Here is a 140,441-nt window from a genome sequence, read left to right on the forward strand (position 1 = left end):
AGACCTTCATGACATGAACCCCAGATCTTCCTCTGTAAAAACAAACCGCTTCTCTGTTATGTAATCGCTTAGTTTCATATGCTGAGGAGGTTAACCCAGACATTTCCAGTAACCAGGGGAACCGGGGAAAATCGCATGCAGCTTAAGTGGGTTAGCTGGGGGAGCACTATATCCGTGTCCGTATTTGCAGTATGCAGTAGGAATACACTTTGTTGCTATCCACCTTTTTCCTCGACGTGGAGACGAGCCAATGGGTGTGGCTTCAGGTTCGTTAGATGCTGTAGGTAAATGGTAAAACTGTTTGCACTACAAACCAGTGTGTACATAATTATGATATGCACATAAAAAAACAACAACAAAACATGATAGGACACACCGATATCAAGGAGCGAAACAAACTGTTTTGAATAACTAGCTGGACGCATATATGGAAGCTATAGAATTTATAAACTGCAGCACCCATTTTTAAGCCAGGAAAGGTGGATACTGATATATTGTATCATGCAATTATTACTCACATAGTCAGGTCAATTAGGACACACTGAAGAAAGGTAGCGATAGAGGCTATTTACAGTGCAGATAGCGAAAGATTACACTAAGTGAAAATAGCGTATTTTCTTAGAGATGGATGCTATTTCCACTGAGTGAAAATACCAGCATTTTTAGTAATATGTTATTTACACTAAATACTTTGTTTTGTTTTGAAGCTTTGTTTTTTAACCACTTCACACGAGGAACATCCCTGTTTGAAAAACATAGTTTCGAATTCTCTCAGGTTTTCTCTCAAGGATGATGCAGATCCTGTCAGAGGCATATGCAGTTTAATGCATTTGAAGTGCTTATTTCCTGAAATCGGCACTTACATCTTAGAGTTGCGTATGCTGTAAATTTACAAATGCATTTGAAGTATTTATTTCATGAAATGTTAAGCTACTTACATCTGGGGTTGTGGTATACTTTTAAAAATTACAATTTTTACACTTTTAGTATTTGTACGTGTTTTAGGAGGTACAGTAAATGTTAAGCTAGTCTACAGTAAATCTATTGTCAAGCAGTAAACTATTGTAGCAAAACGCAAAATTTGCACATCACTGCATATTCCAAAAGAAATAAACACTGCATGCCTGAAAAATTCTGACACGTTTAAGTCCTTTCCAATTTACATACTTTGAATTAATAACGCGTAATTATCGTACAATTACAGAATATCTTAGATTGTTGTTTCATAGACAGTAGCTCACGGAGTACAGAGACATACTCCTGTGTAACTAAGGTTTGACAAAACAGTTCAAATCCTTAGATTGTTGTTTCATAGACAAATGAGTTTTTCTATCTGTTTCGCATTCGTTAACACTATCAGGTAGGTTTAGGGTTGAATTTGGTGTAGGGCATATTTCCAACATGATAGAGCATTAATTTTAGCAACAGTCAATGGATATTCAAATTCTGAACCACCACAATATGTATCTATATCAGTGTAATATAAATGTTCCAGGGTTCACGTATTGTAACCTGTGTTTCAGTGAATGTTTCTCTTTGAAACTGCATTTCTCTTTTGAAACATACAGAACCATGACTTCAATTTATCATCAGCATGTACTCTATATGATAATAATTTGCATATAGATTTCTGCGACCGTCTACACAGTACTGCCTAATGTGTCTAATCTATAGCATGCAGTGAGGAGATCAGGGTTATTGCTACGGTACAGCTCACTGCAGCGGAGTAATCTCACTCACAAGAGGCCTGAACAACACCTGCCTTATCTGCCTGACATTAACACATACGAATGAGCGCATTCATCTTTGTTATATAAAGGGCTTGTGTTTCTTTTTATTTCCCCCAAAGGAAAACACAAGCACTTCCACGATTGACCAAAATCCTCTGTGATTTGTATGCCTTGGAATTCAAAGATATACTGTGAAGAGTACATGGAAATGACACAAATATGTGCGCAAGATTTGACCTGATACTCAAGGTAGTGCAGTTTGCACATAAAATATTACATTCGATTTTCTTGACTTTTAAAATTGAAGCATACAATTTATCACACTCATACTTTTCTTAAGGCTCTAAACCAACCAGCTGGTCTTAAGGTTGACATTTGAACATAACTGTTTTTAGTATGTCCATCTTTAGTGAAGGTTACCATGTAAACATCTTGCTTTAAGTTAAATATGATGCTGTGCTGACATATGAGAATGAATGTAATTCGAATGAAATTTGATTTAATATATATGATTGTATATAGCATGAAAGAAGTATTTTATGCTAGCCATTTGAACAAGTGTATGTTTATGTTCCCACTATAAAGTAACTAACTACGACTTTTGTCACAATAAACTCCCAATTTACATTAATAGTTAGTGGGGTTTAAGGGAAGAATAAGAATATGCCGAATAAGCCATTAAGAATACTTTATAAGTATTAATAAAATGCCAATGCGATAGTAATATGCACGCTAATAAGCAGTTAATAGCAAGAATTGGTTAAATTATACTCTCAGCCAAAAATGGCAAAGATGATTTAGCATTCAGCTAAATAGTAAAACGTTTTGTACAAGTCTGTTTCAAAAAGTCACCTTTCTAAAGTCACATACAAGTCAATTTGTATGAAGATCATTTTTACATAAAAGTAACAGGTGTTTGAATGTGATTGAGATCCAGGATCTCACACCGCTAGTGCCATCTTTCATCTTTGTGTTGATGCCTACAACTCAGATAGATGAGATTCAGCTCTCTTCAGGTCTTATTAGAAATTAAATCTATTTAGAAATATTATTTCCCGTGGCCAAAATGCATATCGTGGAGTTAGAATTACGCAAGTGCACTGCTTCATTCAGAGTTCATAAAAGAATGCAATCAAAATGCAAATACTTCCTCATATTCAGTGCGTTATGAATTTAAAAATTCCTATTTTTTATGCAGTAGATAAAAAGGTCTTTCTAACATAGTTTGGCCCATCAGAATTCTTGTTCAGAGTAACGTTGTGAACACTGCATTTTCTCAACCAACCTGCTTCGACATCTTTCTCCTGATTATTTGACAGTTCCTATTTATACATTTTCTTTCTAGTTAAAGTTTTCATGGAATGATATTGGAATCCTTTAACAGATACTTCTGCCTAGACTCTGTCTTATCTTTGCCAGTCAGTCTCCCTTTTTACCAACAGCTCTATTCCCTGGATTTTATGGTGTGTGTGTGGAAGAAGTTAATCAACCTTTGGACTGATCTTAGATATAATAGACCAAAAAGGATATTGGGAGTTCTGATGTTTGGTTGATTCTAGGTAGTGCAAAAAACAGCATGTATCAGTAATATTGTTGTTAAATAAATAAAAAAAAACTCTTCCGCATTACATTTTAGCTAAAAACAAATGATGGAGGAAAAAGAGAATATTTGAACTGTACCAACATCTTTGCCATCTCAGAAATAAATTACATATTGAAATTTAAAATTGTAATTATATTTCACAGTATTCCTGTGTCTACTGTATTTTTGGGCAAATTGATGCAGCTTAAGACTAGCATAAGAAATCTCTTTCAGAAAAATTGAAATAGTACAGACTATATATAAATTCTGTTTTGTTTTTGTTTTTTTATGGATGGCCGGGTGATGGTCCAATATGCCGTCGTCTGTATTGGTGCTTAGTGATTTTTACATTTTTCGACTGCCCGGGCTGCAGCTGTTGTTGAAAGTCCCTGTTGTCTCTGACAGTACACACATTTGGATCTGGAATATGAACTGACTCTATTACAGGAAATGGCTTTAAAACACCCAGAGGATTACAGTCTGTTAAAGGTGAATGGCTAGGGGAAGTCCGGAAAAAGTGTGTTTCAGAGCACTTAAGCCTTTGTGTACCTTATAGTGACAATGCGTCAAAGAAAACAGTTAGCAAGCTTCTACATCTAGGTAAATGCTAGGTTTATTGCAGTTGATTTTTCTTAAAAAGCAAGTGAAATTATTCAGAATGTATCGGTTAAGTATGTAGCCCTCATTTCATTAAGAGAAAACCCCAATAAAATTTGGCTAATGGCATTTGCATACCTGAGCCACTCCCAGACATACGAGTATAAATAGGTAACAGGTGCAACCATGTATCAGGTTTTGCTGAGGGAACTGGCCCTGAATCTCAGTAATGGTTCAAGGTTGTAGCAAGGGGACATAACAACTCCGTTCTCTCCATCAGAGAACAAGGGTTACATGCTGCATTACTGAATTCCATCACTATCCTATGGCAATGCAAATTTTGACGAGTGACCGTGTGTCACACAACTGTTACCCAACACACAGGGAAGAAACCAGCTCAACACGGAGACAGTAAAATCTTGCGAAGGTGTTTGGTGTTCACCAGCCCGCAGCTCTACAAATGTCTGCCACAGCTTCTTCGTCCAGCTTCTCCTCTTATTTGCACAAACTTGCCTAGTGAATGCGGTCATGCACCACTCGGCTCCGAAGCCAAAATCTGATTGCACCTGTAAAAAATTGCCAATTTATAACCGCATGGCGGGAGTGGCTTAGGTATGCAAATACCACTACCCAAATTTCATTACCGTTTTCTTTTAATCACAGTGAATTCGAGCTCCAAGCAAGACCCCAGTCTGTCGTCACGACATAACTTGTAGTGACTGACATATAGGAAACTACCTTTCCGCCCACTCATCAAATGCCATTGTTGACATTTATGAGTATCCATGTAATGCCTTTGACCTTAACTAATTGAAGAGTAAATAACACACAGAGGTGACGGATGTTGGATGAAGAGAAAATGAATGAAAGGGATCCTTCTTTCTTCATGGCCATTCAATTGAATGAAGTGGTCGTATCTCTTGCTCACCGATTTCTCACATGTCAGATTAAGGAAAAGCTTTCTGTGAGCGAAATGAGGCGGATTTGGGGCTGAAGGTGACTCTCCATCGGAATTCGACAGCTTTTCAGAAAGCCCTTTTCATTATTATTGTGCTATACACCCTATGACCTGTCAGACTGATTGAATGTAGAGTGTTCGCGTGTCGGGACTTAGTTCACTGAACCCGAGTCTTATTTTCATTCAGCTTGCACTCTGTTTACTTCTACTTCTTAAGGCAAATAGCTGTTCGGTTTGATCTTGTTTCATTTTTATTTTGTTATTCTTTTCAGTCTTGCCTGCAGTGACTCCCTGCTCATGTACAAATGACACGGATATACAATTCTGTGGCCTGAAACACTCACGGGAAGTCAGCTATTTGTATTCGTTCATCAAATGAGCCTTTGTTAGATATAGAGTGGAGTCAAAAAGTTTGAGACTGCTAGTGAAAATGCTTCTGTTTTGCATAATTTAATACATACTTTCAGCATAATAATTTGAGTGAAAAGTTGGAGTGAAGTTTTTTTCATGGTTTGCTGAATTTCTTAGAATTGATTTGTCAAATTGTTATTTAATGATAGCAGCACTTAAGCTATAGTGTTTGTCTGGAGGTGTCAGATGAGTATAATTGCAAAGGCTAGAAATTACAAACAAAGATGTTATGCTTCTTCTAAATGGTTTCTTTGGCTGTGCTGTAGTTAGAATCCCTTTGTGTGAATTTATACAGTGATGCAATTCTTCTTTTTTATACTTTTGTTGTGTGAATTACACTACCAGGGAGTTTTACATTGATAAGATATTTATTTATTACTACTTTATTTTAAGTTTGAAATAATTGTTTTCTAATTTAGCATATTTCAGAATGTATTTTATTCCTGTGATGCAAAGTTGAATTTTCATTTCTCCAGTCTTCATTGGCACATGATCCTTCAGAAATTTTATTAACATGCTGATTTGCTGCTCAAGGACCATTGCATATTTTTGGTCAATGTTTAAACGGTTGTGCTGCCTTATGTTTTTTGTGAAAAATATAGCGATTTGAAATGGAAAGAAATGAGAGAAGTGTTCTGCCGAGAGCTTGTCCCCAGAAGAAATATGCTGATATGTAAGGTAGAGTAAACTCTAGTGAACCGAGAAAACATGTTGACAGTGTTTCTCATCTGTCTTTCTGGGTCTTAAGTACATAGCAGGATTTCTCAGCATCAACATTCAAACAGCAGAAACAGCCCTTCGGCAGTTTAATCCCATCTTTAGCACACATTCCCCCTCGTAACATAAAGTGAAAGTGTGAGATCTGCTCCCGTAGATAACCAGAACATGTTCAGCATCACTTCTTGTATCTCACCCACCTAAAATGTATACACTTCAACTACCAATTTAGCTTTCACATAGACAGAACAGGCTATGATGCCTTGTCTAGATTTGCAGTTTGCCCTGTAATTTGTCTGTCTTCCTGCAAAAACCTTTAAAGGGATAATTCACCTGGAAATGAAAATTCATTATTTACTCACTCTCGTGCCATTCCAAACCCGCGTGACTATTTTGATGGAAAAAAAACAAAAACTTGAATTGTTTTTGTACAGGTAAGAAACGATGTTGGAGACTGCTGACTTTAATTGTATAGATGAGAGAGGGAAAGAGAGAAATGGAAGAAAGTCAGTCAACCAGGAATGATTAAGATTCAGTGTCCTGAGAACAGAGTTTAACGTCTAATTATAGATAGCAACTGAGAATTAAAAGGCCCTCAAGAAAGGGTATCAAACATGATGTGTTAATTGGTCCATACACGCACAATATAGAGCCATTTGTTGAATTTCTTAAGCTGATTATAATGTTACACAGAAATGAGCGCTTAAACACGTTGTGGTGGCAGGCACGTTAAATATCTTTTTAAAGGGCATGTGAGTCATGTTTCAGACCGTGTCAAAATTCTGAGCTACAGCGTGTGAGGAACAATCGAAAGAAAGGTATTGAATGGCATTTAAAGAGGGATTTGTGTATTTCCAGTTATCAACTTAATTGCAGGCTGCCGACGGTTCGTTTTCACACACGTCCGTGTCTCGTTTTCTAGTGCTACTGAAAAACTGTCAGATGTACGTTTCTGAACAAATAGGTATACGTTCCTCTCACGCAACAGAAGGTTAAGTGATCATTGACAACAAGTGGAAAACATGCCAAGGTTGCTTCTGTGAACAGAGTATGTTGCAAAACACATGCTGATTAGCATTCGACCATGGGCTCGACATTCATTTGTATTATTCCTCCAAATATTTTGATTGTAGACTACTGGTTAGGACATGTGATTCAAAACATAGTGCTGTTGTGTTCAGAGCGGTGGGAACTGTCATTTTGAAATCAGCATTTGATCAGATTTTATTATGGTAAAAGTGTTTTGTGGTCATATAGTTTTGAGCAAGGAACCGTGTGAAAATAAGGGATTATTATCAGACAGTCGCCCTGTAAATATTATGTGTGCGAAAAGGAGTAAAACTTGGAAATATTTCAGTTGGAAATTGCTGTGAAATGAATGCATAGGTAAGTCTTGGTAAACATAAGAGACTTATTTCAAAAATATTTCAAATTCATACAGACCCTGATCTTTCCCAATTCCTGTGCTTTGTACACAATAATCATTTCTACCTTTTAGCATATGCTAACAATATGGACTATCAAATCTGTGGAGAATGGGCACATGGAAATATCCTCCATGTCTTTTCTATTTAACAAAAGCTACACTTACCCACATGTAGTGCTTTGTATTCTTTTTAATAAGTCCAAACTGTAGCTAATAGCCGCATATCTCAGGTGGGCCTTATCATCATGGAAACAGTTGGCATGGCTGTTAAGTCCTCCTGTGCTTTTCCAATCTCTATTTAGACAAGCTAAGAATTTGGCAACAAGAATGCCCAGTAAATAAAAGGCGTTTACAGTGTCTCTGCCCTCATCTGCTTTATGGCCCACAGCTGTCATTCCAGGAAAGTAGGTTCGAAGGAATGGCATATACCGGTTCCCCAGTTGCCATAAAAAGATCAAACAGGAAAACAGATGAGGTTTGCCAGAAGTTTGCCATCAAGCGCACCTTCATCCTGTTATGTCCGGTCGTCCCACAGCTTATGGGCATTGCTTACCCTTGATCAGGATGTCATGGTGGAGCGACTGAGGAGTATTGAGACTTGTGCTTCCATGGTTATGAAGGCAAGGTGTGACGGGTAATTATTGATTATATTATTGATCTATTCAGAGCCTATCTGTCAATAAAAAAAAAAAAACGTTTTAGTTTAAAGACCCTTTTCAGCAATGATATGTTAAATTGATAAGTGAAAGCAAAGACATGTATAATTTTGCAAAAGATTTCCATTTCAAATAAATGCTGTCTTTTTGAACTTTCCATTCATCAAAGAATGCAAATTTTTTTTCAAGTTTTATTAAGCAGCACAACCGTTTTCAGCATTGATATTAATAATAAGAAAATGTTACTTGAGGGCCAAATCTGTATATTAGAACGATTTCCGAAGGATCACATGACACTGAAGACCAAAGTAATGATTCTGAAAATTCAACTTGCGTGACATGAATAAATTACATCAAAACATATTAAAGCAGTTACTGTCAATATTATTTCACAGTATTATTGTTTTACCTTGGTGAGCATGAGCGACAGCTCCAAATAACTGTGTACATATCACATTTTATTGCCAAAACTAAAATTGTACATATCATTTCTTTGTGTTTTCAGTAAGCCTAACAAGCTAGCAAGCTAATGGCTTAGCCTACAAGCTTAACATAGTGCTAACTGCTTGGAGAGGCTTAACCATCACAAGATGCTGTATTATGATAACATGCTTTTTAATCAGGCATTAAGCAAAGGAAACCAAAAACAGGAAACCATGTATGTCATACGCCCTTGGTACTTTTTTCTTTTTCTTTCTTTCGCTCTTTCTTCCTTTTTTGCCTAAACACGGTCGTGTCTTTTCTCACCCGGGTCATCAACGGATCCCGGACTGCCACTGGCACCCCCTCAGAAAATAGACCCATGCCATCCCTTGTGCAGTCAGTCCTTATAGGAGCCCTCAAATGTCAGACAGTCACATGACCTTGCATTGAGGGCATCTAGCTGATAAGGACTGACAGTGAGGTTGATTGAACAACCAGATTTCTCTCGAGGTAAAAGCAGCTTTCTGCCAACAGTAACAGATTCTGCAACTAAATCTGTAAGCGTAATCTGGGTCATAAATGTTGAAACTTGTCTGAGATCAGCATTATTTGACAACCTCCACCAACGGCTGACTCAAAACCGAAGAAGTCTCGGTGTTTGACTGACAGCCATTCTCAGTAATTCAAAGAATTCAGTTCTTCTAATGTCTTGAGGGGAAAGAAAATGAAGTTTGAGGGAAGTCTGAATCGTTGCAGTGATCAAGGTCGGTAAGGCAGAAAAATGTCAACAACTTTAGCACATTTGACACAAATTATGATTATGGGGCAGACTATTAATTAGTAAAGGCTTATTTTCAAACAGTTACTTGCATAACTACTTGCATTTACGTCACATAACCTGGCTTGCAACTTTATTTTAAAATGTGAGCTTGAATGGAAAGCGTAGCTCATGAGTAACTTCTGACAAGCAACAGAATCTTCCCCAAACACTGGTTCACGGCAAATCAAACTCAAGAGCTCAGCTTCAGACGTTGTACTTTGGATGACAGAACAAAAATTCCCACTAGCCATCAAATAACAGAAAGGTGTATGCTAGATGGAATATCAAAATTGTCATAACTTATTATGCTCAGATTTAAAAAGGGAATATATAGTGTCACTGTTTCTAGGAGCAAAGCCTTGAAGGGTTTCCGCAGGGCATGATTTAACATTCATATCTCTGCTAATAAATTAACCTTATGTGACATAGAATGTGCTCGCTCCTTCTCAGAGCTTTAAATATTTATGTGCATTTCAGGTCTTGTTCAGCTCTTTGGACAATGTGTTGTGACCTACATTTTACAGCTCTTAAACTGGAGTTGTATTTTTACGCAAAAACTGCATGTTTTGGTGACTCTTCTTTTCTCATTGTTTTCATGTCTGCAAAATGTTTTAGGCAAAGTAGGACATATGCCACTCTTTTGTAAGCTTTTGACTGACTGCTCCTTTGAATAGATTTTGCCAAGCATTACTAGATGAACCGCAAAACCATGCCTTAAAATGGCCTCATCAATCATAAGTACATAAGTACATATCGATGAGCCAGGGGTTATTTGTTGTGGACCAAGAAATTGTACAAGAAATTGATTAATGGTCTAAATGTAATTGGATTACATTTAAAACATAAATCAATTTATCATGTAAATTTAATGATATATTAATTGTATTTCTTACTTCTACTAGTATGATGATGATGATGATGATGATTATAACAGCAATCAGTAGTTACAAATATAACACTATTATTTGTTTGTTTTGCTGTTATATCGTATTATTTCATTTTACACATTTTTGTATTTATTAAATGTAATATTCTATTTAAATTATAAAAATTAAAAAGAACATTAAACAAATTTATATAAATTATATTATTATATTCTTCTCATTATATATTTATTATATTATTATACTTTTATTGTTCCGTAAGAACATTCATTATTATTATAGCAGTCAATAATAACAATAAAATATGTATATATAACAATTCTCTTAAATCGTGCAACGTTTTTTCTTGTGCATTCCAATTAATCTCAATCAAGCTGCTGTTGGGTTATTTTGACGATGTAAAAAAATGACTTTAAAAACAGATAACTGCTAACACAATAAAACACAGAAACATGATAATGTAATAATACACACGATTTTTGAAAATCTGCGTTGGCTAATAAACTACACATATGATGGTTTACTATCTAAGGTAAAATAAATGTAACTTCGTAATTGGGGTATTGTATTAGATTAAGCAAGCAAACAAACTAAACCTTGGAGAGAGGACTTTGCCTAGTCGATTCTTAAATCTCCGCTGATGTGTGTGTGTGCGCATGTGTGTGTGTATGTCACTGTAACCAGGTCAATTCTTTGTTGTCTGAGAACCGCCATGCTCAATTAGTGCTGACCTTGTGTGCCTGAAATCGATGGAAGCCACAGCAGAGTATGTTTTGTTATGCGAACAACAGACTCATTTCAGTGTGAAATAAGAGCGTGCGAGTCACATCATCTCCGGTGTGTGTCCACCCAGCTCGCTGACCTCGGGAATACGGTATCGCAGTCTTCAACAAGAGACCATTTGTTCGGCTGACAATCAAATCATTTCTCACAACAAGGACATGCATGCAACAAAGCAAACGCAACAAAAAGAATCACAAGCTCAATGCTGGAAATACATCCTAATGAATAATAAAGAACATCGCGATAGGAAGCAGCAGCATAACCATCAGGGAGTGCAGTTGAGTCACTGCGGGCCAAACGACGGAGATGACTGCATGAAGAATACACGCAGAACACCTCATTACCAAGCACTCAGAGGTATCCAGTGACAAGGACCTAAAAATAGTGGATTCTTTTCTGGCCTGTCGGAAAAGGTTGCATTGTACTGTGGCATTCAGAATTTGAGAGACAACATAACTGACTTGAGCGCACTGCGGACTGTCCTCGGGTGACGCTGAATAATTAATAGACAGGAAGTACTAACGGCTATTAGATTTTCAAATTGCCAGGACATGAAGGAAGACAGCAGTCTAAGAGTTGTATTTTTACATTGTCTGTACATTATATGGAATGATCTGGATTGTTTCTGCTAGGAAATACCATTTGAGCATCATAACATAAAAAAAGGATATTGTTTTGAATTGCAAAGTTTTTCTTTAAAAGTGTGTACCAGAGTTTCAGAAATATGCTCTGATTAGACTCCGACCACGTACATTTTATTAGCTAAATTTGATTGCTAAGGCAACTGTGAAGATATTTAGCAGGACGGAACAAAAGAGCTGAGGTTGCTAAGTGAGGGATTGTCATCTCTGAAGGTTTCTACTTGAAGGTTATTATTCCCTTCCCTTCTCTTTTTTTTTGATAACTTTGGAAATTGTACTTTATGTTTTTTTATATAAACGGGGCATGTTTTTTATATAATGGCATCACATTTTAAATGCATTGATATGGAATCGGTGCCCCTTTGCAGTTCTAATTCCTTTAATTTTCTTGGGAGGCTTTCCACAGGATCTTGGAGTGTTCACAGTCTCTGTTCCAGTTCATCCAAAAGGTGTTTGTTGTTGTTGAGGTTGGAGTTCTGCGCAGACTAAGTTCCATCAAACCAACTTCAAGTGCTTTATTTAAGTATGATATATTAAATGCAATTTGCAACTCATTAAATACCATTAAATATGAAGTGTCTGTAAAACATGTGCTCTTTTATTAATTCGCTTCATTAAGTCTGTTTTTGGAGGCCGTGTCTAAAACAGGCCAGTGAAGGACTATTAATATATATATATATATATATATATATATATTTTTTTTTTTTTTTATCAGTTAAAACAACTACCTGTGAATTTACCACCAGCCAATCAAAATCAAGTATTCAGTCAGACCATGGAATATATATAGAGTATACTAAATGGAGTTTTTCTGAAAGTCTAAAAATGTAAAACGTTTCTTGCAAGGGGTAGGGTTAGGTGTAGGGTTGGTGTAGGGCAATAGTACATACAGTTTGTACAATATAAAAACCTTTACACCTATAGAGAGTCCCCACAAATACCAACATGTATGTGTGTGTAGTGAATTCTTTTGTCCGTGATAATCATGTAGTGAAAAATCTGATATCGTGACAACCCAACATCAAACATTACAATTGACACAATGCAATCAGGCGGGTAATGTCCTCCTGGCACCTGCCAAACCCGGACTCGCCCATCACACTGCAAACAACAAACACAGAAGTATGATTCATGCTAATCTTGCTTGCCATCTTGCTTAAAATACTTACGGTAATTACGGTAAGGGTAAATTAAACGCATATCATATGCATTTTTGGTTCTTTCAGCAACAGTAAATTAAGTAAAAATACATTTTAATTGAGATGACTGAAAACTAAAATGATTTCTATCTTTGAATTGTCAGGTTTTTAATTGGCTTATGATTGGGGCATGAAAATACACTGCAGAGCAGCAATGCTGCATCTGGTCTCGTCTGCATGAGCTGTAACCTTGACTCATGTGTTGCACAGATCAGCACTTCAGGTATAATGCGTTTGCATGGGATTTGTCGCTGTCCTTTCTTTTAAAAAGTTGTCCAGAACCTTGAATTGCCAGGGTGGCCTGCATTAATTATAGAGCTTTGAGCTAAACCAGTTTTCTTTGATTATAGAGGACAGCATTTCATTCTATTGTTGATGAAAAATGAGCTCTGTGTTTATGCTTTCCTTTCTGGCTTCAGCTCAAGCCCGGTCACTTTTTTCCAAGCTCAGTGTATGAAAGACAGGACAAGTCAGTCCGATTGTCAATAATCTCTGGAGGACTGGGATGTGGGTCAAGGGTTTGTTGTGCGTGAGCATTTCTCTAGGCCTCTCAGGTTACACTACGGTGGATAAAACCATAGTAATCAAATCATACAGCACTGAATAAATCAGCAGAAACTGGAGACTTAACTGTGTGAGAGAGGCAATTATTCATAGCACAGTTTATTGTGTAAACATTCTCCATCACACTTTCTTTTTCAGTCTGAAATAAGCATTGTTATGATAGATTAGATGCATTTGATGCATGACATCCTGAAGATATGCTTAATGTCAGGGCATGAGAAATAGAACAATAAAGCCCAACTCAGTGGATTAACCATTAGAAAAATAGATAGATAAATAAATAAACCTCTTTCATCATCCTTAACACTATTTTGTTAATTTCCTAACGATTATATTTAGAGATAAAGGTCAACATGAAATCAAAAGTAACCCTAATGCACTTTCGTATTCTTATTTTGTGTGATTAATTGGCTGTGTAATGTTTTATTAGCGAAATTAACTAAATTGACTAATCTCAGAAAATACTTCTAGAAATTATTAGCATCTTCGTCTAATTTATTACACAGTGTCACAATTTAATGAATTCCAAATAGATGAAATCAAGTCCTGAAGTACATTTTCTCACCATCATTAAAAGTCTTGTTACATGAAATGACAGTTTGTAGCAGTAAATTGATATTTTATTGTAAATATAATGGTAATCTTTAATAACATGCACTCTAAAAAATGGTGCTGTATAGCACCAAACACAGTTCTTTGGCTTGAAAGCATAGGGGAACCACTTTTAGTGCTATTTAGCACCGATCGTAAAACATGCCATGTTGTCAAATGGTGCTATGTAGAACCATAAGAGATCCCATATAGCACTTAATTGCAGTGGTTCTTTGGCTTGTTATTCTAGGGGAATATCTTTTGGTATTTTATAGCACATGTTCTCAAAAGTAATAAGCATAATAGCACACCATAAATGACTACCATAAATGAGCCAGTGCTCTTCAAAATGATGCTTTTACTTAAGATGAATAATAACTAACCAGTTCTTATCAAATTGCATCTTCAAAGCATTAAAATCCTGTACTAAATGCTTACTGAGAAACAAAATGCATCCCACTTTCAAAACGTTTTCATTTTTTTATATCAGCAGCATATTTATTAAATCAGAATAAACATATACTCTCAATGTACTCTCAATTGTAAGTCGCTTTGGATAAAAGCGTCTGCAAAATGACTAAATGTAAATGTAAAATGTAAATATACAGCATCACAATTTTAGGGAATTGTTGTTTTATACACATACAAAATAATGCAACAAGCTTGAAATATGTAAATCTTTGAAGAGAGAGTCCTGGTTTATATATGCATGTGTATGCAATGCCTTCATACCTCTTTAGTTTTTTCAAATTTTGTTATGTTGTTGTCTTATGTTAAACTGCTTTAAATTACGATTTTTGTCATCAATCTACACTCCATACACCATAACCGTACAGGACAAAATAGGTTTTTAACATCTTTGTAAATTTATTAAAAATAATTTTTGATGCGACAAGCTTTGCTCATCAGCAATTCGTCAATTATCTGCCACTCTTCACGTCTCCTCTTCAGCTCTCAAGCTCTGTCAGATTGGATGAGGGTGGATGCACATGTTCAGGTTTCTCCAGAAATATTTGATTGGGTTCAATCTCGGGCTGTGTCTGGGCCACAGACACAGGACATTCACAGAGCTGTCTATAAGCCACTCTTGCTGCGTGCTTAGGATCATTGTCCTGTTGGAAGATGAACCTTCTGCCCAGTCTGAGTTTCTGAATGCTCTGGATTGGTTTTCCTATCAAGCACTCTCTATTTTTTGTTGCTCTGAGTGTTCCTTTTACTCTGATGAGTCCCTCAGTCCCTGCCGCTGAAAAACAGCCCCACAGCATGACGCTGCTAGCAGCACACTTTACTTTTTACTTTCACTGCAGGTCATGAGTAAAGCTGGTTTCCTTCAAACATGATGCTTGGAATCAGGAATCAGCCTGAGGGTGCTTTAGGTGCTTTTTTCTTATTCCAAGTGTGTCTTAACTGAGGAGAAGATTGAGTCTTACATGTGAGTCCTTTCCAAGTCATACCTATTCAATTGAATTTGCCACAGGCTCACTTTCCCCTAAGTGCAGTAACCTCTAAAAGCAATATGAATGCTCCTGAGCTAAATTTCAACTGTCCCAGGTAAGTGTATGAATACTTATGTAATCAAATAATTTTAGTTTTTGATTTTTAATAAATTTGCAAAGATGTTATGTTTTTTGACATACAGTTATGCTGTATGGAGTGTAGATTGATGTAAAACAAAAAAGGTATTTTAACATAAGTTTAACATAACACAGCAACACAACAAAATGTGAAAAAAGAAACTAAAGTTGTATGAATACTTTCACAAGGCACTATATATATTCACACACACAGACTGTAGCCCTGTAATCAAGTGACTTTTTTGCCTATGGTCTTAGGACTACATTAGTTCTTTACTTTATTTGTAAAATGGAGTCTGTTTATCATTAATAGTGGGTTAAATTACTGAAAATGAATAATACACAACCACTTGCAAACTACGCTGTAAACACTGACATACAGAAGTGTCTTTGACTCTTTTACTGGCAAGAGCGTATTAACATTTTTGTAAGACCTTCAGGATATAAACAATTTTCTCTTCAATTTGATAGCATAGATACCAGGGGTGCCTAATCCTGTCCTGGCGATTGACTGTCTTGCAAAGTTGTTTATAGCTGAAATTTGCAGGACAGTCGATCACCAGGAGCAGGACTGGGCACCCCCGGTGTAGACCAACAAACAAAAAACTAATGTTATAAATTAATGTCATTAGAATAACATAACATGGTGGGTATTTTTTTTGTACATCCACTACTGTGTGCAAGAAATAAATGCAGGAAGTGAGTAGGGTTGGGTATCGAAACCTGTAAGTAACCGTATGTACCAAACCGAATCAGAACGTGTATTTCAGTGCCTAATTTCAGTGCCATGCCTGAACAACAAACTCGACAAATCAAATGCGAGTGTGCATGTTGTTTTCACATTCCATCTTAAAAACACAACTTCTGAGGAGCAGTAATTACACAGCAGCAAATAGTTTTCCATTAACAAGCTAAGCTAAACACGCTTCAGTTAAAATGCTTAAAGCTAAACTTCTTGTATTTACATTTTTGTCAGTTACAGCGATAGCTCAGCTATGCATAATGTATGAATAAAACCAACATTATGTGTTTGTAGTGCTAATGGCCGATCCATCCTTTTTGGGTAATATTTTGTTTATATATTCATTGTTTGTGTGTGTGTGTGTGTGTGTATATATGTATATATACTGTATATTTACTGTATATATACAGTATATATATATATATATATATATATATATATATATATATATATATATATATATATATATATATATATATATATATAGTATCCATTTTAAAAGTATCAATTTGGCATTTTGTCAAACAATACCCAATACTAGATATAAGGTGGTACAATGAAAAACTAAGCAGTAATGATTTAATTACCTGCTTTCAGTCTGCCATGAACTCCAAAAGGACACTCCAAAACTTGAAGGACTTGGGGTGTCATTAGAGAAATGTTTGAGAATTTGTTGGTACACATCAACACTGGCGTGGTTTCGTATATCCTAAAGGAGCTTATGTTAAGAGGAAAGCAAAGAAGGAAAGACTTGTTAAAATAAGTCATAACTCATATAATTAAATAAGAAGGCAATTAACACACTATTGTAGTGAACATTTTGGCCAGTATGAAACACAGGAATTCATAGAGAGTCTTCTCCGGGATATATTTGGATACAAAATCTGTAGCATTTTAACAGTGCCTTCCTTTCTTTGAGGCGTTTGGACAAAGCTTCCTCCTTTCTTTTTTACACACATATGTTCTCTGATTCTTTGTTATTTTATTTAGCATCAACCTATTGGGGTGGTTAAATTGTTTAATGTAGAGTCTGTCAATAAAATGTAAAAAAACTTTAGCTGAGGGTAGCCCTACTAGAATACGGACTTCTAATTAAAGGAAAATAACAAATATTAATAATAAAAAATGCATATGATATGTTAATCAATGACCTTAAATGTGGAAATGTCGCTTACCAATGTCTGTTATGTGTACTACAATGTTAACAAGAGCTCTTTTCACACAAACTTGGCAATGTGCTGATGGTTTTATAGTCAAAGACGTTTCCTTTTGATTTTTCAGTTATTCCATCACGAAATAATTTGCTCAGAAATGTAATTCCAAACCCATACAACAAATTTTTGATGAATATTCTTTAAAAAAGTGAACATTCTTTAGAAAAAGTGCATACAAAAGTGTATTAAAAAAGTATAAATCACTTATACTCCGTAAAAAACGAACTTGTGGATAATTCAACACCAGAGCTTGAACTATTTACTGATGTTACTTTTATATGGTATCTTTAAATGAGTTACAGAGACATTTTATATAGTTGTATTAAGTCTAATTTAGTGCAATTAGAAAATGTAAAAAAAATCGGACAGATGCTGTTGTCACGGTGTGATTGAGAAGGAGCGACGACAATCGATCAAAATGAATAGTCTTTAATAATCCACGAAAGGGTAAATAACACAGATAGGCAGGCAGACTAGAACCAGACGTATACATGGACGAGACCAGACGAATAAACACTGAGCAAACATCAACTTATAAAAGGGAAAGAAACGACTTAATTAATGACACACACCTAAACATAATGACAATGATGAACAGAACAGAAACTAGGTCACACAGAGCACATGGGGAATGCGAATAAACACTATACAGTCCATGACAGCACTTCACATGCATTTATTATATTTGAGTGATACATGTAAAATAGATTTAACTCGCAGCCCACCCAAATAAATGGGTGGGCTCAGGAACAGGAATGAACATACAGTGGAAGACGTATAGTGAAACAGAGAATTGTAATAAGCAGCACTGCATTTTCTGAATCTGAGAAACAAATTTTGTCCGACTTGGTATTTATTGTGCAGTCAGGGTTGACAATAAATCTTTTTAATCCAGCTGTTGACTTCAACAGTGGCCTGGACAGGTATATAAATTGATTTCACTTTTACTCTTTTCATTTTTATGCAGCTGAAATTGGTCACAAACAAGCCTTTACTATAGCATTTGTTTATAAGCAGAAGGTGCCTTCCAAACAGAGGCAACAGGCTGTCAAAGACCTCTGCGGAACGAGAGAAGCAAGTTAGACAACTTTCTGGTCATTAACTCCTCTGGGGAGGCGTAAATGTTTGGAGCCTGTCATTACAGCTCGACTCAGAGACCTACAGATATCATTCTCAGCCTGAAAACTGGGACATAGCATATCCGCATGACACATGAGTCACAGTCAATGTATTATTTCTATTTCTGAAACTCTGTTGGGTGGTGTAGAACAGCTTTCTGAACAGGATGGCAAAAGTCACAACTTGAACTCGGCGTAATTTTCATCTCAGATGAAGATTAGAGACTCGCTGGTTTGTTTCTGCTAACGAAAATGTGATCTGATCAGTTGTGCAATGTTGCAGCGCAATCGTTATTTTTTTCCACGAGGCACACAAATGTGGTTTGGCTTCAAAAGGATGTTGTGTTTTGTGGCACGTTGGCGTGGATCTCTTCAGAAGACATGCCCCTTGTCACCACCACATTCATAAAGACTAAGACTAAAAAAGATTTGCTGGGTCTCTATACGTATATTTCGCATTGCATTGTGCGATGCTTGGGTTTATTTTAAGGTGGCAGCCAAGGTTTGCTGCTTTAACTGGAGATGTTCAGTCTGTCTGGATCAGGGCAAGACTGTTATCTTCATATTTCCAGATGGTCTGCATATTATAGATGTAAAAATAAACCCTCTGATGCATGTTTAACCAATTTCAAGTGTGATGTTACAGTCAAACTGCCATGGACGATTACCTTTTACCCTTACTAATGATTTTTATGACTGTCCTCTCTAAGTGTCATTGTGTTTTTATTTATTGACAACATCAATTCAGTATGAATCTAATGAATGTGACAAAGCAGCCATCTATGCATGTCTACCTTTTTTCCAGACGATCCAGAGAATCTTTAATTCAGCTCTAATGCTATTTCTAAACTTACTTAACATTAAATAATGATGTAACTTTCCACAAGATATTTTGTTTAGTGGCAAATCGCCATTGGCTTCCATAACATTACAGCTCTGCATGGTGCCCAATACAGCAGGTAGATGTGTAATGCTCTCAGAATAAGAAAAAAAATCTTATTACTTTGTGGTTGAATAATTGATGCATGAGATGGTTAATGGTGATCAGAGAAACCCATTTATTCAGTTCTTCACATGATACTGTCACGCGTGTGGTAAGCAGGAGAGCACACAACTAGCATAAGGGTAAAATAAAGCGTTTTAATCTACTCAGAGATGAAATAAACAATATAAATACAGACAGGCAGGCAGACAGGACAAAATCACACGCACATAAAGACAAGATCGGACAAACAGAACTGAAATCACAGGACTTAAATACACCGGGTAAATCACTAAATTAACTACACAGCTGAAGACAATAAAGACAATTAACTAAAGTGGGTTAAACAGAATACATGGCAAATGACAAAAACAATAACACAGTCCAGAGAACGTGACAGATACACTATTTGCATTTACTCACCTGTATTATTATTTTTTTTAAAACATAAATAATAATAGCAATAAATACAATTCAATTCCATTTATTTTGACATTTTTCATATTTTCACATTGATAGAAAAATAGACTTGGAGCCATGCATTATTATAACTAAAACTGACACTGAAAACAAAATATTATAAAAAAATATTTTACTTAAAATAAAAATAATAACCATAGCAACATATAATAAACATATTTCAGCTGTCTGCCAATTTTTGGCTCATTTTTTTAAAATAACTAAAACTACAAACATCTAAAAAAAAAAAAAAAAAAAAAAAAAAATATATATATATATATATATATATATATATATATATATATATATATATATATATATATATATATATATATATATATATATATATATATATATATATATATATATATATATATATATATATATATATATATATATATATATATATATATATATATATATATATACAAACATCTAAAAACAAAACAAAATAAAAAAAAAAAAATATATATATATATATATATATATATTTTTATATATATATATATATATATATATATATATATATATATATATATATATATAAAACAAAAAAATAATAAGATGTAAACTGAAATAAAGGTTACATACTATAATGAAAACATTAAAATATATATTAATATATATATATATATATATATATATATATATATAATTGTATATAATAGTCTCTTAATTATACTAAAATAACACTGTCTGGACATGCGTGTGAGTAAAAATTAATATAACCCATACAAAACAATGGGTAGTTCAAGTGTGTTTATGAGGACACACATGTGTATAATGACATGGGTACAACATAACGTTGTTTAAAATGACATTTTCTGTGTTCCTGTACAACAAAAGGCTTAAAAAAACATACTAAACGGTGTTTTATGAAATTCAAAAATTGCCTGTGTGTGTGTTTGCACGTGTAGCCAGAATGACTCAAACTTTTAGCTGGAAGTCTGAGGACACCGAGTATTCCTTTCATGCACTTGACCTTTGGCTTTTCAAAACAGCGTTTATGATGTCATCCTCTTTCTCTTAAATTAGCAGTGACGAGCAAGACAAATTAAACAGAGCAACCCCTGAAACCATAAAAACGCTCGGCATCAAATCAGGCTGTTTTATGCTATGTTTAGACTGGAAAAATTCCCTTCAAACAAGGGGAGGTTTTATACATATCTGCTCTTTACTCAGCCAATTACCTGTGCGTGTGTCGAATAATTTCCTAAATAAATGATAAATGGAACAGATATAAAGAGAACCTCTCCCCAGCCTATTAAAAATGAGAGGAACTCTCATTTCCATTTCCAAGCCTAAAAGGAAAACAGAATCTGACGCATAAGAGCATACTTTATTAATGTATATTCCTCTTACTTTTAAAGCTCGCTTTTAAATTCAGCCTGTCTAACAAGCCAATTCCCTTTGGGAGAACAAGATCACCCTTAACATTTCATCTCCGCTCAGACGATTAGTGACGATATGAATGAATCGTGCACGTCATATAGAAAAGTGCACCGTGCGCCATCAAGGCAGATGTCAATATGTCACTGGCGAGCCGACAGCATGCCATAAAATAAAATGAGACGTATGCCACAGCAGGTGTTGTGACAATGAATAGGTTCGTCGCGAATGGTTCTCTCGGAAAGTATTTCTGAAAAAAATATAAATATATTTCTGATATTATGACATGAGATGTGGATGTCAGATATTACATGAGATGTGGATGTCAGATATTACGTTTTCTTTTCTGCTGAAATGAAAATTTCTTTTAGAATTTGATGCATCAGATAATAATTTACATCAAAATCGCCCACACACACACACACACACACACACACACACACACACACCTGTCACTGAAGGACAACTCATCTTTATTGTCATCAGTTGGAAGAGCCAACTCTGCACCCTCCCTATTGCCCGTTCTGTGTAATACTGCTTTTCATTTTATGAAAAAAATAATACATTTTCTCATTCATACATCAGTACAATCATATTAAAATTAACACTTTCAATAACTGCAATCGTATTATCGATGCTACTATTTATTCGAATAAATAAATAAAAAAATGACAGTGTGGAAATACATTACTTCTATAGCAGTGCCAAAAGCAAAAGTGAATTACATTTTTATCAGTTAACAGTAAAATTATGTCATAAATTAGGGAATAAAAATATGTTATTTACTAACCAACAGAAAGAACCAAAAATATAGTAATAAAAATCCCCCCTCAAGAAGTGAAGTTCCACAAAAGAATAAAAATGCATAAAGCTTTGGAACAACGAAGGGTGAGTAAATGATGACAGAATAGTCATTTTTGGGTGAACTATCCATTTTAAGTTTGAAAAATACATTTTGTAAAAGAGCTTTTTGTTTTAAGAATATGTTTCCGTGAATGCTCTAAAATGCTGTAATGCTAAAGTACAAAAATGTTAATAACAAGTTGAATCGTCGACCGAACTGTGGACTCGTTGAGGTAAATGCCAATCGTTTCATTCTTTATAAAGCAACTGGATTAAAGTCAATTAAAGTAGTTATAAAGAAACTGGAATGAACAACCGCGTGTGATATGGAGAATGATTGAATGCAGCCAGTTGTTCTTTTCGACACCTTTGTCCGGGACTTTCTGTGCTCTTGTGACACCTGACCCTGAGAACGCATTTAAAATCCAGAAAGAGGACAGCGTCTGGAAACACATGCTCAGTGCTCAGTGCCACAAACAATACACAACTCAAAAGCTGAAACAGCAGGCATTAGTGTTTTTTTTTCTACTTTTAATTGCAAGATGTTATTATGAGATAACTATTAGGAGTTTTGGTGTAAAAATAGATTTAGTTTTTAAATAAAGGTGGTCAGTGTTTTATACTGATGTGCAAAAAGTATAAATACACCGTAAATCGATTTATAGTATGTATTATGTATTATTCAGGATGGGTCAAATCCTGCAAAAAAGAAGTTAGTCTTGGCTAGTGAACGAAGCTGAAGTCGGCAATGAAAACCAGCAGTGTTGTTTAACACACCAAGCATTAAAAACGTGTATACAGCACTTTCTGTTCTTTGGAAAGACGAGATGACGGGTTGCTTTGGAACTAGAAGTGACAGACTGACAGTGTAAAGAGGAGCGCGGGCAGCGGCATCCAGGGCGACCGTTTAGAACGACGCGCGCTTAACTCTAACGCATTAACTCTCTTCTCCACACCTGTACCTACCTCATGTGAACGAGGGACGGATGATCATGCCCACCGCCAGCCTTCATTCCAAAGCACTACAAAAAAAGAGCACATGAAACGGCATACCAAAGATCCGCCATCAATTTGAATTTTTGCATGACACAAAAACACCCCTTTCGATCAAAGCGCAGAAAATAAGGGATTATGTAACCCCTAAGCAGCGCCTCTGTAACGCTTTGATTCTAATCAGCGTGCGAATTAAACTCATTCTCGGGGTGGTACGAACGAATTCTGATGAACGTTATTTTTCCCCTCTTACAGTCTCACGCAATTCCAGATTGTTATTTTGCTGGATCAGCACAGTTCGATTGGATAAAGTCGTTTTGAACAAACATATTTTGCGCTCTAATGTGACTTTGCCCTTTCGCGTGATTTTTTCTTGGTGATGCTTTTCAAGACGTTAAATAAGTAATCTTAAATTTAACGTTTCGTAGAAAAATACACATTAAGCTATAGCGCGTACATATATTTTTTGGTTCTTTGTTTTTGCGTTACGCGCCACCGGACGTTAGCCTACACAATTTCATCCGCGTTTGATTTAAACGACTAAGTGACGCGATGTTATTCAGGGCGTTTTATGCCCATTAAGCACAACTTTCTGTTGGAAAATAAAGTGCTAGTGACGTCGGTAGATATTCGCGCATGGTGTTCCAAATAAAACGGTAACGCGCCCTGTTCCCTCCGGAGAACCCACTTCAAGGGCTATCCCCCTTCGGAGCGAGCGGGGTATCGTGATGCTCACTTTGGAATGGAATTGACTCATTATGACGGCTGCTGTGCGCACGCGAGGGAATGAACCGGTTGGATAGGATGAAGACGCGCAGCCCGCGTGGGAACTGCACGGGTTAGTTTGCACCGGCGAACTCCGCTCGCGCGTCAGCGAGACTTCTAACGATCGCCGTCACATTCCGTTCGCAGGACAGCGTTCAGCCGCACGCGCGCAAAACCCGAACGTCGATGTCTCTTATCCGCGCGCAGTGACGCCTCCTCGCTGTCATGTAGGGGCTTCATGCGAACGCGTTACTGTTGACCGATGGGACACAAACAGAGGGTCACTCTCGGTGCGAGAAAGCAGCGCGAAGAGGATCCGCCGTGTATGCAAGAAACGAATCATTTCGGAGAGGAAATAGAGCAAATTGCGCTCTCTGAAAAGTTGAGTTCCAGCCGCGGGGGAGCAGGTCGAAACGCTTTATCATATCTGGCAGGGAACACACTGACTGAGTGTTGCGCGTGACTGGGATCGCGTCTGAATAAACACCTGCCTCCGAGGACCTTAAGAACTCGAACCTGACAGAAGATTATTTACCGAGGATTAAGCGTCCGTCTGAATCACAAAATAATAAGGATATACGCGCCTGTGTTAATAATAACTCATCTGGAACCGGGCGAAAATGAGGCAGCGGTTCAAATGCGCACAGAATCAACCCGTTTGTTTCCAGTTGTAAGCGCTGCCCCGACCATCCTTTGGGCGCATATCTGTTGTTTTTCAAACAGAGGTCTGTCACCCCGGAGAGGAGCATCCGGACAGCTGCGTCTGGAGCGGAGGAGCGCTGTGCTGTTTGAAGGTTTCTGCAGAAAAACGCTGGAGCAATGAGTCGCATCCTCCATCCACAGGTACGACTATCAACCCATGAAAGCGCGTAGTAGCTTAAATGCTAGACTTTAGTCGTTTTTATCAGTGAAGGGAATGTAAACATGCCACAATGCAATGGAAACCTTTTAATTGGTTAACTGTAAATTAACTGAAAAAAAAAATGTAGAAGGCGAGACGTGCAATTTTGTTAAAGCACAACGTGCTGTATGAATTACCTCGTAATAATACGTGTGTGGCAAATTGTTGTTAAAATCATATTCCCCCCCTCGGGAGAGGCTTTCCCAGAACCCTCTGCGCACACAATCGCAGTCATTCAAAAAGTTAGGTTCTCTGTATTTGTGTTCGTTGTTATGCGCATTAGAGTCTTTTATGTTGCATCTTATGTTGCTTTAGTCATATTTGAAGCATTAGTATTGTGCGTATTAATCTCGTGGTATTATCTTCGTGTGGGTGACACTGTGCTCTGTTAGTACTGGTGACAGTTACTATAGAGGCTTTCCATTGTATCACTAGTGCAGTGCATTATCCAATAGATTTTAACGACACAAGTAGATTGGCATTTTTACAGTGTAACATACACACACGGTCATAACAAATATGCCTCGTAATAATGTTTAACAAAGTATTTTTTTCCACACTAGTTGCATTCATTATCAGTATTATTATTATTACTGTTACTGACGCTGGATTTAAGAGGCTTTTCTTGTCCTGTTTTTTGTTTCTTGTCTAAATATAGTCAAACAACACTTGTCATTAAACTATCACTTGACACTGAGATTTTAAGGGAGACGGTGGAGGTAATTAATGACTATCCTTCGACGGGGGAGATCATTGCCAATGTGAGTCAGCAGTGTGTGGGTGTGCTATTGAATTCTGTAGACAGTAAATACAAGCAGGGACAGGACACAATCCCCTGCCAGTCCTCAGCTGAGCCGCAAGACATTTTAAAAGAATGTCAAATCTAGCTCATAATAGAAGCTTGGCAATGCATCACAAGCATATCATAGATTCGAAACAACATAAAATGACATCACTGAAAGTTAAAGAAGAAAAAAAGGCTTTATTTTTAGCCTTATAAAGGCAGCAAGTTTATTAGTCTCCGCTCTGGACCGTGGCCCAGTTTGGCACCATTACGAAGTAATGCGCTGAAACTCTGACAGTCAAAACATACAAGCTTTCAGCCACCATTAATAAGGCATTTATCACTTTCGGCGCTATGGATAGTATTTTTCCCAGAAAAATGATTTGAGTGACGACTGATCGTATCTGAGTTTTGAAACACTTACTGAGTGAAGACACGGTCCTGTGATTTTGGCTTTGCGGCTTTCGCCCCGAGTGGCTGGCAGGGGTGCAAAGAAGCAATTAGGATTCCATACAACTCCTAATCGACTTATATATTACTCTTTTTCGTTGCCTCAGCACATCGGCGGCGGATGCTGTGATCTCAGAGGAATTTCTGTATTCCAAAAATGCGATGCCCACGATTCAGTCCTGGCATTTGAAATCTGACTAACTTTTTCCGGCAGCTGCAGAGGTCAAAAGGTCAGATCTGAGACGACTGACTGTTGTGCTGATGATTGCGATAAAACTGAGGCCAGAAGAAAGCGGGAACCATCTGCGAGGAAGAAAGGCTTATGAATGTGTGATCTTGCCCTCTTTAGCTGTGAATGACATCGTTATCATTTCGTTCTCCTCCCTCTAGCTCTTTCGATAGCGTGTTTCCGGCACGACGCCGCCGGTTGTTTACAAGTCAATTGTTTGCCCTTCATTTACACCTAGGCGCACCTGATGGGAGCCTCGGAAGGCATCCTTTACAACCAGTCCTGCAGGAAGCGAGAGTCTTTGAGGTCAATCGCCCCACAGGATATGTGTTTGTTTGTACGTTCATAGCACCCCGCGGGAGGAATAATTTCACCTGTGCACACGACTCCTTCGGCCTGGTTAAGCACCGGAAGCTTTTGTCAAATTACAGTCGACCCAGTGCAGTTCAATAAGCACACAGGTCTAATTAACTCATCACAGAGATGTAAGGAGCGGAAAGGCTTCTTATTCTCCACATACTCAATCGCTTCGAGCGGAAGGTTTCGTACACAGACAAACAACATTTCAGATGCATGCGATGGGCTTATCGGTTTCTCCTCAAGATGTCACAATTTAAATGTCAGAAGAGCCACGGTGTGTTTTGTGTCTTGATTCATTGTAGCGGTTGTGGCTTTTTGGCTTCTGTCACGCAATAGTGTACATACCGAGTGCTGTACGTTATTATGTTCTGTTTTGAAGAAGACCTCGTTTATCAAGCCATGCTTGCGTTCTTTTAGGAAAAGTTGAGTCTGTAGAGCTGGAACAACCTTTTTGAGGGTACTGTTGAGGTTTAGGGGTTTCAGGCACTTCCAAATGCATTCAGCGCTCACTGTGTCTTAGCAACGGCAGGTACTGCCCATTATTTTTGTAGTTTTAATATCCCAGAGGTAAATATCGTGTCTATGATTTAGCATGGTTCATGCATCGCAGTGTCTTTGCGTGACTAATCGAACATGTACTGAGTATAAACACAGACGAGGATTCCCAGAGCAGCGAACAACCGCTTAAGTACTTAGAATTGGACTTTGCATCGGGCCATATTGTCCTTTTTACTGTTATATATATATAGTTCATTGCAAATGGTGTCTTATTTAGTGCTAAAGCCCTGCTAGGTATTTTGTGTCAGCGCTGTGCATCTTTTAGGAGCTTTTTCAGTGATTGCTCCTCTGCCGCATCTCTTGGAGATGTAGCTCATAATAATAATGACGTTAAGCCATTTGGGAGTTCCTCTTCTGAATGTATCCTTTAAAATCCCTTTCTGTAATACTCATACTCTGAAAATGAGCCTGCTGCCGAAAATTGCAGGATCTCGAGTCTCCCAGCTCGTTGCCATTTAGAAATGTTTTTATATGTGACCTTACGCTCCTCTGTCACTCAGAATTGAATAGCTTCAGATCATATTGGTCTTGAATTGGTTGTTTAAATATTTCTTGGTTCTCCACTCTGGGTGTCGTGGGAGAGATTCGGGGCAAGTATGAAATGAATGTTATGGAAACAGAGATTAGAAGCAATTGTTCACATACCTTTCATCATTGCAAACTGCATTAATAGTATTTTGTCATTTTCTCATTACCAGAACAAGCCGCATTTTAAATCAGTATGTCCCAACCAAGTCCCAGAGGGTTCCAAAGGGCCCTTGGAAACATTTTTGTTCTACTGATTTTAAATTGACATCAAGATCAATCTTGAATCTCGTGTTTTTATTATTATTTAGTTTTTTAAGGAAAGAAAGCACAAAGTACCACACAAATAATAGACATACACACATTTATGTGATAAAAAGTATTGCTTATTGATATTTAGTATATACAGTATTCATCAAGTTATTATTTTGAGTCAAATCCTGTTAATAAACTGATTGAACTGGTTCACAAATTAATTAAACTAAATCTGTGAATGTCATTATTTAATTTAATTTTATTACTTTTTTCTTAGATTGCCCGATATGTCCAGTTTGAAATGAGTTTGACTGATTATTATCTGCATTATTATCTAAAATTAATCAGATACATATTGGTATTTTAAACAATTCATTTTGGATGAAAGATGTAAATGACTATTGCTTTTGTTTATTGGCATTGCAAGTTATATTTACGTATTTACAATTACATTATAACTGGTTTTATATTTTTGTACAAGCTGAATCATGACTGCCTTACACTAAAATGAGACACACAAAATTGCGCAAAACATTTGCCGACCAAATTGTTCTAAGTAACTGGTTAATGGCAATGAGTCTGATTTTCCATCAGGTTGCTAAATACTGGTTTAAACAGTTTAACATCAGGAAAAGAATGACTTCATAGTAGCTTAATTCTTTCACAAAGAAAGACACGTTGAGTGCTAGCATATCAAACTCACTTAAAAACTTGGTTTTATCACCCCCAGACTGTCTCAGTTCATTTTAAAAGCATATTGAAGGTTATCATAAATCACTTATTTGTTAATATTGTGCTTTACCTAATATGGTAATTAGGGAATCGCTGGAAGCTGCTGGACATTTTAAAAGCTGGACAGCTCGCACAAAATGCATTTGTTCTTTAAACTCACTTAATTAGTCTAGGCATGGAGCACAGACGGTCTGCCTGAAGTGGAGATAGCTGGCAATGGAAAAAGTGAGAATGAAAGCGTGTGTAAAGAGTGCCAAGGCTTGAACAAAAGCTGTATTACAAGATAGTGATCATACTCCGATGAAGGGGTCGGTGCATGATTTCAAAGATGGGCTTTTGATGAGGGAACAGGAAGTGCACTTTTGTTAAAGGCTGAATCGCATGTCCTCTGTAAGAGCTGAGGTTGCTGTATAGATTTTGCATGAGTCATTTAAAACGCCTGTGTTTAAAGCAGATGAGGAGTATAGATGAACCCGAGGTGGAGCTGGCAACCTGGGAGTCCCCAAAAACAATGGACTGGGAATCTACGGAAATACTTCAGATCTGAAGTGCCCTAAATATAGAACTATTTCCCAACTATGTAAACTAAAATACTGTGCAAAGGGACAAAATCACAATGGCCCCTTTTCAGATTTCTGGGGTTCTCATATTTAGGTAAACATGTATGTATAAGTATATGTACATAATTATATGTATTTTTACACTCCAGTTATTTAGGAGTTGTCAGTGTTTAATAGAACATTTATAGTCTAAGTCTAAGTAAATGATTAATAAATTATATAAATGTACATTAATATATCTTTTTATTTAGCTTACAAATGACAATTAATGTTGTAACAATGGTTTCTAAACAACAAACTATTTACTAGTTCACACTATTTACTAATGCTTAACTAATGATTCGTAGCATGTAGTAATTATACAGTGTTACCATAGTGTCTATTAAAACACACAAACAATTCAGAAGTTAAAAGTATCGTTTAGATTTTCCCATTAGTAATCACAAAACATTTCATTTGAATTCGTTTTAACTATTCATATGCTAAGTACAAAGCCAGAAAACATTGCACTGGTGGAAACTGACTGTTTATAATATTAATTTCAGTTTAATTTCTGTATCACAGTCAAAATTGTATCTGAACCTGCCATGCGTTTTCGCCGTGACTTGGCAACCCCCCACTCTTACAAGTTTCATTGACATATTGAAATGTGAATGGGTGTTTTCTGCCACAGTCACTTGCCTCCTCATTTTAGATGGGCATGACATTCTGCGCGGTCATGCAACACATGTTGTTTTGTGCTACAGAGAATGGTGGGATTCTCTCGCAGCTTGCCACGGTTTTACATGAGTAAGAAAGATTCGCTGTTCGCTGAGTCAGTGATCACTATGCCGACTTCGTCCCAGATCCTCATCCTTTCTTAAATGAAATGAGTGAATTAACTCAATTAGCCTGTCAGTGGCTCTTTACAAGCAGCTGGTACCTGGCAGCTGTTGCATAAGAAAAGACAAAACCTCATTCATCCCTTTCCAATCGATTTTCCCTTTCCATCCGGCATTTTTCGCAACTTGTGTCTCACTTAAAACGGAACACATTTACATCAAGAGGGGCTTGCAGTGGCTTTCCAGAAGGCATTTCTTCCTTCCTATTGGTTCATCGCTGTGCCGCAACGTTAGGAAAGGGACTGATGTTCTTGTTTGCTTCTATTTTTTACTTTTTTTTGGTGGGAAATGTATTCTCACAGCAGATTAGACATGCAAATTAGCGAGAGCCGTTTGTTTTGAGAAGACTAAATTAGATCTCTGTTGAAAGCATATTTGGCTTTTGCATTCTTTTGTTCTTTCTATTCTGTGAATATAATTTCTGTTTGAAGAGATATAAATACGATCTGTTTAACTGTGTCAAATCCAAGATTTCATCACGAAAAAGTACAATATTAGCAAAGCCTTTCATCAAATCTTTCTCCCCCTTCCCTTGTGGTTGTTGCTGCGTTCAGTTTTCAATTTCAGTTTTCGGTTTTATTGGCGAGAAGAAAGCTAACCGTATGTAAAACACATCCGTTCGGCTATGGGCAACAAAAGAACAGTGCAAAACAAATTATGCTAAAATGAAAATGGTTAACAATTATTAAATATTAATATTATCGCTACTCTTTTATACCAATTATGAAATGCTTTCAAATAATGAAAACACTAATTAATTAACTTTATGGCATGATGGACACTGAACAGATCTTACAAAAAGTTATTACAAATTATAGTAAATGAATATACAAGTAAAATTGATAAACAAAGTTAAAAACGCATCTTTTTTCCCTTTAGTGTTTAGTTCAGTTTCTGCTGTATGTGTTTTGTTAATGTATCGTTTCTCCTATATTACGTTCTGTTTTTTACGTGCGTGTGTATTTATTATTGTTATTATTATTAGTTTTAGTAAAATGTACTGTTACTCTGTCATGGTTTTTCAGCATCTTGTGCATTGCATTTTGATGTCTGTCCTTTGAAGTGGCTTGTTAATTAGGTAATTGTAGCATGTTGTTTTTATTCTAGTTAATTGCACTAAATTAGCATGTTAAATTGACAGCCTTAATAAAAAAATAAGCATCAGTTCATCAGACTAGCGGGTAATCATTACAGCAGAAAGCAAGAAGATCAGATATTAATATGATAATTATTATTAAGATATTCTTTGTCCCTAAGATGTGAGACAGCAGTTTTTGTGTTCATCTAATAGATAGGGTATTTAAAGCATTTCATCCTCTATTTTCTGTGCATTTTGAACAAGCAGTGTAGCATATTGTCATATTCTGTAGTTTGCACAGTGCCTTTTAAAATAGGTTTTATGCTGACGGTGGACCACATCCCCTATGCATGGTTGACACCGACACAACTTCAAATGGACTTTACTCTACAAATATGGACCAGTGTTTATAATTCAGAAATGCTAGCAAGTTTTAAGAGCACGATGACCTTCAAAATCGCAAATTTGGAGTACAATTTCAAGGAGGCATTTCTTCCGTAACATTTCTTTGTTTTGAATATTTCAGACTACTTCAACCTTGTGTTTATTTGTGGGTTTAAATTGGATTTTGAATCCCGGATTTTCAGTGTGGTCCTTTGGACCCTGTCCTGTGTCCCAGTGGAATATAATCCATGACTACATCCTCTCTTCCAAGCATACTTGAGCAGTGTGTTTATTTGTGCGAGCATGTTTCCTGTGTTTAAAAACGCTTACGTGTTAGCAACGGTCATATTCACATGCATTCACACAGACTTTCACCCATATGCACATTCTGCTGGGGCAATAGAAAACACCACTATTTATGCCAGCTCAAACCGATAAATGTAACTCATTAACTGTATATGCTGTCCCACTCTCACTTGAGGGTTACTGAATGAAGTGTGGAGGCAGGTGGAGGGGCACTGCATCCATGCATCTTTCGTTAATTACCCAGCTATGCTTGTGTGGAATGCTGGCATACAAGATATTGACTCCTTGCGCTAACACTGCAGCCCGTGTCATCTCCATTTATCACAATTAACAGCCCCCCAGCAAGTAGAGCCAAGCAGTGCAGCCTCAAGGTCAGGGGTACAGTACACAATGTTAAATCTGGGTAGAAGCATGTAAACAAGCTCTAAATTAGAATTCTTTTTAATCAATTCATTTATTTTCATTTGGCTTTAGAACAAATAATCTTTTAAATACATTAATGTTAGCTCATTTTTAGTAGAAGAATTTTTTGTTTGTCATTTGTTTTTATTTTATTCTATTTTTGTATTCGATTGAATCAGTATTGTTATTATTACTTTTTTCTTTCTAGAGATTTATTTAATTTAATTTTAACGTTTCATTTTGACCGTTATTTTATTAACCACTACAATAACAGACAAAAACATAACATGATACTGTATAAACCTATTTAAATAATATAAATAAATGATAAAATAATATAATAAAATGTATAAAAAAATTTCCTATCCAGAAGAAAAAGCATGCACATTTTTAAAATGTGTGGACTATATGTTGATTTCATGTAGGGCTGCAACAATTATTTTGATAATACAATTATTTAGAAGAATTAATTAAGTAACCATATTTTTGGATTAATTCAGCTTTTAAATTGTTAAAATATTAGGTTATACATATTCTAACAAATCATATTCATCTTTTAAAAGGTAACCAAAATATAATAATCAAAACCGTCCTAAGCTAGGTTAAGCGTTGATCTGTGCAAACCAAACTATCACTTTAATGAAGGATTTTATAATTGTATTCATTTTAATTAATATTTAAGAAATTTGAAATCATTTGAAAATGGATTTAAAAATACATTTGGAAAATAAACATACTTTTGTATAAGTAATTAATTTATACATATTACTTTATTTAAGAAATATTAATTAACTGTAATTAAATATTAATAATAACTGTAACCAGCACTCAGTATTCTGTGAAGCTTATATGCTTAATAAAGCAAAAGTAACACTCATTTTACATACAGCACACAGTGGAAATGGCATGAATATGACAGTGGGCAAATGCAGAAAGCGCAGCATAATCTGAAATCATGAATTTAATGTTTAAAGCGTTCAATTCGCACGACAATGCAGCATACACAGGCACATTTCACCAGATCTCAGAGCTGGATTCATCTGCAAGCTTTGTGAAATGAAATGTTGTCATTTGTCATTAGCTATTCAAACATTTGTTTAAATGATATAAATGCTTACTTGCTGAATGCTGACTGCAAAAGAGAAAGCATTATAATGTTTGCGTTTCTATTACTAATACTAATTACTAAGCATTGTTTTTGTATACATTTTAATCTCTTTGTTTAATAATTTTATCTGATCATGAGATGTGTATACAGGTGAGCGTGTGATTGGTAAGATGGCTGATGGCAAATGTAGTCCAAGGTAATGTAAAAAAGTGTGTGTAGTGCGATAGTCAACAGTAGTGTGGTGGAAGAGTGTCCGTGTGGTGGATAGTGACCTCTTATGGCGCATGGACAGAAGGTCAGGAACAAAACTCGTAACAGATTGGAGGCTCTGCTGCGAATTTCCAAGTCTGGGAAAATTCTTGATTTTCATTTTTCATACGAAACCAGATGACTACTCAACAACAAATATATATAGTTTCTTGCCCTATTCAACATTGTCAATAACACTGACTAATCATTTCAGCCCTATTTTCATGAGACATGAGTTTTATTTTGCTTTGGCAGAGTGCTTTGGAAAAAATATCGCTCTCGGCTCTGATAGCCTTGCTGTTATGTAGCCTGTCGACATACGGCATGCAACTGCTCTCACAATGTCTTGCTTCCTTCTCTTCACCCAATGCTTTCTTGTCATCTCTCTACCGTCATATCCTAATAAATAGCATAAAAGCCAATAAAAATATTTTAAGAATTTAGGTTTCAGGAATGAAAACTTCTTGCAGAAGCCTTTGCTAGCTCACTTGAATTTTGAGCCATTGACTGGGGTTAGACTGGGGTTAAGTTGAGAATTTGGTTGGGTTTATTTTTGAAACAAGGTTGAGGTCAGGTTAAGTTGAGGTTAGGATCTAGATTAGGCACATGGCAGCCATAAAAAACCCTTGCTCTAGTTGTTCTAAATATAGAGGAGGAGAGATATGTAATGTATACTTTGTTTTCATAAAACGTAATAGCGCTGAAGTTAGAAGTGTCTGATCTGAGGCTAGTTTCAAGCAAAAACAAGCATAACGTGAAAGGCATTTCTGTACTCTCGCTTTCTTGTCATGCTCAGACCAGCTGTCATGTTCGAGCAGTTCACACACTCACTGAAGTGATTTTACGCTACTGTCATGATTAGTCTCCAACTAGTATCTGTAGACATCCATGCACTCATACACAGATATGAACTACAACACACTCCGTACACTCTGTCCAAATGCCACACATGGTTACTCATTCATCTGCGCCCCACATGAGCGCAAAGCATCCCGAGTATGGATGCACACACAAATGTATTTGCCCATGCACTCTAGCATAGATTCAGAGTACGCAAACACACACACGCATATACACATGAACTTGCATAGCACCCATGTCCTTTGAAAGTACTGCCTCCTGAGTAAACATGCTCGCGCACACACACACATATTATTATGGGGTAAATAAACAACGGGGTAACAGAGGGCAGCATGTGTAAATACTATTATGGCCATAATCAGGCTTCTTCATATGGATGAAGAACAGCAGACATATCTTAAACAAACAGAGTGGACATAAGCAAAGGCTAAAACAGAACACACTTTCCACAAATGGAATACACTTGTGTTGCCCTACTTGTTTATGGTAACACTTTATTTTATGGTCTCTTAGTTGCTTATTAGCCTGCATATTACTAGAATATTAGCCATTTATTAGTAGTAATTAAGCACATACAGTATTAATGCCTTATTCTACATGACCCTATTCTTTATCCCTAATTCTACCTAAAACATAAACTTAACAACTTAATATTAATAAGCATCAAATTTATTTGGAAATTCATTTGTGTCTTATTCTAAAGTGTTACCTTATTTATTTATGTATTTATTTATTTGTTTGTATGTTTATTTCTCATAGCATTACATTGACTATGATTGTTAAACTCATTCATAAAAAAGTTTTGTTCTTAAATTAGTTGGATGAATTAATTGTATTTTATTAGTAGGCAATTTTTAGTTTATTATTAGTTTTTATTATTAGTCATTTATATATATATATATATATATATATATATATATATATATATATATATATTTTTTTTTTTTTTTTTTTTTTCAGTTTAATGTATTATCTTTTTATTGGAATTAAATGTCTGTTAGTAATTATAAACAAACATGTTCATTTTAAGCTTAACAATGAATACAAAATAACACTTTTAAGCATTATAAAGAAAAAAATAGTAGAAAATAACAACTGCATTTACAACAGATTTATATCTCAGGCATATTTAAAACTAAGCACATTTTGTTAACATTTCTCACAAAAATTGCCTAATTGCCTATTTCTAAAATCAATAGAAACTAAAACAGTTTTAATCTGATCTTGTGAATTTATCAGTTAACATTTAATAAAAAAGTTAAACATGTTGAAAAGGTGACAAGGTTTCAGGCTCAGTTGTGAAAGTGAAAATACGTCTTCCCCACGTTATTCTTTAATTGATGAGTGTAGCTTTCTGTGCCAAAGCCCTCCCCCTGTCAACTCAGTTTCCATGGCATCCATGATGCGTGGCGACTGGGCGACCGTTCAACATCATCACGGGTGGAGTTTGTCTTAACTATGGATTTGAGGGGGAGGATCATTTTCTCCCAGAGCGACTGAGCCGTGTGATCGCAGAGGAGCTAATCTAACCCTGACCACCTATGAGGATCGCTTCCTCCTCTCAGCCCAACCCCACAGGCCTTCGTCGAGCCGGGGAGAATGTTCGAGTGCAGAAAGGGGTAGGATTCAATTTTCAAGACTTGCTATCAGGTTCTCCCACAACTAAGAGGCGGCGGTGATTCCACGGATCAGTTTGAGGACTTTGCAACAAGCTGACCTACATATTAGAAGAGTCGGTTCCTATTGCTTTCCGCCTGCAAAAGCAATCAGCAGGAGCGCTCACACGAACCAGATGGATTCACAGCACGCTCTCCAATCCTCTCGGAGTCGCTCTCTGTATTTTGCAATTCTCTTCCCCGCACGTTTCAGCGTTTGGAAGGGCGCAGGCGTTTGAAGTTTTTCAGGGCCCCGGAACTTGTGTGTTATTCTGAAAGTACCTGAGCCATTCATCAGTGCCATCACAAATAGCTATGCATGTGCATTTCTGTTTTTACTCGGCTAAACTAGTTTTGCTCTTTCGCTTCAGCTATTAATATATTGTCTGTGTCACGTAGAGAGAAGAAAAGGCAAAACAAATATAGAATCTCATCCCTCACTCCACAAACCATGGCCCTTTAATCACAGTTCACTGAGCTGTCTCGAACTTTATGGCAGGACCAGACGTATCCTCATCATTTCGATTCTAGACTTAATAAAATAACTTTGTTTTACAAGAGAAACTCTCAAAAGAATGTCAGGTTTCTAAACTTCGGGGGGTTTGCAAGCATGAAGTTGCTCTCTGGCAGAGTCTTACGGTGTTTGAACCCCTGAGGTTAGCAATTTGGTTTTCATTAAACTGGTACTTAAACCACAGATGTATTTAACACTTTCAACACTCTCTTTGACCTCCACTGTGACAATTTAATGGCAGTTATAATTTTGTCGTGTTGTTAGCCTTCTCAGAATTGTAACCCAAGCTGTAAATTTTAATAGCTTACTCCTTGTTTGCTAGTCGCTTCTTTTAGGCAATTAAATGCTTCTGCTGAAGTTCAGATGTGCTCGATCTGGCTGTGAAATATAGTTTTCCCCATATTTGTTTTTATTTTTCCCACAGTGATGATAAAAACAGCACTTGTATTTACTATAATGAATGTTTTGCGAAACATATATTTTGAGAAGAAAATCAGCATATTAGAATGATTTCTCTAGGATCATGGGACACTGAAGACTGGAGTAATGATGCTGAATATTCAGGTTTTTTGTCACAGCAATGAATTGCATTTGGAAATATCTTAAATATGAATTATAATAAAACGGAAAAAAGCACACAAAAGTTTTGGTCTCAGTATGGAAAGGCTTTAGAGTAACAGATTATCGTTATCTTTATAGTTATTGTTCTTGGTGTGAATGGGGCTGAAAAGTCCTCAAACTGTTGAATGGTATCATTGGTAAAAAGGATTTAAATAGAATAGTCTTTTGGATTATTGTTGTACCAAATATAAGCATAAAGGTTTGTATTGTGATATTGCTTATTGCAATTAACCTATGTGTTAAATTCTATATATTTTCTCCTCCATGTTCACTTTAGATACACTGGAAATACAGATACAGTACAGATACTGCAAAAAGACCTCATTTTATTTGACATATTTTCTTATTTTAGTCTGAACCAGTACTTTCGACTTTACTACATATACCTGTTTTCTGAATGAACAAATTGTGAATAAGACAGTCCCGACAGCAGGGACGATCATTTATTAAAACACTTCATAAGTAAATAATAAAAACCTTGTGTTCAAATGTCTTATTTATCATCATTGTGCAAAGCCATAAATTATACACAAGCAGAATTATATGAGACAAACCATCTGAGTCCAGGCAGGAATGCTGTGGGACCTTACTGAACTGATTTTAGGAGAGGTTAGTGTCTCCTAGTCTCTAAGCATCCTTCAGTTGTCCTCCTGCATTCACAGATAAATAGCCCGCAGAGACTCTGCCTGAAGCTGTCTACCGCTGCCAGAAAGACATGTGACAATTGGAAACATTCTCTTGTTGTTCAAACCATGTGATATCAAAAGAAGCAATAAAGAAAAAAATGTAAAAATGCACTGTAAGAAACTAGAGAAAAGCTCTACAATCATTATTTGCTGAAAAGCGTTTTCTTAGCTGTAGCTCTCGATTTGAATATGCACATATTTAACTTTGTTGTGGCATGATTAATTGGGAAACACAAGAAGCAGATGTTTGCATCATTGATGTCAAACCTGTCGTGCTACTCACATAAAGATATCAGATGGATTAGAAGAAGACTTGAATATAAAGCGTGAGTCATAAAATTACTTTTATGATGATACATTTGTCTTTTTTGAAGTTTCACCATTTGCTAAGGAGGAAAACGACTGAGAGTGACAAATGAGAGGATCTTTCTTTTTAGTATTATTTGACGTATTGCTTGAAATGTTCTGTAAGTGAATTTTTTTAACTCCAAAATTACACTTTCTTTAAAGCCAGTCTGAAATCACCTTGAAACGAGGCAAAATAATTCACTTAGCTTTTCTGATTGGCTGCTTATCTGATTGCCTAAAACCGTGTGGGGCACACATGTAGCTCTTTTTTTGGTGTTTACAGAACCTAAGGCTGTCGCAGACACGTGTGATGTCTGAGAGGACACAGTTTTTAGTAATATCTGTCTGGTAGTAGGAATATTTTATGTGCGGTAAAAATGCAGCCTACAGCACATTTAATTATATTATGTGTCTATATTTAGCGACAGCTTCGGCAACATGTTCAAACATAATGCTAAACTACCCCAGGTATAAGCAGACTAGTTCCATATTGCAGATCTTACTTCCAAATTGTCCTAATTTGGAATAGAGTGAATTTTTGGCAGTTTTAGCTTTCAAGAGTAGAGGACCTCATCTGTAGAGAAGAAGCAGATGAAAAGGAAATTGGCCCTCCTGCTAGGCTAGACAGACTTATGACTGGGGTTTCTGCTTTGTCCACGGTTAACCAATTTACAGTCTCTGAGTATGTCGCAGCCAGGAGAGTACAATCTTTCAATGGCTTATTTTCTTCTATTAAAGGTTAAATGATTTATACACTTCACAGAAATGCCTCTCCAGTGGGGCTGTAAATGCACTTCTCCAGATTGGAAAAAAATAGTCTATTAAAATAGACATGATACTATGGAATAAGACACGTCTGTGAGGTCATAGGAAATGCTGAGAGACAGGCATATATATATATATATATATATATATATATATATGTGTGTGTGTGTGTGTGTGTGTGTGTGTGTGTGTGTGTGTGTGTGTGTGTGTATGGTAGCCTCAGAATGATTTTACCTGCCATAGAATGATGTTATGGAAGTTACTGTAGAGTACGTGCTTGCATGCATGTGCACTAGTCCACACAAACACATGTGCACACATAAACGTACCCTTGCTGCCCTAAGCTCAGCCGCCCCAATGCAATATTGATGCCAGGGAGTAGAAACCCAGACACACTGGGGAGAAAGGCTATTTTTGTCTTGCTTTCATAAGCATCAATATATTCTCATTCAATTCTTGATAGACTAGTCTATTAAAGTCTGAAAGTTGAAAAAAAGCTTAGCTATTTCCGCGCTGAGACTGATACAAAAAACATTTGGATTTGGAGCCAAGCTGGTACTTCTAGCCTCTTTTCACCTTTTTTTATCTTCTTATAGTCTGTTAAAGTCTGTGGTCATATATATGCTTGTATATGTGTATTCCCAACATGCACTGGTGTCTGTGTTGAAGCCAGTCATGTTTCTAAAACGCAATGTCTTTGATCTGTTAATCTGCTTAATGTTCCAGCTGCTTAATTTCTTATCATTCAGTGATCGTTCATTAAGCTGGATGAGTTTGGGTGTGATGTTGTGGGAAATCTGCCACAGCACATGATGATTCAAATCAAGCCCACCATCATCTAGACCTCATGCGAGCAGAGCTGAAAAATTGTACACAGACATTAGCTGTCCAAATATAGCCCAAAAGTATTCTGTCATGCAAATCAGTTTACTGCATCCTGTGCTGCTACCAAATCTCCCGTACCACAACAAAATCATGAGATCATGAAATGTACACTTAGTGATAAACAGAAAGACTGAGTGCTGTAAAAAGACAGTAAACATAATAAAATGCAAATCCAACTTTTTATGTGACACTGCGTAGTCTTACCGAATCATTTGGATGAATAAATCATTAAATCGCTTAAAAAGGTTCTTTCATGAATGAAGCAGCGTTTTTGAATGAATCTGATGACTAAATAATTCAACTCATTCGTAAAGACAACAGTATGTCACATCCTGTTTTTTGGCTACTATTTAAGAGGGAAGTATATTAAACCTTTTTCATTTTTGTTTAATTCCTGAATGAATCAGTGTTTTTGAAATCTTTTCTTGCCACCTACTGGTGTATTTGATGTAAAATGCACAGTTAGAGTCCCTGGAAAATCCCTACTGTTATTCTCTACTATGATATTCGTAATGGGGAAAACATGCACGTAATTGCAGAATCCCATCATAAATATTCAATTTACTGTAAAACATGGAATGTCAAAGAATTTGGAAAATTTAGGATGAATACATTAAATATAAAGCTGTACACATACTGCAATTATATTGGAGCATGCGTCCATGAATATCAAAGTGTGTCAGAGTGAATGAGTAGCACAGTTTCATTTATCCACAGACTCACAGAGAAAAAAATAACCAAAACAAGCGAACAAAATTCTATTGATAAAATAGCCTGGCTTCTTTTTTAGTTAGTTTTAGCTGTTAGGCTCGGTTGGTTTGTGGGAAGGGGGAGGTCATAGATACCACCCCTCCCGAATGCAAATGCCAAGACTAAATCCTGTAGGAAACACTGATCACTGCCATGCTATTCCATGAATAGTTTCCAATATGAACACCAACCGAGTTCCTGTAGTGTTAGTCGGGTCTAATGAAGTTCTCTTTCATCTGCCATCAGTCTGGTCCCATGATGATGAGGCTCGATGCTAGATTCATAATTTGCTATATCCATTACCAGCCAGGCATGAATTAGTTGTGAATCCACCTGACAAGCTGAGCTTCAAGCACTCATTCACAGAATCAAAATGACTCTTTCATGTAGTGCTAGATGATTAATACTTCATATCATCAGGGCCAATTATCACCTTCTCTTTTTATTTTATAAACAGCTTCAGTTGTTCATAGTGTTAGTGGGGGTTATGGTTGCTGAAATATGAACAGATTATTAGCTGCCAGAAGAGCATATTTCAAAGTTTTTCTTACTGCTTGTAATCAAGCAACATGAGAATGTATTAAAAAGCACCTGCGGGTTTAATAGATGCATGTACATGGAAAAGGTAAAGTGCAATGAGCAAAATTATGTGAATACCCATTATAGGGGTTAATATAATCTGTGGAGGTAACAGTGAAAATAAAAAAAGAGTGGTGTTTGAGCGGATGGGATAGGTGTAGCATAAATTCTGGTGAGAATATGCTAGTTTTGTGAGAACCATGTTTTGTTTGCAACAAAGGAAAACCAGACTCCTCTTGGTTTATGTCGAAATCTTCCAACAATCTTCTTTTCTTTTCAAATCCTTGTTTTGTACTTCTAATTCGTGACCAGTGTTATGTTTTGCTCTCTCCTCTATGCTTCTGTGTTCGTCTCTTCTCACCGGAGCTTACGCATCCATAGTATTTTTTTAAACTTTAAACTTTAAAAAGTCAATGGCTACTGTTAAAGAGTTATGGCTGATTTATACTTATGCATATGACCTATGTCATAGCCTTTATAGCGTAGGCTACGCATGTTGCTGGTGTAACCCGCAGTACCATAAGAGAAGCTGAATTAGAAGCAGCTCTTCGGAGAAGCAAATAGCCATGAGTGATGTAATTAAATATCAAGTCATTAAATCATTATTTAAAACTACGAAAGGAACAGGAGAAGATGACATTTTCAAACTCCACAAGCACTTGTACCATGGCAGATCAACATTGTTTGTCGCAAACAACTACTGATGTATAATGCTATGCAGTATAATAAATGATAAGACACTTGTTTTTTGCTTTGTTTTATTTTAAACAGTAAGTTTTAACATTAAAATATATTAAAGTGCTCATAAAAACAGACAAGAATGGAGGGAAGGGTTCTTGCAGACCAATCACAAAACCACCAGAAGAACAAGACACAGGGCGCCGACACTATAAGGCTCTTTAGTCTTTTTAAACAATACATTTTAATAAAGCAATCCCAAATCACTAATGATTATTGGCACTGACAGACTTAAAAGCATCAAAAAACCGAGGTCATCGTCATGGCGATTATTTTTGCCAAGTAATTTACGATCTTCATGGTTTTGGGTCGCAGAGCTCATTAATTAATGTCAATTTAATTAAACAGAGCTACTACACTCTCTCCTTCCGCCAATCACATCGCGTAGGACCCCAGTGCTGGAGGCATTCAATCAGGCAGCCAATCAATCGACACGCTGCAGAGGTTAAAAACCAAATTGCATGCTCGCACACATGCACTGTTTATTGTCGCCCACGAAAAAGCTTCTGCATGCTAATTACGCGCAGCTAATCAAACGCATACTCACACACATTCAGCATTAGAGCGAGCTAATCACACATACACGACGGCATGTGCATATGAGCCATTCTCGCCAACCAGACCAGTCATTAAAGCAGATGAAGAGACAGGAGCGTGCTTTCTGTGGGCAGATGAAGATGCATCATCATCACAGTGCAAAAAAAAAGTGACACCCACCCCCGTCCATCTTCCTGGCCATTTAAGCCAGCCCAAGATAGATGGGGAGAGTTGTTTTCTTGCACCCTTTCCAAATTAGCACCCATGAGTCACTTGCTGGTTTCAAAACAGTAGATAGAAAGTATGGACTGAGCTTTCTAAGTGTAGGGGATTGCATGTCAAGTAGTGGTGACGCATTTCGTTAACTAGTGATGTCGATGTTTCGTTGTGAGCAAAATATCATCCCAGGGCGTCCTCATGAGGAAAAGCATTGAAGCTCATATGGCTGTGAGGACCAGTCACTCTGTGTTCACTTTTTGTAAAGAATTGCTCTAATAAGGGATGTGTCCATCTGCCTCCAAGCCCTTCAGTGTCAATGCTTTGGTCTCTTTATCTCTAGGGGTCGTGAATAATGAGCTTAGTATTGGGTAAGGATGGTAAGAAAATGTCTTTATTGAAGTTAAGAAACTTGTAGTTAAGCCCTACCAGTATTTTTATTGAGTTTTAATTTAATTTAATATAGTGTTGCTTCTTGTAACGGCAGTTATTAATGATTTAGAAAATCCTTAAAAATGAAATCAGCAGTTGGTAGGGATGCTGTCTTAGCATTGTGTGTGAGTTAAGCCTTGTTTGACTCATGCGCTCTGGCGGATCACTTCGTGATTCACTGCAGACTCAAGCACACCTGCGCTAAAGAGGTGTTTATGCTCAATTCGTTCTTTTGCCAAGCTCCAAAATGACACAAATGCACCATAAGAATGTCATAAAAATTACATGTGAGTTATTTTCCAAGTCATCCCTTTGGCATAAAATAGCTTTGTGTGAGGAACAGACCACGTTTGGAAATTATATTGACATCAACGTACGTTCAAAAAAGTAGATGTGTATTATATGTATGTAAAAACTGCATATCATATGCACGCCAACAAATTTTTTATCGCATGTACTGCATATTATATGCACGCGTATCAATACAACAAGTTTTAGTTTTTATTTGATGTACTACACATTTTCATGGGACTGGACTCCAAATCCAAGAGTAATATATGATTTGTGATTTTCAGTTCTCCTGTTCAACTCACAACTCACTCACAACTGACTTCAGTAAGGATTTTAATTATGATTTTCAATGAATGAAGGCTTAAATTTTACATGCACACAACCATTATATGACTAAAATTGATATTTTATAATAATACGTTTTATTTTCTTTGTTTATTTTATTTGACACTTCTGCTTATTATATGGTAACATTCTTATTAGTAACTTCCATTGATTGAGTCATCTTTAAAACTGTATCAAAGCTGTGTAAAGCCAACCAAACAGATTACATTTTTCTGCACTGAGACAGTGCTATCTAGTTTTGTGTGCAATATGCATGGCACTGAATGGACTGTGGGCAGCCTGTGGGTTGCTGTCTGAGACAGACACTGGTATTGTAGTACAGCCTGCATTGGCAAATGAATGTAGATGTCTAAAAATTGTTAATGTAAACACACGTCATAAAAATTATTTGATTCCAGTATTTTTTTTCCCACCCCAGTCCTATTAGTTACTTTCTTGTGTTCTCTTTCTCCTGCTTTGGCATCTCATACCATACCATATGGTCATGGTGTGGTCTGTGGCTTGGCACTAAGACAGTCAGGAGCAGGTGAATGGCAGTGTGTTGGATTGTAAAAATCTCTAGTCACATTGAGACGATGCATTGACATACGCCTCATCAGCCAGACCCTTAGGATAAAAAATTTGTAGAAAATTGGACCATATTTCAACTACTGTATGGGCTTAAATTAAACCTTTTAGCTGACCCTATGTTTTCACCAAAAGGTTTAGTTTTCATAATAATTTGTTATCGATCATAACCTTGCTTCGTATTAGTCTAGAAAGCATGTAATGTGTTTAATTATAGTTTTTTCAGAGAGAGAAAAAAAGAAGATTTGAAAGCTGAGTATATCAGTGAACAGTGACATAAGTTACACACAGTTCTATTAACCCACAGAACATTTAATAAGCTGACTTTATAGTGCCTCCGGCCCTCAGATTTAAATCCCCAAAGACTGAAGTTGTCAGATGGAGCTGTGGGATCACACTGGCTTTGCGCTTTCAACCAGCAGGCTGGCATCAATCCCTAGGATTTCTAGCCTTTGTATCCCAAGATCATCCTTCCTTTGCTGGTCGGCGATCTCCAGCGCCTGTGGCTCAGCAGCTAGTCGTTCAGTCTTTACTGGAAGGATTCGGGCTTATGCTCACACTGCACACTGCTTTAGACAGCACAGCGGCTGGCTCCAGCCAATCAAGCCATTTGTCTCAGCGCAGGCTGAGCCAGTGGACAGAGGAGAAGCTCGTGGAGCACACCGCTACGTGTGCTGTTCTTGTGTTTTAAAGGCTATTGTTAGAGCAGGATTACACATTACCAACACTGCTGCCAGAGAACCACTGCCAGTCTCCTCAGCTGACCTCAGAGAACTGACCACAAAATATAATATCTAATTTCAAACAACTGAGAAACAGGGTCAACACACTGCTCACGGTTGTTGTCGTTACTGTTATGAGAACAGCCTCTCCAGGGCCAGAATTCAAATGAACTGAGTCAGATTGGCGAGATGGTTTTGCATAATATGTGTTCTGCTAAACTTCAGCACTGGAATAAATATTTATTCACAAATGAAATGCTTTATTAATAGTCATTTTAATATTGCATCGAGCTGGAAATAGATGCCTTATTAGTGTTTGTGAGTATTTGCACAAAAAGTTTATTGGAAAGGCACAGCAGGACTCAAAATGTTCAGAAACCAATGGTGAAGCTTTGCTTAAAAATATGTGTTTTTAATTTCAGTTTGTTTATTGCTAGAAAATTGCATTAGACATTAAAGGTATCATTTAAAAAAGTACAAAATTAATCCATTAATTCATAAATGTAATATTCTGGAAACTTCAAACAAATTGTTCATATAAGTCTCTAAAGTTGTTTACATATATAAACCCTTTCAGTCTTTTTAAACATATCAAAATATACAATATGTGTGCTAAAATATCTGTATGAATACTAATAAAATCATAGTGCAGTTTTTTGTTCTTTGGAATGACTGATATGTTACGAGGCTGACCAGAACACAATTTGGCAAAAGATTTTATTGCTCCTAATGCAACTTACAGTGTTAAACTAATCCCTTTTAAAGCAAAATTGTAGAATTTATTAGTTTGGTAAATGAAGTTTAGTAACCCAATTCCAAGTGCTTGTGATGTGGCATTTTGGGGTTTTTGCACAGAGAGTTTAATGCTGATCAGAGGAGGCATAAAGCCTTTTAAACAGCAATGATAACCGATGACTCTTACTAGGGGTTGTGGTGGGTAAGAGTAGGCATAATTTAGTCTGGCCTTTATGCAGTACAGGCTTTTGAGCAGAATGTGAGCAGAATGTTTGAGCAAAAATATACCAAGCATTGCATGAATGTAATAGTGTGTTATTCTGGTCTTCATAAAATCATAGTGTTCTCATTAGCAGTAACTATTTTAGTGCCAGGGTTTGTCATTAAGATTTTATACAGCGGTTAGTTTCAGCCCACTGATTTGATTGGTCAAGAAGTGTTCCAAGAGTTCTGATGCAGTGTAACTGAACTGGAACATTTGACTGCTTATATCATCTTTTCAATCCTGTTATTTGCAACAGCTGTGAAGAAAACAGTGCTAAACATTTGGGGTCAGTAAGATTTATTTTTTATTTGTGTATTGCTTTTTTTTTTTAACATAAAAGAGATACCCAGAAAAGAGAGAGATTTACTCATCATAAAATTTTCCCAAACCTGTATATGTTTCTGTCTTCTGTTGAACACGAACAAAGATATTTTGAATAATGTAAATAATCTAACCAAACACTTTTTGGCCCCCATTGACTTCCATATGGAAATCATTAGGCACCAACGCCAGTTTGTTTACCCACATTATTGAAAATATCTTCTTTTGTAATCATCTAAAGAAAGCAAGTTCAGAATAACTTGAGGGTAAGTAAATGATAACAGAATTGTAACTTTTTTTGGTGTACTATCACTTTAAGAAGTATCTAATGTCCACTGTGACTGATCAAATACACTGTAAAAATAATGATATGGTGAAATATTATTAGAAAATGTATATGCTAATAAGCTGAATTTGTGTTCAAGAAATATTTCTTTATGCTCTTCACTGCCTCGTATTTTATGGAAACCCTGATTTTTTGTAGGATTCTTTGATGAATAGAAAGTCAAAAGAACATAATTTATTTGAAATAGAAATCTTCTCTAACATTTACACTTTTTAATATTTTTATTTAGCATCTGCTGCATTTTCCTTTTTATTGTAACTTGCATAAATTTTTTCAAACAAGATCTAGTACACTAACCTAGCTTTCGCAAACATGAATTGAGTCGAATAGCTGCGCCATCTTAAACTCTGTATGACAGCGATAAGACACTTGTGACTAAGTCTGGCTATTGTTTCCTAGAAAGGCTTTGCCATAATGCGCACAACAGCGAAACTGGACCTTTCCTCTCCAACTGCGACTTCAGTCTGTCGGATTTAATTTGAAAAAAGTTCGGCATCAAGAGCAACAGAGGAGAGAGAGGAGAAGAAGTGCAGGCAGAGACGGCAAGACAGAATCAGGAGGAAAGAAGCGGATATCGTTCAATGTAGTTTGGACATAGCTAGTTAAAATGTGGCTTTTTATCCTCTCGGACTGTAAGGAGGATTAGATGTTTGATTCTCTGCCCAAAATAGACCTGCCTCGGAGAAACATGCAGGCAATGCTGGATAGAATTTGATCTGCTCTAAGCCGCTCAACAATGGCTTCTAAAGAGCCAGACTAGCTTCAAGTTCTGCTAGAATACGGATCAGTGCTAGGGGTGGGAGTTGAAATTGCATTTTCTTTACATCCTATTTGCAAATCACAATGGGGAAGATGGAAAGCAACGGTTAAGAGCCATTAGGTAAATTCACTAAGATGACATCTTTCGTATATATATCATTGCCTTATAAATAGTTTATAGACTGTGCCAAAGCATATCTCATTCCTGTTTTACCAAGCGTCTATCCTAGACCAGTCATTCCCAAGGTATGGCCCAGACAGTGCAACTGTATATTTTAGGATGTTTCAGATTTTTCAGATGTCCTGTGTTAAACCTAGGGAAGCATTTATGACTTAAATGTGCTGTCATTTGTTTTAACTATTCAAGGAAAGAAAGTAAACGGGTCATGTAAAGTTTATCAATTTGTCATATGACCCGTGGATGGTATTTCGTGCTTGATAATGAAAATCTACCACACAAAGACTGCAATTGATGCTGACCTTTGTAATCTAGATTCTATGTACGAATAATTAGCCGATAGGTCTTTCTTTAGGGGATGTTTATTGTCTAAAAACTCGTGATTAGAAGCTCAAGCATCTGAGCTACTTGGTGAGATATTTTTTTTTCATTAAATAATTTTTAACTATTTTATTTAATTGCATTTATAGTTCTATTATTTTTCTGTTGTACTTATTTTATATTTGCATTTTATGATTAAACTTATGATAAAGTAATATATTGTATTATACAATTTATTTTAACCTTTTTTTTCCAAATAAATTATATGTATATTTTATTTGTACTAATTTTATCATTTTTATTTCATTTCATTACTTATTTGTAAACATTTTTAAACACAAATATTTTTTTTTTATGTTTTTATTTTAGAAAAACAAGCCATCATGAAGTACAGTTTAAAACTGAATCATCACAATGGCCACTTGAACAACATTAACGATAATGCTAAATGATATCCATTATAATAATTTAAAATAAACACATTTGATGTCAGTGAAGGGTACTTGAGCCTTGATCACGGGGCCTTGATATTAAATATAACCAAAAGGAGAATAGCTTGAGATGGGTTTGAGGCAGTTTTATAAAGCATGCTTTTTTTCTATTCAGGTGGTCTTATGATCATAGATCTTAAACCAAGAGAACTTTCTGACCCAGTACCTTTCAGGGGAATGAAACCCATGACTCCTCAAGTAATGGCTATTTAGTATCATCTAATTTCCTCATGGTGTTATATCTTCTCTCACTTATCAGCTTATTTCAGATAGCTGCAGAGCTTTTTATCCCACAAGGCCCCTTTTCCCAGTGTCTCATTGCATTCATCCTTGATTTGTTAAAAGACCTGGGGTTCTGCTAAAGCTCTTTTGCTCCTCTCAGGCGGTTAGTAGTCTCTCCTTGTCCATGGTTCTTCAGGGACCGGCCCTGTACACGCGTGATAGGGGAGCTCTCCGTTCTGCTTTGCAGAGGGCAATCTAAAGAGTTCCTTAAGAGAGACAGAAGAAGGCAAAATGAGGTAAAGGCTACAAGGTTAGACAGTGTGGTCTTTGTTTGAAATGTGAGGTGTCACACCTACAGCATGTAGGGAAGGTATACTGAGACAGCAGTAGTTCATTTCTGGGCCTGATGCCTTTTCATTAGCTCCCAGTCTCTTAGGGGGAGTATCAGAGAGGTGCTTAAGAGCTTCCCTGCAGAGTCTGGGGTGTTTTGATAACGAACAGTATTGTGTGTGTTGTACTGTTCTTACTTTTGAAGGAGATCAAGGATGTTTAAGTACTTGGCTTTGAGAGCAAGACCAAAAAGCTCTGTTGTTGAAAGGATGAGTTTAGACCTGCATGAATTTTTATGCTGGTTAAGGCTTGTTTATGCTGTCTTGTGCTGGTTTGGTGCTCATCAAGCTGGTGCAGTTCACCAGCCAAACTAGTATGGTGAATGCAGTGAAACTAGTTGAACAGGGAAGTCTTGTTTGAAGAAATATAGGGGTCACACAATGTCTCATGAACATGCTGCCGCAGGAACACTATAACTCCACCTTCTTTTTTTGCGTAAACATTTGGGCAGTGTTTGAAAATAAACTCACTCTGTGACTTAGAAAAGTGGGGGTGTGTTTAAGTTAGCCATTTTAGGTGGCATGTTATCTAGGCGCTAACAGCTTGTAACACTCCAAAGATAAAGGAACATTTTAAATCGCATCATATGACCCCTTTAAGTGCAGACACGTAAAAAAACATTTTTTTTCACATACTGTACATACTGTACTCTTCCATGCCCTGCCTTTCTGAAATGGGTCCATTTGTGCAAAGCTCATTGTTCTAAAGAAGCGAGGTGTACTCTGATTGGCCAGCTATCCAGTGCATTGTGATTTGCCAAATACAAAAATGTTACGGCCCTTACCATAATGTGGAGCCGTGTCCCATGACTTAGTATTCTCTTTTTATGCATCACTTGCGCTCATCTTTGCGCTTTGTAAAAATGTCTGCATTCATTTGAACGTTAATTAGCAGATTCTTTTTATAAGAAAATGTAACGTAACCTACAGTCACCATACTGTCAATTTGGAATTGCTTCACTTGTGTCTCTGCACAGCCAGCATAGCTGCTTTGCAGGTGGATAAATCAGTCCTGAACACAATCTAATATATGTGTTAAACTGATCTGGAACAGTGTGGTGAATACAGCTTAACCACTGTTTTCTAGTTGCATCCTCTTTTGGAAGCACAAATAAAGAGAATAAACCCTAGTATCTATACTTCTACCTGAGTAACTTTTAACACCATAAGTATTCATGATTTAATTTCTTTGCATAAACATTTGGGAGCTGTTATGAAAATAAACCGCCTTCATTTCTTTGCATAAACCCACACTGTGACGTGTAGAAGTTGGGGCGAATAGAATACCTGTTTGGTTTTGAGACTTTAGTCTTTGCATCTTTATGGTTCTTATCTATGCTTTATTATTAATTAATTCATTAATTTTTATTATATGTCACCTTTAATCAGATTTCAAAAGGCTTCATAAATAAAATTGACTGATACTGGACAAGTTACACTTTTACATAGAGCTGCTGTCAGGCTACTGAAAATTGTAGTTAAGTTAGTAGTGTCACTGCTATTAGTTAGTTAGCCCCCCTCAGGTCATGTCATTGCGAAGCTCTCCAGTTGTTTGTCAAACTATGGTGTGCCTACAGTACAGCTTGAAGCCCTCATGGGTAATCCTGTCCAGCATATGGGTTTATACAATGGTCCTCCAGTTTTGGTGGCTGAGGGTGATGAAGTGAAACTGTTCCAAGTGACAGGAAAGTCTGAAGGCACAACTGTCCCTCGACACAAAACCAGCCTTCAGCGCCCTTGTGGAACAAGTCAGCCTGGATGAAGTCTGTGAAAGAGACAGCAGAGGGATTGGGAGAGCCATGAAAAAAATAAGCGTTTGGGATGTTTCTGGAAGGACCTGCGGAAAAGGCAGTTCAAGGCTTCAAGAAGATTACTGGCGAGTAAGCCAGCAGCCGACCAGCGAGAGGAGTGTTAGTCTGCCAGCTCATAAAACACACCAGGGGCTGTATTTCTTGTTTTTCCCTCCTCGATCCCGCTGTTTGTCTCCCGCTAGCTGGAGTATGTGCTGCAGACGGTCTTTAGAGCTGTCAACACTGAACTCTGTAAACCTGTCCTCATGTGACGAAGGTCAGGGACCAGAAGACAGCGGGTTGTTCACCTCACGCCACTGGGAGCTTTCAGTCATTTTTGTACAGCTAGTAAAAATTTTAGCGCTTAGCTGAAAGACTTCACTCGACGTGACAATGCTGCTTTCCGTTGACATAATGAGTCTGTAGTGGTGGTATAAATTTTCATGGTTTCATTATGGGGTATGGAAGGATCATCCAGCTGTCCCAAAAAAGCTTTTAGAGGTCATGTGACCATCTGGGGCCTTTGCAAGCTTTATGACTGAGGGCCTCAAGCCCTTTGATAGTGGAAGTGCAATGTGTTGGGTTCGGTCATAGACTGCTGTCCATTTCTGTTTTAGCAAAGTGATATTATTCCATTCATCCCTATTCTTTGTATGGGTTTTGTGTGCTGTGAGGGTATTTGTATCCAGGGCTATGAATTAGAGACGGTCACATAACAGCAAATCAAGCAGAGACAGAACCTCACCATCTCTCGCTGTTCAGAGAGCCATTAGTCTTAAAGCTGTGGTTTAGTAAAACATATCTAATGGATTCAGCTTGAAAATAATAAATTGCATTTAGGTCGGTTAGAGGGAGTCATTTAGTCGGCGTGATGTTAAGGCACAAGGGTCACATCTGTGATTTTTTTTTCCTCTCATTTCCTGAACATGAATGTTGAAATGAAAGCCCTGGTCTCCTGGGTATTACATCTTTTAAATCTTGGAGCTTAAATCTTTTTAAAATCAAAGTTAGAAGGAATTTAGTATAAAATTTAGTGCTAGATCGTTTATGAGAATAAGAACTACCACTTTAAATAAAAAAAAAAAATAAATACTGAATTGCAGATATTTAGCAGATAAATACAGTACACATCTACATATATACATACATATACATACAGATTTGACAGCACTATTTGAAACTCATGATACCAAAAAATACAAATAAAATGGAAAATAATGCATCCAATTTCATGGAGCCTTAAATTAAAATGTAATTTATTCTGTTGAGTCTCCTCGTGAAAAATTCAAGTCATGTTAATCAGTGGGAAAGCAAAGTTTCACTTCTTCGAAAGCAACTTACATTCGAGTCTGTTTTTCCCACACGGCCAGCGTATGACTTTAGAAGCACAACCGTGTGACAGGCGTACCTGCATTAGCATGAGACAGATGTTGACCTGATTCACTTTTTCTATTGTATGCTGTCTCTTTCTGGATATCCAGATGGATGCTAATGCCACACTTTTGTTTTCCCTTCACAAATTTCCTTTCTTTGCACCACCGCTGCAGGTGTTGACCATCTGGATTACACTAATCTCCAGGGCAACAGCTGACTTGACCTGCGACGCTCTACTCCTGCTCTCCACAAATCTTACAGGTAAGTCCATAACTGATCTTAAACCGATATGCTTTGTGGTATATAGAAGTTTAGATGTGATTTGGGAAGCATGGTCGTAGATCAGTTACTCGAGTCAGCTTAATGGCCTCTGGTGCTTAATGGTCTCCCGTTTGAGGCATTGATAAAGTGTCAGGGTGCATGATGGGATTTGTGGTTAAGCTGCAAATCGCCAGTACATCTGGTGACCTTGAGAACTTTTACTGAACAAATTTACAGGACAATTGTCACAACATATGGGTTAGTAAATGCTGAGCTCTTAAATGTAGGATAATGCTATCAATATTAGGAGTGAGGCCCCTAAGCTGAGTAGCTCTGGTTTTATGTTTTTATATTCTTAACTCTGAACTCATTTTTCCATATTGTCAAAAAGGAAAGGGTGTAGCAGGATTTATTGACCCTGTCCCATAGGCTACGTGACATCAATTTTTCAGTGTAAACAAAACGGCATACGTGACAAACGCGGCTCTTATTGCTCAGAAAAAGCAATATAAGGAGATAAAAGTTGTGATGGCTGGATCCAGTTTGTTCTTGTTCGCGCTGGTTTGAAAAGCCCAACATTTTATGTTTTTTTTTTTGTTTTGCAGTTGAAGCAGACGGGGTAAATCGAGCATTAATGCAAAGATGCTTGAATATACTTTGAATCCGTTTGCATTCAAAGCTTTGCAAAGGCTTAGTGAGAGTAAATTGGTGTGGAACTCTAAGGGAAGAAGTAACAGATTTCACCTGCAGATATTACGTTTAAAGAGTAATATTTGTAATCTGTGTTTAATGCTTGTGTTTCGTAGACTAAACTGAGGAAATTGCTCCATGGTTGTAGGCTATGTTTCAGTTGAGGATCAACTGTGTTTTTATAAATACATAAAATGTGTAAAAAAAATTGAGTAGTAAAAGCTAATGCAGATAGCATGCCCTGTATAATTTGGTCTTGGAAAAACTTTTGATTTCAGACCATACCAAGTGTAATTGACCATAACAAAAACCAAGATCATTTGATAATTAAATGTTTCTGTCTAAATTTGAGTGTCTGAGTTCGCATGGAGCTATTGGTTAAAATTGTATTAAAAAAAAAAAGTAGTTAAGATTAGTAGCTGCTGGTATTTGGCACAGCGGATGCTTTTTTAGAGAGAGACTAAATTTACTAAGGCCACGTACACCCTGCTAAAATGTTTGCTTGAGAGTCACATGCAAATATGGCTTTGAACTGCTTAAATTATTAATCTGTTTTGGAATACGGGCTTCATTCCTAAATCCAGCTAAAAACAGCAATGTATTGTATTGTTTAAACCTTTTGTTGTTGTTTTTTTAAATTTCTAAGATATCATAATTTATTTTTAAAAAGTCATTTATTTTGAATTTGTATATTAACAATTTAAAGGCACCCCAACATGAAAATTCAAGCCATCCTAGGGTGTATATGATTTTCTTCTTTCAGAAAATACAGTCTAAAATACAGTTATATTTAAAAATGTACTGGCCCTTTCAAGCTTTATAACGACAGTGAATGGATCAAGTTTTTAAAACCCCAGAAAATGCATTAGTCCATCATAATAGGTACTCCACACAGCTCCGAGGCAATATAATAATAATTTAGGCAATATAGAAACTAACAGTATTCAGTTCAATCAAAGCCAAACAAATGTTAACATGTATGAAAAAAATATATTTAAGATGGCGCAACCTGACGGGTTGTTAACATAATTGAGGATACTAAGAAAGTTAAACAACTTGACACAAGGTCACCATAGGTCCCTCCACCTTCCCCATCTCCACCTGTATAAATCTACTATGAGTTGTTTTATATGCTATTTGTGCAGCAGCACTGTGTCTTACATACTCACATCACCATGCTTGAATCTTATTGCTAGAGTTGTTAGGATTGAACTTAAAAAAAAAAACTTAAAAGTGACCATAATATTTTGAGATCTCGACACATGCAAAATTACTAGGGTGTTTTTACTAGAAAACCAGTAAATGTTATCCTTAAAAATATATATTCATCATTTATTATAGATCTAGATTATAACTTTTTTTTGCATTTTGCTGGAAAGTCGAAACTATGTTTAAATATTCATAACAGGCCAGCTGAGACCAATCTGGTGTGAAATCTGGCAAGCTCTCCATCCTTAAAACTTCAAAGAGCAAATCTCTCACATACGGTGAAGTTAACGTGGCTTTCCTCTCAAATACAGACACGCACTAATTCATCCTGTAGACAGATTAACGGATCAAGTTTACACCACTGAACCATATACATGTACAGGGCCGTACAACCATTCAGTGAGTCGATAGCACTTAACCTGCAGTTATTTGTAGTTGTTGTCAAAAATCTGATTGTTCTTGCAGTCATATTTCTTCATGCAGCATTAACACGACAATAAAATTGGGAGTGATTTCAAATAAGGTTTTCCAAAACGTTTTTAAATGCTCACAATATAACGTATAATTAATCTGTCCCGAACGCCAGTAAAACCAGAACCTTACACTGGCCGGCTCGACCAAGTGATGATATAATTACACAAGTCTTGAGGAATTCAACCACTAATCTCCAGCACAGCTGCAGCAACAAAGCCTGCTGGTGCCAGCACAACAATTGCGAACTCACAAGGAGTCAACGTTGTGTAACATCACTGGATATTAAAAAAAAAAAAATCACATTCTGATCTGAATAATAAAAAGTTTTTTAAAAGATGTTCTGTGTCTGCCAGTATTAGATTTGATTTTGCGTGTGCTGCATCGCAAGGAAGGAAAACAGGACAGGGATGTGGCTGTCTAGGGATCGCAGTTCCCTGTGGGGACGATTATGAAATGCCGAGTAAAACCTTTAACCCATCTGTCACGCTCAGTATCGACGCAAAGAGACAGATGATGTTGAATGTTACTTCCCCTTCTAGGTGCTCTTGAAAATCTGCCATCCCAAACCACACAGAAACATCCGGGTGGATATGTTGCGTGTATTCTGTACCAGAAGCTGTCCCTTTGGCTTTGATTCTTTATAGCATCTCTGTCTTTGAATTGTTTTGGACAGTTTGTGAACATAGAGTTTTGTAGAGTCTAGTTCTCATATTGGCAGTAAACACTTCACAGTAACTATCAGAAAACAACACCCATGTTGGCTGTCCCTCATTGGCAGAATCTGTTAAAAGGACCTGTGTTTTGAGGTGCAATTGGCTAATCAAGTGTTTCTGGCTAACTGGATTTTCCTGATTTGTTTGTCTGTGGTAACCTTAGTGATACTAATTGAGAGTCTTGACGAAGAGAAGTTTAAGAGTCATTTAACAAGCTGACCTTTGATTACTGCCTGCTGTTTTACAAGGCGCTGTTTGTGTTTATATCAAGAGCTTTGTCATTTATAACTGATCTCCAGAGTTTTGTAGAACAGAGAAGTAGCGTTATTTCAAATTAATTTGTCAGCCGAAATTATATAAAAAAATTCAGAAATTAGTTTTGAAATTTAGAAATTAATTTATAATGTAAAAAAAAAAAAAAAAAAAAAAAAAAATATATATATATATATATATATATATATATATATATATATATATATATATATATATAAAATGTATATCATTAGAACTATATTTTTTTTATTTGACTTGACATTTCTGAGTGTCATTATTCTTTCACTGGCTGATGAACAAACATACATTTTTCATTTTATTTTATTTTATTTTTGCCAAGAGAAAAAATGTGATCTAAAACGTATGTTGAGGGTCAGGTCTTATTTTGTAGAATTAGTACTGAAGTGATCGGATTTCATGTCATGTGCCGTGATTGTTTGTGTAGCCATAATTGACAGAATTCTGAAATCAAAATTCACAGATCCAAGCATGTGTGAAGTTCAGGGTGCTCATGACCAAGCTGTGATTAACTGTAATACTGAGCCCACTCAGTGTAATTAACACTGAAGTACCAGGAGCATGACATTTTCTGTTCAGATGGCTTTGTTTCCCTGTACGATGGCTATGTGAAGTTCACAGAATATATAATTAATCACACAATAAGTAATAAAAAATCATTTTATTGTATTATTATCTTTATTTAAATGCATTTATGCTTTTATAATATATATTAATAATATATATTAAACATACTGTACATATACTGTACATATACTGTACATAGTGGGGCTATTGCAACAAGTGCAGAAAATGTTATGCATGAGGAAGATATGCTTGTTATTTAAGCTTGTTTTAAGTAAGGTCAAAACGTGGGATGGCAAACATGCTAAGCTCTTTTTGTGCACTCTCTTAATTCTCTCTCTCTCATATGCACACAAACAGATGAGCACAAATACATCTGTGCACAAATATTTCTGTTTGTTCACGCTGTGAGCTGTGGGTGTCCTCTGCATCGTTCAGTCACTGCACTGCTATCACATGTAGTTTGACACCAACAAATTAAGGGGTGAGCATCTTGTTTTTTGATTTTCAGTACAAACCATGTTCCGATGGATATGCAATAAATAAGTGTCCTTTTCTAATTCTGATTGAATGGTTCCCATTGTTTAAAAATCAGCTTGAGTTTGTTTTTCTGAGTGAATTGATTATAACTTGATTAGTTAGCATTTTGAGTAGATATTTATGTAAACATTTCTGTTTATTACAATTTACTGTTTCATTAGAGCATTGAAATAAATCAGTATTATTTGTTCATAATAATTCAAATTCTATTCAATACAATTTTTAAGCATCTTCCATTTTTCCCCTTGTTCATTTAGCACAAAACATTATTATTTGAATATTGCGTTTTACTCTTTAAACATTAATTTAGCTGATTCGGCTGTATAGTTACAATTATTTGGTGAGTGTCCATTATTATGTTTATTCAGATGAGCAGATGTTTCGAGAAATTTATGAAAGCAAACCCCAAGCTTTCAGCGCAGTTTTTCCAAGTCGATCCCATCCAAAAGTGGATTCTTTTTTTTTTCCTGAGAGATGTGCAGTAGCTTGTATAAAGCACATTCGAGATCGTACTGTTCCCATAAAAACTAAAAACATTGATGTCGGGATAAATTACATTTGCAGGAGCAGCAGTGTCCCTCATTGTGCTGCCAAATAAACAAACTTCATTCCGCAAGGTGGGACCTCATTTTCGAATGAATATGTTTACGGCACGGAGCTGAGAATGCATTGTTTTGCACATCCGTTTCTGCCGTTTGAAAAGACTTCGAGAGCAGAGCTGCTCATATCCATTATGAATTATTCAGCAGCGATATCCCCCGTTCGTTCACCTGTTATTTCCGGGCCAGAGGATGAACAGACACGGTGACATGCTAGCTTGGGTTGTTCTGCTCCAGTGTGTGTGTGTGTGTGTGTGTGTGTGTGTGTGTGGACCCAGAGAAACTGTCCAATGCTTTTGTGAGTAGAAGATTAATAGATGTGTGCTTGTTTTATCTCAGTGAACAGCAGACAGGAGTGTGAATAGAGAAACAAATTCAACCAAGATTTGATAGGCAAAGGTGAACAAATCCCTACAGTAATCATTCAAATGCTATTTAAATGGCAATTTTACTGTACAGTCACAAACTTTCTTAGAATCGTTTTGATTCTTTTTGCTTCTCATTTGATCGCTTTGTTTGTGTGTAAATGTTTTTAACATCCAATTTTAAATTGTCGCGGCTAAGCTTTCCAACACATCACGTTTGTGCAATGTTTAAATGTTATAAACGGTAGATTGACTACAGCAGATACACAAAAAAACTACAATTGTATCGCTGTTCTGTGGCTTTGTTCACATCTCTGCTGAAATCAATTTCTAAAATAAACAGTACTTTTATTCCAACTTTCAAACAAAAATGCATTCCATGTGTTACTTCAAGCTTGAATTGCTTTTATATCAGCCTGTCCTCCAACCAAAAATGACCCTATCAACTACCTTACATAACCTATATTTAGGTTTGATGTTTCATCGTATAACGCAATGCTCTACAGACTGAGCTACACAAGGCCAAAATTGCAACGCCGATAAAAAGGGTGGCGCAATTTCAGGGATTTGTGTAATCGACCTACACAGACGTATTGGTTGGAGGACATGTTGTTTTATATTCATACAGGTCTGAGACATGATTATTATCTAGCGAATGATCAAGTGACTCCTGAATTCCTGAATGAGTCTGTGTTTTTGAACAAATTGGTTATAAATGATTCAATAACTCACTTGTCACTTGTAACTTATCACAACCTACAGGTTGATGTAACACGCAGAAAGAATAACAAAAGGAAAAAAAATACATATTACAATAAGACTTGTCTGCCAGAGCAACATTTTGTTTTCCGTGATTTTTATTTACATAGATATCATCTGTAGTCTTTGATCTTTTGTCAGCGAGGAACCCAGAAATATGTGCTGTAAATGAAATCTGATGGCAGCTTGTGTTGAGATGAAAAGACAAGTGAACGTGGGAGCATTTGTAAGTGTCACACCTTCAGCCAGGATTGTCATCATCCACCAGTCATTGAGGTGTTTCAAGCCTTTAATATAGATGGAGAATGAGGAGTATGAGACTGCGTTATGTGTAGAAAGCATTGCAGTATACATAGTAAAGATAGTCATCATTAATCCATTTGATTTCAGTGTTTCAAACGTAATCTTATAAAGCAAAGAGAATATTTTTTTGTGCATAAAGAAACAACTATATTCAGCAATTTATTCAACAAATTACGTAACTGTTGAATAAAGCTGATATTTTAGTTTGTTTGCTTTGTGCACAAAACGTATTCTCGTATTCTTTTCATTTTATTTTTTTAATTGAGCTAACCCTTTAAAGAAAGGTGTATGAGATTAATGAATGTTGTTGTTTTTTTCTGTTCCCAGCTCGCACTTTGATCCTGTGGAATCAGACGTCTAGTCCCACCAATTCTACAGGTCAGTTTACAGCTCAGGTCTTCATCTGTAAATATGGATATATTGCAGTGTTTCAGCCAGTGGTCATGACTGTGATATTCCCTCCAAAGAAATTTGGTTATATTCTTTGAGCATGCGAAATCACTTCAGATGTTGCAATCAATCTTGGCCATGATATCATGCACTAGAGATTTGGTTTTTAATAATAAATAGCAAATAGTAAATTCAGAAATGGAAAGATTTAGTGTATCATTTTTGTGCCAATAGATTAACCAGATAACCATGCTTTAAAAACACAACCTATGTCTTCCATTGTTTGAGAAACGGATGGTCCAATGGTCAAATGCATTTTCTTTCTGTAATAAAATGTAGCCAGAACGCAGTGGATTAAGACATATATGTGAAAGTCTCCAGGGAAGATTAAGAATTCTTAAAAACACTTTTTAATCTCTGCTGGGTTCCACAGATCCTTTCTGATTGTAAGAACAAAGTGTGAAAAAAAAAAAACTCTGAATTCTGGCAAAGAAGCCAATTCAGACGATACGAGTGTGCCCTGCAGCTCACACAAACACACAGAAGAAAGCCGCAGAGATAAAGATGGATAAAGAGATATTCAATTGAAACCATCTTCATGAATCCCATGTGTCTCCCATGCAGCCATCACAGTTAATAGCCTTAAGTGCTTATGCCAGAGCCTCCGAATATGTTTACTCTCCAGTTTCTTAAGAAATAAAAATTTCTTCAGGAAACGTGAGACTCGATCGTTGCCCAGATGCCACATCGAAAATAACCAGTGTTAAATGATCTCCTGTGTGTGTAATAGGAAGCACTTGGTGCTGATTGACTGTAAAACTGTAAGTATTGATTTTGTGCACATAGCGGAAAGCTGGGTGCATTATTAGCAAATATTGGTCATAGACACCGGAATGAACACCTATCACGAAGTTCTGCACATTATTTTCAATGTTTGTTTAATAAATATTTAGTTTAATCAGATTATTCTTGCAGCTGCCAAGTAACAATGCATTTCATCAATACACCATTTCTTTTGACATTTTTATTAACATTTTTATTACACTACAAAGTTAAACAATATATATATATATATATTTTATATGTTTTTGAAAGAATTCCCCGTAGGCTTACAAAGGCTGCACTTTACAATAATGAAAATGAAATATATAGCTAGTTTTATATATTGCTTTCCTGGATTATTAAAGCTAACAAAAACAAAAATAAAAATTAAATCGATACAAATGTTATTAGAAACATTAACTGGAATTAAACTGGTACAAAAATACAAAAACAATGTCCTTTTTTTATTATTTAAAATTTTCCTTGATTCATTCCTTAGATCCATGTGTCCATTTTTCGACCTCTCGTCTTTGCCATTTTTTTCTTTCCTTCTCTTTCTTTCTTTTTCTTTCATTTCGTTCTTTCTTTATTATATATTTTCTTACTTGATAGCTAGTTGAAGCTAGCTACCGTAAATTATGACTTCATCCGTTTCCTTCACGTTTAAGCAATCAATCAATCAATCAATCAAGCAATCATTTTTATTTATATAGCGCTTTTAACAACACAGGTTGTATCAAGCCCTGATCTGTGTGTTTTATTTCTTTAATCCAAAGTTGTTCTTCTCTCTGTCCTCCCATTTTTCAGGTTTGTTCTGTAACACTTCGATTGATGGCATTGGGACATGCTGGCCCAGAAGCAGTGCTGGAGAAGTGGTGTCCCGTCCCTGTCCAGAGACCTTCCTCGGAGTCCGTTACAACACCACCAGTAAGTGCACCGTCCCATCTGCTCCGGTTTCCCATCCCAAGCTGTTTCTTTTTTACATCTGTTTTGTAGAACACCTAGGCGCTTGACTTATATATCCTCACATCTCTTGTCAAGCCCACGTTGTTGGACTTCAAACAATGGCAGGTCTTTGGGGATATTTTCAATGGCTGTAATGTGTTGAAGTTATGTTTCGGATGGATGTTTACATCTGTCTGGCACCGCTTGATAGGAACAGCAGCAGTTTGAGAGTCATAACCGAGCCGACAGCTGAGAGCTACACTACAAAACAAGCTTTCCGATGTGTGTGGGACAGAGGGGGAGTGTGTGCACTTCTGCCAAATTGGCCTGTGTGTGTTGGGCTGCATGTAGGTCAGTTTCTGAGCTGGTGCATGCTACCAAGTTATGTTTTACCACTGCTAACAAGCGCACTAATTGTTCTGCCTGTGCTTGTGTGTGTTTGCTTGTGTGTGTGTGTGTGTGTGTGTGTGTGTGTGTGTGTGTGTGTGGCTGTAATGAGAGAGACTCACTGCTGTGACAAAAGTGTTGCAGTATCCCTCAGAGACGAGTTCTAAATGCTCCCTGTGGACAGAGGTGTAGTGTTTTTATTAAATGATACATTGCCACATGCTTTGTTTATTCTTCTTTCCCTTCCTTCCATTCTCCCTTTCTTTCAATATTCCTTTCCATTTTCTCTTCCTTGCTTTTTGTTGTTGTTCTTCCTTCCTTTCGTTTTCTTTCTTTCTTTCTTTTTACTCTCTCTTCCTTCCACCTTCTGTATTATATCTTTATTTCTTTTTCGAATCCCTTCTTTCTTTATATCATCCTTCCCTTCCATACTTTTGTTTTCCTTCTGTCTTGTCTTTATTCCCTTTCTTCCCTTCTTTCGTCCTTCCTTCATTCCTTTTATTTGCTTTTTTTGTCCTCTCTTCATTTCCTTTGTTCTTTGTATTCTTCCTTCCTCACTTTTGTTTTCTTTCTATCTTCACTCCATTCCCTTGTTTTTGTTCTCCCTTCCTTACATTTGATTTCTTTATGTCTTCTCTTTATTCCCTTTTCTCTTTTTAATTTGTCCTTCCTTGCAGCCTACGCTTTAATTAATGTTGTGTCTTTTCCTTCATTTATTTCATTTCATTTATTACTTTTTGTCTTTTCTGTGTTCCATTTTCATTCTTTTATCCCTCTTTCCTTCTTCTTTCCTTTTATTTTTCCCATAGTTTTTTTGTCATTTTTGTGTCCTCTAATTATGCCCTTCTTTCTCATTATATGAGAAGAGATGAACGTGTGGACTGTTCCCTTGGATGAGAGAATGTCCATTAGTCATATTTCCTGAAACACATGTAACTTGTTTAGCAAAATGGGCAAAAATGTAAAAAAAAAAAAATAGACAGGAAACAAGAATCTAAAGAGGAGGAGAAACTGAGAGAGGAGGAGACAGAGAGAATGAAACCTGATGCCAAAGTCATTATTAAAGATGACATATATGAGAATACAGATGGGCGGCCAGGAGACAGAGAGAACTCAGGATTAATGATTTGTTTGCACTGTTTTATTTGTAATAACAATTCCCTTTTCTCCTACACCTAGAACTAAGCTGGAACTAGGACAGTCAAATGTGTAATAAAGCAGGTGCGTTGAACAGCCTAACTGTCACAGTATTGCCCTTTTGTGAGAGTGTGTGTGCTTGATATACTTTCTCATCCACACGGAGGAATGGCCCTACACTCATAGATGCTGGGTTAGTAGATTAGTGTATTAAGATTCACTGGAGCTGATAGCATGATTGATTTTTAGAGTCCCGTGGCTGCAGCATATTGTAGAGCTTCAGGCAGTGTGTAGCACAAATCAGGAACATTCACAATATTCACAGGGCACTGCACACGGTCTTGTGGTTTTTATTCCCCACTGGAATGAAATATGTTTTTATGTACATGCATGCTTTTGTTGGTAATACTTATATATATATATATATATATATATATATATATATATAAATAATATATAAAAACACCAGAAGAAGTAGAAGTAGTTTTATCGAGAAAGTTCATTTGAACAAATTTTACCACTATTTAAATCAAGCGGTCTTATTGATTAATCAGCATGATGTTCCTTAAAGTCTGTTCACGTCTGTTTATTTTGTACCTAACACATCAACAGATAATGAATTAGATGAATCCAAAAATAATGCATTTTCGTCACAGAACTGTGTTATTGAGCATTTGTCAGCACAGAGCAGCACAGACTTCAAGGGAGAAGAAACAGTCAATGTCTTTGTGGAAATTAGGCTTTTCAGTGAGATTAAAGAGGTGGCTATTGGTTAAATCAATAGTAAACAATCAAGGTACATATTTCAAATCAGTGAAAAATACTACAGTATTGTAATGTACAGTCAACGCATTACAAAATGCACTCGCATTACCCAAACAAACTGACATAAAATCCATAATGTTTTGTAATATCTAATGACACAGCTATAAGAGTTTCCATTCTGCCAGTAGAGTATAGTATACTGTCAGTATTGTTAATTATATTGACTTGTAAAATTGCCAGACATGTACTTATTTATGATCTCTCTAATGTTCTCTCTCATTCTCAAAGTCAGTTTTTGCATACACACAAATATTTGAATGGACATGGTAAAAATATAGTGTGTTTATTAGATGATGTTCAAATGATAAGATGCACATCTGAATATGTTTGGGAACCATTACAGTTGGAATTGTGGTCAGTGGTGGCTTTGTTTTTATGCTTAAATATTCTCATTGCATGTCACTTTATTTGTGTATTTTGGAAAAAAAATTCAGTTATGTGTTAAAAGTGTCAGATTTGGTGAAAAGATTTGTCATTTTGTACTGATGGGTTTGAAAAGTTCATTGTAGCAATGCAGTAATTTTTTATTATTGTTGAAATGACATTGAAGACTTTAAATTAATTAAATATAATGATTTAGTTTGTCTTCATTTCTAAAGTCTTCTTTTCTAAAGCTTTATATAACAGTAATGAAAGAATATGCATTGATTGCCTTTGAATAATCTATCAAATTCAAGAAAGAGCTTTGAACTCAGAAATTTGGCTTGACTTCATTTAAGGTAAACCACATCTACTTGCAGTTTGTTAGAGAACATTTTTGAGCGCAAAAAAAGAAGTCTCGGTAAAGTTAGAAAATAAGAAAATGGGCTTTTGAAATAGTTATACTTTCTAAAAAAATATTTCATTTGTAGAGCGTAGTCAGATTTTCAAAATGGATTTATTTTTTTTTATAATCTTTTCTGTAGTTAAAATGATGTTGTCAGATGACGGACAGTAAAACACCAGCTTTAGTTTGTGGGGAAAGTCTTTTTTTTCTTTTTCTTTGGAGAATTAAAACAATTGCAGAAACCTACTCTTTTTCACCGTGCCTCTCTGAGTTCTGTGAAGCACACAGCAGATGTCATCTTAAACGTAGTACGTACAGTTCAATTTATAGGTGAGAAACTACACAGCACACTCTTGATGTTTTATGCTATACATCTGTCGATGCCAAAGAAAGAATCACAGCAATATCGGTCTTGATCTTTTTAGTGGCTATACCATACGATCTTGCAGCAATTCGTGCATATTTTCGAGGTGGCTAATTCGTACAAATTTGTATAACCTCTCTCGTACAAATTCATATGAGTATTTACATGCTTTACGAGTTGCAAATTCATGTGAATTTGTACGAGTGACCTACATCTCACCCGCCTCACAAGCTTCATTTAAGCTTGTTTTAGAAAACAGACTTGAATACAAGCAATGCATTGTGCAAATCTTTCCTAAAAGGCTTCTAATCTCAACCTTGTGTTTCTTTGGATCTGCAGTTTGCAGTTCTAAGTGTGTGGATTCCTTTCGTGTTTTTGATTTAGTCATTTTTAATCTACACACCCTTGTTTTTGAGTATGTGAGGTAGGCACTGATTGCAGTTGATTATAGACAATAAAATGCCTATTTGGGGCGCAATCTTCCACACTATTACAATACTAGTGTGCAAAGTAAAACGTTTTTCCTATCATTTTTGATCAGCAGTGCTCAATTATGCTTCTGGAAATCCATCTTCCTGTAAAATGAACTGTAATCAAACACACCTGAGCTGGTTAATCGAGCTCTCAACCAAAATTATCCCAAGTAGATCTGGTCGTGTTATCTCTGCATCATTGGACGCAGAAATGGTTGATTAGGGATAAAAATAGCCGCAATTATTGCAAGCTTTGCACTGTATGTGTTGATTCTTATCTAACTTTCTATTGTTATAGATAAAAAAATTATCAGACACAATATGTATTAAGTCTTTATTTGAATATATTTAATGGATTCTGAAACTCTTTAGCACACAGGATTTAGATCAGCATTTAAAAATCACTCATCCATTTTTGTCCCCTTAATAGTGATTAACGAGCAAGTGAATACTGTACATTTTTTTAACTGCAAAGATAGACTGTGGTGCCTTACAATGTGTGTAATTGGTTATATAGAGTATAGTGAAGGAAACTTGCAAGAGATCTTTGTGTTCAATTGATCTCTCTTTAGCGCTCGGATGGAATATTGAATTCACACAGTCGTTTTCATTCACTACTTCCCTATGTAGTGCACTCATGTCTGAAGTATAGTTTAAAAATAGAATATTGTATAAAAGGTTTGTTTTAGCATATAACAACCCTTGGGAGAAATGTGAAGCGAAAAACTTCAGCTTCTGAGTTGCCACCTCAGGGCAAGTGTGTGAAAGTTAATTATACACCCACTGTGGGAGGAGGGTTTTACATGACATGACATAACTCCTCATCCCTCCTCTCTCTCTCTCTCTCTCTCTCTCTCTCTCTCTCTCTCTCTCTCTCTCTCTCTCTCTCTGTCTCTCCCTCTCTCTTCCTGTCTCACTTTTCCTGCTCCCCTTCAGGCATTGTCAGTCTATGTCTGACCTTGACAGACTCTTTTATTGCTTGTGCTTTTTGCAAAGGCTGCAATTCAGCGCCATTTCAGCAAGCTCTTATGACAGGTACAGAGAAAGCCAGTTCAGTGGCAGCAGAGCAGGGTCTTTTTTCATTATGCTAAGTGACATTTGCTCTCCATGGGTCACTGGCGGAGCATGTGAGAGAAACGGAGCTGTGACAACATTCTGTATGTAGCGGCCTGTGTTTTTTGTCATCGTTCTTACATTGTTTCACGGTAGGCTTTTAGATCTGTGACCGTTATTGGCTACATGCTATACTAAACCACTTAATAATGGTTTTCATTTCATTCATTCATTCATTATTTACTTTTTGATGCCAAACTTCAACATATAGTGTCATTGGGCTTTATTCTTACCTGTCTTTTTTGTTGTTGTTGGTAAAATTTTAAATAAAATAAATACCTTTTTTACAGCTTGTGCTTTTACGGCTGAATTTATTTATTGTTCTGTGAGACTTGTTCAGTTTTTTTTTTATATATATATATAGTTTTATATTAGTATGTTATATAATGTAATGTAAGTTCAACAGCGTTTATTCAAAAATTAAAATAATTACATAATAATCTAAATTAATTACAAACTCATTTGTAACATATATATCTTCACTCCTACTTTTGATCAATTTGATGCATCTTTACTGAAAAAAAAAATTAAAAAGAAAGTTACAGTTTTCAATACAAAAGCTATTTTTTTAATATAAGTTTCATACTCAGTTTTCTTTTTCTTTTCTTTTTTTCGTCACTGCAGGATAAGGGTATTTCCACTCTTCTCCACTCTTTATCTCACTCTTCCTCCTAACCGCACAGCAATTGTTTTGCAAATACTTCAGCACTCTGTCACAATGCTGCATTGTTTTCCAGCATTGTTCACCACTCATCCCCACAGAAAAGGCTATGCTGGCTGCGAAGGCACTGACAGCCTTCTATTTGTCTCGTCACACCATCAGATCTGCTTCAGGCAATTGTGCGGTTGATCAAACCGGCTGGATGTGGAGGTTTACAGGAGGCAGATGACTCACCGTGTAGCAGTTCCTCTGTGACCTGTTTGCCTGTGTGATCTATGGAGCTGGCATTCACCTTCAGATGCTCAATCAATATTGCCATGAGCAAAAGGCAAAGACGAGAGGAAGTCAGTAAGAGAGTGTAATGGAAAGAGTGTTTCCTTCCCTGCAGTAAGTGTTTGGGTTGAGCTCACAATTTTTTGTTTTTAAATGCAAGTGAGTTTGAGTCTCTCTCTGGGCTCTTCAGCTATTTTTACCAGGCGAGTTAAAGTTTTGAGTTGTGTCAGAAGCATCCTAATTACTGTTATTTCTTGGATTGTTTGTTTACTACTTGTCTATGTTAGTATTAAAGTCTTTCCCAGGAGAAAAAACTGTTAGAGAATGAACACTAAGGAAACTCTAAAAGGAAAATATTAGCATGTGGTGGTGATTTCAACTTTTCCATTTTTCTTTACTCGGTGTGAGGGTGAAAAAAAAAAACATTTCTAGAAGAAGTATACAAACTGCTACATCACAGTTGAGTGAATTTGTTGTTAATTTAACCAGAGACTCAATCAGGCTGAAGCGGACTGATGTCTTTCGGTGATATAATACATTGTTTACTTTGTATTATATGTAATACTTTGCCAGACGCTTGAGAAGAAGGCTATAATTTTATCATAGACACAGTGGTAATTCTGCACATGTGGTCAGTTTCATTGGTCACAGTCAGCTTGAGGGACAGAGACTTCTAAATGGCTATAGGATGATGTTTGACAGATGTTGACTAAGTAGTTTGCGGCTGACCAGAGTGCATAGTCGGGTTTCTTTTGAGGTCATGAGAAAACAACACATGAAAAAGAAAAAAAAATGCATGGCCTTTTAAAGCAAAATAAGACATAACACCCCCCAACCCCCACCCTTATATACCTTTATAGTGCTACATAATTATATTTCTAAAGTTTAAGAAACATGTTTAATAAAATAATCAGTTCACACATGATGGATGGATGGATGGATGGATGGATGGATGGACTGGCAGATCAATGTCTTCCTGACTTCTGACCTTGTGTAATGACAAAAAAAAAAAAACTATTGCTGTATGTGTATCCTTCCCTCAATGAATAGTGTGCCTCCAGCCTGAAAAAACAGCGTTGTCCTTTAAATACCATTGTCCTCTACTGTCACAGCTCTATGATGGATGGTAAGCTCTATAGCTGATATCACTCCAGTAATTGTGTCTTGTTATGATGGGTGCTGATATTGGCCCGTAGGGCAATCAGGGATCTAATCATCTTGTAGCATCACCTCGGCTTGAATATTTGCTCTACATACATGCACAAATTGGTAAAGTTGCAACAGTTGCACCAGTTCCCATGGAAACAAAAATACAGTACAGAAGATTCAGTGACAAAGTTTTTTTTGTTTTTTTTTTATACACTTTCATATTAGTTAAAAGTTAACAAGCAACCTTTGTGCACTGTCAGTTCAAAGGAAAAGAATATTTAGATGCATTGTTACAATATCCCGAGGAAAGCTGTAAAGCCTTGTTATTCAGTAAAATAGCTATACATCCTTTAAGCATTTTGAGTGAGGTTTCTGTTTGTTGCAGAAATTATTCAAATAAATATCTTCATACACCAAGCTACATTTATTTAAACAGTAATAAACAGTAAACATTAAAACAGTAATATTGCAAACCATTATTACAATTGAATATATATCGTTTTGATCATTACAATTATATAATTGTATATAATATTTTAAGATACAATTTGTTCTTGTGATGCTAAGCTGAATGAATTTTTGTAATATGCTGATTTGATTCTCATAGAAATTAGAATTAGAAATATTTTGTAATTTTATAAACAAAATAAAATGTAAGTATAATAACTCTTTTTCAAATACACTAATTCTGTTTTATGATTTTTGAACATTTTAAGATAAAAATGCTTATGAAGAAAAAGCGAATCTAAAATCAGCCGCTCCAATGGCTCAAGTGGTAACAGACAGTCACTACTTCCTGATTAGTCTGATTGAAGTATCTGTTAGTCTTGAACTAGACAGCTCCCGGAAGCATAATGCAATACCAACCCCATTTCTAGCCATAATACTATAGAGGAAGACACTCCGATTGTTCCTGCAGGAGAGTGATATAAGTGTCGTTGGATAAAATGCTTATGGCTCTACTGTATTTCAACATTTCTGTCAGCGGAGTTCTGAGTGCTTAGTGAAAATAACTTTGCCCCAGATTCTCATGTTGTTGGATTTCAACCTATTTTATGGAATTTTGAAGAAGAACACTTTCAACCAGATCTAACAAAGGCTGTTAAAAGCACAATATAAGCTTTGTAGAGGAAATGTCCCACAATGAAATTGGAAACCACTGAAATGGAAATGAGAAATGAAACCTGAAATCACTTTTTCATTCATACACATCTGTGCCCAGGACGGATTTCACCACAGACGTTTCAAGTTCCAGGAGATGTTTGTAAACCAAAATTGAGTAAAAGATGTTTGAGGTTTTCTGTTCTTTCAGTTGCTGTTTACACTGAACAGTCTGAGGGGGTTTGCAGTCATAAATCAGTTTTATGTGAGACTAAATTTGAACCTATAGTCAAGGTTAACTAGATATCCATGCTTAGGTCAAACCTACATGCACCATGAGGTCAAATATTGACTGTTGCCATACTAATATTCCTAGTGGTTTGGGTCATATTGCATAACTTTTGAATTATGTAACGGATTACATACCATGCATGAAGAAGTGGCATATCTGTCCACAGATGTTCAGAATAAACATTATATAAACTATTTATCTGCCTTAGAAATTAAATAAGAGGATCAGCCAATAACCTGATAATGTGTGTATATGTGTGTTTTTCTCCAGATAACGTGTATAGAGAATGTCTTGCCAATGGCACCTGGGCGAAGAAGGGAAACTACTCCCAATGTCAGGAAATCCTCAACGAGGAGGTAAGTGGAGGCACATTATTAGATCAATAAAAAAATACTTCCATGAGGTTATTTCACAGTGATACATAAATCATGCATTTTCTAATCATTATTGTTCAATAAACAGTAGTATACTGTGGGATTAAAAAGTTTATTATACTAAGGTTTTTAGTTTGGGGGAAAGGATCTCTAAATCGATGTGCAAATCTGACACTGACCACATGAACCTTTCTGTATAAAAGGACAGTTGTTCTTGCTAGCCAAGGACAAGAAGCAGCTTACAAAGCCTGTACACTGTACACAAAATTAAGTAGCTTGAAAAGGTTCTTCACAGCAATGCCATAAAAGAATCATTTTTGGTTCCACACAGAATCATTCAGTCAAAAGTTCTTTAAAGAACCATCTATTTTCTTACCTTATTTCTATAACATCGTGAAGCACATTTATATATATATTTGTTTGTTTGTTTGTTTTTTTATGGAAATTGTTAGATTAAATAGTAGCAGCATGCAAAATGTAAGTTTTTTCACTATTTAAAAGTATCTTTTCTTTGCACCCTGGATTAGTTTTAATGCATTTAGACTTTTTGAATTGAATCTAATTTGAAGGTTACAGAAGTGTTATTGAATGAGGGACACCAGTCATGTTTTCAGGAGTTCTTCACTCAGGTAGTTCACTGTCAAATCTTCAAAGATGACACAATAGAGTCCGTGCGATCTTGTTGAGAGTTGTCACTTGGAATTTTTAGCAAGTCTGTCATCCGACCTTCATAGACACGGTTTGCTTTTTTATTTGCGGCTTATCTTTATGCTCTTTTATGTGTTCCAATTGTTCCAGCTGGATGCTGCTTGTCAAAGTTCGTTAGATTCTTGGATATAAATAGGAAATGCACTCACGACTTGCTATTTTATTATAGCGTCTTTTAAATGCGGTAATAGATGTTCAGGGCTGAGGAGTAGCGGAATACATGTAACGTCGTTATGTATTTAACAAACTATGAGTAACTGTATTTCTTTATAGTTAGATTTTAAATGGGTGCTAATCAAAGTACAGTTACATCCGAAAAGTATTTTAGATTACCAAAGTGATTACTAGGGGTGTAACGATTCGCGTATCGTGTATCCCTCGGTTCTTGGTCATTTTTCAAATCAAAGGGATCGTCCTTATGTCAAAGGGAGCTATGTGGTTTTCTCATTATCTTCAGCTGGGATGTTCCCATGACAACAAACTCAGCACAATCTTTTTCAGAATCGACTCTGTCGCCTTCAAACTTGCATTTGTTCAGTCATTTTTGTGTACAAATTGGACAAATCATATATTATTTTGATAGCGTTTTAACCGGGAATGTAAAATAAAAAACTAAAAAGAAAACATATTTGAAAAATTGTTCAATCCGACTCATTTTGCCAGCAAGGGTCACACACACACACATGCGGCTCTCTTTCATATCACCAAATCACAAATCAACAGTTATGTCTGTGATTGGATACAATTTTCAACACTGCAAAAACACATTGAAACAGACACCGGTCTCCAAAGTGCAAACCATAACGTGCTGGACAGTTTGCCAAATCTGCAATAAAATTCCATTAATGCAGCTTTAACTGAAGGTCCTTTTGATTTTGTGCTTTTGAAAAGAAAATGCTACTTTTTTCCTACATGGTGTAAATAGAATTAATGGCTATTGGCACTTAATGCAAATAACTACTAAATAGTTTCACATAAGAATAGTTGTGCATCTGTAGTTTCATATTTAAAAATATATTTTTCTCCCATATTTCCTTTTTATGTCTATGTTCAAATGTTGTATTGAAAATATGAATCCCATACCATTATTTATGCATTTATTATTGTTTTAAACGTATTCATGCGTATTCAAATGTATTTATGTCAGCATACAGCATCCAACACACATTAAATTTGCAGATTTTTTTTTTTTTCTGTGAGACACAGCCATGGCATGTAAGACAGAGACATTGATGCTACACGTCTACAAGATTCATTAGCTGTCCTTTGGTGTAACAGAAGTAGCATGGGGGGATTAATAATGTATGGACTTTTATCTTCCCTCAAAGGAAGCAATTTAACCAGCCGTGCTAAGCCTTTGTTCACACAGGGATGGCGAAAAGAGAAATCGCTCATCCAATCAGTGGGACGGAGGAGTGGGCTAGCAAGGATAATGCTCAGATTTATATTTAGACAGCAGGGAGGACTTCCACCACAGCCAGTGGCTCACTGGGACATGTGATTACCACTAGATGCTGTTTTTTAGCTAGCGATAAGGGTTTTCACTGTTGGAATTCATGTGCATTGTATTTACAAAAAGTAGAAAAAAGAGCCACTTAATTGGGTCGTGCTGTTAACTTGTGATCAGCTGGAGGATTGGTGTAGCTGTAGTTAGTAGATACCCAGGCAAGCGGGTTCAAACTAAGTTTGTACTGTACAGTAGGTTTTTGACATCGAATGTGACATTAAAGATGTACCTTTTGGCTTTTGTGAATTCGAAAATAAAATAAGTACTGGTTTCACTCTCAGAAAAAAAAGTACAAAGCTAGCTCTAGGACCTCCCCGGTGACAGCTTTGTACTTTCTTCTCTGAGAGTGAACTCTGTACAGATGGGGACACAAATACAGATGCTCACATTTCAGTGGCCTTTTACAGCATATTTAGTTCATTAACACTAATTCATGCTTTTCACTCCATAAGTCCCACAGTTCTCGACTCATTTTGACTGGATCGTTGATTCAGTGAGTTGTTTACTCAGAAAGAGCAGAAATCGGATGAATCTGATTCACCAATGAATAGTCTGTTAGCCAAATCAACAGGTTCATTAGAAAGAATCAGCTTGTTCATAAATTGGAGAGAGTTTCTTTTTTTCAATATATAACAAGCAACAATATGTTTATATTAGTGCTGGGCAATGATTAATCGCGAATAATGGCATCCAAAATTAAAGTTTTTGTGTATATAATTTATGCATGTGTGTGTGCGTACTGTGTATAATTATTATGTGTAAATAAATATAGATATATTTATATATATAAACATGCATGTATATATTTAAGAAAAATATGTTATGCTTATATATTAAATAGATTTATATATAATATAAATTATATGAATATAATTGCATACATGTAAATATTTTCTAAATATACACTGTATGTATGTTTCTGTAAATATACATAATAAATATGAGCAGTACACACACATATATGATGTACAAAAATGTGGATTTATTTTGGATGCCAATACTCACATTTAATTGTTGACCAACACTAGTTTTTATGTGATGTAGTGGAATAAAAGTAGGGGGAAAAAATACAAAATACACTTGAAAAAAGGACAGTAATGATGTAAAAGTAGTTGTTTCCACCTTTATTATTAACTAAAAACATTTGTTGTTCATTGGCTAAAACTAAAACAAAAATAAATGTAAAATGTAGATAAAATCATGATTATATGGACCAAAACATTTTAAATGCTGCTTCAGCGACTAAAACTGTTCACTGGAATTAAATACAAACTAAAAAACAGAAATAAAAATACTGCTAAGTAATTTATGTATTTCCTCGCAACTACTTTTTCACAATGAATCTCAAAACAAAAGGGTGCAAAAAAAGCAGGGTCATGAAGTCTTTGGTATCTTAGCTTAAAAGCATAACAGCAGTGCTCAGAGTCTTTAAACCTTTAAGCCTGCCTGTGCTAAGACAGAGTCTCCAGTGGCCTGCTCGGCATTTGGACTTGTCACCATGGAGCAAATGAAGTGGAGCAAGTCCCCTCTGCAGAATATTTTAAATGTGGCCATCAGAAGAACTGAATAAATGTTCGTTCTTACATTTACGCTCAGGTTATTGCAAATAGAAATGCTTTTTCCCCTCCAGGGCAATGGTTTTTCAGTGCTGCTCTTCTGTCATTGTGTCTGTCTATTGTGGTCTGTGAAGAGTACTTCAAGACACAAGCAGTTGCCTGGTCACCATCAGCAAGTGTTGTTATGAAATCTTTGACATCACTCAGCCACCATTCGAAAACCATATTTTAGAAGGATGGAAAAAATTATTCAGTACAGAGTCAACAATGATGAAGATGCTATTCACATTCAAATTAAATTAGAATCAGAAACAGAAGGCAATAAAGCTCAGAGAGAGAGAGAGAGAGAGAGAGAGCGAGAGAGAGAGAGTCTGCTCTCAGCCAAGCAGCAGAGCTTATCAAGCCAGATTTATTCACAAAATAAACATATGATTTTAAAAGTCACTTTCCCAGAACACATCTCCTTGGCAATTAGCAAAACTGAATTTACCATGAAAAAAATACATTAAAATTCATAGTTACACTATTCAGAGCCAAGTATACTACTATGCATTCCAGCAGAGGATGTGTGACATAAAAGTTACTTTTTTACAAAACATTAATATCAGGGTCAATTTACCACGTTCATTAAGTAGAAACAATTATTCAGCTATGTTTTGGAATGTCTGTTTAGTGAGTTTTTCTGTCCCAATATTGCATTTCTTGCAAACCCTTGTTTAAAATATTGATGTACGTGATTAATTGCATTTCATTTGATTGTCTAATCAGAATATTATAGAACTGTCATCATTTACACACTCTTGTTCAACACCGGCACAAGTTTCTTTCTGTTTCTGAACACAGAAGAAGATACTCTGAAGAATGTTGGTAGCCACTGACTTCCACTGTTTTCATGTTTCATGTGTTTTCATGTGCCTTCAGTTAATGTTTAAATCAATCTTCCGTCCAATCCAAATAGCTGAAAGTGACATTTTGAGTTGAATCTGGCATGACCGTTTCTCTGTAAAGCAGAGTTTTAGTAGATGAGGCTTGTGTGCGTTTGTTTCTAGCAACATCATTCATTATAGCGCCACATAATGATGTATTCATTTGAGTCTCTTGATCCAAACTGAGGATGCATTAAAACAAACACAGTAGCGTTCATTGATAACAAGCGCTAGTTAAACGTGAGGCGATGATTGCTTTTTAGTACATCGGCTCCTGTCATTCTAAACACTGCGTAGCAGAAAGAGCAAACAAAAAGCACTCTCTATTTCATCTTAAAACAATTAAAACCAACTGCAATTATCCTCTATAGTGATATTTATGCGATACACACAATTCAGCATCCGAGCCAACTGGCACAAGGTACCACTGGGACATGTGACAGATCCTAGGTAGTCTAAAACCTCCCACTTACCTACAGTATCCCACACACACACACACACACACACACAAAATGCCAGGGAGACGTGCGTTAGCTGCCCGCTATCTGTGCCATCTGTTTCCTACGGGATTGTTGATTTAATAATTAATAAGTTCGCTCACATAGGAGAACATGTGGTGACTCTGTGGTGCTCACAACTTAGGCAAATGTGGAAATGGAGCCAGCAGGGGAGGCTGCACTTGCGTGGGTTTTGCCCTGGGGGACATACATGGTCAGGCAGGTTGAATAAACCTACAATCACTGCACTCCAGGCTAAAAACAAATGACTGCTAGAGACTGTGCAGTGTGGCAGCTGTCACAGGATTTAAGCAGAATGGACTGACTTTCATGAATATTATCATAATGTCGTGATATGTGTACTTCTGCGGCTACAGGAAGTTTTGTGTTCTAGGGGTAGATTTTTATTAAAACGAACAGATTTTATTTGTATTTTTCTTTCTAATAAACAAGGCAGCGTTAAGTCCTTTTCATTAATTATTTTCTTCAAATGCATTATTATATAGATTTTGCCTTCTAGAACAATACTTTATGTCTCAAAGTACAATAATCTTTCAAAAATATTACATAATTTTTTATTAAACACAGGATTTTTAGTATTCATTGTATGAAAATCCATTGTATCAAATCTGATAGAAATTTCTACCTTACTCAGAGGTTACCAGTGTTAGTGAAAAGCATATTTTAAATGTATTACATGCAGTGCTTAAAGTCAAAGTATTCAGAAAACATGAAAATATAATTTAATTGTGTGTGTTTGGGATATATAACATACTACGTTCACAGTTAGTTTTTATACTCATAGATACAGAAATGGTGGAAATGACATTTGTTCATGGTGGTTATGAGGAAATAATGAAAGGATATGTTTGAATGCACTGCTGGGCATTATTAGTAGGCAAATTATGTAAACTAATGAGTTTAAAATTATAAATGTGGTGATCAGTACTCATTTACAGGACTGAAAGTGCTCACAGCTGAAGAAGCATCCAGTCACTACAAGTTTGTGGTGACATATGTTCTATTTTGTTTTTAATATTTAGGGAATCAGTATTCCTGTCACTATTGACGATCACCAAAGTGTGATTTCAAATTTTGAGGAATTTATTACCAGAACAGTTTATTGTTCATCTGTTTTTAAGCATCAAAACGCTGAAGATAGCCAAGATCATCTTCTTCTCTTGGGAAATTCATAACTTTGAACCTTCTTCAGTAACCTTTCTCTGACTCTTTGAAATGCAAAAGTTGGTGTCTTCCCCTCTAGAAGATTCAAAACATATTTTCGAAAACTAAGTTTGGGAGAGCCAAGGGTAGTCTGGGGAATGATTTAAGCAGTAAAAAAGCAGCTTTGTCATTTACCTGTGAGATTTCCGAGCCAAAACTATACAAACTGTATCACAGAAGGAGCACACAGCAATTCAGCGTCAGAGAAATAATACGATTTCAATTTGAACCAGTAACGGAATCTGCAGACTGCAACAAGTTAATAAAGGCCAGTGACCGGTTCAGGCCCTCTAGCCTGGCATGTCTGAGATGCTTTTAATCCAATTGCACAATTAAATCATTACCTTCAGATGTTCAATGAGCCACAAGATTTCGAAGTCTTTTATCTCATTATATTTTTTTCTAAGGTTTAGCATTTGTACACACACACACACACACACACACACAAATCATGTATTGTCAAATTTCCCCACCCTCTTTATTGCTAAAAAAAACAGAACAAATGCCTTGTGTTCTCAATTAACAGTTTTTTTGTAGCAGGGATGGAGATCATATGGGATGGCATTAGATTCAATAGTGCTTAACCTCAATGAGCAATTGCCCTCGAGCCACATGGTTATGAGACTGAAACATGCACGAGATCAGCAAAGTGGCACATGAGCTGATTGCAAACTTTATGTTATGCAGGACTGAGAATTAACATTCCTAGAAATAAAGGTTCCAAGAGAGGGTTTTCACAGCAAAACTACAGAAGTTCCATTTTGGATTCCTCAAAGAACCTTTCGGCGAGGGGTTCTTAAAGGAACCATTTTTGAAGAACAATTTAATAATATCAAGAACCGTTTTCTTTCGAAAAGAACCTTTTGTGAAATGCAAAGATTCCATGGTTGTGTAATGTTCTTTAAGGAACCATATATGCCAACCATAAGTATGTTTAAGTGTCCGAAATACATTTTAATCCTGTTTATGCTTTTTTTCCAAGGGAAAATGTTGACATAACCAGCTAATAGTACAATTTCCTGAGGATTTTGTAGGGGAAATGTTTTTACAGTTTTTTTCTATTGCTAACATCCTTTTGTCCAATAGTCACATTTTTCTTTAGCACAAATCCGTTTGTTGTAACCATACCATTAACACAATTCATGTTGTTTCCACACTCTAAACACAATAAGCACAACATGTAACCATACCATTAACACAATTCATGTTGTTTTCACACAATATTCAGTCAATTAACACATTTTTAAAATGCTTTACATTTTCTTTTTACACAAGTTTACCCATATAGCAAAATCATGGCTCTTTCTTATCATTTTTACAAATGCTTAAACACAGCATGTCAAAAATAAAGAGCTAATGTTCCAAACTCTAACTATATTGTAAAGCCTCTACTTCTGTAAAACAGCAGCTTAAAAGAGCTGATAATAATTATTTTAATTACTGATAATTAAGAGATAGCTGATTCCAATCTTATTGATTAATTCCAAGTAATGATTACATGGATTTGAACACTTTCTGGACTGGTTTTTGTTCAAAACAATACAGAACAACAGAAAAACTGAAAAAGAAAGAAGAGACGAGGAAGAGTTCGAGGGAGGACAAGGAGCGAGGGAGAGGACAAGGTAGACGAGGGAGAGGAGAAGGTCGAGGGAGAGGAGAAGCTGGACTAGGAGAGGAGAAGGTGGACGAGGGAGAGGAGAAGGTGGACGAGGGAGAGGAGAAGCTGGACTAGGGAGAGGGCAAGGTGGACTAGGGAGAGGAGAAGCTGGACCGGGACAAGGTAGAAGAGGTAGGGGTAGAGTAAGAGCTGTAAGAGTAAGAGCTGTTGTTACAGATGAAATAAGAGCCACTATTATTGACCACGTGATAAACCATGGTCTGTCATTGAGAGAGGCAGGTGAAAGAGTCCAGCCCAATCTTAGACGGTCAACTGTGGCATCCATTATCCGAATTTTTCAACAAACCAACAGGTCAATGAGTTTCTGAGGGCCATAATTGCAGTTGTAATGTATCACAATAACTGTTGGCCGCCAAGATACAAATACAAATAGTACTTTTATTTTGTTCCTCTAAAGAACACAACACTTCCTTGCTCTGGGGAAGAAGAAACTGCTCACTGAGGACCAAGAGCATGCTATTGTAGGGTGGGTTATAGCTGACAATGCAATAAAACTTAGAGAAATTCAATCCAGAATTGTACAGGACAACCTGGTATTCCAGAATGTGGAAAGCATCAGCCAACCATCACTCGAACTCTGAACAAACACAGGAATGAAACAGCTGTACAAAGTGCCCTTTGAAAGAAACATAGGGTCAAGGAACTCCGACACCAATATGTCCAGGTGCCTATACAGGATTCTTTTATGCTACTCTCAGTTTTTTTCCACTACCAATTACTACTCAAGTAAACATACCCACACAGTGAAAAGCATTTAAACATCATGTGTTTAATTTCTTTCAGAGAGTTAGAGGCTAATCAGACACCACATAAATTCATTTATGTGATGAGCATTTGGCATGTATCTAGTGAAGTAGAAATTTCCCAGAAAACCTACAAGAGGCTTTGCATTGTAAAAATACAAAACTGACAGAAAAATTCGAATGACGTATGGGCGGGCACTCCCACAGGCTTTTTGGTACCAGCAGCAGAAAGGGAACAAGTAGGAGGAAACATGAGGACATTTGTGCAAATTGGTTTGCAGCCCATCTGAGAATGATTTCTCTTTTTCTTCCTCCGTACTCTCCTTTCCTCAATCCTATTGAGGAATTTTTTTCTGCCTGGAGGTGGAAAGTCTATGATCATAGACCACATGATCAGATGTCCCTCCTGGATGCCATGGAGGCTGGCTGCCGAGATATCTCCCTGAAGACTGCCAAGGCTGGATAAGGCATGCTAAACGTTTCATCCCAGATGCATAGCAAGAGAAAATATAAGATGTGATGTCGATGAGAACATGTGGCCAGTTGCTGAAGATCGTATAGATTAGAACTTTATTTCTGTTTTTTTTTTTTGTTTTTTGTCTGTGGCCAAAGGCCTGTATATTTTTTTTTGGATCACTGACAGCAATTTCATTTTGCTAATTTACTTCAGCAATTCTGTCACTTTTCTTTTACATTTCATAAATTACTGATGAGTCCTCAACTATGCTGTACACATACTGCCCTACAGTAATCCACACATACACAAACACTGGCATTTTTTTGTGGGGACTCTCAAATATCTAATCTTGTTTTCTCAAGAGGAGTGTCACAAGTCAAACCAAAACACAAAGTAATGCAGATTTTTGTAATTAATTGTTAGCATTTTGCCAGTCTATGTGTTATGATTGACTATATGTTTCTGTTGGATTGAAAACTAGTGCTAATGTTTTGATTGAATGATTCAATTTTGAATCAGTGTTTTGATAGAGTTAGTATATGTGAGGTACTCAGCATTTTGAAATGGAAGTTTGCCAAAACATGGTTTTGGCCAGAAAATTATCAATTTGGCTAATTGTGTGATGAGTGTGTTGCTGTGTTAAGAGTTTAGTATTTTAAGTATTGGTAAATCTTGAGCAATTGAAAAAAACTGAGAGAGAAATTTTACACTGTTGTAAAAGGTTCCTGATGAAGTTTCCGTCTGCTTTGCAGTCCTTTATAGACAGAAGTTCAAGAGCCAAGACATCCCTAAAAGAATGTTTCCTCTGTTCAACTGGTATTTTCAGAGGTGCTAAGATTGCTAAACCCTCATGCTCTCTCAACACAAGAAAGCACTCTACAGAGGAAAGTGCAACAAGAGGGCATCGACAATGCTTCTGCCATTGCCTACAACCAGGGTCTGTAACAGATGAGTTTAATGCAGAATGTAGTCAGAGCTAGCATGGGCCTTTTTATGTAGCATTTGACATGTATCTTTGATAGAAATTTCAGAAAACCAATAGGGCATCCCACAGGCTTTTCGTGTCTAGCCACAGGCTTTCCCGAGGGGGAACATATACTGGTAGACATGATCAACTGGTTTGAAATTTGTCAGACCAGCATCCCGAGAGATTGGTGAGACTGGATAGCCTCTTCTTAAAATAGGGCAAGCGTGATACAATGCAGGGATCAGTAAAGGCTGCTTTGAAGAGCCCTTCTCTCAGGATTTAGTTAAAAGAAGTGGCATCAGAGGGGGAGAGTGTGAACCCCTACTAATGCCCAAATCATAGAAAATGTGGATGGTTCTTAGAGTCCTTTAGATTTGCTGAAAGGAACATGCTAGATGTAGTGCCATTGGCTAAACCAATGTAGTGAGTTTAAGGTAGGAGTTGGGCCTTTTTTCGTATCTGTGACATCTTTGATATGTGTCCAATAGGGGCGTGTGATATACTGGTAGACATGATCAACTGGTTTGAAATTTGTCAACCGGAAGAGATTGTGGACTATAGTCTCTTTCGCGGTTGCACGCTCACAGGATGTTGATGTGCCATGTAGTCAAGAAAATGCAAAGTTTGCATGTGTTTTTAAGCATTGCAGTTTCTAGTATAATATACTATAAAAACGTTGATTGTAAACTAGTTGTGTACTCAAAGTTTATTTTACTCTATATTTAATAATGCTATACTTAACAATATGCTTGAACTACTTAATAAAATAAACTTGAAGGATGCTACTTCTTGGTAAAGTTTTGTATTATGTTTGCTTGTTTTGCCTGTTTGGACTAAATCTTATAGCATAAAAAGATGTAGAATCTTCATAGTCATCTGTGATTTACTCATATGTTCGGTCCTTGCCTCTCTGATTAAATTTAGCGAGCTGAAGTTGGTGTTGGGTCATAACATGCTGTCAGAGAGATACATAAACACGAAGAGTATAGAGTGTGGGAGTATTAAATAGTTTTTTGCCACTTAGTCCTAAGTGTCTAAATGCTTTGCAAGTATCTGCATAAACACGATAATTTAGGTTTTAAGTGAAAGCAAAAAAAAATGTCTTAAGGCTAGCACAAGTTGTTTTTGATGTTGACACTGGTGACGAGAATTTCAAACGTATAATTGTTTCTACGGTATCAAAAATTGTGATATAAAGACTTATTTTAAGCTAAGCTATATTGTAGCTATAAATCACTCATATCATGAAATAAGATTTTGGTCATGTCGCCCTAGTGGTCAGATTAATTTGAATATTTTTCCTGTAATATTTTTTGCTTGTGTGTCAAAACATCATCCAGTAGATATATTTGAGACCTTTAAAATTTTGCATTTGAAAAAAAAATCATTTACTTACACTCAAACACACAAAAGAATGTTAAAGTGCCCCATTATGCCATTTCCAATACAGTTTTTTATGCAGTGTGTTATGTATGTGAATGTAAACAACCGAAAGTGCACAATATGTAAAGTTAATGTCTCTAAAAATAAAGAATTGACTCTTTACAGCATAAAAAAGTCGTTAGTAATTCAAATCCAAATTTCCATGATGGTTACACTATACAATGTTACATATTTGCTTAATTCCTGCCTGTGTTGTACGTTGGCCGGCTGCGAACAACTTGACCAACTTGGTCATTGAACAGATCTGAGGGGTTTAGAGAGAACTGCTTCAAACGAATCATTTGAGAATCGCTAGAAAATAACAGGAGCCTTAAAATGGCATAATAGGGGCACTTTAATGTAGTCCACTGTTGTTGTTTTTTATTTCACAGAAACAGTTGATAAACATTGATAATAAATATCTTCTGTAGACATGCAAAAAAGTCTTAACATGAATAAGTGAAAATCATTTTAGTGTAAACTAACCTTTTCAGCAAGTTGCACACACAAGGCATTTAAAATTGATCATAGCGCCTTTCAGATGATGCACACTTTGCCAGACATCTTGCCGACATCTTTTTGTATGTATCTGGGAAAGCAGAGATCAATCTTTAAAAGTCAACCTCTTTTTGCATTATCTCTTATGGGGACTGCTATGTTGTGTTGAGCAAAAAAAATTATTAATTGTTCTCCAGATTCTCTCCTAAAGGATCGCTTCATTCCTAAAGCAATAAGCACATCAGTCCTTGCAGTTTCTGACTGATTTGCGGTCTGAGCGGTTTCTGCTGGGTTCAATTGTGCTAGCTGGCTTGTGTCATGAGCCTTGTGGATTTGTAGGCACTGGATTCCAGAACTGCCTTTCCTCCCCCTGCTCGGACAGTCTGGTCCTCTGGTCTCAGTGGTCCGCAGGGTCTGCAGTGACCAGCGGGGGTTTGCCTCACAAGCCCGTCCTGTGACGACCGCAGGAATTCAGCGACAGATTTTTACACCAGGAGGACACAGTGAGGGGTTAGAGAAAGGAAAGGTGCTGGGCCGGCGATGAAAGAGCACATGATGCCTATATGCTCACACACGCTAACCTGAGTGTTACGTGATCAACATATGCTTCATGGAATCATTCGGCCAGGCTATTAATATGTTTTTTTTCCACAAGCATGATATGTTAGCTCAAACATGGGCATAAACTTCAGCTTCATGTGAGCTGTTGTGCTATAAGCAAGCAACCGTTTGACTGAGCCAAAGCTAATCGCTTAATTAAAGGAATTATGTCAGGTTGGCAATCATCGTGATAGTGGAGACCATGAACATCTGCCTCGCTCATCACAGAGCGAAATATTCATAACAGTTGGAAACAGTTGCTGCTTGGATGCTGTTAGCATTAGTGTCAGGCAGAGCGGTGTAATGTGATCCTCATGTGCAAGGCTAATGATTACGGATGAGACATGTTTTTTTTAAGTGCGTGATTAGGTTAAGGGTCAGTCCGTGTGTTGGCTGCTGTGTAGTAAGTTATTTATTTAATGCTTATTTTATCATTAATGCCCACTGAGGCACAAAAATCTAATCTGGCAGCACCAAATAAGTGTAATAATCTAGAAAATTGAAAGATTAAAGTATGTTAAAGACATCCGATTCATTCAGTAGTACGATGAGGGACTGCAATTTCTTAATATAGCAAATTTACCGCTACATATTACAATTTTTTTCAACCGCTTTCACACAAAATTGCCACCCAACCAAATCTACAAAACCATACACTATTCTCTGACTTTTTGCAAAACACAACACACAATTCTCTGTTCAACACACAAAAATCTAACCGGAATTATTATTGTGTCAGAGGTGTTGGCAAATGTTTGCTTTTGAGATATTTTTGTGATATTTTGAATGCAGGGATTCATTTTGCAAGGTGTGAGGTATTTTTAGTCTGCAATCCTTGGATTTGTGTGTTATGTTTTTGATAAAAAAAAAAAGAGACAAAATCTCTTTGCAGTCGAAAAAAACTGTAAGGCAGTTTTATGTGAATTTTTTTTCTCTCTCTCTCTGAAAAAAATCAGTCATTTTATTTTCCATATTATGCAACTGTGCAGTTAACATAAACATATGTAGATCATTCAGTTAACATAATTAAATATTATTATGCATATACCAGTTTGTACAGTATAAAAACCATTATGGCTTTTTGTTTGTGTATGCAGTATGACTGTTTTTCTTTATTGAATGCATTAAATGTGCTTTGTTAATAAATCAAATTGCTTATAATTACTTTAAGTTGGGTATGTTTGTTTTTTATTATTCAGTTGTGTAGCTAATTATATTAAATTATCACACTTACATTAAACCAGCAGGATAATGTATAGGTAGCAAAACATCATATGCAGTCATACAGGGCAGTCAGAGATATTTTTGTTCCTTATAGATTTCCTTAGAGAGTCCTCGGTAACTTTTTTTTCTGTCCCTGTAATGCACCAAAAAGCTTTTAGGAGTTATTCCATGTTGGGATTTAGATGTCAGATATCTGCAGGACATCAGTCTCTCATCTTCCTAATGTGTGTCTGTCCCTTTGTGATCTTTCAGAAGAAGAGCAAGCTGCATTACCACATTGCAGTCATCATAAACTACCTGGGACACTGTATCTCTCTGGGAGCCCTGCTGGTCGCCTTCATCCTCTTCATGAGGCTCAGGTGGGTGAGTGCCTCTGCTGTGAGGGCTTTTCAACGGAATTGAACATCTGTATTAATATGAACATGTAGGAACTGCTGCTGCCTTGTGAAGCGTGTGGATGAATAAGTAACTAAGGATTCTCAGGACTGTAAAATAAGGGGGAAATTTATTGCTCAGCAGTGGCTCCTTTATTGCCCGTGAGACCTAATGGAGTAAAGTGTGTCATTTTTGTGCCACCAACTGAATGGAATTGCAAAAAATAATGACTTGATGTTTCAAACAGAGTTTCCAAACACTCCCCCTTCTCCCGTTGGTTGGATAATCGTATGCAATAGTCCTGCTCCAAATGCACACCACTGACTAAAACCGCATGCACAAATAAAGCTCACATTAATGCACGAATGAAACGACGAGCATATGTGTCAGATAAGCATCGCGTTCAGCAGTGGCAGTAATAGCAGCAAAATAAGCTACTAACCCCGCTTCTGTTACGCATGTTAATCAAAGAGCGAAAGGAAAAAGAGGAAATCAGTAATGTTTGTGGCTTAAAGGATTCATCTATATTTAATTTAGAATTTAGTGTTGATAACTCTAATTAGTTTTGGTATTTCCTACTTGCTGAAGGGTACAGGTAAATTTTAAGCTCACTTAAATTAGCATTTGTTATATAATCTAACACATGTTAAAATGGATAGCTCTCAATTATATTGAAATGTTAAATGGCTATAGTCAATGATTTAATATTAAAAAAGAAAGAAGTATTGGTAGTATTGATAGCCTTCAAGAATAAAAATTATGCCATTAAACAAATATTAAAAATATGCTTTCTTTTTTATATATATATATATATATATATATATATATATATATATATATATATATATATATATATATATATATATAAATATATAGGCTTATATACTTATTAGAAGGTGCACTATACTTTTATAATTTAGCAAGTGGCCAATAATTAGTGACCAATATTTTATATGTAGATTGATTTCTCAAGTTCACTCATCACAGTCTGCTTCTACTTGAATATGGCATATGGCCAGGCGTTAGAAGCTAATTTATGGTTTGTTGTCTGTCTGAACCAAAGAAATGAAAGCGAACTATATGTATTGAATTGCAGCATCGTATTTTTGTTCCTATTGCATTTGATCGCACTGCATCGTAATAGGGTTGGATCATATTGCATGGCATCGGTAGCTGCTTCGTATGTGTTTTCGTATCATTAAATATGCATCGAGATGAATATTGCATCGCCCTCAGGTAAAGGAAATACACATCCCTGATGTACATGCACACACATCAAACTCACAGCTTCAATTTTGTATCTTCTGTAGATCGATTTTGCGTGTGCAAAATAATCCCAAATATCCAAATATCCCTACAAATGATCCCTTTTCTGGACAGCTCTCCTACTGTGTCCAGTGTCCTTTGCTTGGATCAACTTTAAATCAGTTTAACTGAGAAGGACATGGGCTGAGCCCCCAACACAAATATAGGCTGTCTTCTTGTCACATCCCATCAGTAAATCAATTGATTTTCCAGCTGCTGACAGAAACTATACATCGGTTGGCCAGCTGAATGGCAGAGAACAGAGAATTGTATATGCTCTCTGATCACAAGCGATGAGCCTTTCGACAAGGCTTCTGGGGTCCAAGGACAACCTGTCCAGGTTATCTCTCGCTCCTGTCAGGGCACCTGAGAAATCGATACGTCGTGGGTCAGAAGAGTGCCCCCAGCAATGAGATTTTAGACTGATGGTGTAGAAATGAAGACATCTTAGCAGCACATCAAGGGCATGCGCACTCCTCTTCATGATTATTCCAGTCCAGAAGTGCCATGGTTTAGGGATGAGAAAAGGAGGCGCTCATTATATTACGCTCAATCAAACTGAGAGACTTGTTTCTAAGGGATCATGTCCAAGCCTTAATTAGCCTGGATCGATGTGTCAAACTGGATGTGAGGAGGAGAACAGTTACGTATTTCAGCATTCCCACACACTCTTTTGTTATGGCCACAGATTGAGGCGAGTGAGCAGATGAAAAATCCATGCTGTTTAGGATTATTTAGACTAGATTATCCCCGACTTAATCTGCCATGATTAATCCGGGGAAGATATTCTGGCATCTTTCCCTGGATTTCCAATCAAAATCACGCTAGGAGTCAGCTGACAGATTTATTGGATGCTGCTTTTCACAACAATGTGCCCTGCTGATAACCCTCTGTCTGTCTAGCTAATGTTCGTAAGTCAGTGCGTCACGGATATATTGAGGCTGGGTGCGAGTACAGAGGTTCTAAAGTTGTAGTTGGGCTCAAGCCGGTCCTCTAGCAGGGAAAAACGTGTAACGAAATACACGGTGAACAGATGTTCAGGGCAAACACAGTGTTCTTGCAATCAGACCCTCCTGCCATTTTGTGTCTGCCCACAAGGACAGAAGGACAGGAGTATTAAATTGGCTTATTAATGTTTCAGCAGACTGCATTTGCACAGCAAGGGATCCAGGATTTGGAAGTGCTTCTGAGACACGGGAATATACGTGTACATACGTGCACATAGAATATTACATATAATAGACAGAGAGATAGATAGAAAAAAGACAGACATTATAAATAGTATGAAATGCAAATTAATAAATAACTCATATTTATTACAGTGTTTAATTTAGTAAATTAATTATATGAATATACTTAAACCCAAATTGAAGTTTCAATAAGGTTTCATAATTTAACATTATTTTACTACTTTATTTAACATGAAGTAAGAATGAACAATATTGAATGAATTAGATGCTATTTACACTGAAAATAGTGAAAATAGCAGTATTTTCTTAACAATAGGCTATTTACACTAAGTGTCAGATTCACATCAAAAATACATTTAACTGCTTTCAATCCATGACACAGGACTTGTTAATAAACTGTCATCTTCTGTAGTTCTGGGTGGAGTTGGTGTAAATAACCTCTGCCAACAAGTGTAAATAAACAATCAATTTTTCATTTATTTCTTACCTGATGTTGAGCTGTTCTTTTCAATAGTTTAATTAGTCATTTTAATGAAGGCACAAAGATACATATTTAATATCTTCAAGCTGAATACTCAATAAAAACTGATTTTCTGGCCATTTCAAGTTTTATTTTGACGTGACGCCATTATTTTCCTTAAGTTCATTCCAGCCCAAGAGTTCACACAAAAACAAAAGGTACGATTTATAGCTAAATATTTGCCAAATAATCCAAATATGATTTAAAGTCCCAATTCATAGTTTTTATACAAGTCCAGCAATCAAAATGAACTCACACTATCTTATCCCATTGAATTTAATGAATCCCGTTGTGATGTTTGATACATTGTGTGAGAGCAGAAAATAAAATTTCAAATTTGGATGTCAGATACAGCCATTCTATACAAATGCTAATAGGCCAGTAATAGCGAGAGTGAATCGACTATACTGTCACTGAGATTACAGAACACTACTCTCACGTAATTTCAGGACTGGTCTTGTATTCCATATCAGTGCTCACCTGTCAGCTGAGTTTAGCCCGCCTCCTCTGTCATTCACAGACGGAGCGGTGCTGGGTAAAATGCAGGAGGCATCAAAGTATGAAAGGAGAGCAAAGCTGCTGTGGGCGGCACCGTTGAAGGGCTCAGCCACAACAGCTCAGGTCAACATAACAGTGACAAGCCGCTGTTGGCAGCTAGCTTTTTTTTTTCATCCTGTTTTTGACAAAAGGCTAGACTGGGAGAACCTTCCTGTCCTGTGTGACACACAAACCTTCTTACATGTGCCCTCAGGGCAGAGACGGGAGGGAATACAGAGAAGCTGAATGACAGTGATTCTCTGCGTATAATGCCTGAAAATAAACCATAATAAATGCAAGTTGAAATCAAGGCCCAGAGGGAAAAAAGTTTATGCATGTGTGTGTTACTAAATTGAATAATTCCTTCATTACTTCAAACAATCAGAGCTTTTACTTAAAACACAAACAAACAAATCTGTGAAAGCAGCAATTGTGCTTTTTGCATGACTCTAACTAGAATAGCATGTGGCCCGCTGCATTGTGTTAAACAATTGTCCATTAGATGTCCTCTGGCAAAAACAAACGTATTAATAAAAATCACAAACAGCGCTTTGTTAAAACGGCCACATTAGTTGTATAAGCTTTTTAGCAGTTTTTTGTTGTTGATGTTTATGTAGATGAAGCCCTTTTGGATGGATCTGGTTTTCCCTGAGGAGGTCATGTAACTTTGTGTTTCACAGATGCAATTTGTGATTTTAATCCTGTCAGAATTGAACGGGATGGTGTTTTCTGTCACACATCATCGGTTAGAAATCACGGAGCTATTATGGTTGTCTGAGAGCTATAATCCTGTCTGAATTGGAATGACAGCGATTGTGTTTTATTATTGTTACACAAAGATTTTCCTCATTTGTTTTGACCTTTGTAAAATACTGTGGGAAAAATATCTAAAATTTTTTTTTGGCAGGTATGCCTTCTTTGCGGACAACTTAAAAAATATCAGTTGGTAGTAAACTTGCCATCTGAACATTGTTTGTATACAATCTTCATTGTATATATATTTAATTTCATATTATTTAATTAAAAATGCAGTCAGGACACAATAAATTTCTATTTCACATATTATTTTATACTTCTAAATTTTAACTAATTCTGGGTTTTTATTTATTTATTTATTTATTTATTTTTGATTGTTTTTGATTTTAATATTTAGTCATTCTTTTAACCCAAAAAGCTAATTATTCTCGCTTCGAACCGGTTGTCTTTAAAATATAGTCCCTGGCTATCTAAAGTAAGGCGATAGTTTTAAACATTGGTTGGTCATGTACTTACTCAAATACTGATTTTGGATAATTTTTATATTAAAAAAAAATGATTTTATGATTTACAATAGTAACCCTGTTACCGACCCCAAACTTTTGAATGGTAGTGCATGTGTGTATGTGTGTGTGTGTGTGTGTGTGTGTGTGTGTGTGTGTGTGTGTGTGCGTATGCTACTTCCATCTGAGAAGTGCTTCATAGATGTGATAACCAACTAGTACCCTCTGAAAAGTGCAGTCACTCTCAAAAACACTCAAAAGCAAACTTGTTCTTCCTTTAAGCAGCACTAGATGAGGAGGACCTCTGCTCTTCTATTTCTGTCCATGCTTACGCAATGAGGGTCAGCAGGGTGATAGAGTCAGCAGACCTCAGAGCACATGGCCGCTGTATGAGGCAATGGCACTTCGCCAGCACCCCCACTATAATGTGCGAGTGGACAGACAGGTCGCTCTTGCTGGGCCTCAGCACGGGACGTTACCAGTACATCTGCACACCATTTGCGCTGAAGGACGCTCTAGGAGGCTCGTTCCTCTGGTGCCGCAGGCCCCGCGCAAAGCAGCCGCGGCTTGTTAGCACCTACCTCCTGCAGAGAGAGCGGCCTGCTTTAGCTCCCTGCAGTTTACAATTTTGGTTACCATGTTTATGGCCTAAAATTGCATCACTCAGTGCTTTTGCCTGTGACCTCTCTCAGCATTAGCTGCAGAGGATTGTGATTGTTGATGTGGCTGACTCTGAGCGGGCGATTATTCTTGAAAGGACACATCTTAAGCGGAAAAGGCTTGGTGCAGCGGATCAATGGGAAGTGAGTGATGAGGGGGAGGACTCGAATAGACAGCTGTGATAACGCACTCCTATTAGCGCAGGCAGTGGGAATGCTAATAACCAAAACACACGCAGTCGTGAACAGGCACCGGAAGACAACGAGACCCATGCAGAGACTCAGAAGAGGCCTGTGAAAGGAAGAGTTGCTTTAAAAGCAAACAAATTGTAGGAGTGAGGATTCAAGTGTTTCAAGTGTTCACGATTGATTTTTGCATTCAGGCACTCATTGGAGGAGGAGGAGAAAGTAATTTGCAAATTTACAATGGGGGTGGCAATTACTAAAACAACAGAAACTTTGCAGGATTCAGGAAGAAAAACTGAAAAATAATATTAAACTAAATAAGATAGTTCACCCCAAAATTTTAATTCTAACATTTTTGTTCATGTTGTTTCACATTTGTATGAGTTTCTTTCTTCCATAGAGCACACAAGAAGATATTTTGAAGAATGCGGATAACTTAACAGCTGGTACCCATTCACTTTCCATGGTATGGAGGGTAAAAAATGGAAGTCAGTGGCTACCCTTAACTGTAGGTTACCAGCATCTTTCAAAATATTTACTTCTGTCTTCAATAGGCAGTGGCTATTTACTCTAAGTGCAAATACCAATGGATGCCCCGTTTATACTTTTTATGCGTTTTAATCTCTTCTGTCCACTTTGACCACTTCTGACCACCCCTCGGTGGTGATTACATTAAGAGAAGTGTAAATGGGTGTTCATTCGTCATAAAACGATGAGCAATAATAACATATTGAGTGTACATTGTATCATTACATTGTCCATTATTAGGACAATGTAAGCCCTCCCTGTAGCTATCCTAGCTCTACCTGATACTTTATTTTCAGCTTTTTTTATTATTTCCTTTATTTTATTGAAAATAAATGCTCGTCTGATGTGAAATGACATTTGAAAAGTGAAAAAGAACAAATTCAGAAAAAAGCAGGTTCAAATTAGAGTCAATCACGTCAAAAAGCACACGCTTTACCATCTACGCCACTGGAGCTGATGTTTAAGGAACATCTTCTGTAGTGTTCACAAACCCAATTACTAAGTCGAAATAGACACACCGATGTAGAGTGAGTATTGAGTGAGTATTGAATATGTTAAGAGTGAGTACTGAATATGTTAAAATCCTTTTTTTCATTTTTGGGTGAACTACGACTATATTTGGCCTTCTAAATGTATTTACCGTATGTATGTATGTATGTATGTATGTAGTTATTTCATGTAATAACCTTGTGAACATGCATGCAGTTACAATTTCTTATTGTATTAAATATAAAATATATATATAGAATATTGCCTAAAGAAACATAATAAATGTTGGAAAAAACATTTAACCTAAAATGGCAGTATGTGGTGGCAAGTCATTGTCAAAATGAGTGAATCATTGATTCTTTCAAACAACAGAATCAACAGCTGAATCATTGATCAGAGACAATATATTATATATTATACATAATATATGTATAATATATAATCATTGTTATTATTATTATTTTTATATAGCACTGAAGTATCAAATAGTGATGATATTACTACAAGCCTGCACTGGTAGGTGGACATAACTGTCCGACCTAAAACTGGGCTGATGGCCACCCTATTTACAATCTTTGGAAATGTTTTTTATTAAAAAAAAGACCTTCATAATGAAGCTCAGTTGCAGCACACCATTCAGATTTTCATACACAACAGAAATTCTTCAATTTGAATTGAGGTAGCAGTCAAGATGCAGAAACTCAAAGACTAGACAAAGCCCTGTCTGATATTTTTGGGAAAGGAAAAGAAAAGCCATAGGCCCTCCACTGAAGCAGCTTGGTTGGTGTAATGATCAGATCATCCACAACACAGCCAGCCAGACCGTTTTCATGCTCCCTGGATATCCAGCAACGCTTAATGTTTTCATCCTTTACAGTCTGTTTGTTTTTAGATAGCAAAGCCCATTTTGCGATGGAATACAGCAAATGGTGCTTAAAATGGTCTTTTAAACGATAGGGTACATACAGTAGGTTTGCTGGTGGATATTTTGCTTTACCATTTACACCTCAGTTTATGACCGCTTTATGTGTAAGGCAATAGAGAAACATAGAGAAATGTGAAAGTGTACAATAGGACTATGTGGGGCTAAAACTGCAAACTTAATACAATAAATAAATAAACGAGGAAGTTGGAATGCAATTATTCATATAATTATTTAAATGTGCTTACAAAACAAAAAACTTACTTATTATGCCTGTGATGTCAATCATGTCTAAACTTTGTTTATTAACTGTTTTTCTTTGTGGAAGTTTAATGGATTAAAAAATATAGTTTAATGAATTAAAAAATTAATGAAAAAAATATTCTCAAATCAATATATGTACAATACCCCTAACTTGACATTCTATATATAGCTAATATAATATATATCTTTAATTTAAATGATATATACTTTTTACGTATCACAACGTGATCTGTCCATTTTGTAGCTGTTATATAAAAGCATTGAATATTAACATGAGATTTATTGAACTGCAGAATGGATCATATCGCACTTCATAAAAGCTATTGCAGTAGAGATTTAATTTCAATCACTATTATGCGGCATGAATAGGATTAGTTCTGTATTAATAGTTTGTTTCAAGAGCGCTGCAACAGGCACGCTCCCAGGTTTCCACTGGGGAGAACTTATGGCCACTTGTCACCAGCACTGCCAGCCTGTCAGCACCGAGAACGCCTCCCTGACCCCCGCCCTCAGCCGCCATGGCCATGGTTGGCAACACGAGTACTTGTGCCCTGTGTGCGAATCAAGCAGTTAGAGATTTACAGACCTCCTGCTTTGAGGTATTATAAAGGCCACAATTTTATTCCTTAAGGGTCATGCTGCTTTCAGTGGAGCTAATGCTTTATTAATCTGATTATTACATTTTCCCCCTTAAATCTGATTAGGATAGCCTGTAATTTTAAAACTAAGCGAATTGTACCTGAATTAAATATCTGTTTCATGTGTTGCATAATTAACATTTCAGTTCATCAGTTTAAATGAAAATGTTTAATTTTTTTTTAGATTACACACAACATAAAAGCTTCATTGGTCTTTGGAGCACAATTTACGATGTTTTGGATGAAAATCGGATGGCTTGCAATGAATGCCAAACAATTATCACTGTCAAGGTGCAGGAAACCCTGAAAGGCATCATCAGAATACTCCCTCCGTCAGTGGATGAACCGCAATGTTTCGAAGCAACAAAAATACTTTTCATGCGCAAAGAAAATAAAACTAGTTTCACATATCCACTGTATGCAAGTAGTGTATGCTCTTCTGTGTCAGTATATGTTCAAATCAAAGTGAAAAATGTAGAAAATCTATCCGTGTGGTGATACAGAACCGCATGCACTATTTGCATCTAGTGGATATTCTCCTTTTTTTTCTTTGCATATGAAAAGTATTCTCATTGCTCCATAAAATACCGATTGAACCACTGATGGCAGATGGAGTATTGTGACGATGTCTTTTATGCTTTTCTGGGCCTTGACAGTGTTCATTACTTGGCAGTCAATGGGACAGTCACAAGCATTTTTTTACCCCGAATATTTTAATTTGTGTTCTGAAGACGAACAAAGCTTCTGCGGGATTGGAACGACATGGAAGTAAGTGATTATGACAGAATTTAGGTTTTGGTGTGGAGTAACCCTTTGGAGTAATCCTGCCATTCATGTCTCGAATGTAGATCAACATCAATTTCCTCTTTTGTCTTTTGACAACCCATAATAGGAATACTACTAAAAGTGTGAATCGTGCAATGACATATGTTATTAAGAGACTCTAAGAAAAGAGGGTAATTAGTCTGCATTTTGTCACGGTAAGCTGTCATGGCAAAAATAGTGCTTTGATTAACTGCTTGGGTGGTAATTGGAGAAGGCTTGTGCCCCTGATCCATATTGTCATGTACAGTATGTAACCCTCTGAGTTAAACAGAGGCAGCAGTGGCCCAGTTTTACACCATTGGCTGTTTATTTTAAGAAAGCATAGTGATACACATATCCCACAGGCAGTTATATTATTTCTGAACATCATCATCATAATTTTTATACACAAACCGCATCCTTAAACAAAAAAAAAAACTAGAACTGTACACTCACGTGGACTTACAAAGAATAGCATAGATAATAATATTGTGTAGATTTTCCTTTTTAAATTATTCTGTTTTTCACTATTTTAAATTGCTGACCACAAAACCAGCCATAAGTAGCACAGCTAGCAACAGCTGAAAATACCTTGTATGGGTCAAAATTATAGAGTTTTCATTTATGCCAAAAATCATTACGATATTAAGTAAAGATCACGTTCCATGAAACCATTTTGTAAATTTCCTTCCTTAAATAAATGAAAGCTTAATTTTTGATTAGTAATATGCATGGCTAAGAACTTAATTTGGACAGCTTTAAAGGTGATTTTCTCAACTTGTTTCTGAATGGAAAGCAGCCGAGTTATTTTTTTCTAATCTTACGTCTCAAACCTCATCATCTTTGTTTGCTCGTGCTCATCGATCCAGAAGGAACAGCGTCCTTTATCTATTATAACGCAGTTTTTTCTTCTAGATCAGGGATGGATTTTCTGGTGCTTGGTTTTTAATGATGAATAATTTAGGTCTTTGCTGACGCTTATCACATAGAGTTCATGTCCAGATGATGTGAGCTGGATCGGTATCGCGAATGTGGCCTTTTCCTGTGTGGCTCACAGGGATTTAGAGGCTCGTTGGGGAGCAGGGGGATGGGAAGCAGGGTCAATCACAGCGCACTCCAGTAGAGTCATAGTGGACATCTACTGCAGGAGGTCATTGGGAGGTAAGAGTCACTTGCTGAAAATGTCATTGAGCGTTAAAGAGTCGTATTGAATAGTTACACAAAAAGCAAATCATTTACTCACCATTTACTCGCCGCCAGATCTTTATGCTAAGATTTATGATCTTTTATACAACTAAGATATCAGGGAAGAATATCAGTACATTATGTTTTTTTTTCTTTTTCATTTCAAAACACGTGCACAATTGGTAAACTCATCTTGATGTTTTATAACCAGCTATGTATGTATGGCACTTTTGAAATAGCAAACTTGCTCGATAGCTCACTGGGTACAGCATTTGATTTATAATGCTTGTAATTAAATGTTGCCAGATTTACATTTGTGCTTTGGATATAATGCTGTTTTAGCACCAATCGCTAGACATGTCACAAAGAAGTTGTCACAAAGCGTGCAAGGAGCAACATAATATTGTTTCACAAAGGTTGCGTCACATATGTTTATGTATGTATATGTATGTTTTTTCCAATGAACCTGGGTTGCCATAAGGACTACTTTTTATAGGTTTTGTGGCATAAAAACTATTTTGCTGTCTCTTTGGCAGTTCACAAATGTGATTAGTATTGGGAAAACTGTGTTAATTAAAAACACATTTTCTTGTGCGTCAGCACACGAGGGTGAGAATTTAATGGCATGTTTTTAATTTTTTTCATTTATCAACAATATCCTTAAACGCACATAGATGTAAACTCAAAAAACATTAATCAGCTCTCCTTTTCAAGTGAAATAAAGCAACTGAAAACTGCAGGGTGTAAAATTAATGAGAGTTGTGCAGTAAAAGACAAATTTGTTAGTAGTGTGGGAAATCGCATCCTACGAGAAACATCTCTAACAACAGACCACATTAACAGAACTTAATTAACAGAAAGTACAGCCACATCTGCATGCAGCCACATTTACCCACAACCACTTGCCAGCATAGTGTATTTACACTGCCAGTTTGATCGTGTGTGTGTGTGTCTGTGTGTGAAGATTTGTGGGTGTACCGTCCGTAACTAATGAGAAAGTAATGTCAGAGGCAGCTGCTCAGAGTGTTGTGTGAACGAGGTCAGGGAACCACATAAGCGGCAGATACTCTGCTGCTAAACGCCCAGAGCTTGTGCATTCACAAGGACAACACTGGCCTCACAGCCGTCCTTCTTCAAGATAAAAGTCATCCTCACCCGCTCCCATTGTTTGTCTACATTCATCCATCACACTAGCTATTGCAGCCGGTTAACCGAGGAGGGAAATTAAATCTAACACAGTGACAAAAGCCTCTAAAACAGTGTTTTCAGTAGCTATGCCTGTTTGTAAATGGCATGCATAGAACATTTTGATTGCTTGTCATTTGCATATTTTGTTATATTAGGGGATGCTTATTATTTAAAAGATTTAAAAGTTTATATTTTATATATTAATATTTGTTTAGAAACAGTCCCAAAATTAAGATAATATAAAAATCTAAATAATAATAATAATAATAATAATAATAATAATAATAATAATAATATATCCTTGTTGTATAAACATTAAATGGATATTAAAATATTTTAACAAATATTGGGCTTAAAAGTCAATGTGTGATTCATTTTAATTCCATAAAATTTAACATCAGCTATTTTCTCCTCTTTTAGGGCTGTTATGATAGATTTTTCTTTTTAGCATCTTAATTTTTTTTTATCAATTATACTAAATGCATGTGTTAAATTGACGGCTCTAATTGTAATATGCAAGATCAAACCGGATGAAAAAGATACGAAACGAGAAAGCTTGACGGCAGATTTGGCGCTCAGTCAGATAACCTCTAATATGCAATTATAAACCAGAGGCGCCATTCATAAACATCAGTGATGACTTGAGTTTAACCGTCAAGTCTCATCTCATCTCTTCTTCATAAATCTCTGAAGCTGGCGATTACCATTCAGAAGATGGCACGACTTCCCATCTGTCACCAGGAAAATTGCATCATCATTTTCACAATCCATCCATCTATCCTGCAGATGTCAGGTGGCTTTCTCCCCTCCATGTTTATCGCAGATAGTTTTGATAGGCGGGAGTTTATTTATATCCATTCTCAAACAAAATGTGGTTTCGGTACCTTGATCTTGCTCTACAATCTGACAAACAGTCAAAATAATTAGCTGAGGTGGGGCTTCCAGCTGAGAAATGCGGTTTCGTCTCGGGTAAAGGATCTGGTTTGGGTAAAGAATAGTGACTCAGTGTCTGTGTGAGAGAGGCTTTTACAAAGAGCATTCACGGATACTTTTTAGCTTTATTGTAGAGCTCTAATGGAGCCACTCTCTGATGTCACTTTCAAGACTCATCTCATCTCTTTGATACTCTATGTTACCATTACAGCTGAATGGCTGTTTATATCTCAAGGAGGTGTGTTATACCTGGACAAAGATGTCCATTAGCATTCTCATTTTTTTTAAACAATCCTAGTGGTGATATGCTATTTTTGTATGTTTTTTTAAAGATCTGTCCATGTATCATTCTGTCCTTCTATCTATGTCGTTCTATCGGTTCTAATGTATTGATGTTTTAAGCTCAGACTAAAATTGTTGTTATCGAAGCTCTGTTTGTTATATTTTAAATTGGAAAAGGTTGTAATAAAAACATGTAACTGCAAAATAACGCACATTTTACAGCTAAAGTTCTTCTTTTGCGTTTTTGTAAGGACATTTTTAGAAAAGTTTATGCTCCTCATGCTGATGTTGTTTTCTTTTTAAGTTTGATCTGTTAATGAGATGCAAAGGCAGAGAGACAAAGGCAGAGCAATGTCATAATTTGTTTCATTGCATCCTTTGCACTAAATAAATTTTCCCAGACTTGCCGCTTCCTGCTGAGATGACACATAAATGCACGACTGAGGCAACTGCTAACTGCGTATTTGTAGGATTTGTGTGCTAACTTTTTTTGAGATCTGAGGTGAAATGTGAAATTAATTGGTTTAACATTTACAAAAAAATGCATTCCGTAAATCTATGACAGCATATACAACTTGTTTCATTGTCAGCTGACAGGAAAAGTGATTGTTTGGCACATTTTATCGCTTTAGGTCAATTCAACAAAGCTTCCATCTTTTTTCTATCTCTCCGTTTTACGTTTGTTTCCTTTAAGCTGTCGGAGTTAATTGGAAAAGAGGTCGGAAACGCGGAGAGAGTGGATGGATGTTAATCAGCTCTTATGGGCATAAACATGCATTCCAACATTATTTTCATATCCAGCAGCCAGTGGAACTTGAAATATCAATGAAATATGAGAAACTGGTTTAAATATGCAATGTAAAATTAGTGTCACGTATCTGTTCATCATCCCTTAATAATCCTTAACAGGTTAACATTTCAATGAGAAATAACACGTTCCAGGGTGCATTTCATTTAGAATAACACAACTTTAAAAGTTTTTTAATGGTGCCACCTTCTCATTTTTGCTGCTAAATTAGTTCTTTTGGTTTCTGACCCTGCCTGTGTTCGTTTGTGGCGCTGAGAGTTTACTCATGCTTCTGTTATTCTGTTTTTCTTCTGATCCGAGAAGTTCTGCTGTTTGTCTAATAATGATGACTGCTTTGATTTGGAGGTCACTGTTGGTCTTTGGTCAGTCATAAATACCGGCTTCAGCCTAAAGCTGATATCACAGGCAAATTGACCTTTGAGTCGCACTGCTGTTATTTATGCCATAACTTAAGAGAAGGAGAGAGAGAGAAGCAGAGAGAGAGGGTCATTTACAACACACTGTGAAAGAATAAAAATTCATGAAGATCACTGACTGTCAAGATACAATTTTGATTTGTTTATTTGTGAAAATGTTTTGAACTTGTCTTGTTGCATGCTAATCAAAACTTCACACATCTTATCCTTTACTATTAAAAAGTGGTTGTTTGTTTTTCCTTTTTGCTATTTTATCTTGCCAGTGTTGCAAAATTGAGCTTGGACTGGCAGTGAAGTCCTTATATATATATATATATATATATATATATATATATATATATATATATATATATATATATATATATATATATATATATATATAAAAATAGCAGCATGACGCCCTAGATTTTACATATAAACAGTCCTGAGGCCAAACAAAGGTCATTCAATAGCAAATTCTCACTCAGTCGCGAGGCAGCAGCAGGAAAAAACAGCCAGTTATAAAAGTTTTAAGCATATGTGTTCGTAAAAATAGAAGCTTGCAGAGAAATGCATCTAGATGGTGTTTTATATAGCGGCTCACATGAGAATATACAACGTATAGACTAGGAATGTTGTGCAGCAAATAGCCTTTCTGACTGTGTTTAGGGCAAAACCTTTCATCGCTCGTTGACACAAATCTGGGCAGTCGGTTTGAAAGCCAAGTTCACTCAAAGTGCATTAAGTTTGCCTTCAACTTCATGACCTGCTTCGGATTGACACTGTTTTGACTTCCGGTTTAGTATGTTGCATGTCGGAGCAGTTTCTTCTAAAGCCTTTCAGAACCAGAAAGCCTGTTGTGAAATGCTGAAATGTCGGAATGTAGCTTTTCAAAGTGGCAGCCCAATCCAAATGTTTCTTTTGAATGATAATGATGGGAAAACAGCACATTTTCACCGTCAAAGAGGTGGTTATTGAAGGGATAGTTTACCCAAAAAAGACAGTTCATAAAGTTTAACAAACCTTTATTGCTTTACCTGTGTCTGTGTCTTCTTTTGTGCTCCACAAAAGATAGAAAATAATATCAGCGCCATGAGATAACAAGTGAATGATCACAGATTTGAACTATCTCTTTATGTGCTTTTTTAGGGCATATAATCTAATTTATTAAACATTTTTAATCAGCACACACCCTGTGTGTATTTCATATGAGATCTGAATATGAAATGTGCATTACTTGAAGATGCAACCACTTCACACAGTTGGTGAGCCATTTAAAGATAAACATAATGTGCTCTGATGGGACCGCACGCTGAGAAAACTCAACAGCACAATGGATCTACCAATAAAACAACATGAAGGCACGCTGTGAATGCATTCACACCCTGTGAAAAAGACAAGAGAAAGCCATGATAGGAAGAGTGTTTTCATCTAACATCTTAACTCTTTCTTTCCTTCCATCTTTCGCCTCCTCCAACTTTCCGTCCCCTCCATTCTCAGGAGTATCCGGTGTCTGAGAAATATCATCCACTGGAACCTGATTACAGCATTTATCCTGCGAAATGCCACCTGGTTCGTGGTGCAGCTCACCATGAACCCAGAGGTGCATGAGAGCAATGTGGTGAGTAAACACATGCAGACAAATATTTTCTCTTTCTCCTATTGCTTTTTTTCAAAATTCACAAGCAGCGTGCACATAGTCCATTGTCTTTCTCGCAACACGTGTACACTTACTTTTTTGTTCCATGCATTGTTCGTTCTCACTATTTCTCTCTCTTCATCCTACTGCTATTGTCTCATTCTGTTGGCACATATGTAAACAAACAGTTTATTAAAGGAATAATTGACTCAAAAATGTACATTTCATCTGAACAGATTTAGAGAAAGTTTAGAGAGTTTCAATTAATAAAGTATAATTGTCTCATAATTACTTGAAGAATATCAAATGACTTCAAAACAATATTAATATGCTGGGATGTTTGAAAACTGATGCTTTTGAATGTTACCATCACACATGTACAGCTTCATATATATGGGTTTTCATAGACGCTAGGTCTGTTCAGTAGCTCGGAGCATAGAGATATTCATATGGCATTGTTGCATCAAGAAATGCTCTTTTATATGAGTTTCAACCCTAATGGGTAGGTTTAGAGTTTTTGTGTAGGGCATGTTGCCAACGTGATAGAGCATTAACTTTTAGCAACAGTACACAGATTTATTTCAATTCTGAACCATCGTAATGCATACCTACATCAACGTAATAAAAATGTGCATATTGAAAAGAAAGTCATGTAAAGCTAAATGTCTCCAAATCTGTCATGAAAAAAAAAGTACATCTTGGATGATCTGTGGGTAAAGTTTTTTTGGCTGAACTATTCATTTAATTGCATTGAAAAGCTGTCCCTGACACCTGGGTCTCTGTTTCTGCTCTCTAACAGACATGGAAATCTAACTGGTCTCAGAGTGTATGGCGTTGTTGGCACTAGATGCGTGTTGGTGGGTGTTTTGGGTGGGAATGCAAACAGCTCGGCCCCTGAGTCACCATCCGCTATGCTTCCCCAAGAATTAATTACCCTCCACATTTCTGTGTTTCCTTGATCAACTGTGCCGAGCAATTAATTCATCTACCGCCACGTCAATATCAGTCCCAAGGGGCTTTTCCATCTACATCCAAATTCGGCCTCGTACTTTACGATGCACATGGCTTTTCAGAAAGCATCAAAAGTTGGATTGCACCGTGTTTGGCCTCGCTCCTTATCATTCGCATTTGCCAAAGCGAAATTTGTACCTGTTTATCTGAATTTTATGCAAGGGCTGACTTAATTGGCTCTTCATGCTAAGATTTTGCACGGCATCACATTAGTTCTACCTCTGAACTCCCCTAGTGAGAAACTTAAAAAAGGAAGCAAAAAGTTGCAAGGGGTTTAAAGGCGGAAGTGGTTATTATGCATTCCTCCAGGTCTTTGAGCAGACAGCAGTGGCCTATTTTTCCTAGTTTCCATTCAAAGAAAGCTCCTTTGGGATATCGAAAAGTGATAAGAAAAGATTTGTGGACAAATGCCTTCCGTCGACCTGACTAGATGAAATACAATAAGCGTTCTTGGACAGAATGGCTGTTTGAATAAGAAGATAATTGTGTAAATAAGCAATGTCATTGATGCACTTGTTTTGAATCGTTTCAATTACAGTTCAAGCAAGTGAACCCGGTTGCCTCTTGGTTTATACAAAGACCATCTTGACTTAATCCTCTTTGCTTAACGAGGTTGAGCTTTGCATTATGTCTTTTTTTCTATATGTACAAGATGCATCTGTTAAAAAATGGCTCACAAGTCGCAGCAAACAGCTCCTCGCTGAACTTTATAGCACAAAATGACACGTTTATTGTAAAAAGTGTCACTTTGTGGAGAATAACGTACACGTAATGCCTGTTAATGAAAGACATTGTTCTGTAAGTAACTGTAAAATTAGCAATAAAGATCCCAAAGAAACGTTTAATCTCTACATGGTCCTAAATTCCTGTCACACCAGAGGGGCTGTTATGGAAGATGGTTGTAAAATTCTGCAGAAGTACTTCTGAGAGCCAGAGGACTTTATGACTGAAGAAGCTTTTCATTGTCCCCAGCTATTTCGCATGTTGAAACAAAATCGTTAGCATAGAACACATGTAATGGTCTATGGACTATTAGCTCACTGATCGATGCTGGGAAACAATAAACCTTAATTAGTTTTCAAGCCCATATGGCTGAGATAAGTGTTAGCCTGAGATTTTGCTTGCTCTTACAGATTTAAAGAAAACTCAAGAGGTCTGAAAATTTATAATCTTTCTGTGACCCTTGAATTCCCACTTCAGTCATAACTCACAGCTGTAATCTTCAATCTTGAGTCGAGAGTGACAGATTTTTTATCTTCTCTTGAGACAACAACTTGACAGGGCACAGTGATGAAATATGGCCAAAACAAAGGAGCGGCGGCTGGGATTAAACAGGATTAAATAGAGGGCTGACACACACACACACACACACGCACACACACACGCAAGCCCCTCTGATGTGGATGTCTCTGCAAATGTCAGAAGCATCTCTGCTTTCCCAGCAGCTGCAGTTTCTTTCATGCTGTCTTTTTAACATCTGTCATTTATGTTTTTGTTTTTGTGTGTGTGTGTTTTTTTGTTAGATTATTTGATTAAGAAATCTATACTTTTTTTAAGTATACACACTACCGTTCACTGATTTTTTTTTCTTTTTGAAAGAAATCTTGTATAAATGTATCTAATACTAAAAAAAACCCTGTAAAATAACTGTAAAAAAACTGTAATAATGTGAAATATTATTACTAACTGTAAAAAAGATGCAAAATGTATTAATGTATATATTTGTGTTTATTCTTCCTTTTACAGATTATATATTTAGCGCTTGTATTTGCTTCATATTTTTGTGGAAACAAATTTAGTGGATACATTTTTAGGATTATTTGATTAATAGAAAGTTCAAAAGAACAACATTTATTTAAAGTACTGCAGGTATTAGTATTGTTTATTATTGTGTACGTTGCTATTTATTCATATAAGATATTTAATTTATACACCTAAAATGATTACTACCAATAAGGATTCTTTTGAATTAAATAATTTTGGTGTAGGCTATTTATTCTGAATATAAAAGACTGTCTACATGAAAACAGGTAAAACAAAGAAAAAAAATGTAAAAGTACATCAGTAAAATTCGTAATTCTAGTAATTCTGAACAGCGACAATGGTTCTCTGTTGGGTTAATTCCAGAAACCACATTCACAAACAATATAGTTGTGATAAATGTAGCACAAGCGGCTCATGACAGAACACAGACTGAAGTCGCCAGACAGCGTAAAAAAATGGATAAAAGACCAGGTAAAAAATTGATCTTTTCGACAAAGGGGATTTGGAGATTTGGAGATGTGGCAACCACAAACATGAAAGCTGGCATAGAAGACGCGTGTTTAACAGTCTCCAATATTTTTGTCTTATTTTTTATTTATTTATTGTTTTTGGTGAAGTTTAGAAACACTTTCTTCTCGTATTTTTTCATCAGTGCTATTGCATGTTGATATAGTCACAGTTATTGTTTATTCACCCTATTTTTATCACGTCACAATTTTAGTTGAAATGGACGAAAAAACATTTTTAACATTTTTCAGCATAGTTACTACTAGTGTTTACACTGTTGTCTTATCTAAAAAAATCCCAACTTTAAAAACTGCCTTTGAAATTGAAATAGTTCAAATCCAATTAAATTACTTTTGATCTACCACAGCTTAAAGATTTCACATTCAGAAATAAGACTTCCATTTCGACACTGACCATCTGTATTACATCCTGAGAGGTATTGTGCTTCTGATAGTCCTCTCATGAGAAGCCCATAACCCACTGGCTTTCATCATGTTTTAATCTAAATCCGTTCCATCCCGAGGCCTCGTTTTAGACCTCCCATCCCAATCTACCCATCCTTAATGTCCCTTCCCTTGGAGTAAAAAGGTTTTATCCCCTGCTTGGTGTTTGAACTCGGCTTTAGTCATAAAGAGTAACCCTTCCACGCACACACAAACACAAATACGCCCAAGCGTTCATTTCCCTAAGCTATTAAAATAAAAGCATTTTAAAACAGAGAATGCTAACAAGAAGTGGCATGATGAGCTCCTCAGGCAAAATTTAGGACAGTTTCTAAATATCTAACTGGATTTCTCTTTCTCTCATTGCTCTCAGATCTGGTGCAGGCTGGTCACAGCAGCGTATAATTATTTCCATGTGACCAACTTCTTCTGGATGTTTGGAGAGGGCTGCTATCTGCACACAGCCATAGTACTGACATACTCCACCGACAAACTGAGGAAATGGATGTTCATCTGTATAGGCTGGTGTAAGTATCCCATGATGCACTGTGATGGAAATTATGGAAATTATGGTTTTTGAATCATGCATTTAGAAATAATTTTATGACTTACAGCACGTGCATGTATTGAGACATGTATTCAGACATGAACGTCACATTGCTGATGTAAAATTATTCCACGTTTATTACTTGTTTTCGTTCTTTTTGTACGTGTAAAAATTCATGAATAGCTTATACCAACTTAAAATATCTTAAATATTTATGAAACACGAAAAATATTTTATTTTAATTTATTTTATTTATTTTATCACTTTTTACAAACATAATAAGTACCTTATTGGTCACATATTATGCATTTATGTAATATTATGTATGTAATTATATACAATGTGTTTTTAAAGCAAGTTCGTTAAATGCAGTCCTTCCACTAAAAAATAGTTCCTGATAGGAACAAATGCAAGAAAATGTTCTGAAAGCACCTCTCATCTAATGGAGCTGAAATAAAAAGAATAGCTTATCATCCGCTGCATCATTTTTTAAAACCATATAGGATATTTTCTCTACCACATCTCATACATCATATATCTTTCCTGTCTTTTAGTTTTAAAACAGACTGAAAGCATTGTTACAGTGTAAACTGATGGACATATGAACATATAAAATCATTCCTGAAACATAAAACTAATACATACAGTGCATTTAATTTTGCCAAAATACATAATACACGGATAAGTTTTAATGCTGTTTTCTTGATTGTTTATGTTGCTCACAGTGGTTGCTCAGAGCAGGACACAGAACCGTTAATCGTGAATAAAAAACAGCTGCTGGAATATAACTAAGCTTTTATAAATATACATACATAATTGTGATATATATAATATGTATTATATATATATATATATATATATATATATATATATATATATATATATATATATATATAAACACACACACATGTATGTATTTTAAAAACATATAAAACATTTTTTTATAGTGGACACAGTGCAAAAACTGTGAAAGCGAATGCAAATTTCTGATTTTGTGTTGCCTTTAAAGTACAGCGGTGACTAAATTACTGTCAATTAATAACTTGAAAAGGAGGCACAGTAACAGTAGTAGATAATTACACTAATGAGGACTGCAATTTGATCAGGTTCTCTTCTGAACCATGGGCAAATTATTATTATGCGAATAAACAAGCCTTGGATTTTCCTCATTAAAAATGCATTGCAAATGAGTCATTGCTGAGGATTTATCACACAGTTCCTTAACAGTATCAATTATACTGTTTGTACAGTGTCTTTGATTTTTTCAAACTAATCAGAGTGGGTGGAAATTTGCTCTGCTTTTTTTTCCGCAGGTATTCCATTCCCCATCATCGTCGCTTGGGCCATTGGCAAGCTGTACTATGACAATGAAAAGTGAGTTTCTCCCATGCTGACGCTTTCATCCATTTTCTGTCTTTATTTATCTCTGTATAATTCCTGTATTTTACTCTAAACACACAGGCTGCCTCACCTCATTTACAATACAAGCAATTAAAGGTTAGATTAACTCCAATTATCTCTGTCATCTACCCTCACTCTGGTCATTAAACAATCGATTCACGATAAAGCCAGAGGAGCGTTTTGCGCTGAGTTGGGCTAATTAACGCCTGCTACTCACGAAATTGATGTAAACATCCTAGAGTTCAATAGTCAAGACATGATATAGTACAAGGTCTCCTGTATGAAAAGAAACAAATAAACAAACACACGCTTTTATTCAACATTTTAAAAGGACTGATTAAGGCAGATATTCTGCTAAAGCCCTCATTAACTTATCAAGTCTCAAGATGGGAAACTTTACAAACAAACAATGAATATGAAATGTTAATTTATTCATATTCAATAGAGGAAGAGGGTATTTAATATTCTTTTTCCAGACTTGGCTTTTGGGCTTAAGTGCATAAAACATGATTTTATTGTAAAATAAGGAAGTATTTGTACCGAGGTGGAGATAAAACAACAGTACAATTATTGTCTTCTGCTTAGATAGATAGATAGACAAGATAGATAGATAGACAGACAGGCAGACAAATAGATAGACAGGCAGACAAATAGATAGATAGATAGATAGATAGATAGATAGATAGATAGATAGATAGATAGATAGATAGATAGATAGATAGATAGATAGATAGATAGATAGATAGATAGATAGATAGATAGATAGATAGATAGATAGATAGATAGACAGCAGACAAATAGATAGACAGGCAGACAGACAGATAGATAGATAGATAGATAGATAGATAGATAGATAGATAGATAGATAGATAGATAGATAGATAGATAGATAGATAGATAGATAGATAGATAGATAGATAGATAGATAGATAGATAGATAGATAGATAGATAGATAGATAGATAGTTGCCTGACTCATTCGAAAAGAATACATGCATGAGGTCAAAGCAAGCATCACCCACACCACATTAAACATGTGATAAACTATTCAAGCACTGTTGTAGACAGCACCGGAAAAGCATTTCTAAAACATGCTAATTTTTACCTGGATGAACCGGTGCATGTCTTTGGTTGAGCTCCACAAACGACAGCAGTTTGCCATTCAGACATATCCCCAAACGCCACATGTTCCTCTCTTGTTGTTCCTGTAGAACTGACACGCTCAGCCGAGACAGTCTTGATTATGCCGTGTACCCAACTGAAACTGTAAGATTAACAAATCTGGTGCATATCTGCCCAAGGGACACACTTGCTGCCTTCCCTTCCTTGCTTTGTTTCGTTTTTATATATAGAAAAGCTTCTTTTTGGATATTTTTCAAGTGGATCTTTTTTAACCGCATTACTAGACTTGCTTGTTTAATCATTGTGCTAGAATAATAAACAATTATCTCAAAGTCCCTTTATATTGTTACGATGATAAATAGTCACGCTGTATCTGAAGTAATGGGGTCTATTATATATAATCGTTTTCTGGGCTTCGTGATGTGTGTGTATAACAATCCTGTCTATGCAGGTGCTGGTTTGGGAAACGGGCCGGCATTTACACTGATTATATTTACCAGGGTCCCATGATCCTGGTCCTGCTGGTGAGTCAGCATAGTTTGAATTCTTTACCCAATTACACAAATGTTTCATGAGATTTGGTGTGTGCAGGTCATTTAGCATTTTTTTATTTGTTTGGCGCTTCCCCTTTCGCAAGTCTTATTGCATTTTCCATGATTTATGTTTGTAATTTCATATTGATAATTCATATCTGGCATTCAAGTGCGCTTTCTCTCTTCCTCTCTCCATCTTTAGATTAACTTCATTTTTCTCTTCAACATTGTGAGGATCCTGATGACTAAACTGAGGGCCTCCACCACCTCAGAGACCATTCAGTACAGGTGAGGCACAGGCAGACCCCACAGGGATAAACAGCCAGTGCATGCTAATACCTAACAAATCAAACATGAGTTGAAAGCATTTGTTGATTTGAGTTTGGTGTCTCACAGGAAAGCAGTGAAGGCCACACTGGTTCTTCTGCCGCTGCTGGGCATCACATACATGCTGTTCTTCGTCAACCCAGGCGAGGATGAGATCTCACAGATTGTCTTCATTTACTTCAACTCTTTCCTAGAGTCCTTTCAGGCGAGTAAACGCAGTTTTTGTTAATTCGCTAAGAATAAACTGCACCCGCTGATAGAGTTGTTTATTCGCACACGCTGCCTTTTACAAAAAAAGTGCTGATGTTTGCGAATAAGACGCACTGAGTCTAATTTGCATTAAAAATAATGACAGTGACTGAATCTAAATTTGGTGCAGTGCTATTTAAGTGCATTTAATGCTTACTTAAACTGGATTGCAGGTGCATAGTGTGTAAGACGCAGATTTTGTGCTGAAACATCACATGATAAAGTGTACGGCAGCTGTTGGTTTATCCACCCCAGAAGCTGATTCACTAAAGGCTATTATTTTCGAAGAGGAAAAAATAAAACAATCGGTTGACGCGACTAATTGTGCATATTGAGGTTTAGGGTTTTATTAAATCTCACCTACACGTTCGAAAACCCTAGTTTGAATTTTCTTATGATACATTTCTCACTGTCTGCAATGTCATCCGGAGCACATAAGGTCAACTCTGTCCCCTGTTTTGCACCATTTGCTTCCTAGCGTGCCCCAGGGGTCTCTCACGCATGTCGAAGCCATGTTTTCCACAAATTCATCTGCTCCCACATCTGTCCGACTCCTCACGGGAATGATAGCGCATCTGTGGGGAAAATTGAATTTTAGGGTGGTCACATTAGGAAAACATCTTTAATGCAAACAAATTTTTTGATTATAGGATAATAGTTTGGATAATAGATAATATAAACAATACTGTCCACAGTGGTTCTACTTGTGTCTATTCCACTGTCGCACAGTTAGGTAAAGAATACATTACCTCATAAAACACAGTCAATTAATTTGTTGGGTTGAAACAAAATAAGAAAAAATGTTTATACTGTGGGCAGTATCAGAGCTTTACCCGTTTCTTCTACAAAATAACATGGCAGAAAAAAAGAGGATGTTATGCAATCATAATGACAGCAAAAATTACTAAATTTATTGGTTTACTTAAATTCCTTTCTTGGGATTCGGCAAGAGGGTTAGAATTATCAGATCCCAGTCATCAGTTAGGGAGCTATTCTGCTTTTCTTCTTTACAAAATCATGTGAAGTCCTTTTTTTGGACTTATTATAGAAAGTTTTGGGGTTTTTTTGATTCTGCAATGATGTAATTGGCACAGATTTCTCTTTTGAAGGTTACACAGAAATGAGACTTTTGCTTTTGGCCGCGTCAGCTATTTGAGACACTCATAATGTATAATAATGTATCCCAAACACAAGCAGCATTTGATCATGATCCATTTATGATTGACAGCTAATAATTATAGCAGTTTGAAATCATTGCCATTTGTTCCATTTGTCACACTGAATAACCCATTTCATTTGAGAATACAAATGAGTTGTTAATCCTGTTTTTATTACTTTTATTCAGTTTGATTTTGTTTGTCATTTTTTCTTGTGAATGTAATTTACATTTCTCATCCTCTTGTTCTCTTTACAGGGCTTTTTTGTGTCAGTGTTCTACTGCTTTTTGAACAGTGAGGTAAGAAAGCTTCTTCTTCTGATTCCACCCTTTTTTGCCCAAGTATGCCCACAGCTTTATTAAAGTGATGGGTTGGTTCTTTGAAGTGCAGTGCAAACAGTCTGAGTAATTTGGGCAATTCAATTTCTTCAGCCATGGCCGTCCAGTGAGACCCGGCCAAAAAAAGAATCGCATCGAGACCCTCCTAACTCACCATTAACCCAAAACCACCCTTTTGGCAGTCAATAACTATAAAAACCGACTCCGCTCATAAAATATTCATTCCTGCGAGGTCTAAATCTGGCTTGTATTACATGCCCTTTGAAAAGGACATTAAACCTTTGGGAACTTCCAGCCAAAATGTTCCTCTTCAGCGTCGTGCCCAGATCTCAAGCGCAAGCACATCTTAAGCATCATGTTGTACCCCTAAGCAAACACGCTTACAGGTGCTGTAAAAAGATCCAGGATTGGATCCGTCTGGGCTGATTTGTTTGTCATTTTGGCCAGTGAACAAGTTCAAGGCAAGCAGGAAAGTGTGGGGCTTGATCTGAGGTCACCCTGAATCACAGATAGATATCAGAATACACGAGCAAAGCGGAGCTTACAGTGTTGCTTAATGTCAAAGCGATAACATTGATCTGTTCCCGGTACATATGAAAGGGACACCGTAATGACCTCTAAAAAAATAAATGTCATCGGCGTCGCGATACTTCAGAAGGTGCTTTTGGCTGCAGCGTAGCTTCACAAATGTGTTCAGAACTAAAAAGTCTTTGGTGCTAAATTACAGCTGCAATAACAAACACCGGTTACTGAAAGTCAAAGGACAACAATGATCTGGCTTGGAAGTGCAATAAAGCACTTTCTTTCGGCCATATTGGTGGTTTGCTCACTTTCTTTCAATGTGTTGCATCAGTTTCTTTGAATCTGATTACCAGTGAAAGCTATTTAAAAGGATACAAAAAAAAAGAAAATTAAAATGTCATCATTGTTGTTGCAAACTTGTACACTGTATACACTGTACACATAGGGATATTTTTCTTAGCATGCAATAAACGTGTGTTTATGCACACTTTCAGGCTCCAGTGAAAGCACAGAATAAGACCACATGACTTTTGAAGTTATTGTAAGAGAGAAATGGCCAAAAGTTGTATTTATTCACAAAATCTTGAAATTTTATTCATGATTCTAGTCACAACACGTGAGAATAAGTGAAATTTACGCATAACTTTAATAATTAACTGCATAACAACATTTACTTAACCAGGCCTAACTTGTTTAAAGCGTTGTTACTTTATTTATATCCGCCAAAAAGTAAGTTTTATAAATTTGACAAACAAATCAGTGAACTCTTATACGTCTCTTATAATTTTAAAAGAATGTTGAAGAGAGTTATTGTGATGCTAAATATGTACATTTTTATGATTAAATATATATAGGTAAGCAGCCCTGAAATACTCTCAGTCTATACTGCCTCAGTTAAAATTATGTACTTAGGAAAGCACAGTTAGACTTTCATGCTTGTGTGAGCTGAAAGAAAAAAGTGAATGTCGGGGATTATTTTCAGCAAATACTCTGAAAGCTGTATTTCAAACATTGCTTTAAGTGTCAGCAGTCACTGACCCAAGGGGGTTTACGCTTTTAGAGAAATACAGAAAAAGAGAGTCAAGCTCTTAGAGCAAAGTCAGAAGTTTCTTCTCTAGATTGATTTTTCATCGCTTGGCATGAGTTTGACCTTCCGGATTCATCTTCTGAAACCCTCACTTGACACCCACCACCAAGGTTAATTACATACAGCACCAGAGCTTTGCTGTTCACTTCGGATCTACTGTGGAGGCTAACCTTTGACCCTCATGGGCATGGGCAACTGTTCATACTGTGCCATAGGCTGACAGCTTCTGTTTCATGTCTTTTTAAACTGGGGCCATTAAAAGATTTAAGTTAAGAATATTCTGAATGCAACTTTGATAATTAAATACATTATTATTGTAGGCAAACAAAAATGTTAAAGTTAATATAATTTGCCATTTTAATTGGATATGGTAGAAAAAGGCACCGCGAAAAAGGCGGCTTGAATTTTATTTTCCACTAAACCGCTATGGCACAAAAACTTGGCATAGCACTTACCAAAACATCCACTTTTCAAGATGAACATCAGACTGAATTATTACAATTGATGGCAAAATGAATGTTTATATATTATACATGTACACACGTGTGTATGTGTGTGTGTGTGTATATAAACATATGCAATGCATGTATAATGTATATGAATGTGTATGTTCTTGTGTATACTGTATTATGGATACATGTCTGATCAATATAGCGTCTTTCATCTCCTGGCTTGAATCACACCGATTTGAATTCTAAACTTGTTTGGAAGTTTTACATGTTTTTCTGCTTCAGCGGCTTGTGAAGTGTTTACCGGTTTAAATTTCAGTGCAGACAGCATTGTTGACACAAGCTTTGGTGACTTTGAATCAAAAACCTAATCTGGCGAGAGAGCAAGGTACGTGGAATCTGTACGCTGTCCACAGAGCACTGGAGCGCAGACAAATATTTGTCCATTGACCGCTTCAAAGACAGGCCCCCTACAAAGTGTATGGAATGAGGTGGAGACAGAGGTTTAAATGTTTACCCCGACATTCATCTGATTGATTTGCAGAGAGTGGGTGGGGCCTTTTACAGTCTTTCTGAGAGCCGACTTACACATTGATTCAGTGAAACGGGCCCCCTCCGAATTACAGTCTAAAGCGGTTCAGGTTTTTCTCATATGACCACAAGCGTTTGGTTATTTCGTCTGTATTTTAGCTGTATTTGCCATTTTTAGTTTCAGGACAGTTTCAACCTTTGCTGACAGCACAGCTTAAGAAAATGCCATAATTTTGGTTGCTAACTCCCTGGTTGCTATGAAAGAACGCTGAGCATGCAAACGACGTGGCTTTTCATTAGTGGCGTATATCACACTGGTGCGATTTAAATGTTAATGATTCTGTGCTCGGATGGGGTTTTTTGCTGGGAGCAGAGCTGTACTGCTGACCTTTGACCAGTCCTGCCGCTCTAAATCCAGATCTGATCCATTAGCAAAGCAACCAAACAGCTCTCAGACCAGTGTGAAATATGTGCAAGCTCCCAGGAAACTGTATGTAGAATATAAACGCTCTCTCTTCAGATCTGGCATTGAATTTTTAAATACAAAAATATACATTATTATATTAATAATACATATTTCTCATTTACCTTTTATTCAAAATCAAAATGAAAGATTTGTTGTTAGTAGTATTAGTATTAGCATTAGCATTAGTATTATTAAAGCATTTTCACAAGTGGTCTTTTTGACTCCACTGTATTAAATATAATGTGTATCACCACCCACTCTCTTACTCATCCACTTTCTCCATATTTCTCTCTGTCTACTGTAAATGAAGGTGTTTTTCTCTGACGTATAGGCTCCTCATGCACACACTCACAGTCGTTCACACATGTACCCACACGAATATGTATTTATTTCCTCTTTTCCGGTAACACACATACACGTTCGCCCCCATGAACACACCTGTTCTCACTCTTTCTCTCTCACACTATGAGAAAGGCAGAATATTTTTAATCTTGTTAATATTACTCTTCACCATGAAAATGAGTTGAGATGCTACATGCGTGATTATTATGCGCATGATGTGTGATGTTTTTCTTTTTGATTTTTAGTTTTCTTACCAACATTTTTTACTGACAACGGGACAAAATATTAAATTTTTTAGAAACAGTATTCCTGAAATATATTTATATTTTTAAATGAAATATTTTTGGACAAAGATAACACAACTACATTGTGCAGTAATTTATTACAAGTTCTCGCCAACTATATCTGATAGGGTTAATGTAGTGCAAACGCCAGTAGCATGACAGTTGACATGTTTGACAAAAAAAAATAAAAACAATTATTACAGTAATAATAATAATTATTATTACAGATTGTGTTTTAGGCCATTTTAAGTCTTGTTCTGACCATTTGATTCTTATTCTGACCAATCACAGCCGATCATAACCATCTTAATTCATTCATTCTCAATTACCCAACACCAATCTTGACTTAAGTCTTTATATCATTAATAATCTCTTTTTTATGTCCGTAGGTACGCTCAGCCGTTCGTAAGCGGTGGCATCGCTGGCAGGATAAGCACTCCATTCGGGCGCGGGTGGCACGGGCCATGTCTATACCCACCTCTCCAACACGGGTCAGTTTCCACAGCATCAAGCAGTCGTCTGCCGTCTGACCAGAACAGAAGTGAAGCATCTACCCCCGTTTCTTCTGCTCCCGCTCTTTCCGTCCTCTAACCATCCACATCCTCTGCAAAACCCAGGGATAACAGCTATGGGCCAAACAGGGTATGATCCTCAGCTGAAACATAGATGAAGGCTGGAAATGTACAGAGATAACGAGGTCCACCTGCCAAACACAGAGGGGAAAAACTGCTTCAGAAACAGATTAGAGCATCGGTGGTCTCAGACAGCAATGGGAGACCGTGGGAGGAACCTGACACACACACACACACAAAGAAAGGTTGATAAATACTGGCATAGTGTATTTATTCAATAGACAGAGTTATATATGTCACATCCTGTTCTTGAGTTTTCTTTCGTCGGAGAGCTCAGATTATTCCTAACTATCAGAGTAAGATGCTATATAATATACACTACATGGCCAAAAGTATTGCGAGTGCTAGCCATACATGTGTCTGAATGGGATCAAATCCATATTCCAACATCTACTGGAAACCTTCCCAGAAGAGTGGAAGCTGTTAAGGAGGATAAACTCCTTATTAATGCCAATAGTTTTAGAATTAATTGCTCAGAAATCACATTTTTGTGCATCCACAAACTTTTGGCCATATAGTGCAAATAGTCTTAGGAGTTTTAAAACAAAATAACATAATCAGAGAAGAAGAAAAAAAGAAGTTTTCCAATTGGAAAGCGAACTGTATCTTTGACAGATCTTAATGTGAACTTTCATTATTGTTATTGAATCGTTTGACTGGATACATTGGGGACAAATGTGTGGCGTTTTCTCCGAGATGTTCAGCTTGTGACCCTTATTTTTTTTTTCTCACCCTTCACTCGCTGCTCTTCATTGCCCACGTTGTTGCAGCTAGTAATAGTTTCTATGAGCAAACTCGTTGAACGTGGACACGTTTCGCACTGATATGATGAGTACATCAGTCGCCGTGTATATCATGCACTGCGAAAATTGTAAACAGTTTTTACAAAGATGAAAGGTATGTGTTAATGCTCTCTAAGCCGGTTCGCATCCTGGGACTCAAGGATATGTCTAAACCCTGGGGAAAAAGAGGAAGGAAGCTCACAGGAAAGGGAACAACATCATGAAAGACTCTCATGCCTGCTAAGGTAGAAGACGGTACGCTCCGATGCTAAACACATAACACAATCTTTTAAATAAGGGGTTTATCACAGAACAAAGAAAGGATTTTGATTTTATCCTGCATTTGGAGCCTCAGCCAAGCGATTGAATGTATTTCAATTAAGCACTCCAGCTCTCCTGTTCATATAAATTCCCACTTATCTAGCCGTTTTACGAGATGATCATAGTACAAAATACTTGAGAAGTTGGATTCTGAAGACTCTTTCAAAAAAGTCTAATTCTAATCACGCGTGACTGGAAGCTGTTGGTGGTTTTGTTGCCCAAGAGCCTTATACGGATAGCTCACCCAAAAATGACAATTCGGTCATCATTTACTCAGCCTCATGTTTATCTAGCCGCGTGACTGCGTTTCATTCAGCAAACAAGGAAGACGTTTTAAAGAATGTACACCACCCTTCAGAAGTTTGAGTCATTAAATTTTTTTAACTGCATAAAAAAATGCCAACACAGTGTTATGACCAATTTGTACGTATTTAACGAGGTGGCTTATTTGTATAAATTCGTACAACCTCACTTTTGTCTAGTGACACAGTGACGGTTTAATGGTGTGGTGAGGTGTAGGTGCGGGCCACTCGTCGAAAGTATATACGATTTCATGAAAAATGTATGCATTTGTATGATTGAGGTCATACAAATTAGCCAACTCGTTAAACATGTTCATATGAATTGCTGTGCGATCGGGATGAGTATACACTTGAGGACTGCAACAAATCGGATAAATGTATAAATGAGTTGAACTGAATCGGTTTGATTTGTGAACTGCTCTTGTTAACTTGGTCATCTGATTCAATGAAAAGACTCTTTATGATCTGTTCACAAATGTTCTGCTACGTTCACAATTTGTTCGGAAAATCATGGGGTTGAGTAAATGATGACAGTTTTCATTTAGAGTGAGCAATCCTGTTTTAAAATGTCAGTTTTTTTATATGAAGCAAGGTGCATTTCAATATTTACATTGCTACTAGTGTGGGCAGAAATTTATGGACAGCAGGGAAGCTACTGTGTCATTTGTGGACCATATATATAATTTTTTTTCTCTAGTTTCTCTGGACAGCTGTTCTGTGTGGAAGTACATTTGAAAAAATAGATGAATTGTGCACTTTTGTGTTTTCTAGGACCAGCTTCTTCAATTCAAATCCCAACAGAATTGGGCTCAGCTAAATCTGCTCCTATATCATTACAGTCAAGAGAGATCTGCATGCCTCACACAGGGCCATTTAACATCCATCCATGTGTTATAACCATCGTCGAGATGAGCCGCCAATGACCGAGTCCTGTGACCGCTCACTGCTGACTCAGCACAGTAAAGCAGATTTAGCTTTTGTGCTCATACATCCAATCAATCACATCTGATAGGGAGAGCAAGGTTGTAAAAAAAAAAAAAAAACTGACTCAGGACCTTCATCTATGCCTCTGTGCTCTTCTGACCTTCCTGACGTACTTGTGTGAGAATCATTTGTAAAGGCTTCAGCAGATTCCACATTCAGTCATGCTTGTCGTGTACGTGTCCCGTAGCACCATATATACGAGTTAGACATCTAGTTGTATATATATAGGATGACTAGCATTGTGAAGTTTGCTATCTACCATATAGCAGTGTGTGTATCTGACAAACTAAGGACCAAGCTTGTGTCACTGCTGCTAGTAAACTGAAAAACAAGGTTCGTTTTAATGTCGCTACTAAGTTTAGGACTAAGGCTTTGTTTTTGTTTTTTTAATTTTTAGGCTGTGCAAAGTAATTTTGCAGTGAAATCTGATCTGATTGTTCTGACATTGTAGTAAATATCAGGATGCCAGCAACTGAGAGCTGGAAAGAGCGTACAAAATGTCATGACATCTATCCACTCTGCTGAACTCACAAGGCGCATAAGGAAACATGATTTTAGCTATTCATGCATATTTTGTGCACAAAACTGCCTTTTTGTGCACTCTTCGCTAATTGAGGAAAAGGTGAGATAGTATATTCTCAGTAAGATATTATTCAGCAAGATGCAGTAAAGATGCAATTTTTTTAAAAAACATATTACATAGCTGATAAAAAAAAATGCTGTTCCTTTGCAGCCCCTGTTCATCAATGAGCTCAGAATTGATTTATTTTTTTACAGTTTTTAACATCTTCCAAAAACGTTAAAAATAATCTCACTGACCTCAAACTTTAGAATAGTAGATTTTACATATTGTAGCACCCCAAATAATGATTAAAATATCTAAAATCAGATTTTTAAATGATTTAAAAATGTTGTCTCTGTCTGTGGTTACTTATTGTATAAAGCCCATAAAATGGCCCATCAAAAAAAAAGCACAATAGATTAGTGTACAAAAAAATATCAGGAGATAATGTACAGTCAAACGGTCATTAAGGGGTTTATTTTGAGACAGTGACCATCTGATTATACATTGTTCCACTTATTTGGCCGCTGCTTATCATTTAAATGTGAGATGGATATTGATTTTATTTGAAATGATTTGATTATGTCAGAAGAAAGAGGGCGCAGAGATTTTCAGAGACATGTTTAGTCAGTCTGGCTGCGATTGACCAATCAGATTCATGTATTCCAGCAAACCTTGTAATGAAAATAGAGAAACTAAGAATAGCTGGATGCTGAATAGCAAAACTCTTCAGACAGTGATGAATGTGATGTGGACAGAAATGAGAGCGGCAGAGGTTACTATTTATGTCGAACAGATCTGTTTGCTGGTGCGTGTGGAATCGCGTCACCTGAGGGATCTGATTTAGCTTCATGGGCCTGAAGACTTTCACAGCACTGCTCAGACACACTCCATCAGCCTTTCCCTCACTATTTATAGCACTTTAATAGTAAACAGCTCAGATGTTCACTTCGTATACAAACCTGTGGGGCTACTAATGAAAAGGCCATTTAGAGACAGAGGTGCAGTCTATACAACATTATAACAATATTACAATATATTACCCTCCTGAAGAGCTAAATTAGTGACGTATCTAGTGAATTAGGTGTTAGTTGGAACCTTATTCTAGTGGAACCATGTCTAATCGTACTTATACCTTTCTTAGGCCACATGAAACATAATCCAGTGTCATGTATATTATTTACAAATCATTAATTAATCAGTTCCGGAAAGTAGCGCCACGATTTTACTACATTGATTGGCATTAGATGCAAATCCACTCTTAAAAATAAAGGTTCCTCATGGGCATCTATGAGAAACATATAACTTGCACAGAACCTTTCAATTTCACAAAAGGTTCTTTATAAGTGTTCACCAGATAATTGAAATGTTCATCACGTTAAGAAAAACTGTTTCTTTTAGGAACTGTTCAATGAAAGGATCTTCCGGGCACCCAAAATTGTTCTTTACGGGCTAATGGTTTAAAACAGACCTTTATGTTTAGATATATCTATCTATCAGGTTGTTTTTTGAAGGTGAAGTGTGTCCTCTAAACAGGTCCCATTTTAATACACAACTGTGTGTAAGCCATTCGCAGTTTTATAAGGAGAAAAAAACCTGCTATGGCTCTGTGAACATTGCTCTGTTTGCTTGAGCGAATTTGATTTCACGAATGAAAGTGCGAGTACCTGGTGTGCTGTTAGTTTTCTAGATGACCAGATTCTTGATTTTCTCTCAGCAAGCGAAAAAAAAAAAAAAAAAGAGCGAAAAACCCTGTAGACTTAAATTAAAGGAGCTACCTGAGCCGTATCTCTTTGGGCTTGGACCAGTAAGCGACAATCTAGCAACCATCCAAGACTCCCTGGCGACCACATCAAGGAATAGTTCACCCAATTCATTTAAACAGATTCGGAGAAATTTTACATTACATCACTTGCTCACCTTAGTCACACTTCAGCTTTGAAACACCAATGGTAATACTTATTTGTGGTTTTTGCGTGTAATAGTTTGATTTGTATCACTTTTCCCTTTCAACTTTTGTCTGTGACCTCCAGAGAGCAGTCAGCATTCCAAAGCTATGAAGCATTCTCCATGCCCTGCGACATATGCGATATTCCAAAGTACGGCATACACGGTGTGCTCCTCCAACGTGCCTCAGAGAAGGCCTAAAAACACAGTCTCTGCTCAAGGCTTATCATTTCATCTTTGCACATAACTCAGATACCTTCTTCTGTTCAAAGACAAAAATGTCCAGACTCACTATTCTTGGTAAGGTCAGTGTCTGTATCAGATTTGTTGGCCGCCATCCTTCAGCCGGAGTTGTACGTTTTCAGTATTAGTTCAGTCATTTCTAGTAGTGTTGTCATTTCTGTGTTGGTGAGCCCTTGCTTATTTTTCTATATCTGTGAGAAGCAACACTGGTGTCCGTGTTCGTTTCTGTTTCTTTATTCACTGAAAATCATTTTCTTTGTCAATGTTTTAGTCTTGTTTACCAGTAAAGTATTTAATGCGTTTCAAACACGAATTTGCTTGAAAAAAAAAAAACTATTAAAAAGAATAGTATTTCGTTTGAATAGGTACATTTATCTTGCTTTAAAGATGTTTAAGTTTTTTTACTGGAAAACAACACAAAGATACTGATTCAGAAAAGTATGTTTGCAAAGTTTATTTTCTCTTTTTTTAGAGGTTGTGAAGGAGTTCTTCCAAAGTTGTGAAATGTACAGAAGGTCCGAACAAGTACGAGCTGTGCAGCTGTATTTGTAACCACGATGTCAATACGTGATCTTTTTTGGGTATTTCTGTTGTGTTTAGTCACTGATGTGAAAGTGTACAAAGAAAAATTTATTTATTTATACATGTATGGCACAGAAAAAAATATCTATATATTTATCTCACTATTTAAATAGGTCAGAAACCACGAGCCCACACGTGACTCATATCAATATATCCATAACATTAATGTCCAGAATGTGTGAAGACGACGTAATCTTGTATGTCCTGCTTTTTGTGGTTCTGTGAGACAATCTTTGCTATCATTTCTGTCATTTTCTGCAGTGCTTCAAGAACATTCTATTTATTACTTTTTTGCTCCTCTGTTTGTTTATGACTGATTTGGTGTTTGAGAGAATTTAGGAACTGTACAGAAATTTATATTAAATCAGCTACACAAAGAGTAAAGTCATATGTTGAAGGCATATAGTACTGTGCTGATCAAGATGTGCATTAAATTGTTTTCTTTTTTTAAATATTGTGGTGTGTTTATGTCCACGGATTCGGTTAATAAAAAGTGCTACACTTGATTTAAACCACGCTGTATGCAGCAACATCACGTCACTTCAAAGATATTGAGTTCCTTGAAAGGCCATGTTATTGACTTTAATCTTTTCAGTGTGTCATTACATCACGTTTTTGTAATTCTACACAAATGTTTGAATGCCTTCTTTAGCTTAACATGACATATGATCTATCTGTACTGCTGCTATATATTCTTCAGGATGTCCTGAACGCTTTGTGATAACATGTAATCTGAGCCAGAACATCCTGAGTTCAGAAGAATGTTGACCTGTTAAAAAAAAAAAAAAGTTTGTGTTTCACAGAAAAAGGCTATTTTTATCCGCTTCATTTGGCTTGAAAAGCTCAAAATAGCATTACTTCACAATTTTGTGTTACCTGTTCTAATTCCCAAGCTGTTTCTTATTGTAATGAAACGCATTCGATTACCTTGACACCTTTTTACATAGACTTTTCCTCTGCCTGAACCTTGACTTTCTTGAGACCATCAATAACAAATACCACCTACGAATAATCCGACGAAAAGCTCAAATGTCGATCAGGTGTGAAAACACCCTAAAAGGCCCAGCTTGTGAAGACACATCGCTGAAAGCACATTAACACCGAGGCCAAACAAACACTGAGAACTTTATGCTGTGGCACAGATGTTAAAAGCATTTTCGTTCCACATACAGAGATGTTTCGGGTACTTTTGAGGGACGTGACACCCAATAAACACAAGGGAGATGATCGCCGAAATGATTTGGATATGGAAAATTATACACACAGAGCAACACCTGCCTTGGGAAATCTCTACACTTTTGGTAGTCTTGTGCAATATCCGTTACGTGGTTGAGTGTTGTAATACACCAAATCATTCCAGACAAAGTTGGCAAGAATCTTTGAGAAAGTATTATAATTTTTTTTCTTTAAGTTTTTTTTTACAAGACAGAAACAGAGAAATTAGCATTTTCCTTATAGATGAGTTTTAGCGAATGGGTGCCATCAGAACGAGAGCCCAAACTGTTGATAAAAGTCTCAATAGTAATCCACACGACTTCAGTATATCAGTCAACATACTGCGAAGTGAAAATCTGACAAATGCAAAACACGTTTAATTTCAAACCATACGTGAATAAGTTTTCACATCTGAACCAGGAGCACAGATGAAGATCTGTTTATAAGTAGGAAAAGAGTTATAGTTATAAACCAATGTCAGTGGAATTTAATGTGAGAGGGCAGGAGAACTTATTGACTGTTGTTTGGCCATAAGCAATGGTTAAAAGTCATTGTCTTCAAATTAAAAGTTAAAATTCTGTGTATTTTTTTATTTTCTTTTATTTATTTTTAACCAAAAAACACACCTTTCACAAGAAATTAATTGATGGACTGAAGTCTTGTGGATTATTATGATGTTCAGCTGTTTGGACTCTCATTCTGACGGCACCCATTAAATTAATGAATGAATCATGCGATGCTTCTCATGGATGGACTGAGGGTGAGTATATTTTCAGGTAATTTGGGTGAACTGTTCTAAGACAAAAATGAAACCTGAAAACATCAGCAATGCATAAATCAAAGTGGGAATAATAATAAATAATGGATCATGTAAGGTTGGTTTCCATTAAAAAACAAACAAACAAAAAAACAGATGACTGTCTGTAACTTTAGGATGGGTTAGTATTAAATGCAGAAATGAAATTTTTATCTATCTGTTTGATTAAGCTGATGTGAAATGCATGCTTGGGTGGATTTATTTTGATGATTACAGCTACAGTGATGCTTTTGAAAACAATTTGCTTCATAGCAATAACCATAATGGTCCTGAAAATTGTCAGAGCGTCATAAACACATTAAACGAAAAAAAGACCAAATAAATGCAAAAATATTCAGTGGGTATCTCTGCCTGTATGTTCATTACTAATATCTGCACACCATTTACTCGCCCTCATGTCAATTTCAATTAGTTTTTGTTGTTTTTTTCTAGCTCAGCATGGAAGCATGCAGCTTTTGGCATATAATGACAGGTCATAGTGATCACAGCTGTCAAGCTCCAAATATATATATATATATATATATAGATAAACACCAAATACACACAATAAATGTAACATACAGCATTGAAAACCACAATAATTTTTAGGTGAACTATTCCTTTAAGTAACTTACAATTAAAAACAGATGCAACTGACATTTTGTAATACAACTGAGAATAAACTGTTATCATACAAAGAGAAGGTTTTTGCTTTAGTTTATCTCAATGCAAGCATAAATTATTTCATGCAATTATAAGTCTGTCTTGTTAAACAGTGATTGCTTGAGACTGCACAAACTATGAAATCTCCTCTCATCCATAACAAAGGTCCACGTTTTTGGCCTAAAAAAAGACCCTCACACAGCCCCAGCTTCTAAGAGCGTCTTTCCCTGACATTTGTACCATATCATTGGATTTCTGGTTAGGTTCCCACACAGACCAAGAGAGAGATCAGAGCAGAGGGTCACATTACAATGACCTCAATAACTCTTGAAAGATCGCAAAAAGAAATTGGTTTTGAGCATGTAGAGCTCACGCAGGACCGCAGAGAACCTGCAGAAATCTTCAGAAAAACGTACGCAGGAAAAAGACAAGAAGAAAGTTCGAGAAGTGCTGGATTTGCGTTTCATTACACTAGAGCTGCTACTGTCTCAGAAAGACATTCTCAAAGCAAAGAACGGAATGGAATGAACTGCACAATACATACTTATGTCACATAAGGCTAGTTCCTCTATGAAAAGCAAACTTAAAAGCAAGGAAACTGAAAGCAAGGTCACTGTCTTTACCTATTACAAGCTGAAAAGTGAAAGCGTGTAGGCGTGCAAAAACTCTCGGCTTTGATTGCTAGGTCTAATGCAGGTTCAACAGCTTCACGTTGAACTCTAAAATAATTTATTTACATGCATATTCATATTTTTACTTTAAATCGGCCTTTCAGCAATAGAGAGTAAAAGGCGACTGAAGCAATGTTTGAAAGTCAGATCAGAACAGCATTTCTAATTGATCTTAACCTGAACTGTTACAGTAATTGTACATGAAACGCAATACTGTTCAGTTTGGAGAGACAGACGACTAAAATGAGAAGCATAAAGCGTCCTTTATTTTATTTCAGATGTTATTTGTGATCGAGTTAATGAATTGGAGATTTATGACAGATGGTTAATGGAGTGAACTCGACATTGAGTTACAGTAATTCAGTTTGATCCATGTTACAGGACCGCATATATCCGTCAACATAATGCTGAGGAAAATTGCATGTTTATAGTTTATTGTCACCTATTAAGTATGCAAAAACAATTAAAAGATGTGGTGTTTTTCACATAAATTCACTTGATGCCACAAGATGATGGAAGCTTTGGGAGATCGCAGCTCGAGTCTGTGACACATTTATATGCTGTAATGTGGCAGCAGTGCTTGTAACAGTGCCTCGTTCCCTGTTTGATGTTAGGAACAGCGTCATGACTTTGCCCAAGGGCACAGTGCCCTCTAAGACTGCAAGATAGGAAGATGCTGACTTCCTTTTTACTTTAACATTATTCATCTTTATCGCATTGTTGTCAAAAACTGGCAGCAATCAGAGTGTCTCAAAGCATTCATGTCTAGATGTAAATACCTCTATTATAATGTAAAGCAATGTTTGGATTCCTATAAATTCAAGAGCTGTAGAAGTAATCTATAGAATCTATAAGAGTAATAGTTCCATTTATAAAAAAAATATATATATATATATATATATATATATATATATATATATATATATATATATATATATATATATAATATTAAAATATATATATTTTCTAATCAAATAAATGCAGCTTTTGTAAGCATGAGAGAATTCTATTAAGATGTTTATTTTACATTTAAATATTTACTGCATCTAATTGTGTGGTGCAGCTTAAAAGTTCCTCAACTAGATTTTCTTTCTCTGTAGGGTCAGCTATTTCAGACTTTTGCTTTGCTATAGAAGAATAGGCATATTTAAAAATAGCCCACCGTCCTACTGCACCTCCACACCTATATTTAATATTTTGGCCAGAAGAGGACCTGAGAGGGTCATTTAATTTTGAAACCAGTTTGCGACCTTTCACAGACTATGAACTGTATGTCCATTAAAAAGCTATTTTTACACTAAATTCCAGGTGCATTCTGGGACACCCCATTCACAATGACCTATAAATCTGTCCATTGTGACTAAAGGAACATCAGGCTGCTATTGTTCTATGTTATCTGTGTTATGCTGTTCAAAAGTCTTGGAGCGCAATTGTTAATCCATCATCCTGTGCGACCCAGCCTTTGGGTTGATAGCAGCGCCACACACGTGCACGACAGAGCTCAGGGGCAGATAAGGTTAAGTGCTCCGGGTGCAGGCCTTGCTCCGAAACCACCTCTTATCTACCCGACCACCCCGAAACACCCACGTTGTGTTTTAGGAGGCACACTGCTTCATAGATTAAATTGCTGGGGTTGGTCGATAGCTACAGATGGAGAATGTCAGATAATGCAGCGAGCTGTTGAGAGAGGAGCTGGCTCACAGAAACTTTTCAAGGGAACCAGAAAGAAAAAAAACACTGAGAAAGTAGTGATACACCTGTGCGGCTCGGCCACTGCAATAGCAATGAAATCTTAACATTGTTTTGCCTAATCTTACTCGTGTTATATTTAAAATAAAAATAGTACAGTTTTTTTAATACCTAGTAGAATTATTAAAGGTATCCTATTGCATATTGTAAGACAAATCTAAAATATTTACACTGCTGTTTAAAAGTTTGGGATGATTTATATTTATTAATAATTTTTTTTTTTTTTTAAATAATTTTTTTTTTTAATAAGTCATCAAGACTGCATTTATTTGATCACAAATACCAAAATAAATTACAGAAAATGTTTTATTGTAATAAGCAAATTATTGCAGTTTTGTACTTCGGTGCACTTTAAAATGTATTTTATTTCTGTGATGTAAAGCTGAATTTTCTTCAGTCTTCAGTGTCACATGATCAGAAATCATTTTCAAGAAAAATCAAGAAAAGAAAAATTTTTTTATATCAGTGTTGGAAACAGTTGTGCTGCTTTGACAAAGTTAAAATAGTAATCTTTTGTAACATAGACTAGTATACACCAATGTTTTGGGGAAATTTGGGGGTTAGTACTATTTTGTTATTTAAATTTGCACTTTTATTTAGCAAGGATGTGTTAAAAAGATTTTTAAAAAAGGATAGTAAAGACACGTATTGTTGAAAGAAGAAAAAAATCTATTTTGAATAAATGCTGTTCATTAAAGAAGGACAACCGCTTTCATCACTGGTAATAAATCAGTATATTCAATTTATTTCTGTAGGCTCATGTGACCGGAACCAGAATAATGGGTGACGACAAATTGGCTTTGCGCAAGAAATAAATAAATTACAAGAAACCAATCCTTTCGAAGCTTATCCACGGCTGAAAAATCTTAACATACGTGTTGCTTTGCTCTGACAGACAGTTTTTACTACCATACAGACTTCTGACATTCCATCATATCTCACGAGAGAACGTTTCATAGAGGAAAACACACAAGATCCAGGCTCAGGTGACAGGACTCGTAACATCGCTGGAATGTGTTAAGCGTGTAGGAGCTATTTCTGGACCTCTGTCTGATAAATGAAATGTACAAAACTGGAAAAAATGTCACTTGGAATTACATTCCTCATGCGTTCACTTAACTGTGTCTGCAAACACAGGAACCCCCGAAATCAGTCCCTGGGCTGAAATGACCAATCAGCAAAACACAACTAACTGTCAGAGAACAGCTTTATTTAAAACATTACAATCAAATGGAGAGTAGCACCAGCAGGAATCCCTCATTTAAAAATAAAAGAAAATTTAGATGAAATAAAGCAAACCAGGAATTTTAAAGGTACATATTTGTACTTTGTTTACCCTGAAATTGTACATATTAGTTCCATAAAGTTGCATTTTAGTATTTTAAAAGTACATTTTAGGTACTACCTTGCTGAAAAAAAAAAACAAAAAAAAACAACAGAACCCTGCCCAAAACACAAAAGAAAATGTAATGTATTTAAAGGTTATAATGCAAATTGTATTGATTTTAATGGTAAGTATAATGGTGTCTACTGGTATGTGATGGATTCTATCGGTGGGACATTAAATCCTAAGGTAAAAGTGCCCAAAACACTACAAAAAGGAATTTTGTAATGTTTTTACTGGAAAAATGTAATGATTCATTGTGGTGTTTTAATGGAAACCATTCAAATGTGTGATGGTTTCTATTGGGCTTCTATTTAAAATATTATTATGCATCTTTTTAATATGACAAACTGATATTTAGCAGTGAACCTACAGATAAATTAAGTGACAAAAGCCTTAAAATGACATTTAGATGCAAATAAAACATGAGGTCGTTTGTTCGATGAATATCTAAGTGTAGAATATCTAAGTCTTTAGAATGAAATTGAAATTGTCCTATAAATCTACTTTAGTAAGAAGTAATTATTACATTTGAGTGGTTAAATAATACATACAGGGAAGGAAACTAATAATAGCAATACCTAAATATTAATTTAAATACTAGTCTGTATTCAAATGCAGCAAATAGCAATACCTGTAATAAAGCCAGTTAATGTTGATCTGTTTGTGTAATTCAAAAAAAAAAAACACATATCTAACTTTAACCACTTTAACCAAAGTTTGTTTTTGACATTTAAATCTGTGGGACAGAAATGAACCTGGGAATAAACTAAAGTTCAGAGACTGAACCTTACTGTAGGTCCGTGATGCCGTGGCTTCTGGCTTGGTAAAATTGATTATGCAACCATAAACAGAGCTGGTATTGATGTCTCTAGATTGGAACAGCATTTGCAAACAGACTTATCTTGTGACGCATGCCATCAAACATGCACACCATGCATGTTTAGGACTAATCACATCAGCCAAGGGTTCGACTGTGATGGTGGACAAGGGGTGAACCTCCTTGCACCTCAAAGCAGTTGAAAACAGTCTGGTACATAAGAACCAGAAATGGCCGCCTAGGGACTGCAATATGGGACCTTAACTCAGCTAATGATATTATCAACAAGGCCAATTTTCTTTAAAAGAACAAAGGAAATAAGTTCATTCTGCCTGATTAGCTGATTAGAGTTATTGTTGATGTAACTATTTATAGACGTTAAGTCTTTAAGTAACTTTAAGTTGCAAGAAGGAAAGAAAGACAGAAAATAAGATGTGTAAGATATGTATATATATATCACTTTGTATGACACGCATCCATAAATATACATAAATGACCCATCAGAACTTTCAGGGTGCAGATTGTTTCATTGTTGGAAAAACATTTCACTAAAACGTCACTGAAAAAAAAAAAACATTACATTACAATGCATTCAATTATGCAATTTACATCACCAGGAATAAACAATGTTTGAATTTTTTATGATTATTACAGAGATTTTAAGCTAATCTACTGACCTGATTATTACTTGTTAAAGCAAATTCGAACATTTTAAAAAGGTTCATGGACCTCTGAAAACCATTACACAACAGGAGGCATTTAAAAGATTTGGAAATAATCAAGAAGGGTTTATTTCGTAAGACAGCTGCCTTTCTCTATGGTCCTTTGTGAAAGAACAGGTCCACTTGACTGTTTGAAGCCCTGGTGACTCGGAGAGAAAATAAAAGGAGATTTCACAGTAAATTAAGATAATAGCCAGAGCTGAATATGAAACATGACTGCGCTAGAGCTGTTTGGACAGGTCAGGCAGTGATGCAACCGGGTCGGATTTATTTACCCAAACTCAAAGCCTAATGGGTCAGGAGTTAGAACAGAGCGTGCCATGTTTTATTAATAAAATGCCTGCCAAAGAGACATTGCTTGCTTTTTAGGGACGCCACTGATTAAATACTCGGCTCACTGGGGGCTCCTGGTTTTATTCGAAATGCCAAATAAGTTATCAGAGTGCATTGCCCAACCTGCTCTGTCTTCGTGCTGCTTGATATCTGTCAAGACGGATCCCGACACACATCAGTCACGACCGAGCAGAACGCTGACTGACAGCTGGACAGGAATAAGATACTTCTTCTGCTGAACAACATTTGCTTCGCTTTAATCTTGATGTTTAACAGGATCGGTTTTTTATTCACTTGCTCCACGCACTATTATCCAAATGAAAAGCACTAAAAATGTATTCAGTAAACCTGAACTAATTGTGCGGAAAAGGTCTTCTAAATTTAATTAATTTCTTACATAACTAATAAACTAGTAAATATTCGTGTTCATCTCGACAGATGTCAAGCAGCATAAAGACAGAGAATTATATATTAAATTATAATAAATTATAAATTAAATAAATTATTTGGCATTTCGAATAAAACCATAATGATATATTGTATAATTTTATAAAGCGTGCAGTGTTTAACTAAACTGTAGCAGATATAAAAGAATCTAATACATAAATACGTTAAAAATATGATATTGTATTGTACATATTATAGAAATAAATGTACACTTCAAAACAAAGGCAAAAAAAATAAGTTTACATAATAACAATATATTTACATTAATTTATTTTCTACCAGTATATTTTCTGAATGGTTTTTGTACAATTTTGAACTATATTTTAAAATATATAAATGTTTGTATGTGTGTGTATATATATTGCCATCTATATATTGTCCATAAACAATCATTCATAATAAATGTTTTGTTCTTTTACCACATAAGCACACTTTGCAGCACACACACACACACACACACACACACACACAAGGACAAGCACAGCATGAAAACAAAAAAGGTGTCCTAATGTTTTTGACCTGTCTATGAAAGGCTGATATTTGAGAACTGTTGTTTTAAAATTAATCAATGCAGCGAGAAATACTGGATCAGCTCTCTGAGAATTAGACAATAACATCTAAAGTGAAATGCAATTACACCCACATAACACATTTCCATAAAACCTTTTAAAACTTAAACAAAACTTTTTTTCCCCCCTTCTTTTTTTTCTATAGCACTCCAGGCACTGTATGACAAAGTAAAAGCTTTTTAATGGGGTTGGGCACATATGCCAAAGCTTTACAGGATTAAAATGTTTGAAGCGTCTTCATGCATTACTGTCCATCACCCTCAGGCTTTCTCTTCTCTTACATTTCCTTCGAACACAACACTATCTTTACATCCAACATGATCTCATATTTTTCTGTTTGTGAATGAATATATATGTATGTCTCTCAGGATAGTCATCAGTGAAGGGACTGTGTGTGTTTTTGGTCCCATCAGCCAATCGGTGATGCCGGGACTGCAGTGTCATTAGTCACATATACGGAAGTCTGTTTCTTCCATTCAGTGACAGATTCATGACAGTTTACATCTCAGAATTATTATATAAACGTGTTATATTATATTGTTAACTATATTATTACTAAATTATTCTTATTTTTTTCCCTCATAATTATGCACGTTTGCATAATCGCAAGTCTGACAAAATTGCTATAACGTCCAGTTCTAGAGAAAAATTCTGTTATATATATATATATATATGATATGTTCAGATGCGAGTTAATATCTGAAAATTAGACTTAATACAGTAACGCCAGGGCAGCAGAGGGAGCTCTCACCTCTGATATGTCTTTCTTCGCTCCCTCTGCTTCTCCAGTGTCTTCCTGTTTGCCGGCCATATCAACTGGGCCACGGCAAACAGAAGACGTCAAGCGTTGTTTTACGGTTACGGACTCTATCAAGCGTTTTCCGCTGTATTCCTGTTTTCATACCTTTGTTATTGCCATTGCTTTTACCATTGCCATAGCCTTGTTTGCATTACATTGTTTTATTAGTTACTTTGGATTGCCCTCTGGTGTTTTGAACCTGTTTCGCTGCCTGCCCTGACCACCACATGTTACTGGATTCCCATTCTGTCTCACCCTTTGATGTTACTGTTTACCAGTGCCCCATGTGTTTTTAATAAAAGTCTGTGACATTTTCATTCATATGATGTTTTGAAACAAACAGCCGATTAGAAATATTTACAGTATTATTATTTAAAATGGGATGCTACAATATTGAGGCTTGATCAATATCAGTTCATTATTTTATATTATATTATATTGATATATCTTATGAAAATTATTATTTTATTTTTATTAAAAATCAATTTTTTCAGTTAACAATTTTTTATTGAAGTAGTATAAAACAAAAATCAACTGTGAAAATTTAGAGAGCACCATTGGTACACTTAAAAAAAAAAAAAAAAAGTAAAAAAGTAAAATAAATAAATAATAAAATAAGTTTTTGGGGGGTTTTTTTTACCAAGATTTTGGAAAAGATGACAAAACATTGAAAGCTGAATGCCGTAAATGTACAGTTTTTACACTAGATCCATCTACATGTTGTGATCATGTTGTCCATTGTGATCTCCTGAAAACATATTGCTTACAAGATATAAGATATAAGCCAGAAACATTGATTCAGACGTTCATTTAGGATATTATAGGGTGGCACGATTATGACAAAAGTGATAATTGTCGACTATTCCCTTGGAATTGTAATTCACTGTATTGTTTGTAATTGTAATTGATTAATACACTGTAAAAAAAAATCTTAAAGATTGTTTTAACTTAAAATTAAGTTTAGTCAACTTGAAATTTTAAGTTAGTTAATGATAATTTAAGGAACAACTGGAATGTTTTAACTAAGTAAACTAAAAAAACTGTTTACAGTGTAATTGCAATTATCACAATTTACACTCAGTTATGTTTATACCATTGTTTGAAGCAACTGTATTCCATATTTTTAAATGAACATGAGCAAGCTGAAAACACAATCTATAAATGGTATTTCAATGTTATACAAAGATTGAATTTAAAACAATGGAGAAACCCACGCAAAATACACATGAGTTTAAATGATTATTCGTCACTTTGAACGATTACATACAAGTGCGGCATCAGTAATTGTTACTGCGATTATAAAATTGATTATTTGTGCGCCCCTGGCTTATTGATTAGGTTTTTTCAACATCTCTTCATTCTCACCATCACAGCAACAAAAGAAGTGTAAAATTTGACTTCAAGTCTCTTGAAATGAGAGAATCCTCTCCTAATGTTTCATGAAGCGAAGCTCTCCGAGGGGCACGAATGGTCGTTCCAGAGTTTCTCTGGTGAATCTGTTAGTAATGGCTGGATGAAGGTTGGAAGGGACTCCAGGACTGTGTCTCTGGATTGTAGCCAGGGTGGGAGCAGAGCCAGCAGTCTCAATGACAAACACTAGGCCATCTGTTGAGCTCTTGTACACATGAGAAACTTCCACCAATGCTTGTCCTCGGGGTAAAAAAAAAAAAAAGACGACATGAGTACAAGTAGAAATGACAAAGGCAGTTACTTTAGTCGCCTTAGTTTCAGGCGTTATGATATAACCAGGCATGTCTGGTGACAACATAATCTAGAAATGCATTCAGACGGGGCGGAAACATTTGACTGGAGGCATTGACTGAGGAGCTGATCGGTTGACTGACTTTAGCTAACACCTGTATTGTAAGACGAGTGGGGAAAAAAAGAAAACAAATGAATTTAAATAAACTGCAACATTTACCCTTCGAGACATTGCTAGCTTGACTCAAAGGGTTAATAAAAAGAACAGGCATATCATGTAAATACTAAGTTATTAATATAATAACAAGCTGAAAGAAAATTGCATTAATAACTCGTATCATTTTATTATATGGTTAACCAAAATAATGAAGTGCTTTTGAGAGTTTATTAATCATGTTGCAATTATTTTAGTTTTTTTAAGCAGTACTTTCTTTATTTCAGGCAGTAATACACTCACGGAAGGGTAAAACAGAGTTCATCAACTAATGCTTTCTTTGCCTTATTAAAAATAAAGAATTATATCAGCTTTCAACTGAAATGCAGTTAATGCTTTACAACACGTTGAATTAAATCAAGTCTTACGTCCTTTGGTCATGATTAGGTAAGTACAGAATGTCTGAATGTCACTAATGCCTGTCATATCGTCTCGCTTCTCTCTGTAGCGTCTGTCAGAAGTGCTTTGGTAATACTGGTGACCTCATCGTTTCAATAATGTAAAAGTATCTGTGAAGTGTAAGGAAGCCCATTTCCACCAGGGAATACAATACATGGAAGGTCCCTTGCAACTTTTTTTAATCTTACAATTCAGATTTTGTTCCTTGCGATTCTCACGAAAAAGCCAGAATTGTGAGATTTAAAATAGAATATAAACATATATAGACTTTTATCCATTGTGTGGGTTTTCATTAAATAGGATCCTTGTAAAGCCAAATACTGGCAAGTATTTTAACTCTGCATAAATTATAATGACTTACATGCTAATGTTGTTTAAGCAGTTTTGTAGAAGTCACACGGTAACATTACACAAAAATAGACCTATAACTACACATGGCATTTCATAAAAAAAGTCATAAAATACTTGATTTGTTTTGCCCCCATTTTGGCAATGATAATATGGTGCAGTGTAGCATAATGTTACAGAATAGTATGATATAAGTTTCCCGGTCTAATAGTACAACAAATAAAAACGAAAACTTGTGGTATTGAAACCCAGAAATGGAGTATATGCTGCTCGATGGATAGGATTAGAGTTGTGGGGTAGATATGTATCATATGCATGTGAAAACTGTATTATATGCACGGGAAACATGTGCGTGTCATAAATAAGACATATTTGCATATTAATAACACAAGTTTTCAGGGTTTTTGTGGCGTAATTTTCACGAGACCAGGCTCCGATGTAACATTATTAAAGCTTTACATTAAGAAACATGAGAAACAGTGGCTCAACTAGCAGAAAATGTCTACAAATGCTACCAAATGCACATGGAGGATTTCACTCGTTCAGGCAGCTATACCAAATGCACGCGATTGTTTCCTGATCCTAGCACAATATGCCCTAAATTGATACAGTTGCCTTCAAAATCAGGCCTGTCATTTAGTGGAGTCGAAGCTATCATTATTAATTTAGCATTTAAAGCGAGCTAACAGCTTGGCTTTACAAAGTTGGCCTGTCATAGACTGAAAGCCGAGTTCCCAAATCTGTCAGTGCTAGTTTACCACAAAGCTGTTTGAGGCTTAAACCCATATTTTCCATCAAAGACCCCATTGTCACCAAGTTATGATGTCTTTTCCAGAGTCAAAGAACGTTTATGCATGGATGGCAGCCTCACAGAAGAGCAAAATCAGGCGGTTTTCTTGGATGAAAGGAAGTGACTGTGACTAACAGCCATCTGGATGCTGCTGTGTGGCGTGAAAGAAGGCTGAGGGGTCTGTTTGGTTTGTGTCTGTGAGATTGGCCATTCACACACAGGATTTCTAAGGAGAGAGAAATCTAAACGACGTGCAGCGGTAGCCGATGGAGATAATAAGGCTGATTCAGAACCAAGTGAGGAGCCTGGATGTACTGCATAAAATGGCAAGAAGTTGCGTGCCTTGCTTACCTGCTTATTGAAGCGCGCTGCAATTAGTGAAGCGGTTTGGGGAGGGATAGCCTGTGAAAGTACAAATTAAGAAACATTGATAAAATATGAGAAATTGAACGAAGAAGAAAATAAATGCATGGATGAATAGTTCAAAATGGACCCAGCAACATGCATTAAAAAAAAAGTATGTTTGCATGCTTTAAACATTATCATGCTTTAAGTATTACTTTTCAAGCTTAATATTTACACACTTGTTATAATTCCAGTATATAAACCATTTTATAAACCATCAGGCATACGCTGTGCATTAAAAGAAACTATGCACCAAATAGAAGAGGAATGTTCGAAAAGTTTTATCCAAGACAAAATATTATATCTTTTATAAAGCACCTTGAATCCCTTTTTATTTCCATCTATAGCAGATTTCACTTTACTTCCTTACATTTCAGTGGACTTTTTTTATCAGTCTGGTTCATGCTTTTCTCAAATTAAATAGAATATGGTGAGTTGTCCTCTGAGGTAAGCATTTGGTCCCAGCGATCATACGTCTTCATAACAGTTTAGGTTTGGAGAAGATTTAAACTGACTCAATAGAGATCAAAGTCTTGGAGTACATTTTCTTATTTGCTTAGTTGCTTTAATCAAACCTCATTGTTTAAGACGTTTGAATGTTTATACAGTATATGCACTATGTATTTCAATGAAATTGGACTTGAGTTTACATCAGTTCAAAGTCAGATCAAGGCCTTTGTTGCTACAAATCCAAACAAGTTGAATGCTCTCAATTTAAATTCAATTATTTAATCTCTCAAAAACTCATGAAATCAGGTACAGAATACTTTTATTATAGTTGCAGTCTGTAATTTTTGGAAATCTAGCAGTAAATGAACAGAAATATGTGCGTCTTGCTGGATTTACTTCTCTCTGTTTAAGTCTATGAAGAATCACACAGATACCGAGGTACTCTGCAGCGGTACCCATCTGAACCAGTCAAAATAGTCTGAATATAAACACTTATTATAGGTGGAAAATGGATTCATGGTTTACTCTCTTTTTAATATTATTATTATTATTATTATTAAACAAAAAACTTACAGACCGCAGCTTTAAAGTTAATAAGCTATCTGAACTCTGAAGTTGATATTATGTAATATACTTTCAGAAACATAGTTGACCAGTAGGAGGTGATAGGTGCTCCTTTTTATCGAGCGAGTCTCTTCACTGTAAGAAATTCTTTAAAATAACGTTTCTTTGCCTCCCTTGCAAATATTAATAGGAAACCCTTTTTTTAACCCTTAATTTTACCCAAATGAAGAGCATCAAAGAGGACCACATGCTTTCCTCTTATTTTCAAATGTGAATTAACAGAGCGTTAACAAAGGAATAAATTCTACTTCCTGTACAGTGAGCAATGCATTGAGCACCAGATCATGGATGACTGCTCCTTTAAACTCATAACCCCATTACTTTTGTGCAGAATTAAAAAGCCCTATGGGATGATTTTGGGCCAATTTGTCCAGGCTTCAATTTTTTGCCAAAACTATTTGTAACTGCTCCCTTCTGTACAAAAAACAAAATGTAACCTTAGCCACTATGTAAAACATTGAAACATTTATATTTCACCGAAAGATTATTTCCAAAAGAGACAGTAAACCTAGATGCTTTTAGTCTATAATGGCAAACCGTCTTTTGATCTGTATGGCCTGTATAGGCTGCCAAGGTTATTTCTTGGCCTCTTACATTACGCTTGTCAATCACAGAGAGCCATGGGCTATCTGAGTTTCAACTTCTTTCACATTTCTTGAATAGGGAGCATTTGAAGGCTGTAGAAATTGGCATATGGATCCACCAAACCACTGTGGAGACAATCACAAGGCCCTTTCTCTTTATTCCTCAGCCTGACGACTTTATGGACAAAGCTGTCTCATTCAGCTCTTAACTGTACCTTAAAAGGTCCATGAAGATTGCTTTCTGACACTGTAATCATGCTTCTCATCACACAAATCAATACTGTAACCAGCCGGAGATGTGGCTGTTTTAGTACTCGTGGCCCCAGGCCACTTGACATTCTGCACAGACTTGCGGCTACATTATGCTCCCTTATAACTGACAAAATTCATTCCTAGAATTATCACCTTACCTCAAATCGAACTTACTGTCAGTCAGTAGACAGCTGGATCGCTCGAAGCACAAAAATTGTTAGTATTTTGTGTAAGCGAGAACATATAATTGTTTGATATTTTCCTTGTGTAGGTGTTTATGTACAGAAATGATCCTACCACCCTCAGTCATAACATAATATTGTATTGTACTTAAACCTACATTCTGGGCCAGCGTGCATAAACAGATTTTAATGACTCTGTGTGACTCATTTGGCTCAGCTGGCTGTCCTGGTAATTGCCAGTATCGTTATGTGTGCACTTTATTGTGCACTTTTGTGAGAAAGTAAGTACCTTGAACATTAGGGTAATGTAATTACAGTAAGGCCTACACTGACTAGATCGCTATAAAATTAGAAGTTGAAGTTAAGTATTCAGTGAAGACCTGAAGTTTGTGCTCTACATTTTATCTCATATTCATGTTATGGGGTAACATCATATGTAACCTTAACTTCGTATTTACGTTAACTTGCTACATATGCATTTACATAGATACATAAATCTCCAACTAAAACTCTTAATCATCGGAATGCATGCGATGGATGTACATAAACTTTTTTGTGTGTACAATAAAACCGAATTGTAGCCTATATGCAAAACACCATAGTATTGCACAGTTTTTTGTACCTTTTCCTAAAAGAGTGTGTAGAGCTAAAATAAAACAACACAAAAAAAACCTTATCACATTTTGGGCACTATCATATACCCGGTGCACCGCAGTGCAAGTGTTTTTGCTAGTTTCAGCCCCGAAGCAGTTTGCCCTTATTGTTGTTTAAATAGCAAATGCACCCATTTGTGCACCCCTGTATGTGCTGGTATAAAAAAGAGGTGTGTTGGACAGCTATTTTGAGGAACTGAAAATAGATTGCGCCTGGTCTAAAGTCTAAAGTCTAAAGTCAATGGCCAAAACACACCCATTACTCATTAAGAGAATAGGGACAACCCTATTCTTCTAACCTAACCAAAATTATTGAAGCTGTATCCCTGTTCTCAGAACTTCTGACTTTCTGATTCTGTATTTATTCTGGCCTTTTTTTGACCTTAAAAAAACAGCGTGTAGACCAGTCAAAGAATACATTTTAAAAAAATATTTCGTACCAAGTTTATAATGAATTATAACCAATTTTTGTATAATGAGGAAAATTTTATTAAATAAATCTTCCTTTTCTAGCTTTTTGAAATGGCCTTGTGGTCTCTGACACCCCAAACAGAGCAAGTTAAAGCTCTGAAAATCAATTATTCTTTCAAAAGCGTGACTGCTTTGTAAACTTGTTTTTTTTAATTCTTGCTGTTGTATAATAATTGTCATTTTTCTGCATGACTTTCCATCGCATTCTGCAATCACCTTTGCAGCTGTTGCCTGGAGATATCTTATCTGCAAAAGACCAACACTTCAAACCATAATCCTCGCTGGCTGACACCCTCTTGACACCCAATGCAGCCACCTATTGTATGTGAATGACAGCTTCCTGCATGTCGAATCTGATCATTTCTCACTTACCCACACGTGTGGGCTCCTCACACGAGCTCACACACGGCTTTGGAAGGCTTTGTAAAGTCCCTGGCCACTGACAACAGTTTAAAAAGAGGATACAAAATACAAAAGGTGAGGAAATTGTTGTTTAGACTCTTTTTTTTCTTAAAAGAAAGGTCAGTCCCTTCATCATATAGCTTTTCAACACATCACAGACTGCAATCTTTGTGAAGCAAAAAAAGAGTCTTAAAAAGAAATGCATTAGTGAAACCAACAGCCATAATTTACATTTGAAAAGGAGCTTTGAGAGAGTAAAGGTGATTTTTTTTCCTCCTCCTTTCATTTGAATCTATGGCCAAAGGGGATAAATATTCTATGTTGGTACAATAATGTGAGGAAAAAAAACGTTGCACACTTTGTGTCACTCACATCTGACAGGTGGAAGCAGCAGGCAGACAAGCTCCAAAGATCTCCCTCTACAGCATCGTTTCATACATCAAAGCCTGTATGTGTGCCAAAATATATATTTTGCTGCTGAGCATTGCTTTTATTTTTTTTGTCTGGCTCCAAAATTAAACCCTGTCGTTTTGCTTTTAACAGGAAGAACCAAAGGTGAAACATAACAAGCTATGCCAAACAGAAAGGACACATGAAGTTAAAAGATTTGATTACAATTTTTAAACAGTTACCACTGTACAGAATGTACACTGTACACAATCTTAAAAACAAATAAATAAAGGTGAAAAAAAGTATTTTTAAAGAGCATTTCTATTTTATGAAAGGTTCTTTGTGGTGAAAGAAGGTTCTTTAGATTGTTCCTCAAAGAACCTTTTGTGGAACCAAAACTGCTTTCTAGTATCATGTAGTGTAATTGTAATTTATTTGTGTTTTCCCAGATGAAATATAATGTTTGCAATGGAAAGGTTACATTCAGATAAATAAACATATAAATAGAGAAATGAGAGAGAAAGATGAAGAAGTAGCATAAATAGTTTAATGTTTAGATGAAAGGAAATGGCCCAATTTTATAAATGACACAAATATGGATTTATGGAGAAAAATATTCTATGGAAGTTGACTTGAACTGGTAACACTTTAGTATACGGACCATTTCTCACTATTCACTTGTTGACCATTAACTACCATATAGGCTATTGATTATTATTAGCTCATATTCTGCATGACCATATTCTACATCCCTACCCATTACCTAAACTTAACTACCTTACTAACTAGTCAGCTGAGGCAAATATAGTAGTCGATGGTTTATAAATAATGAGAATTGTACCTTAAAAAAGTTTGATCAAAACATTCTATTTACCAAGATTCTTCAAAATATCTTGTGTACAAGAAAAGAAATATATTTGTAAGAGTTAGGATTAGTCAATGATCACAGAATTTTCATTACGATGAGGGAGAGGGTTATTCCTTTAAGAGGCCAAAAAAAGACATAAGAGAACAGAGCTCTTTAGTTCAGCCCCCTCTGGATTTCTAATAGGCTATTTGTGAAATTGATTGCAGTTTTGCAAGAAACCCTGTTTTCCATCTGCTCTCCCTACAGTTGGAGCTGCATTCTCATCTGTTTTTTGTTTCTTATTGGTCTCATCCTGTTCTAGTGGGTGGCAATCAATAGCAAGAAAAGGTACAAACTGGGTTCTGAACAAATTACCAAGTGAATGGATGGATGAATAACATTAAGGCTGAAGCGCTGGACTATATCAATTATGTCTTCACTACCTTTCTGGGCCATGAACATCTATTCAGGGTGAGAAAGCTCTCCAATGAGGGTCAGTAATTAATGGCATAATTGTTAGGTGAACTAGGCTAACCCTTTAACCTTACCCTAACTCAATATTTATTCTACTGAAATGCCCTAGCCTAAGCAATGCATTTTGGAAGAAAGAAGTAATAAGAGGTTCATGGGTTGCTACATTTTAAGAGTTTGTTTTGCTTGCGTTTCATGGGAAGTTCTTGTCTTTGCAGGAGCAGCCCTTGAATTGACTTTGGTTTCTCAAGTTGTCTGCAATGTGTTCCTTAATCACTGTACACCTCGTCTCTCTCCTGATGAATTTACTTCACTACTGAACGGAAGTGATCACTTTAAAACAGCAGTAATGTTCAGTAACCTTTAAACAGCAGCTTCTCTACCTCCCATAAGCTTCTAGGCTGAGCTGCTTCTATTTCTTCTACGTAGGAAATGGATGTTTTAGAGAGATTCACACAGTACAGCAGCACAGAGGGAAGTCAAGCAGTCATCATTATCCAGCAATGAGCCGGTGCGGATGACCTTTTAAATATGTGCAGGAGGAGATTAATTCATATGTCAGAGAAAGCAAAGGAGGGTTTCGAAACCTCAAGCTAGATTACACAGACATGTGTGAAGGTGAATGTCTCATGTTGCGCTGAGCTTCTTTGTCAAAGGAAGATATGTGAATATCAATCTGAAGCAAAATGAATAGCTTATATTTCCATCAATAACAGACTGTAGTCATGGACTTCTTCAAGCTTTATTCACCATCCAGGATTAAATACGGAAAATAAAACAGAGAATTTCTTTTAAAGTCCCTTTTCATTTTATGACTGACAGACTGAAAGAATCTTTTTTTTTTCTTGTTTGAGTGAACTCTCGCTTTAGCGTGTGGTTTTTATTTGTGTATTTCAGTATAATTTTCCAATTGACGTTACTCACAACATATAGAGTATTTCCAAAAACAATTCACGATATCGATAACAATGTTTGAAAAGCTGAATATCGAAGTTTGGTAGAAGCCTGAACTACCAGCGTTGTTAATTTTAATTTTAAAAAGTGATGGATTTTTCAATAAATGACTTGTCATTTTATGGACCATGGTGGAAAAACATATTATCAGAATGTTCTACCTAAAATGGATATAATCAACATAAAGAGGACTTAAAAGATCATCGACAGGACACTCAAGAGC

At 36.3% G+C, this 140,441-nt stretch overlaps 1 protein-coding gene across 4 annotated transcripts; it reads left to right on the forward strand.

Annotated features, from left to right (window-relative positions):
- The first annotated feature begins 23,980 nt into the window (after positions 1-23,980).
- crhr1 (corticotropin releasing hormone receptor 1) lies at positions 23,981-120,365 on the forward strand. 4 transcript variants are annotated; one of them, XR_006248723.1, is made up of 15 exons: positions 23,981-24,904; positions 52,700-52,787; positions 59,622-59,672; positions 61,314-61,433; positions 70,263-70,348; positions 84,626-84,732; positions 100,341-100,461; positions 104,578-104,731; positions 106,065-106,125; positions 107,725-107,797; positions 108,009-108,094; positions 108,203-108,338; positions 109,797-109,838; positions 113,948-115,227; positions 116,367-120,365. XR_006248723.1 is itself a non-coding variant. In XM_043232034.1 (14 exons), exons 1-14 carry the CDS (start codon positions 24,881-24,883, stop codon positions 114,086-114,088), a joined length of 1,290 nt encoding a protein of 429 aa, XP_043087969.1. In that variant the 5' UTR covers positions 23,981-24,880; the 3' UTR covers positions 114,089-120,365. The 4 variants fall into 4 exon arrangements, 3 of the variants coding, with proteins under 3 accessions (XP_043087969.1, XP_043087980.1, XP_043087985.1); XM_043232034.1 differs by having other exon boundaries at positions 113,948-120,365; XM_043232045.1 differs by lacking the exons at positions 23,981-24,904; positions 52,700-52,787; positions 59,622-59,672; positions 61,314-61,433 and adding an exon at positions 67,390-67,564 and having other exon boundaries at positions 113,948-120,365.
- Positions 120,366-140,441: the final 20,076 nt, after the last annotated feature.

The sequence above is a fragment of the Puntigrus tetrazona genome, chromosome 3, assembly GCF_018831695.1.
Source record: "Puntigrus tetrazona isolate hp1 chromosome 3, ASM1883169v1, whole genome shotgun sequence".
Lineage (NCBI taxonomy): Eukaryota > Metazoa > Chordata > Actinopteri > Cypriniformes > Cyprinidae > Puntigrus > Puntigrus tetrazona.

Coding starts and splice junctions, on each gene's coding strand:
- crhr1 (XM_043232034.1), top strand. CDS start 24,881: ATGAGTCGCATCCTCCATCCACAG. Junction 24,905..52,699: donor GTCGCATCCTCCATCCACAG/GTACGACTATCA, acceptor CCACCGCTGCAG/GTGTTGACCATCTGGATTAC. Junction 107,798..108,008: donor CCATGATCCTGGTCCTGCTG/GTGAGTCAGCAT, acceptor CTCCATCTTTAG/ATTAACTTCATTTTTCTCTT.